At 36.5% G+C, this 144179-nt stretch overlaps 2 pseudogenes; both read right to left on the reverse strand.

Annotated features, from left to right (window-relative positions):
- Positions 1-3203: 3203 nt before the first annotated feature.
- Positions 3204-3741, reverse strand: LOC124962207 (ras-related protein Rap-2a-like; annotated as a pseudogene).
- Positions 3742-12136: 8395 nt separating this feature from the next.
- On the reverse strand, positions 12137-82669 carry LOC124961401 (endosome-associated-trafficking regulator 1-like; annotated as a pseudogene).
- Positions 82670-144179: the final 61510 nt, after the last annotated feature.

The raw sequence follows: 144179 nt of genomic DNA on the forward strand, positions 1-144179 counted from the left end.
AGGACCAAACTGAAAAACAAATAAAAACCCACAGCAACAAACAAAACAAAACACTTTCACATTCAGATACTGACGACATTCACACTGGAAAATCCACCCTTGGAAACAAATTCCAGACATCCTTAGGCAACATTTTTTATACAAAAAAAATTGGGCTGGGGAGATAGCTCAGTTGGTAAAGTGCTTGCCTTGTAAGCACTAAGGCCACGGGTTCGATTCCCAACACCAAAAAAAAAAAAAAAAACCAAAAAAATTATATATGTGTATATATATAATTACTGATATATATATATTAGTTTTACCACAGAAAAATGATGGCAACCGCAGAAGTTCAGTCCTAATCTGCAAACCAAAGGAGAAAATCATCAAAGCACCTTTCAATAGTCGAAGGGAAGATTTCATGTAATACTTCTGATCAGATGCTGGCTTGTTTTGTGTCAGCTGAACAAAATGAAAGGCATCAGTTACCATTATTATCACAGCTTAAAGGAACCCAAAAGTTGCAACATTAAAAGAAAAGGAATTTAAGAAAAAAAGCTGCCTTTGCCTCAAAGTCAAAAACAAAACAAAAGAAAACTTTATCCCAAGAACTAAAGAAAAAGTGGGTCTTTGGATCAAACCATAATATTTTTAAGGCATGTTAGAAAAACTTCCACTTAAGTAGTTGCTAGTCTAATCAGGGCATAAAATAAATAGTGACCCAAAGTCACTAATTTTCCTCTGAAGCCACTATTATTATTTTCATGTGCCAACAAGTGTTTCTTCTGTTCTTGAGCTTTTCATTCCCATCTCAGTGAACACACTCACTCAAGCCGAGCCAGATTCATGCCAGATGGAGGCTGATGGGGTACCACTGGGGCTCCCTCTCAGGGACGTTGTGATGCTTGGTCACTACCAGGGAGGGTCGCGTGGAAACACTGGCCAGGGAGCTGGATCGGCTTTCCATGACTCAGTGATTTCAGTGATCCGCACAGTAAAAGCCCACCTGTCTGACAAACCCTTCTCAGGAAACCCTGAATTTTCATCTTTCCACCTTACATTTTGCCAGATGGCTCATTTTCTCACCAATTTTTCACATCTGCACAGCAATCCATGACAGCAAATGTGCAATCTGTAGAGTTGATTCTAATATGCAATCTTAGGTATCACAAATTGCTGTGAATTATGGAATTCTAAGAAAACGATCATTCTGAGAAGTTAGGGGCTTCAAAACTCAACCAACTCATTAATAAATATTTCTACCTCAGTAGATAAGCCATACTTTTTGGATCTTTGATTTCTCTATGTGTTTGAGTTAAATCAATTTTTACACAGTGAAATTTATTTCGAGAAAATTGATTAAAACTTCTTGCCCTATAAACAAGGTGCTTCATAATTGAAGGTTATAAAAAATTATACTGAACAATGTAAATATTCACAGTTCAAAGATTCTCTAACAACCATGGCCTGGTTTTATCCACATTATTTCTTCAGTTTTCTCATCTATGAAAAATACTGTCAACCTTTATTTCTAACCTGTAAACTTAATGCCAGTTACTAAACACTTGGGGGTTACCCACAATTTCAATGATGTATAAAATCATTTCAAAGAAAAAAATGTCTTCAATACACTATCTTCTGCAGTATAGATTCTCAGTATAGGCAATTATCTCCGACTTGTGCCAAAGTCTTAGGAACGATAAACACACATGCACACACCAACACACACTCTTCCCTCAGTTACACACATAAGACCAGAGGTTACTTGCACAAGACTGTGAAACCAAGAAAATGTGGGGTGGCAAGTGTATTGCAGGCTCAGTGACATTGCACTTCTGAAGGCCAAATTCATCTCCAGAGGGTGGCTCGAGGCCATCTCTTCAGCATTCCTGACTCCGAAGGGAGGTGAAAACCCTTCTACACTTGATTGTAAAACTTGGGAATAGGTTTTTCCTGTGCCATTACTCATGCAGATGATAAATAATTCACGGCTATGAAAACCAAAAATTCAGAGCTGGAGCACCTTTTCAAAACAAAATATTCACTCTAGCTTTTATTTCCCACTTCAGTAATCAGGGCAAAACTGTTATAAGAAAACATTTATAGAATTCTCCAGGCAAATTAAAGATAAAAGGCTTTTTTGTCCCTAACCTTCCACTCTATAATTTATGTTCTACTTTTAAGCCCAAATTACTTCACATGGTTATTCAATTTTTTAAATGCCTGCAATAAAGTTCTGCTACAGCAAACTGGATTTCCAGAGCACGTTAGCCAAGGTCATGTCATAACCAGAACCCTTAAAGGCAAGGAACAACTGCTGCTTTAACAAATGTAGAAATGCTAGACATCTGTGCTGTCCTGTGCGGGTTCTGCGAACGGGGACATGTGGATGCAACATGGCTTCATTTTCCTCCCTCTCTCCATCTCAGCTGCCTCTCTCTTGTTCAGGAGATTAAGACCAGCCCTGCTCGGGTCATGGAGGGTGAGTTGAAGCTTTCATTCTGATCCAACCCTTGTGACAGCCTCCATTTCCATGGTCAAGCAGGGGACTGAACAGATTCTAGAGTCAGGCTGGATTTCCACACAACCTTGTTCTGACTTTTGTTCTATCAAGGATTGATGCACGAAGTAGTTCCATGTCACAAATTAGGGCAACATCTACAATTAAGCATCAATTTTGAAAGACAGAAAAGTGTCAGCTGAGCAAAGGTTTCCTGCAGTGCTGTGGGCAGGCCAGCTATTCTTACTTGATGGAATACACTGGTTAGAAACTCCCAATTCCTGAAATTCAGTACTCTCATAGGAAAATATTTCTTCTTTACTTAATTTTTTTTAAAGAAGACAAAATATTGTAATTGTTAGTGGTCATAGGACTTCTACTGGTTTATCCCTCATAATTATTTAAAATTTATACAACAGGTGCTTCTGTCAACTCGGCGACAAGGCCATCATCGCTTTCAAATGAAACCACCCTGTAGAAGGATGGGCTATGCCTTCACGATGCAGATGCACAAAAGGGACTGAGGACAATGGCAAAAACTGTAGGAAATGAACCCAAATGTGTTCAGAGACATCGACTGCCGATCACTGCTCATCTGTGAATAAGAGCTGCAGTGCACTGGAGATTCATGCCACGCATCCTGCCAGGTCTGCAAGGGAGCAGAGGAGGCTTCTAGCGCCTACGATGCAGGGCAAAGTCTGTCCAGGACGGTCAGAGTCGGATGCTATTGTATGTGACAGGCAGAACAGCGCGATCATCTTTGTCAGGCTGAGCAGCATAGCTCATCTGCCTCACGATTTCTGCAAAGAGTTCGTCTTTGCAGAAGTCTCCATAAAGGGGCAGCCCCACTCTTCTGCAAGGGCTCGGCCTTCATTGGAGGACACTTCTCGCTCACTCTCCAGGTCCACTTTGTTCCCAAACAAGATGACTGGCACTTTCTCATACCACTTCACTGGGATGATCTGGTCCCGCATGGGCTTGACGTCCTGGAAGCTCTGCTGGTTGACCAGGCCATACACAAGGATGAAGCCCTGGCCGTTTTTGATGTACAGGTCCCACATGGACGCGAACTGCTCGGTGCCCGCGGTGTCCAGGAGCGCCAGCACCTATGGCGACGAGTCCACCTCGATCTCCTTGCGGTAGAAGTCCTCGATGGATCGTGGGGTCGTATTTCTCCATGAAGGTACCGGTCATGAACTGTAGGGTCAGGGAGGATTTGCCTACCCCGCAGGAGTCCGGCACCCAACTTTGTACTCCCGCATCGTCCCTCCGCGGCTGCCGCCTCCGCCCGCGACATAGACCTCCACCTGCCGCGCTGCGCCCCGGACCCTGCACCGCGGCTGCCCCGCCGCCTTCCGCGGCGCCCCCACCTCACGGCCCCGGCGGACCCCGGGCCCTGGCGGCGGGCCGGCAACTGAGAGAGCAGCGGCCCCGGGCATGGGCAGAGCCGGGCGGCGAAGCGACCCCGCGGGCGCCAGCAGAGACTGAGAGCTGATTTTCTTGATTTAGTGATTATTTACTATTTCTTTCATATCTGTTCGTTTGGGGTTTTTTTCTTCCTTAAGTTTTTTGAGTTTATTTTATTGTCTCCTTGCCACCCTTCTTTCTGTCCCTCTTTTCTCTTCTTTCCTTCCCTTTCCTTATCTTTCTTTTTTTGCAGTCCTGGAAATTAAAGCCAGGTCCTTGTGCATGCTAGGCAAGTGCTCTGCTACTGAACAAACCCCTCATTTTGTTATTCTTGATATTTATACTTAGATACTTCATTTTAAATAATTGTCTCTTACCTATGCCCATAAGTCTCTTAAGTTGCTCTGTTCAACATGGAATTAGGACATCTCACAAGTGTTTATCTTAAATTTCAAAATGCTTTCTATTTTTTATTTCTGTATTGAATCATGTTATATATACTAAACTATATTATTGAACTTTATTTTGTTTGGGGATTTTCTACTTGTATTTTTATTAACTTACTAGTTCAAAAGTCCTCTGTGGTCAATGACTATACTGGTGATTTTTATCCCCTGAAATTTCTTGAGTATTACTTTATGGTCCAGAATCTGGTTAGTTTTGGTAAATGTTTCAAGAACATCAAAATAATGTATATTCTGCAGATGTTGGGTACAATATTCCCTATCAATTTCTTGAATTTTACTAATTGTCAAAATCCTCTTCATTCTCACTTATTGTTTGAGACTATATTATTGATATAAATATTATTGATATTAATACAAATCATTTTTTGGTGCATGGGATATGGCTTTATTTTAAAAGGGCATCAAGAGTACATTTTCTGAGACCTTGAATATTGATGACAGAGTTCATTAACCGTTGGTATCAGTTTTCCTCTTCTGTGCCACAGTTAGAAACATTTTCCTTAAAGGAAAAGATAGTAGATATTTTAGGTTTTTATGGCCACAGGGTGTATATTCCACTACTCTGCTCCACCAATGTATCATGAAGCAACCATAGGCAATACATCAAAGGCATGATTATATTCCAATGAAACTTGATTTCCAAATTAGGAAGTAAACTCATTTGAGCCTCAGGTCTATATAACTTGCCAACACCTATTCTGTATTCATAGAACCTCTGATTTATGTCTGGGTGCATGGTTGCCTAAAATAAAAGCTGCATTTTCCAACCACTTTTTAAAACTAGGTGTAGCTCTGTGATTAAGTGCTACAAAGTGGAATATAAGTGAAAGCGTGGGTCTGCCTCCCTGTATGTATTGGAATCTTCCTTATATTAATAAGTCTGATAGGGTGACCAACACCTAAAAGCAGGACTTTTTACAAAAAAATCTATACAAGTTAGTAAATTAGATTAACAGCTCCATAGATGCCAGTCAGTAAAAGATGGAAGTCTCCTAGGTCAGAGCCTTTATTCCTCACAGTATAAACAAGAAGTTTCAGCATTGTGGTGCTAGTTTCCTGAGCCTCGAATTCTACAGTGGTGCAGAGAGCCTGCACATATGAGTGTGTGTCATAGGTGGATTTACGAAGTGTAAGAAGTCTTTTACTTTAATAGGAAACAATTAGCAAGCCCACTCTGCCCAGAGGGTAACTGTTATATCACAGGACTATTTGAAATATGCCATGTAATGACTTCAAGATTTCCAGTTGCATAAAGAAGTTTGAGACTTTGTCCCAGGTAAAAGAATGATAAAGACTTTATGATTTGGGTACCTTCATCGACTTGTATACTAAATCAAGAGTTATATGGTAGACTTTCTTTCAAAAATGCATTTAAAGAAAAGTATTTGTTGTTTTTTTTTTTTTTTTTTTTTCATTTCCTCCTTCAGATGTCTGCAATTGGGGATTTGATAGCTAGAGAGATTGATGGACTTCAGTCAATGCAATTCTTGAATCCATGTTAGGGTACAAAAGATAAAGCAATAATATAGAAAAATGATGAGTCCCTTACACTGTGGAATATCATCCTCTCCAAGAACTTTAATGTAAAAGAGAAATAAACTTTTTCTTTGCTTAAGTCAATGTTAATTTGGACTTTCTGTCAGTCATACCTGAATCTAATTCACATTTATTTAATGTCTAAGAATGTCTGTCTGTTACTTTCATAAGTAAGTGATAACTAATGTGCACATAAAATACTAGGCTCAGATTCTTTTCTCTTAATTTTATAGATATTAGGTTGTAATCATCTCTCTATTACAAAGGAACTACTCAGGACTGATTGTTTTTGATAGGGAGAGAATGGAAGTACATTTTTAAATTATCTTATTTATTCTAAAATAGGACTGTCTTTGCTAATTCAGTTTTGAATAGCTGATTATCTCTAAAGAAAAATTTAAATCTACCTTATAATCTTAGTTTATTTACTCTTTTTCTTTCTAACACATCTGACCTACTTTTCATGAATAACCTTTTTCTTTGAACTTATCTATTTAGTCTTTGATTTGGTATTAGAGAAACCATGATTTTAGGAGTTGGTTGAAATTGCATATGCTCTTTACAATTACATTTTCTTTAGTCTCCTGTAAAGAATGATGCTCCCATGTGTGCTTTTCATATGGCTTTTCAACATGTGGGTATGCGTTTCTTCCCCGGGCCTGCATGATTCTATCCTCTTATCTTCTCTCTCATTTGAAGAACACTAGACATATTGGCTGTGATTTGCATACAATTCATTTAACTAAGACTATAACATGACCACTGGTGGAGGGCCTGTGGATGTTGGATCAAGATCTGTTTTCAGGTTCAATTTGGAAGGTAACCAAATTCAACTGTCCCTATTTCCAAGTTGTATAACACTAATAATTGATGGGAGAGATGAAAGATTATAGCTCTAACTAGCACTGCCTCTTGCTTGGCACAGAGACCCTACATGTAATGAGTCTCGGAGCAAGTGAGTTGCTTGACCTATGTACAGCCCAGCCTACAGCTTGACTTCTACAGCTCCTCAATGTTGTATTTTTCAACTCCTGATACTGGACTTTCTCTCTAAGGGATAGAAACAAATAATGACCAAAAAAGATGTTGACTTTAATGCCTTTAATGAGTCAAATGTAAGGTGAAATTCCAGAGCAGTTGGACTGAGCATTATCTGCTCTTTGAAAGTTTCTAAAGACCTCCTGGTTGTACTGTCTCAGCATCAATCCTTTTGTGATGATTCTTTTTTAACTCCTCCAGATCTACCCAAGAACACACAGACATCAGTAGTAGTTGTTGGTAATTTCCCTCCCACATCTTCAGCTGGTCCTTCCATGTGCTTATTGGAGAAGGATAACAGTGTTTATAGGGCTCCCAATGTAAGATTTCTTGGAGGAGGAAGTTCTTCCTCCTCTAGGCTAATTAACTAGCACCCATGATGGAGAAAAACTTAATGGAATACTGTGAGATTAATATACACTAAATCACATTAACACCTTTGAAAATTTGGGTAGACCCTAACTATGTAGTTGAAGAACAGACAAAGCTAATTAAAATACTTTGCCATTAATATCCAAACTCTTGGAAACTAATGGGGTCTTAGAAATATCACTAATGGTGGTTAATGCCTATATCATAATCTATCTTAGTTAATGATATGCCAACACAAGAGATAGGTCAATTATTATTCATTAATATCCTAAACTACATTGCTGAATAATGTTTACATAAAAGAAACCTGCAACTCATAATTATTTGTCTAGCATATTATGTTCATGATAAAGCAGATTAATGTAACTTTTCAATATGAAATAATTCTTACCCATATTTCCCTTTCTTAAGTGAATACCTGTTCAATTTTGCTTATTAAAATTGAATAAAGCCCTCCTATCAGAATGGCAGTCATCAAGACTACAGAAAATAAAAAGTGCTGGAGAGGTGTGGAGAAAAAGGAGCACGATGCTGTTGGTGGGACTGAACTAAGATGACTAGGAATGGAACCCCCATATGACCCAGCTACAACACTCCTGGGGATTTATTCTAAAGAAGTCAAGTCAGCACAGCATAGCAATATATTCATACCCATGTTTATAGCAGCACAATTCACAATAGTCAAACTATGGAGTCAGCCTAGGTATCCATCATGGATGAATGGATAAAATGTGGTGTATATACACAATGGAGTTTTATTCAGCCATACAGAAAAATAAACTATGCCATTTGCAAGGAAATGGATAGAACTTGACAACATTATGTTAAGCAAAATAAACCAACCCAGAAAGTCAAGGGTCATATGTTTTGTCTCATATGTGGAAATTCAAGAGAAAAAAAGAAAAAGAAAGTTGAAGGGGAATCTTATGAAAGTAGAAGGGAGCCGGACACTGTGGTGCACACCTGTAATCCCAGCAGCTCTGGAGGATGAGGCAGGAGAATTGTGAGTTAAAAAACTTTTTGCATCTGTGTTCATAAACAATACTGCTCTGGAGTTTTACTTACTGCAGTGTTTTTGTTTTAAATATCAAGGCAATATTAACCTCATAGGATGAACTGCAAAGTATTTCTTTCTCCTTTATTTTCCAGATGAATTTGTGAAGTTTGGGTGTTAATTCTTTAAAAGTTTGATAAAATTCACCAGTGAGATCATCTTGACCTGGATTTTTTTAATGGAAAAAATTTAAATTACTAATCTAACTTATTAATATACCAAATAAATTTATTGTTATAAGGCTAAAAAAATTGAATAAAGTCAAGAACATTCTGCCTCTTATTATTAAAGGGACATTGTGATTTACCTCTGAAAGATTTTTTAAAAACACTTATAACCTATCAGGCTTGATTCAGAGACTCTTCCTGTCAGTAATTCATATTAATCTTCAAGTGACTAGTGACTCTAAGACCTGTTAATATCCCAATAAAATATTTTATCTTCTTTACATCCAAACCTAATGCTATGTTTGCTTGTTACTATTTATTTGATTTATTTATCCTTATATTGAATTACTTTTTGTTTTCATAAAAATGTCTTTAATAAGTAAAATATTATTCTATGTAACATTGTAAGAGTGATTAGCCTACTTAACAAGTGAACATTTCTCAAGTGTTTCTAAGTAGTTATTTGCATATAACTCATTTAACTAAGAATATAATATATTAGTTATTTAGTTTTAAAATTACAATTGAAAAAGATTTCTGCTAACTAGCAGTTATTATATATTGGGCATGGTGAGACATACTTGTTTTACTTAATTTCTGATACATGCTTATTTGAAGAAAAAAGTATAAATATATACATATATTTGATAAGTCAAGAAATATATACACAGCTGAATGAAGGTTTTTTTCTCCTGCAGTGTATGACTATGCCAACTACAGTTTTAAAAGAAAATAATCATTTAAGTTGTTCCATTTTTACATACTCCCAAATTTTACATAATTTCTATATTGTTAAAAATATTAAAAAAATATATTGAATATTGAGACTACATTCTTATATGTATCAGATATTAGTGTCCTTATATTTGACAGTTTTTCATTTATAAAGTCCAAATAAATTAGTAGTTATATTTATGTGTTCTTCACTAAGTTGCACTTTGAAAGGTAATAGCAAATAAACATTCCTTAGTTTATGAAATACCAAAGTATTTTACCTACATGTGTTTTTTAGTTCAAGCTTAATAAAGTTCAAGGGCATCCAAGTGTGAAATAGCTTGTGAGGAAATTCTCATTGCTTTCTTAATTTGATTTAGTTAGAGAAAAAGACACTAATTCAGACAATAGATCTCTAATACTTTTGGTTCAAATGTAGACACTAAATATTGTATGTAGACCTGTAAATGTGTATGTAATGTTCCCAAAGCTTACAGAGGGAGTCGGCATTATAAAATAATAGATTCATTTCTGTTGACCATCTTATCTGCATTTTAATATGTTTTAATATTTGCACTAGCTTGTGGGAAACATTATTAAAATGTTCAGAAAGGAAAATATGATGTAGATAAAAAAATTACATAATAAATCACATATTGAAGTATTTAGATATATGTAAGTATTTTGTATAAATGATTTTAAAAGGGCATCAATTATTAAGAGGAATGTGGTTGTTTCATGATTAAGTGTTCAAGTAGAAATGAAATTTAATTCTAGGAATGGTAAAAATTTGATGCACTATTTTCTTTTTCTTTATATTAAAGTAAAAATGTGCATAAAATATGGTCAAAGAATGAGAACAAAAGATAAAAGACCCTGACCCACTTATCCCCATTCTACTTATTCAGTCCTCCTTTTCAGAAACTGCCATGTTCAACTCTCTTGTCTTCTAGTAGGGGAAATGCTCCCTCTTGATTTATCAATTTTCAGTGTTAGCCATTGACCTTCAGCTATGGTAAATTAGGATTAGGCTCTCTTAAACCATTATCTCTGTGTTTTCATGGAATATAGTCATAGCTCTTGAGTAAACAAATAGAATTGATGTTTTTTCAATATATAAAAATTGTTTCTTTTTTTTGTTGTTTTTTGGTTCCAGGGATTGAACTCAGGGACACTGGACCACTGAACCACATTCCCAGCCCTATTTTGTATTTTATTTAGAGACAGGGTCTAACTGAGTTGCTTAGTGCCTCGCTAAGTTGGAGGCTAGCTTTGAACTTGCAATCCTCCTGCCTCAGCCTCCTGAGGTGCTGGGATTACAGGTGTACACCACAGTGCCTTGCTTAGAAATTGTTTCTTATTAAACCAAGACACGTTCTATGATGTTTCCTCCTGTATCTTTTCTATATTTCCTGCCATTACTTATCTTTTTCTCCATTTGCTTAATTTTCTTTATACCTCTTTTCCTTTCTCCATACCCCCATAACAGTCTTGCAGTACAATTTTTATGTTTAAAAATTTCATCACACATAATTGATAGAATTTTAGGTTGAAAGTTGTTTTTGTTATGTTTTAAGCCATTATGGACTGTTGTTTGATTTGGGGAAATTTGCCTGATTTATTTTTTTTCCAATTTATTTGCATTTTGTTTTCTCAGATCCTTGCTACTAGAACTTCTACAGTCAGATGTCAAATCTGTACTTGACCCTCATTTGTTTGTTTTCATTTTGTATCTTCTATTTCTATTTCATTGTCCTTTTGTTTTACCTTGCAAGAAAACTCCTTGATGTTAAATTTCAATTTTTCTCTCATGTTGTATTTTCTGCTCTCATATTATTACTTCACTAAAGTTCTTTTTATTCTCTTATTTTCTCAAATTGTAGCCCATAATTATTTGATGGATGCAATATCCTTTCCATATCTTCTTAGAATGGGTGTCATGGATTTTTAGTGAAACTTTGTTCTGCTTCATGCATACTGTCAAATTATCTAAATTGTTTCTTTTATCTTTCTTTCTTTTTCTTTTTTGAACTTCAGAATTTATTTAAACAAGGAACCTGTAGATTTGAACAGGAGGGAAAAGAAATTAAAAAATAGCATCTACAGGAAAACAACCCAGAAGGCACAGGGTGCCTGTTGTGCCCTCCCCAAACAATAAAGCAGGTAGGAGGAGCCAAAGACCTCATGCCAACCCAGGGAGGTTCTGCACACACTTTAGACTACTGAACCCTAAGCTTCATTGTACAAATGCACTTGAAACGTGTATCAAAATCCCCAGCCAAAACAGCTTTTCAAAGCTGAAGGCTCAAATCCCAAGTTTAGACACCTGGGAAGTGTGGAATGTCTGCAACCTGTGTCCCTGTGGGAGGATAGCAGTGTCCACCAAGTGGTGCCTCCACACTTGGGCCACTGACCACAGAAGCCACCCCAGGAAGGCTATGACAGGCATTGAGTGACAGCAAAAAGGCACAAGTCCCTGTTAGGCTGCTCATTCCTGGGGGCTCTTAGTGTTCTTTCTACTTACATAATCAAGACAATTAACTGAATTGCTCAGTGTTGTGGGATGAAAATGGAAGAGCACTTAGTACAGAACTGCCGTTTTCATGTTTAGTAATTTAGAAACTCACTGGACTTCATAAAAGTTTCTTCCAACAGATTATTGGATCTATAAAACAGTGACAATTTCACCAAGAATGAATGCACATAAACCACAAAAACAACTCATGGAGAAGAGCTGCTCCTGTTGCAGGTAGCCAATAACACTGCTTTAGGTCATGAAATCAGTATCTCATGATAAATACTCTGGGTGAAGACTGCATAGATTGGGATACAAATGCACATTCAGAAGAAGCACTGCTGATCAGGGCACATGAAGCGGGGGACTGGAAGCATCCAGAGGTCCTTAAGACTTCTCCTCATCTTTAATTTCAGAAAATCTGTCTGTAGATTTAAGAATTTCAGCAACAAAATTCAGTGTTTCAGCTCCAGAAACCAGTTGCTTGATGGATGCATGTGCTCTGTTTATGACAACACGGAGATTCTGTAAGGCCACGTCAGTATTCTGCTTTACCACCGTTAGGCTGGCACCCTGGCCTGACCTCAGGGCTTCATTCTGACGCTTGAAGTTGGAGACCTGTGCCTGCAGCAAGTTTATTTCCTGTTTCAGCTTCACAACGTGATTTTCTGCCTTTACAGTCCATTTCATCATCAGCTCCAGGTTCTGCTCCACCTGCTGGACTACTGACTCCAGGTCGTGGTAGTCACTCTCCTCCTTGACCATCTTTGATTCTAGCTTCTGCTCGAGCGTCCTACCATTTCTGTCTGAGTTTCAGAGAAGCTCTGAACCTCATTCAGCTTTCTTCTTAGTTTAGAATTTTCATCTTTCAGTGCTTCGTAACTTATCTGCAGCATCCGCAGGTGTCTGTCTCCCAGAGACTCCCCATGAGTTGTAAACTCTGCACTAGGACTCCCTGCTGGAGATGCCAGAGAGATGCGTGAATCTGTGTCACTCAGTGTCCAGAGGGGCAGAGACTCAGGTCCCGCCAGCTCCGATGGGTGGAGAGAAAGGAAAGGTACGTGCCACAGGGTGATGTGCTGGCCGTGGTCCTGGAGGAGTGAGTCTTCTCCACAGCAGACGGCAAATAGGCCCCATTCCACCCACTGTCCTCATCTTCCTCCTCCTCATCCAGGATGTCACCAGCCCCTGTGGGGTCTTCGAAAAATGGCTGCTGATATTCCAGGCCATACCCCACAGTCTGGGGAGCAGGGGAGCTGTGGTCCAGTCCCAGTGAGTGCCTCGAGGCTTCCTTTGGATAAATTCTGCTATTGGTCGTGCCCTCTTTCGACAGACTGAGGTTCTTGGTTTACAGAAATTCTTTAAAGGAGAATGGATTTGCCTCTTCAGGGTCTTCCAGTTTGTCATTGTTGGGAACCACGAGGCTCCGGCCTGGGACAGCGGTGGCATGCCCGTGGGGGTGCGTAGCCCGACATCACCATAGCGGCCTAGCCGCCCGCATCCCCACGGCCTCCCGCGTGTCGCAGCAGCCGATCAATTGTTTCTTTTTCTAATCTTAAGAGTTTTTATTCAGTATGAGGACTTTTACCTTTTACTTCATTCTTACCACATTCGTCCACTTAGCCGTGGGATAGTACAGTAGTACATTACAGACCCCTCCCCGCAGGGTATACTTGAAAACATGGATAGTACCAAACCCTAGAGATACTTCTTTTTTTTTTTTTTTGCCTATTCATATGTAGATAAGTTCAAACTCTTCCTCTGAGTGTTTGATAACCAATTCTGGTGAAACAAGCTAACAGTTTAACAGGAGAAAATGTATAAATTTATTAACATACATGCACAGGCCACAGGAGCCATACAAAATATGAAATTAAAGAAAAGGTCAGAGAAGAGGGACATGAAGGATATAGGTATCAGAGGGTCATGATGATTTTTTGGGAATTCAAATGGGCTTAAAGAGTAGATGATCGCAACAGAGGGACATAGTTCCTTTGGGCTCCTTGTGTGGCATTTTGGTTTTCAGGTTCTTCTGTGATATGAGTTTAATTTTCCTGGGTTAATGAAATTTTACCAAAAAGATTGGAGGAAACTCTGTTCCCCTTTGGCAATTTGGTCTTTCAGTAAATAGGTGAACTTCAGAGAAAGCTTTTTCCTGCAATTTCTGTTTCTCAGGTGCTCTCAGTTCAAAGTTCAAAGTGGATATTTAGGGTTATAGTTTTCTGAGTCCAACACATACATACCTATGATAAAAGTTTAATTTATAAATTGGTCACAATGAAAAGTCAACAACAATATTAACTAATAAAATAAAACATTCAGAACCACATTATAATAAAAGTTATTTAAAGATTATCAATTGTTTATTTCTGGAATTTTCTTTGTAATTGTTTTAGACTGTGACTTGCCATAGGTAACTGAAACTGTAGAAATCAAAACCTCCAATTAGGGGATACTACTGTAAAGTGCTTCGCCCATGCCCTCTCCTTGCCTGGTGCCTCTTGTCCTCCCTCAGAGAACACTCCCCAAACTGGGGGGAGGAAGTGGGAAAAGATCCCTGGGGAGAACCTAGGAAGGAGCTTGGGTGTTCAGCGATCCTCTTACAGTCTTTCAGCCAAGCCCTCTGCCTACTTCTGCCCTCTGGGATATCTGAAGCTGCCAGAGTCTAGGGTTCTGGGTTCAATTAGGAAGAACAGGATGGGATCCTGTTTATATCCCTCTCCAAGTGTCCTCTGCTGTTTTTGTTTTAAATCTCTGGTCACTCCTGTCTGTTTCTCAACATAAATTATGATTTGGGGTCACTGCTGTCTTCTAGTTTCATGGAAGATGAAGTTCACAGGATGTTTATAATTCTCATGTTTGAAGTGAGGAACATTTCTGAGAGTATAAAATAGGGCAAGAAGTTCACTGCTCTGCCATCTTACATTTAAAGTTTGCTAATGAAAGATTTTGATACATAGAAATTCTTTTTCAATATTTTTTATAAAAAACAACACCTAGAATATATTAATCATACTTGGGTTTTCATTTTTAAGTATATTTGAACATGTTAGATGATGAGATGAACCTGTAGGGGAATTATTTAGATGTAAAACAAACAAACAAAAAAAATAAAGGGATGTGAGCAAGGTATAACTATGTACCATAGGTATTCAGTGCAGGAAAATTTAATTTACATCTGAAGAAAGAAGGATTTCCTGGAGGAAGTATCATTTTTAATGAAACCTAATGTTCAGGTAGGATTTGTGCCTACTGAGAGTTTAATAAATATTTGCTAAATATAATTAATACTGTTCAGCATTGGTGGTTTGACTGTTCTTTAGTGCAGTGTGTCAGCAGCAATCAGCTTCACTTATTCTTGTCTTTGTTTTTCAGAAAGAAACTAACAGAAACATTTCTATGGAGAACATTTGCCATTCAATGACAGTTATTGATACATCCTATAAAACAGAAAAATCCTTCCTGTGAGAATTCCATTATATTAATGATGCATGTATATTAATAAGACTTATACATACTGAGTAATAAAGCTCCAAGTTCACATGTTCCCAGATGTTATTTTGGGGCTACCACATTAGCAATTTTTCAAAAACATAAGCAGTAATTAGAAATCTTTAATAATAATTTCTTTCAGAAACAGCCCTTGATTTTAATTATTTCATTTAAAAAAACTTGTAAGAAAAAACTGTCAGAACTATTGACATTTTTATAGCTTGACAAAAATCAAGCATAATTAAAATGAAATGTTTGTTGCATAAATTGAACTGCAATTAATATGTTTTCTGCTGCTGCTTCAAGGATAAGATTAAAATGGTGTTATTAACAGACTCCCTGCTGTCAGACTAATTTCTTGATTTTTATACCACACATTATCACACGTTCTTATAGTAAAAGAGTAAACCAACAAGTAGAAAACACTGTTTGATGAAAATGGTGTACAGAAGGAGATAAACTGACTTTTATGAAGGCAAGGCAATATTGTTTTTCATTTTAAGATCTGATGAATAGTTGATTCCAAGGGTAAGATTCACACTTTTAAAGCCATTAAATAAGTAGAAAAGTGTCCTTCTTTTTAGTTGGCTATGCCTTTTAATTAGCCAGTTTATTGTTTCAGCAGTGTTTGCCTTTTCAGGCAATATTTAGAAAATGAACAAGACCTGTTGTACATAGGGCTCCCCTCCAGCTAACCCAGAAATAATAATAAATCTCATCACAAAAGCTTAGGTGTGGATAATTCAAGAAAGTGGAAGAAAAACACATCCTGTTAACATTCCTATTAGAGGAGGATCACTTTTTCTCACCAAAGTCCACCATCACAAAAAGAACACCTAACCTTGACAAAAGTCAGTTATTGCTATGAAAAAATTCCCAACTGCCACCTGCCCAGACCATGTGTCGAGTATTATTTCTCTGTGAACTTTTTCTCTGGCTAATTACTTTCTGACATTAGACACCATTTGTGGTACCATGAAAGAAATAGATAACCATTATTAATAGTCCTCTTCATTTCTCTAAATGTCTCTCTTGGGCATTGCTGCTTAAGGGATATAAATATGCCTTTGGGATTAGAAATTATGGGGTAGGGCCATTCACCTGCTGAACTATTACACACCTCTTTCTCAGGGGCTGCAATGGAGGTGATGCACATTGTGTGATGACTGCATTAGGATTGACAGTGCCTGTCGAAGGAAGTGAAATCAGCATATCTCTTTTCTTGTACAAGGCCAGCGTGTCCCTCTCTTGCTGCCTATGGTGAAAAGACGGTATTATTTTATTGCTTGGTGCTGCACTATGCATTGCAAATGTCAAATGCACTAACAGGTTTCAGATGGTGGAAAATTTTACCCTCCAAACTTCTTACAGTAGGTAAATCAATCATTTTGGGATGGCTTAGTTTTGGTCACTTGAAGTGATACTTGTGATATAGTGACAAAATTGGTGGTTGTGCTCATGCTCTTAGATTGCATGTGTTCATCATTTTGTGGTTTATACTTAGATGTCACCTTGAGGCATCCTTTCCTGACCACCTTATTTAAAATTGCCAGCCCTTTTCCTAACTTCCACATTAGTCTATTTTTCTTTACAGCATTATCATGTGACTTTTTAATTTCTTTGTTGCTTGTCTTACTAGAAATTTAAGTTTCATGAAATCAGGAATTTTTGCCTGACTTGGTCATTGCTGTATTTTTACTGCCTCCAATAGTACTTGGTTTAATTAGGCACTGGAGTCTTCTTAAAAGAAAGATTGGGTGAGTAAATAAAGGAATGTTTAAAAGTCAGTCCTTCAAAAAAAACAGAATAAATCAGCTTAACAAACATAATTCAAAATGTTAATATGAAAAACTACATTTAGTAAATAATCACCAGAATATTCCTTATTAATACTTCATTTAGGGGCTGGGTTGTGGCTCAGTGGTAGAGCACTTGTGTAGCATGTTAGGCCCTGGGTTCGATCTTCAGCAACAAATAAAAATAAAATAAAGGTATCCTGTCCACCTACAACAAAAAGCAAAAAAAAATTAAAAATACTTCATTTATACATTATTATTCACTGTAGAGAAACTTAACATAAATGAAATTATTTCTCATGAACTAAGTTTCAGGTAATAATCTATACATTTGTGTATTCCTAATCTGAATATCCAAAATCCAAATCCCCCAAATTCAAAAGGTATCTTGTGCTCCAACATGATGCCACAAGTGGAAAATTCTACTACGTGCAACTTTTGTTTCATGCACAGCACAAAAACATGGAGGAAGGTTAGAGTGATTGTATGGTTTGGATGTGAGCTGTCCCCCAAAAGCTCATGTGTGAGACAATGCAAGAAGGTTCAGAGGAGAAATGATTGGGTTGTGAGTCTTAACCTAATTAGTCAATTAATTCCCTGATAGTGCTTAACTGAGTAGTAATTGAAGTTTTAGAGTGTGGCTGAAGGAGGTGGGAATTGGGGGCGTGGCTTTGGGGTATATATTTGTGTCTGGCAAGTAGAGACCTCTCTGCTTCCTGATCACCATAATGTGAACTGCTTCCCTCTGCCACACTCTTCCACCATAATGTCCTGCCTCACCTTAAGCCCTCTGGAATGGAGTCTGCCTCTTATGGATTGAGGTTTCTGAAACTTGAGCTCATAAATAAACATTTCCTCTATGATTGAGCTGGTTGGGTCCTTCAGTCACAGCAGTGAAAAAAACTGACTAACACAGTAAGATTTCTAGGTTTTATGACTGACTTTGAGGAGAGGAATTCTACTTTCTAATGCTGCTTGGGGAAGAAGAATTCTAGTGTCTATAATCTTCTTGGGGATAAAAGTGGATCAGGAGAAAGAATGGCAGGAAGTCAGAAAGATCTTACTTCTGAGCCCCTCTCCTTCAGTTAAGAGTAGTCAGCTATCAAGGTGCCAGACTTTGGGGTATCAATCCTGGCACTGCAATTTACTGTGAAAGCACTGTGAGTATTGATTTTGTGGTTACAAATAAATTTTAGCATGTCAGCAAATTTACAATTATGCAATCTGTGAATAATGAGGCTTGACATTAACTGTGTTCTATAAAGAACATTTCTATAAAAAGTATCACTAAACACATCATCACAGTCTATTTACTGATGAATCTAGGCATTTTCTTCCTTGCAAAATAGGATCACACTGAAAAGTCCTGTATTTCTATTCAATCAAGATTTATTGATTCTCAATATGTGTCAGACACTGTTATGGGACTAGGAATACAAAAAGCAAGATGGATATAGTCCCTCTCCTCAAAGAACTCAGAAACAAACACATTAGGAACTAGTGGAACTTTTAGGATATGGGGCCTAGTGTAAAGCAATTAGGTTATTGGGGGTGTGTCCCTGAATGGGATTTGAGATCTTGGCCTCTCTTCTGTCTCTCTTTGCTTTCCAGCCACCATGATGTGAACAGATCTCTTCCTTTATTATGTGCTCTGTGGTGACACACTGTGCTCACAGGCCCAAAGCAACAGGGCTAACCAAATACAGATGGAAACCTCTGCAACCATGAGCCCAATAAGCCTTCCCTGCTTCTAGTTGATTTATCTCACGCATTTGTTATAGTAACAAAAAGCTGATAAACATGTATTTCTTCTGATATATCTCTCTTGTATATCTTATGACTTAATACATATATCCCATAATTGCAATGAACAGGTCAAATAAGAAATCCTGTCATTTATCCTTCATCTTACATATCTGGCCTGCCAATTCTTATATGTGCATTTAAAACCAAGACTGAAGATAAAAAAGATTTTTATTGGACAAGTAAATAAGAAGAATGTAGATAAAACTATTAAGGAAGTATATCAAAATAGAGAGGACTCTATAGAAACTCAAATATCTAACTTTTTAGAATGTAGACATAACAACATTGAAATGAAAATAGGAGTATGTATACCAAAAAGTAAATATAAATGATTTTTGAATTAGCAGCTATTTAGGAATGTTTATCCCCAAGTATGCTTTAAAGTATTTCTGAGAATTTCAGATTGAAAATAGCTAATGTTTAAGTCCTTGCTGAATGTCAGATACTATTTTAACTACTTCACATGCATGAATTAATATAAATCATTTTAATAACTCTGGGGGTATTATTATTATTATTTATTATTTTAACATTATTTTATCTCTGATTTTCAAATCAGGAAGCAAGCATTACAGAAGTTTAATAATTTGTTCAAGATCACAGAGCTTTTAAGAGTACAGTTGGATTTCAAACCCAGACAGCTTGACTCTAAGAAATCCTGTAGAAGTCACACAAATAGCCTATGCATCATCAGTGAGATTCTGAGCATAATGTAATATGCAGATGAACTTGATAATGCATCATCAATTCATGTCAATTAAAATTCATTTCTTTGGAAACATTTACAAATGTTTTAACTGAGAGAATATTGAATAATTTCTAAATCTCTGGACTTTAGAAGGACACAAATAACAGTGCTGGAGGATGTTTTCTAAAAACTCAGAGTGAACAGAAAGAGGGGAGCAACTTCTGTAATTCAAACAATGGCCTATGTATTCTTTTGTCAAACTGTAGAGATACTCACATCATCAGCATTTTCTACATGTGATAAAGGTGTTGCCAAGCCAGTTCTGTTTTACCACTGTACAGTATGCCAATCATAAAAACAATGAGTTAAGTAAAAAAAAGAGTGAGTTAATTAACAAGGGGGGCAAGTGTAAGAAAGCAGGAGACCTATGTCTCAGATCTACCTCCTTAAGGACAGAATTTGGGGATATTTTTGTAATAAAGAAACTAGGTGAATGATAGTTTGCACATGCATAATTAATCTTTATAGCTCTTTATAGGAGATATGTTCAGAAAATGGTGACATTAGTATGATGTAGAGATTTGGGCCCTCTAAAAGGTCACCCATCAGACACCTAAGCAGGCCAACTGGAGAGCTTCTACAAAAGTGATCAAGTCCCTGAAAAGTAAACTAGGCAACCATTATCATCAGGACCCACACATCAGAGGTGTGACCTACAGAAAAGATAGTGTGAGACTAATCATCTATTTCCCTGCTGTGACCTCAAAACTAATTACTTTTGAAGTCAACAAAAGCCAAGCAACTAAAAACCAATTAAGCTGGAGAATTTATTCAGAATTTCTCTTGGTTTTAAGAATAAAGTTTGATCTAGCAGAGAAAATGTCAGGTGATTGCTTCAATCTCCCTATTAACTCCTACTTGAAGAGATGGAAAAACCTAGTGCTAACCAGATTTACATATGGTTCCATCCAGGAAATGGTTTTGATTAAAATAGTATTTAATATTCAGCCAAAAGTTCTTGGCTCCCCTCCTTTTCATTTTAAGCTCTAAAAGAAAATTTTTTGAAACATTTTGAAGATGAATATAAAAAATTAAGCTGAAAAGTATATTTGTATCCTTAGCTTTTTCACCTTGTCCCTATAATCGCAGAGGTTTTGTATCATGTGGTGCATTAGCACGATCCTGCTTTCTAACATTGAAGCTGGTTGTTTAAATACTCAGTTGTGAGTATCTGGTGAAAAGCCTTAAATAACTAGATAAAGAGTGCAGTTGCCAACCTAAAGTCATCTTACACGTAGGGCTGAGTGTCCCAGGAAATTTGCTCTTTTTCATTTTTGACTTGGGTTTGAAAATGGACCTGGCTGCATTCCAACTCAAAGAACCGTTCACTTCCAAAGACACCTAAATTGTCCCAAGAAGCTCATTTTGGCAGTAGATGATTTGTGTTTGGCTGGGCATCCAAATAGCAAAAGCTGTCTGCCCTGGCAAGCAAGGGCTGTGGCAGGATTTAGAATTACCATCCCAAGTGTTTTTTCTTGATGAGGTTATTTTTCAGAAAAGCAGCCCCCTACCCCCATTTAAAAAGTGACACTGCATGAGTGTTGTGCAGGTGGTTTCCTTGAGTTAATAAATAGCTTCCCATGCAGGGTGAGTGTTCTACTGGGTCAGAGGCAAATTTTAAGGAAATGATAATCAGCAGCAGATTTTTCCCCAAACCAAAGCTGCCTTAACAGCAAATTCACTCGTATACCTTAGTTAAGACTTACTGGTTGACTAGGGCTACTGTAATATGTGAGATTGTAGGTTAAAAACTGAGAGTGATAGTGTCTGAAAGAATTTTTTTTTATGGGGCCTAGAGAGTAGGTATTGTAAGAGTCAGTTCTTGTTTATCAGCATACAATTGCACATTATTGTCTGACACTAGAAAGGCATTTCTCCTTGCCATTGGGTGGATTCTGGCACTGTAGGTGCCTAAATGTTAACTGAATACATAGCTGAAATTATAGCACAGGATGAAATCATGCTTCCTTATATCAGAGAAGTTCAAAATTAAGAACCCAAGAAGATTCACAGGATTAAAGGAAGAAAATATCAGAAATTTTACTTCTGTTTACCTTTATCTTGTGTGTGTTATAATTATGTTATACTATTACAGTGCTACACATAAATAAACACAAATGATTAGGCACATGTTCAGGATGCTTATCCAAAATAGTTTAATGAATAGTATGAACAAAATTGTCTCATCACACATTTATCTAGGTATCCATGGAATTTACCTCCCTTGGTCATTGAAAGAACATGGTAAGTGAAATGTGGGTAGAATTCTGCCACTGAACAGACCAGTGGGGAAACAGTGGTGCTGAGAACCCAAAGCTTTGTCCCACATAAGCTTCACACAATGTGACAAGGAAGACATCCCCCTGTTACTGGGACAAAACAGGAGTTAGGAAGTATTTCTTGTGCTTTTATTTTCTGGAACAAATTGTGGGGAGCTGTTTTATTTGTTCCTTGTTTGGTAGAATTCACAGTGAAACCATCTTGGCATGTTTGAGAGGGTTATTAATTATTGGTTCAGTTTTTAAAAACTGAAACATAATTCTATGTTTCTCTTTGTGTGAGTTTTAGTAGATTGTGTTTTCAAGGAATTGGTCCATCTCATTCAAATTATCCAATTTCTTCTCTCAGAATTTTTCACAATATTGCTTTATTATGCTTTTAGTATTCATGAAATCACAAGTGGTAGTTTGTCTTCCATTGCTGATATTAGTAATTTATGTGTTCTTTTTTATTCTTAATTACCTTAGTTAGGAATTTATCAGTTTTATTGATGTATTTAAGGAAACATCTTTTGATTTTGTTGCTATTCTGTTTTCCTGCTTTGAATTTCATTGATTTCTTCTTGAATTTATTATTTCTAAATTCTACTTACTTTGGATTTAATTTACTTTTCGACTTTCCTAAAGTGGAAATTTATCATTTTAATTGAGTTTGAGACTTTGTTTTTAAAAGTCTTTTTTGGCCTTTTGTGTGTTTTTTTTTTTTTGCCATTGTTATTGTTCTTTTTTGTTAAACATTAGAGTATAATTTGACTTATTTATACAAACATGGAGTATATTTTATTCTAACTAGGTTCCCAAGACTGTAATTGTACATGATGTAGAGATTCACTGTGGTGAATCCATAAATTTACATAATAAAGTCATGTCAGATTCATTCCACTGTCTCTCCTTTTCCTCTCCAACCCTTCCCTTCACTCCCCTTTGTCTAATCTACTGAACTTCTGTTCTTCCCCTCCATTCTTGTTGTGTATTAGCACAACAAAAAGAACATTTCACCTTTTTTTTGGGGGGGGTTGACTTATTTCACTTAGCATAATAGCCTCCAGATCCATCCACTTTCCAGCGAATGTCATCAATTCATTCTTCATTATGACTGCATAATATTCCATTATGTACATATAACATATTTTCTTTATTCATTCATCTCTTGGAGGGCAGCTAAGTTGGTTGCATACCTTAGCTATTGTGAATTGGGCTGCTATAGAGATTGATGTGGCTGCATCACTCTACCATACTGTTTTTAATTCCTTTGGGTATATACCAAGGAGTGGGATAACTGAATCAAATGGTGTTTCCATTCCGAGTTTTCCAAAAAATCTCCACAATGCTTTCTACAGTGGTTGCACCAATTTGCATTCCCACCAGCAATGTAAGAGTGTAGCCTTTCCCACATCTTCTCCAACATTTATTGTTACTTGTATTCTTGGTAATTACCATTTTGACTGGAGTGAGATAGAAATCTCAGTGTACTTTTAATTTGCAATTCTCTAATTGCTAGTGACATTGAACATTTTTTCAAATATTTGTTGGTCATTCATATTTCTTCTTTGAAGTGTCTGTTCAGTTCCTTTGCCCATTTATTGATTGGGTTATGTTTTTTTCATTAAGTTTTTTTAGTTCTTCATATATCCTGGAGATTAATGCTTTATCTGAAGTGCACATGGCAAAGATTTTCTCCCATTCTGTAGGCTCTCTCTTCATGTTCTTGATTGTTTCCTTTGCTGTGAAGAAGCTTTTTCCTTTGATACCATCCTGTTTATTGATTCTTGATTTTACTTCTTATGCTTTAGGAGTCTTGCTGAAGAAGTCAGTTCCTAAGTTGACATGATGGTGTGTTGGGCCTATATTTTCTTCAGGTAAATGTAGATGTAGATTTCTGGTATAATGTCGATGTCTTTGATCCACTTTGAGTTGGGTTTTGTGCAGGTGAGATATAGGGGTTAAATTTTGTTCTGCTATATATAAATTTCCAGTTTTCCCAGCACCATTTGTTGAAGAGGCTCTTTTCTCCAATGTATGTTTATGGCCCCTTTCTCTAATATGAGATAACTGTATTTATGTGGGTTTGTCTCTGAGTCTTTGTTCTGTACTGTTCTATTCTGTACTCTCTGTTTTGTTACTAGAGCTCTGTAGTATAATTTAAGGTCTCGTATTGTGATGCCTCCTATTTCACTTTTCTCACTGAGTATTGCTTTGGCTATTCTGGGCCTCCTATTTTTCCAAATGAGTTTCATGACTGCTTTTACTATTTCTACGAAGAAAGTAATCAGAACCTTAATAGAAATTGCATTGAACCTGTATAGTACTTTGGTACTATGGCCATTTTGACAATATTAATTCTGCCTATCCAAGAGCATGGGAGGTCTTTCCATCTTCTAAGATCTTCTTCAATTTCTTTCTTTAGTGTTCTGTAGTTTCCATTGTAGAGGTCTTACACCTTTTTTGTTAGATCTATTCCCAGATATTTTATTTTATTCTATTTAATGGGGGGGTGCTATTGTGAATGGGATGGTTTTCCTAATTTCTCTTCAGCTGAGTCACCACTACTATACAGGAACCCAATTTTTGTGGGTGTTAATTTTATATTCTGCTACTTTGCTGAATTCATTTATGAGTTCTAGAAGATTTCTGGTGGAGTTTTTGGGTCTTCTAAATATAGGATTATATTGTTTGTAAACAGAGATAGTTTGAGCTCTGCTTTTCCTATTTGTATCCCTCTAACTTCCTTTTTAAAAATTTTGTCCTAATTGCTCTGACTTGAATTTCAAGGACTGTATTGAACAGAAGTGATGGAAGAGAGCATCCCTGTCTTATTCCAGGTTTTAGAGGAAATTTTTTCAGTTTTCCTTCATTTAAAATGATGTTGACCTTGGGTTCAGCATATATACCTTTTATAATGTTGAGGCATAGTTCTACTATTCCTAGTTTTTCTGGTGTTTTGAACACGAATGGATGCTATATTTTGTCAAATGCTTTTTCTACATCTATTGAGATGATCATGTGATTCTTGTCTTTATGTCTATTGATGTGATGAGTTCCTTTATTGATTTCTGTATGTTTTTAACAAATTTTGCATCCCTGCAATGAAACCCACTTGATCATGGTGCACTAGCATTTTAATGTATTTTTGCATGCATTTTGTTGATATTTTATTAAGAATTTTTGCTTCTATATTCATCAGGAATATTGGTCTGAAGTTTTCTTTCCTTGATGTGTCTTTGTTTGGTTTTGGTATCAGGTTACTACCAGCTTCATAGAATGAGTTTGGAAGGGTTCCCTCTTCTATTTCATGGAATAAATTAAGAAGTATTGGTGTTAGTTCATTGATGGCATCTTTAACTTCCATGACTTGAAATTGACCTGCTTAAATTATCTATGACCTCCTGGTTCAATTTGAGTACGTCATATTTCTCTAGAAATTTGTTGATGTCATCAAGATTTTCTCTTGTTTTGGAGGATAAGTTTTCAAAATAGTTTCTGATTTTCCTCTGTATTTCAGTGGTGTCTGTGTTGATATTATTTTCAAAATGAATTTTAGAAATTTGAGTTTTTCCCCTCACTTTGTTAGTAAGACTAAAGGGTTGTGTATTTTACCTATTTTTTCAAAGAACCAACTTTTTTTTCATTGATTTCTTTTTATTCCTTTTGGTTTGTATCAATTTCATTGATTTTCAGCTCTGATTTTAATTATTTCCTGTAATCTACTGCTTATACTGTTGGTTTATTTCTTTTTCCTGGGCCTATGAGATGTAATGTTAAGTATTTTACTTAGTGACTTTCTATTCTTTTAATGAATGAGCTCAGCATTATAAACTTTCCTTTTAGAGCCAACTTCATAGTGTTCCAAGATTTTGATATGTTGTGTCACTATTCTCTTTTACCTCTAAGTAGTTTTTTTATTTCATCTCTGATTTCTTCTGCTATCCACTGATCATTCGGTAATGTATTATTTAGTCTCCACGTTAGAATATCTTCTATTTAAAAAAATTATATTGATTAATTATAAACAAATGGAGTACAACTTGTTTCTTTGGTTTACATGAAGTAGAGTCATACCATTTGTGTAATTATACATGTACACAGGGTAATGATGTTTCTCATTCTGTTATTTTTCCTTCCCCCACTCCTCCCATCCCTCTTTTTCCTTTATACAATCCATCCTTCCTCCATTCTTGCCTCTCTCCCACCCCCATTATGTATCATAATCAACTTATCAGAGATACCATTTGCCCTTTGACTTTTTGGAATTGGCTTATCTCACTTAGCACCCTCAACTTCACCCATTTACCTTCAAATGCCATAATTTTATTCTTCTTTATGGCTGAGTAATATTTCATTGTGTATATATACCACAGTTTCTTTATCCATTCATCAACTAAAGGGCATCTAGGTTGGTTTTACAATCTAGCTATTATGAATTGAGCAGCTATGAACATTGATGTGGCTATATCTCTGTAGTATGCTGATTTTAAGTCCTTTGAGTATAGGCCAAGGAGTGGGACAGCTGGGTCAAATGGTGGTTTCATTCCAAGTTTTCTAAGGAATCTCCATGCTGCTTAGAGTAGCTGCACTAATTTGCAGCAAAGTGTGAGTGTACCTTTTTCCCCACATCCTCGCCAACACCTGTTGTTGCTTGTATTCTTGATAATCGCCATTCTAATTGGGTTGAGATGAAATCTTAGGGTAGTTTTGATTTGCATTTTTCTTATTACTAGAGAGGGTGAACATTTTTTCTTTTTCTTTTTTTTTTTAACAGTATAGAATGGCTTTAATAATTTCCAAGTAGCTTCATGAATGTGTGTCATCTTTCATGGGTATACAAGCTTTATACATGTGCTTTGTGAATATGCAACCAGTTCAATCACAGATGATTCCATGCTTGGTTTAATGCTTTGCTATTGCCATCTTAAAATTCTTTATAATTTATTAACAAGGGACTTCTCATTGTCATTTTCCACTGTGTCAGCCAAGTTATATATCCAATTTAGTCCCACATCATGAAATCTGAAATGCCAATGGCTTGGGAGGCTGAGATAGGAGAACAGCAAGTTCAAAGTGAAACTCAGCAACTTAGTGAGACCCCCAGCAACTAAGCAAGGTGCTGAGGTTTTGTCTTCCTATTTAAGATGTTGGGATCTCTGAGTCTCCACAGTGACTCCTGAGAAATTCCTAACACACTCCTAACACACTCTTGGCAATGATCATATCAGATAAATTGGCTCAGCATCTCAAGTGGACTCCCTGAGGTTCCTTGGTGCCTTGCAGCTGCTACAAATGTGTTGTTCTTGATTCCCTTGGCAAGTTTCATTATGCTTTTCTCAGTCACCTGTTCATGTGATGCTTCAGAAAATTCACCTTTTGAAACAAATGTCCTCTTTCTTCTGTCAGGCAGTGATTCAGCAAATACCTTAATCAGACATTTCATCATCTAAAACCTTAAATGCATTTTCTGTTTTATTGTACAGCTGTATACAGTTCTTCTCATTGTTCCAATGTGTTAACGAAAGTAATGTCACCATCCTAGGAAGGATCTGGTGTGAGAAAATGATGTTTTTTGAGTGCTTGAGTTTTTAATTTTGAACATGTGAGTATACGTACCCACTAATTCCTGATTCATCAGCAGATAATTGGCAACAACAAAATGGACCTTATGGAAATACTGTATGAATGCATGTGTGTATTTGTGTAAGTAACCATTATCTATGGAAGGCTATATGGAGGAAGGAGGGACTGTATAGAGGGAAAAGAGAGGTGGGAGGGGTGGGGGGTTGGAAAAAAATAATGGAATGAATCAAACATCATTACTCTATGTAAATGTATGAATATGCAAATGGTATGCTGTTACTCCATGGACAAACAGAAACATGTATCCCATTTGTTTACAATAAAAATAAATTAAAAAAAAGAAAAAAAAAGAAAATGCCTTTAAATAAGCTAAAAATTAATAAGGAAGTGCACAAACATATAAGAAAATGCTTATGATATATTTGTTCTTTGAATAAATTGCAAAACAACTGCACAGCTTGTTACTTGAATAAAGATTTGTTCATTTTATTTTGTCAGAAGTTAAACATTTTTTCATATATCTGTTGATGGCTTGTAGATCTTCTGCTGTGAAGTGTCTGTTCATTTCCTTAGCCCATTTGTTGATTGGATTCTTTGTATTCTTGGTGTAAAGTTTTTTGTGTTCTTTATAGATTCTGGAGATTAGTGCTGTATCCGAAGTATGTGTGGCAAAGATTTTTTCCCACTCTGTAGGCACTTTATTCACATTTCTGATAGTTTCCTTTGCTGAGAAAAAGATTTCTAGTTTGAATCAATCCCAATTATTGATTCCTGCTTTTATTTCTTGTGCTTTGGATGTCCTGTTAAGGAAGTCTGATCCTAAGCTGACATGATGAAAATTTGGACCTACTTTTTCTTCTATAAGGTGCAGGGTCTCTGGTCTGATTCCAAGGTCCTTGATCCATTTTGAGTTGAGTTTTGTGCAGGGTGAGAGATAGGGGTTTAATTTCATTCTGCTGCATTTGGATTTCCAGTTTTCCCAGTACCATTTTTTGAACAGGTTATCTTCTCCATTGTATGTTTTTGACACCCTTGTCTAGTACGAGAAAACTATATGTTTGGGATAGTTTCTGTGTCCTCTATTCTCTACCATTGATCTACCTGTCTATTATGGTGCCAATATCATGCCATTTTTGTTAAAATTGCTCTATAGTGTAGTTAGCGTTCTGGTATTGTGATACCCCCTGCTTCACTCTTCCCACTAAGAATTGCTTTAGCTATTCTGGGTCTCTCATTTTTCCAAATGAACTTAATGATTCCTTGCTCTATTTCTATGAGGTACATCATTGGGATTTTAATTGGAATTGTACTGAATTTGTATAGGACTTTTGGTAGTATGGCCATTTTGACAATATCAATCCTGCCTATCTGAGAACATGGGAGATCTTTCCATCTTCTAAGGTTTTCTTTAATTTCTTTCTTTAGTGTTCTGTAGTTCTCATTGTAGAGATCTTTCACCTCTTTTGTGAGATAGATTCCCAAGTTTTTTTTTTTTTTGAGGCTATTGTGAATGGGGTAGTTTTCCTAAATTCTCTTTCAGAGGATTCATCACTTATGAATAAAAATGCATTAGATTTATGAGCACTGATTTTATATCCTGCTACTTTACTGAATTCATTTATGAGTTCTAGAAGTTTTCTGGTGGAAATTTTGGCTCCTCTATATATAGACTGATGTCATTGGCAAATAGGGGTAGTTTGAGTTTTTCTTTTCGTATTCACATCCCATTAATTTCCTTGGTCTGTCTAATTGCTCTGGCTAGAGTTTCAAGGACGATGTTTAATAGAAATGGTTAAAGAGGGCATTCTTGCTTTGTTCCAGATTTTAGGGGGGAATGCTTTCAGTTTTCCTCCATTTAGAATGATATTGGCTCTTGTCCTAGCATAGATAGCCTTTACAATGTTGAGGAATGTTCCTACTATTTCCATTTTTTCTAGTATTTTGAGCATGAAGGAGTGATGTGTTTTATCAAATATTTTCTCTGCATTTATTGAAATGATCATATGATTCTTATCTTTAAGTCTATTGATATGGTGAATTACATTTATTGATTTCTCGATGTTGAACCAACCTTGCATCTCTGGGATAAAGCCCACTTGATTATGGTGCACTATCTTTTTTTTTTTTTTTTTTTGTAAACAATTGGGATACATGTTGTTTCTCTGTTTGTACAGGGTGTAAGGCATACCATTTGTGTAACCTTAATTTACATAGGGTAATGTTGTTTGATTCATTCTGTTATTTTTTTCCTTCCCCGCAACCCCCATCCCTCTTTTCCCTCTATACAGTCCTTCCTTCCTCCATTCTTCCCCCCTCCCTAACCCTAATGCTAACCCTAACACTAACCCCTCCCACCCCCCATTATGTGTCATCATCCACTTATCAGCAATATCAATATCATTTGTCCTTTGGTTTTATGAGATTGGTTTATCTCACTTAGTATGATATTCTCCAATTTCATCCATTTGCCTGCAAATGCCATAATTTTATCATTCTTTATGGCTGAGAAATATTCCATTATATATATATATATATATATATATATATATATATATATATATATACCACAACATCTCTAGTAATAAGAGAAATGCAAATCAAAACCACGTAGTATGATATTCATGTTAAATATATATATATATATATATATATATATATATTTATATATATAAATATATATATACCACAGCTTATTTATCCATTCATCAATTGAAGGACATCTAGGTTGGTTCCACATTCTGGTTATTGTGAATTGAGCAGCTATGATGTGGCTGTATCCCTGTAGTATGCTGATTTTAAGTCCTTTGGGTATAGGCCAAGGAGTGGGACAGCTGATCAAATGGTGGTTCCATTACAAGTTTTCTAAGGAGTCTCCACACTGCTTTCCAGAGTGACTGCACTAATTTGCAGCTCCACCAGCAATGTATGAGTGTACATTTCTCCCCATATCCTCGCCAACACCTTTTGTTGCTTGTATTCTTGATAATCGCCATTCAAATTGGGGTGAGATGGAATCTTAGGGTGGTTTTGATTTGCATTTCTCTTATTACTAGAGATGTTGAATATTTTTCCATATGTTTGTTGATTGCTTGTAGATCTTCTTCTGTGAAGTGTCTATTCATTTCCTTAGTCCATTTGTCGATTGGATTATTTGTATTGTTGGTGTAGAGTTTTGAGTTCTTTAAAGATTCTGGAGATTAGTGCTTTATCTGAAGTATGATTGGCAAAGATTTTCTCCCACTCTGCAGGCTCTTTCTTCTCATTACTGATAGTTTCCTTTGCTGAGAGAAAACTTTTTAGTTTGAATCTATCCCAGTTATTGATTCTTGCTTTTATTTCTTGTGCTATGGGTGTCCTGTTGAGGAAGTCTGGTCCTAAGCCGACATGTTGAAGATCGGGACCTACTTTTTCTTCTATAATCTGCAGGGTCTCTGGTCTGATTCTGAGGCCCTTGATCCATTTTGAGTTTAGTTTGGTGCATGGTGACAGATATGGGTTTAGTTTCATTCTGTTGCATATGGATTTTTAATTCTCCCAGCACCATTTTTTTGAAGAGGCAATCTTTTCTCCATTGCATATTTTTGGCTCCTTTGTCTAGTATGAGAAAATTGTATTTATTTGGGTTTGTGTTTGTGTCCTCTATTCTGTACCATTGATCTACCTGTCTATTTTGGTACCAATACCATGCCATCTTTGTTACTATTGCTTTGTAGTAGAGTTGAAGATCTGGTATTGCGATGCCCGCTGCTTTGCTCTTGCTACTGAGGATTGCTTTAGCTATTCTAGGTTTCTTATTCTTCCAGAGGAATTTCATAATTGCTTGCTCTATTTCTCTAAGGTACATCATTGGGATTTTAATTGGAATTTTATTGAATCTGTATAGCACTTTTGGTAGTATGGCTATTTTGACAATATTAATTCTTCCTATCCAGGAACATGGGAGATCTTTCCATCTTCTAAGGTTTTCTTTAATTTCTTTCTTTAGTGTTTTGTAGTTCTCATTGTAGAGGTCTTTCACCTCTTTTGTGAGATTGATTCCCAAGTATTTTATTTTTTTTTGATGCTGTTGTGAATGGGGTCATTTTCCTAATTCCTTTTTCTGAAGATTCATCACTTATGTATAAAAATGCATTAGATTTATGTGCATTGATCTTATATCCCGCTACTTTACTGAATTCACTTATGAGTTCTAAAAGTTTTCTGGTGGAATTTCCTGGTTCCTCTAAATATATAGTCATATCATCAGCAAATAGGGATAGTTTGAGTTCTTCTTTTCCTATTCGTATCCCTTTAATTTCTTTGGTCTGTCTAATTGCTCTGGCTAGATTTTCAAGGACAATGTTGAATAGAATTGGTGAAAGAGGGCATTCTTGCCTTGTTCCAGTTTTTAGGGGGGAATGCTTTCAGTTTTTCTCCATTCAGAATGATATTGGCTCTTGTCTTAGCATAGATAGCCTTTACAATGTTGAGGAATGTTCCTACTATTTCCATTTTTTCTAGTATTTTGGGCATGAAGGGGTGATGTGTTTTATCAAATATTTTTTCTGCATCTATTGAAATGATCATGTGATTCTTAACTTTAAGCCTATTGATATGGTGAATTACATTTATTGTTTTCCAGATGATGAACCAACCTTGCATCTCTGGGATAAAGCCCACTTGATCGTGGTGCACTATCTTTTTAATATATTTTTGTATGCGATTTGCTAAAATTTTGTTGAGAATTTTTGCATCGATGTTCATTAAGGATATTGGTCTGAAATTTTCTTTCCTTGAAGTGTCTCTGTCTGGTTTTGGTATCAGTGTGATATTAGCTTCATAGAAGTTTGGAAGGATTCCTTTCTCTTTTATTTCATAGAATACTTTGAGGAGCTCTTCTTTGAAGGTCTTATAGAACTCAGACTCCATTTTGTCCTGGACTTTCCTTTGTTGGTAGACTTTTGATGACTTCTTTGATTTCATTGATTGAAATCAATCTATTTAAATTGTGTATGTCCTCCTGATTCACTTTGGGGAGATCATTAGTCTCTAGAAACTTGTTGATGTCTTTGAGATTTTCTATTTTGTTGCAGTATAGATTTTCAAAATTGATTTTAATTGTGTTTTTTATTTCAATTGTATCTGTAATACTTCCTTTTTATCCCAAATTTAAGTAATTTGAGGTTTCTCTCTCCTTCTCTTTGTTAGTGTGGCTAAGGGTTTATCAATTTTGTTTATTTTTTCAAAGAACCAGTATTTATTTTGTCAATTTTTTTTTAGTTATTTCTTTTGTTTCAATTTTATTGATTTCAGCTCTGATTTTAACTATTTCCTGCCTTTTACTCTTTTTGGTCTTGGTCTGTTCTTCTTTTTCTAGGACCTTGAGCTATAGAGTTATGTCATTTATTTGTTGACTTTTTCTCTTTTTATTGAATGTGCTCCATGAAATGAATTTTCCTCTTACTAATGCTTTCATAGTGTCCCAGACATTTTGATATGTTATATCTTTATTCTCATTTACCTCTAAGAATTTTTTAATTTCTCCCCTGATGTCTTTTTTTATCCATGCAACATCCATTGGCATATTATTTAATCTCCAGGTGTTGTAGTATTTTCTGTTTTATTTTGTCATCTTTTCTAATTTCATTCTATTATGATCTGATAGAATACAAGGTAGTATCTCTAATTTTTGTATTTGCTAAGAGTTGCTTTGTGGCACAAAATATGGTCTGTTTTAGGGATGGATCCATGTGCTGCTGAGAAGAAAGTGTATTTGCTCATTGATGGATGAAATATTCTATATATGTCTGTTAAGTCTAAATTATTAATTGTATTATTGAGATCTATGCTTTCTTTGTTCAATTTTTGTTTGGAAGATCTGTTCAGTGGTGTGAGAGGAGTGTTAAATTCTCCTAGTATTATTGTGTTGTGTTCTATTTGGTTCCTGGACTTGAGAATGATTTGTTTGACATACATGGATGAGCCATTGTTTGGGGCATAAATATTTATGATTGCTATGTCTTGTTGATTTATGCTTCCCTTAAGCAGTATGAAATTTTTTTTTTTATCCCTTCTGCCTTACTTTGGCTTGAAGTCCACTTTATCTGATATGAGGATGGATACCCCCACTTTTTTGCTGAGTCCATGTGCATGGTATGTTTTTTCCCATTCTTTCACCTTTAGTCTGTTGGTATCTTTTTCTATGAGATGAGTCTCTTGCAGGCAGCATATTGTTGTGGTCTTTTTTTAATCCAATCTGCCAGTCTGTGTCTTTTGATTGATGAGTTCAGTCCATTAACATTCAAGATTATTATGGAGATATGATTTGTATTCCCAGTCATTTTGGCTAATTTTTGGTTTTTAACTTGACTTGGTTTCTCCTTTATTTGGCTATTCCTTTGGGTTAGTTCCTCCCTTTGCTGACTTACATCATTTTTTTTTTCATTTCTTCCTCATGCAATATTTTGCTGAGAATGTTCTGTAGTGCCATCTTTCTGTTTGTAAATTCTTTTAGCTTTTGTTTATCATGGAAAGATTTTATTTTCATTGTCAAATCTGAAGGTAAGTTTTGCTGGGTATAAGATTCTTGGTTGGCATCCATTTTCTTTGTGAGCTTGGAAAATGCTGTTCCAGGCTCTTCTAACTTTTAGGGTCTGGGTTGAGAAATCTGCTGACAGCTGTATTGGTTTCACCCTGACCCTGAATGTAATTTGATTTTTTTCTCTCACAGCCTTTAAAATTCTATCTTTATTTTGTATGTTAGGTATTTTCATAATAATGTGCCTTGGTGTGAGTCTGTTGTAATTTTGTACATTTGGTGTCTTATAAGTCTCTTGTACTTGATTTTCTATTTCATTCTTCAAACATGGGAAATTTTCTATATTATTTCATTGAATAGATTGTTCAATAAAATAGATTTGGTTTGTTTCTCTAAGCCCTCCTCAATCCCAATAATTCTTAAATTTGGTCTTTTTATGATATCCCATAATTCTTGTAGACTCTGTTCATGATTTCTTAACATCTTCTCGGTGTGGTCAACTTTGTTTTCAATATTAAATATTTTTTCTTCAGTGACTGAGGTTCTGTCTTCCAGGTGTTCTATCCTATTGGTTATACTTTCTATGAAGTTTATAATTTGGTTTATTGTTTCCTTCATTTCAAGAGTATCTGTCTGGTCTTTTTTCTGAATCTCTATCTCTTTATTGAAATGATCCTTTGCTTCCTGCTTTTGCTCTTTTTGATGTATATTGATGTTGATTGGTGCAATCATTCAATGCCTCTATTTGTTCTTTTATCTCATCATTTGCTTCTCTAATCATTTTAATTATGTACATTTTGAACTCTCTTCAGACATTTCTTCTGCCATGCTGTCATTGGATTTTATTGATGTAGCATCTATGTTTGTTTGGGACATTTTCTTTCACTGTTTTCTCATATTGCTCATGTATCTTCCCCTCTAGGAGTGCAAATCTGAGGTATTGCAGTTTTCCCCCATATACTTAAATGTGTCCCTGCAGATTTCCAATAACTCACCTCCTAGTCCTCAGTAGCCTGAAGTCTTGGAGGAACTTGATAATGCAGTGGCCCAAAAAGGATGCTGCCCCTCCAAGAAATGTGGCCTCCAGGCAGGGTATATTCTCTGCTAGTGGGCAGAGATACCTGCACGTGTTGACAGATGAGTAATTGCAGAGGCACTAGACTGTGGGTTGGGGCCCAGTTGTTCTGGGCCTGGGTCTCAGGGCCTATCTCCCTGGCAGGGAAGACTTGCCCAGCAGCTCTGCACTGGTTCCGGTCCTCTGGGCCTACCACCCTGGCATGGAAGTCTCACCTGGTGGCTCTATGCTGGTCCCAGCTCTCTCAATATTTCTTTTTCTTATATCCTGAGTCATGCAGCAACATGGAATACAGTCACCCTCTAGTCCACCATCTTGGATCTCCTTCTTCCATCTTTATTATATTAATCATTTCTAACTTCATTCCATTATGATCTTATAGAATACAATATATTATTTATATTTGCCAAGAATTGCCTTGTGGCCTAAGATGTGATCAATTTTAGTAAATGATCTGTGTGGTGGTTAGAAGAAAGTGTATTCAGTTATTGATGGATGAAATATTCTACATATGATTTTTAAGTATAATTGATTAATTGTATTTTTTTAGTTCTATAGCTTCTGTGTTTAGTTTCTGAATTGAAGATCTATCCAGTGATGAGAGAAGCATGTTAAATCACTCAGTATTACTTTGTTGTTGTCTATTTGATTCTTGAAATTGGGAGGGGTTTGTTTGATGTAGATAGATGCTCAATTATTTGAAGCATAAATATTTAAAATTGTTATATCTACTGATGTATATAATTCCTTTAAACAGTATGAAATGACCTCTTAATCCCTTCTGATTAATTGTGAATTAAAGTTCACTTTATCTGAGGATAGAAACCCCTGATTGTTTGTGAATGATATGATTTTTCCTATCCTTTTACCTTCAGTGTTTGGATTTCGTTGCCTATGAGGTGAGCCTCTTGGAGACAGCGTATTGTTGGGTCTTGTGTTTTAATCTAACCTGCTTGTCTTTTAATTGATGAGTTTAGGCCATTTACAGATAATGCTTTATTAAGAAATAATTTTTATTCCCTTCACTCTGATTTACTTCTGTTTTTTTAATTTGGATTAATTTCTCCTTTGATCAACACTTTCTCTAGTGTAGTTCCTCCCTTTGCTGTTTCTCAGTTTTATTATTCATTTCCTCATAAAATATTTTATTGAGTATGTTTATAGTGCAATCTTTCTGATTGTGAATTCTTTTAACTTTTGTTTATTTTGAAAGGTTTGTATTTTATCATCACATCTGAAGATTAATATTGCCAGATGTAGTAATTTTGGTTGGCATCCATTTTATTTCAGGGCTTCGTGTATATTATGCCAAGATCTCCTACCTTTTAGAATCTGGGTTGAAAAATTAAATAAGTCTGGATTGGTTTTCCTCTAAATGTGATCGGTCATTTTCCTATAGCAGTCTCTAAAATTTTGTCCTTATTCTAATTGTTGGGCATTTTTATAATGATGTGCATTAGTGTAGGTCTATCGTAATTTTCTATACTTGAAGTCCTGTAAACCACCTGTATTTGATGTTCCATTTTATTCTCTAGGTTTGAGAAAATTTCTGATATTATTTCTTTTAAAATATTCTGCATTCCTTTGTTTTGTATCTCTGAGACTTTATCTATCTGATATCTTAAATTTGGTCTTTTCATGTTATCCCATATGTCTTGGAAGTTCTGCTCATGTTCTCTTAACATCTTTTTTCCACAATCAACTTTACTGTACAGATTATATATTTTGTTTTCATTGCCTGAAACTCTATCTTCCAAGCAGTCTAGTCTTCTGGTACAGACTAGAGTTGATGCAGACTTGAATTTTTAATTCAGTTTAATTCAGTTTACTTAATTTTGAGAATTTCCAATTGATACTTCTTCAGGATTTCCATCTCCTTATGAAGTGATCATTCACTTCTTGGATAATCTCTCTGATTTCACTCCTTACATCATCTGTTAACTTGCATATCATTTTAACTATGAATTTTCAAAATTCTTTCTCTGATGTTTCCTCCACTGTGATATCATTGGATTCTCTTACTGAATTACTTTGGTTTGTGTGGGATGGTTTGTTTCCTTGTCTTTTCATGCTGTTCGTATGTCTACCCATTTATCAGTAAGAATCTGAGATAGCAGAGTATGTGCCCTATGAATTCATACTGTTCTTGAAGATTTCTAGTACCTCACATTTTAAAGGGAGAGAGTAAAAACAACCAATGCAATCTATATTCAGCATTAAACTAAATACTTTGTTCTTATTTTGGCATCTGAAATGCTAATTGGCACTATAAACAGAAATGGTATGATAGGCAATTGCCAACAGTAGAGATATTATGTTTGCAAAACAGTTTGCTATTCAAAAAGATGAAGAGGGAGAATGCCAAGAAGATGTAGGGTGTAATAATTGAGAGGAAGATGAGAGAGAGTAGTAGTAAAGAGTTGAAGAATGAAATAGAGAACAATAGAATTTGGCTGTTCCAGAAAGGAAATAGGGAAAGAGAATCAAGGGAAATAGGAGAAAAAGAATATAAGAACAATATTAAAAAAATATAAAACAAAACCAATATATGCTAATGAAAAACCCTAGTTCTTAAGATACAGAATAAAAAAAAACTACCTTCAAGAAATTGTAGAAATAAGAGCAAGACACATATTTGTATGTATAGATTAATATTCATGAACCATTCAGCACACACTGTTCAAAAAAAAGTTCTTGATGGAAAATAAAGGAATTTTTTCTGTTGCAATTGTCAAAAAATTTTTGTAATATTATATGTTGGTTGTCAGTTCCCAATTTTCTTTCTTTCTGTTTTTTCTTGAGATATGTATTGTGTGCAAGAGTAGTAGTTGGGGGCTGTCAATTCTTTCTTTTTGTGAAGTCCATCATTGTTGCCTGTTCTTAGGTTCCCTTCTCAGCAGTATGAGATGGGGCAGATTGGAAAGTGTTGTCTACTCCACTCCCATTGAGGGATTGCTGTAGAGTTCTGTGAAAGGAATTCCCAGAGTCAGAGCTCCTATAGGTGGGGTTTGGATCCCCAGGTGCTTTGTTGTATAATGTTTGGTGAAGCTTTTAAGTAAGCCCACCTCCACAGCCTGACTGTTTCTTGCCTATTCTGGGCATCTTATCAGTTGTATAAAATAAAATAAAAATAAATAAATAAATGAAAACATCCACTGCCAGCACCAGCAGCTACTGATGTGGATCCACCACAGGCAGGTCAGGGACAGAGAGTTCTGGTTCTGCTTGAGTGGTGGAGGACCCTAGTCCTTTGACCTACTCTGCCTCCCACTGCTCCCACATCTGGGCCCCCTGGGCTCAGTAACAAAAGCTCACATTTACTGCACACATCAAGTCATAGGTCATCCACAGCTAGTTCTGAGACTCAAAGAGAGAGAGACATCCAGGATGTCTCCTGTCTGAGTGTCTCAAATTCCCTGGGGTGCAACACTTTTTACACCTGAATTTCAGCTTGTTTTTAGTAACACACTAGGTCAATTGGAAGGCCCCAGCCAGGTCAGGTTTTTGGACCCAGCTGTAATGACACAGGTCTGGGAACACCTGGATTTGGATCCACACCCACCAGATGCCCTATGTAGCACAGTGGGAAAAGATGGGAATGCACACCATCACTCTAAAATGAACACAAAATGCAGCTCACCCACTGGATCAGATCAACAATGTCCCCAATCACCATCCTCTCCACTTACATCTCTCCACTTCAAGACACACCTTGGCACCACCCAAAATTCTGGCTCTTCTTCTCTCTGTCCCTGACCTGCCTGTGGTGGATCCACACCAGTAGCTGCTGGTGCTGGCAGTGGATGTTTTCTTTTATTTATTTATTTTTATTTTATTTTATCCAAACTTCTGAGTCCCTGGGCCATTCTGAGAGTGCAGTATTAAATCCTAATAGAATTTTTTTTTTTTTTAAACTGACCTCAAAAAGAAACTGGCTGTCCTCTTTCCTGGTTCCACACCATGGAGCAGCTTGGAAAGTAACCTTCTCTACCATCTTCACCCCTTCCTGAAACACTTTTTATTACTCCTGAGACCTCATCTTTGACTTATGTATTATTTATAAGTGTGTTACTTAATCTTCATGTGTTTGGGGTTTCTCCACCTATCTTTCTGGTTTTGATTTCTAATTTAGTTCTGTTGTGTTCTGAGAGCATACTTCACATGATTTCTATGTTAAAATTGAAAGATGTGCTTTATGACCCAACATATGGTCTGTCTTGGTGAATATTCCATGTGAATTTAAGAATGTGTATTCTTCTATTGTTGGATAAAGTAATCTGTAGGTGTCAATTAATATTCAGTTGATTGATAATTCTCTTCAGTTCAATTATACCCTTGCTGAATTTCTACCTGCTGGGTCTGTCAGTTGCTGATAAAGTGGCTGAAGTCTCAAAGTATAGATAGTAGATTTTTCTATTTCTACCTGCAGTTCTATCAGTTTTTGCCTGATGTACTTTGATACTTTTTTTGCAGAGCACATTGATATGTCTTCTTGGAGACTTGACCATTTTATCATTATGTAATATTCTCTTTATCCATGATGATTTTCCATATTCTGAAGTTCATTTTGTCTGTAATTGATATAGATATTCCAGCTCTCTTTTGATTAATGTTAGTGTGGTATATATATTTTTTCCATCCCTTTACTTTCCTTCTGTGTTTTGATAATTAAAGTAGGTTTGGTAGAGATAACATAGTTGGGTGTTCTTTTTTATTGTCTTTTATTGGGTGTATTTAAACCATTCACATTTAAAATTATTATGAATATAATTGGATTAATGTCTACAATCCTATTTATAATGATTTTCCCTTCATTGCTTTTGTTGTTTGTTTTGTCTTCCACTCTTTCAGGCTTCTCTGATTTTAAATAATCATTTTATATGCTCCATTTACTCTACTGTTACTAGATTAATTGTATTCTTAAAACATATTTTTGTAGTCACATTAGAACTTAAAGTATGTTTCCAACAAACCCAAGTCCACTTTCAAATACCACTATCCCACTTATGGGTAGGACAACTATATTTTAAAAAATTATTCCCAATTTCTGCCTCCAAATACTTATATGTAACTTTACTGTCACTCATTTCTCTTACCTATAAGCTATTATCATTGTTAACATTGTTATTATGATTGTTTTAAACAAACTACTCTTAGGTCAAATAAAAATTAGAAAAATAAAAGATTTTGGTTTATCTTTATTTCTTCTTTAGCACTCTTCATTTCTTATTTACAGTTGAATTTCTAACATATTATTTTCCTTCTCTCTGAAAACTTATTTCAATATTTCTTGCAAGGTAGGTCTACATTTTTGAAAACAAAATAAATGTTGTTATATATTTTTATATATTTATATATCTTATAATATTTTATATATTTACAAGTTTTTATATAAATATATATATATTTTAATAAAAAGTGAAGCTATTCACATTTTTAATTTTCAGTTTTCACTGAGTTGCCAACATAAAAAATCACTGTCATGCTTCACAGGCATGCCTAAGCTTCATACACTCAATTTTATGAATGCTGTGAATTGAAAAATGTTCCTGAAATGTCATGTGCATGTATTGTAAATGCTATGTTGGTTTCTGATTACCTCCATGATTATAATTTGGAACAAAAAGAGAGCAAGAATATGGATAGTGAGCATAATAGGAATGATACTTCTTTAATAAAATTCCATAGCATTCATGCTATCCCAGAGGAAGGATTTTGGTCAGGGGAATAATTTGTCTTTGACCTAAGCATTTTTGTTGCTCCTATTTTCTTAGCAGTCCAAAAAGAGTGTCTGTCTCAACCCATCATCCTTCAAGTCACATGCAGCATGACAAATAGAACAATAGATATAGAAATTTTTCCTGGGGATTGAAAAGTATAAATTATAAAAGCAGGTATTTAGGGTCAGGAACTCTATTGTTCAGAGCAGAGAGCCAGATTCCCAATGATGGAGTACCCATATGCCCATATATTTGTTAATAAACTTATTTTGTGTGTGTGCTTGTAAATTTGGATCCTTTAAAGAGCTGGGCCCAAGGTACAGATTCTTCTCTTTTAGGCTTTCCTAAGGGGGGAAATATTTTTTTATCTAAAATTAGCTCCATTAACAGATGGGCCCCCTTTATTCTATATAGTCTAATCATTTATTTATAGTATTCACTGTTGACTCAGTAGTTACCTCTTTAATGACTTTACCTGTTTAACATGCATGAAAAGCATCAATTTCTATCTTCATTCAAATGCTGCTTCTCTGATTATGAAACAACAAAAAAATGATTTTTCCCCTGTTCCTTCTTAACTCCTTAAGCATTCACTTGAATCAATACTGTAGTACATGATACTCTGTCCTTTATTATAGTTGTTTTGATGTGTCACTATTGCCTTTTCATTCATTCAGTCAACAGATAATTTGCACAAACCAAGGTGGTGAACCCTATAAAGCCAAGGTAAAAAAATTATTTTGAGTTACTTGAAGACAGTGACTATGTCTGATGCTTGCATTGCTCAGAGCTGCTCTGTATTCCACTGTCCATGGCTATTAAAAACAGTGTGCTTCAGTATATCTGACTTTCAGTCAATAAGACTTCTAAAATGTACCTGCTATTTTTGTTTTGAGGCTATAAAAAGGTATTTGAAGAGCAGTTAAGTGACATCTATCTCATAACTTAACATAATCTAAATAATAATGATTATAAGAATAATACAAAATCAATCCTATCTCTGTGATAATCTTTGATCTTTTTCCTCCTAGGATTTCCAAACTGTATCACCATCATTTGATCTCTTCTCAAAGTATGGAAAATTATATTCAAGAGCTGGACAAATTGTATAAAGGTATATATTCTTGCTAAGAAGCACTTCAAAAAGTATTCTAAATTAAATAAGCAAATGAAATTGACTTAACCATTGAGCATTTTAAAACAAATGCTATAATAGCATTTTTAATATAATGACTCCATAAGTTCTTTTTATCCTAATCTAATGGTTTCCACATTTAAAAACAATGGATTCTGTTTGTCAAATTTCTTCTCCAAAATGGACCAAAATACATTAACACAACTAACAAAAATATGAAGGTCTCTTTATCTTTAAATCAAATAATACATTAAATAGTTTGACACAATATAATGAAAAAATGCCAGTGATCTTCAGAAGTTATAATACGTTTCAGCATTGTATGCACAGACTGTCATTTAATAGTCCATAGTCCATATGTGCATTGTTTGAAGTACAAATCATCTTAAGGAATAGCAAAGAAATAGAGTCTAGGGTCTTTGATTATCAAAGAATAAAGATATCCACTGAAAATTCAAGAACAAAATGAGCTCTCATTGAATGTCGTATTTAATTGCTAAGGTATTTTAGAACCAAGAAATGATTACAATTAAGTCAGGCTAATTTGGCACATTTTAACCAAATTTAAAGGTGATATTAGATGAAGATAGCAAGGTCAGTACAGTTGAAGGGAAGGGGCAGAAATGAGAAATAAGGCCAGTTTGCATTCCTCAGTATTCGTCCAAACCAATAAACAAAGGGAAAGCACTGACCTATTGGAAAAAGAACAGAGCAGATTTATGGAATGTAAGTTTTCTTCAGTATAGTGTTAATATGTCTCCTCCACTGCATATATAACTCTGAAGTCTTCAACTTGGAAATTAATATGCTAAATTAGGTACCAATATCTGCCTTTTAACTACTCCAAAGGAATATATGAGGGAAAATATAAAATATTCTGAGCTAATAGAAAAATGTACATAAAAATTAAAATTGCTATTTCAAAGGTTAGTCAATTATCTTTACCCATTGGAGCATTTGTCTTGTATTTTTGAGCCACAGTATGAAGTAGATTAAATGAAGTGTTTCATATTTTTGAGTACCTTTATATTTTAATTCAAAGATATATCAATCTATGATGAGAGACTGAAAACAACTTCACCACTCATTAATATATACTAAGTTAAATGAAGCATGCACACAATGCAATTCTATGTAGATGTTAAATGTTAGCATAAATCTTTACCTATTTATTTGAAAAAATGCCTACAATGTATTTCTAAGAAGGCTATATAAGAAGCCTGTGTAGGCTGGGGATATAGCTCAGCTGGTAGAGTGCTTACCTGGCATGCACAAGGCCCTGGGTTCAATCCCCAGTATCACAAAGAAAAAAAAATAACTTGTGTAGTTTGGTTTTATTTTTTAAAGTATGTGTATATGTGTTTATACATGTGAATGTACATATATATGTCTTTGTGTCTAAAAATACACATCCATATACATATGTATATATATATACCTATGTATTGCAAAAAACTTAAAGGCAATAATCTCTAGGTGGTGATATTATGGAAACTTTTTTGAGGGCATTTCTATGTGTTTCAATTTTTTGATGTTTTTTCTTAATTAGACAAAAGCAAAGTGTTAAGATACTCCAATAGGACTATTTCTTCTACTCTGTTAATTAAAATGCATCTTGACTTTATTCTATTTAATTATAATAATTTAGAAACAATTATCTTTTTTTTCTGAAGGCAAAGTAATTACTTGCTAAATTATTTAAGCTGAAAGACAAGGATGAGTAACAAATGTTTTACATTATTTTTAATTAAAAAGATCATGCAATACAAAGATACAAATATATGATGGAATTTTTAAAAAATGTTTTCAAACTTCTTTCTTGGATTTTAAAGTCTTTTGTGAATTGACAATATTATTAAAATGTCATCTTTTACTCTTAGATAGGAAATGAATGTCTGGTCTTTAATTTCAGTAAGTGAAGGGCAGCAGCCTTAGCTGAGGCTCTCCTATTAAGATTTAATTTCACCAAATAAAACAAAGTACTTCTGTTCCTTATAAAGAAGGCCAAGATGAGAACACTTGCACCAAACTGTTGAATAAAGATGCTATAGTAATTTTTGGAGCTATCTATTTGATTGCTCCAGCTTCAAGGTAGTTCATCACTTCACTATAATTCACCTGACATCATTGCCTCTTACACCCAACACTGCATTTTCCCATCATTCCATTAGAAATACCAATGCCTTTATCAGATTGATCTTTCTTTCCTCAGTATGTCTAAGTATAGAATAAACAGAGCCTCCACCTCCCTATTATCACTTAATGCACTGGGGTTTTAGCCACTGAATATACTCAGGGAGAATTTAACTTAAAATGCATGCATATTCTTAAAAGCTGCTCTCTGAGTAGGATCATATGATTCCTTTTAATTTCTTTAATTTATCCTTAGATTGGTCACTTTTTGTAATCTTTTATAGTTTCCCCAAAGCAGTTTTGTCTAAATCAGACAAAACTGTCACAGTGTTTTGCCAACCTCTTAGCTCCATTCATCTCCTTCAGGCAGAAACATTCTGCGAACCAATTAGAGTGGAGCAAAGTGATGAGGATAAGATGAAATCATTGGTTGTAATTTTATGAATTGGATAAGTTATCCAATTCCATCTGGCATCAATTGGAGTTTTCTTGCATTCTGTGCTTCTCACTTTTCTCAAATTATTCTTTGTAATAGACTTGGTTCCAGGCTGTCCTCCTACTACAATGTGGTTCAGTTTCAAGGTGAATTGAGTTTTAATAAAATAATTTGTTAGGCCTGAAAACCAATGTATTCTCCTCTTCCATAGGAATTGGCATATGAATGATTGAAGTAGCTGAATTTACAAAAAGAAAGCCGACATTACAGAACATTCTCAGCAAAACATTCTATGAGGAAGAGATGAAAAACAATGATGCAAATCAGCAATGGGAGGAACTAGCCTAAAGGAATAGCCAAATAAAGGAGAAACAAAATCATGTCAAAAAACAAAAATGAGTCAAATGACTGGGAATACAAATCATATCACAATAATAACCCTGAATGTTAATGGCCCGAACTCATCAATCAAAAGACATAGATTGGCAGATTGGATTAAAAAGAAAAAATAAAACAATATGCCGCCTGCAAGAGACTCATCTCATAGAAGGAGATACACACTGTATCTCTTTTTTGTACATGGACACAGCAAAAAAGCTGGAGTATCCATCCTCATTTCAGATAATGTGGACTTCAAGACAAAACTAGTCAGAAGGGACAAAGAAGGACATTTCATACTGCTTAAGGGAAGAATAAATCAGCAAGACATAATAATCATAAATATCTATGCCCCAAAATTGGCTCATTCATATATGTCAAACAAATCCTTCTCAATTCCAGAAATCAAGTAGACCACAACACAAAAATACTAGGCGATGTTAACACACCTCTCTCACCACTGGATAGATCTTCCAAACAAAAATTGAATAAAGAAACCATACATCTCATTAATAAAATCAACAATTTAGACTTAACGGACATATATAGAATATACCATCCAACAAAGAACGAATACACTTTCATCCAACAGCACATGGATCCTTCTTGAAAATAGAACATATTTTATGCCATAAAGCTACTGTTAGCAAATACAAGAAGATAGAGATACTACCTTGTATTCTATCAGATCATATTGAATTGAAATTAGAAATAAATGACAGAATAAAAAACAGAAACTTCTCCAATAACTGGAGACTAAATAATACGCTATTATATAATGAATGGATAACAGAAGACATCAGGAGAGAAATAAAAAAATTCTTAGAAGTAAACAAGAACAAAGACACATCATATCAATATGAAAGCAGGACTTAGAGGAAGATTTATTTCATGGAGCACATTCAACAAAAGAAGAAAAAAATCAACAAATAAATGACTTAACACTACAGCTCAAAGATCTAGAAAAAGAAGAGCAGACCAACACCAAAAGTAGTAGAAGACAGGAAATAGTTAAAATCAGAGTTGAAATCAATGAAATTGAAACAAAAGAAACAATCAAAAAAATTGACAAAATAAATAGCTGGTTCTTTGAAAAAATAAATAAAATTGATAAACCCTTAGCCACACTAACAAAGAGAAAGAGAGAGAAAACACAAATTACTAAAATTCAGAATGAACAAAGAAATATCACTACAGACACCAGTGAAATGCAAAACAGAATTAGAAGCTATTTTGAAAATCTGTACTCCAACAAAACAGAAAATCTTGAAGATATCAACAAGTTTCTAGAGACCTAAAATCACCTAAACTGAACCAGGAGGACATACACAACTTAAATATATCAATTTCAAGGAATGAAATAGAAGAGGTCATCAAAAGCCTACCAACAAAGAAAAGTCTGGGACCAGATGGGTTCTCAGCTGAGTTCTATAAAACCTTTAAACAAGACCTCATTTCAATAGTCCTCAAAGTATTCCATGAAATAGAAGAGGAGGGAACCCTCCCAAACTCATTCTATGAAGCCCATATCACCCTGATACCTAAACCAGACAGAGATACATCGAGGAAAGAAAATTTCAGACCAATATCTTTAATGAACATCGATGCAAAAATTCTCAACAAAATTTTAGCAAATCGCATACAAAAACATATTAAAAAGATAGTACACCATGATCAAGTGGGTTTCATCCCAGGGATGCAAGGTTGGTTCAACATCACGAAATCAATAAAGGTCATTCACCATATCAACAGACTTAAAGTTAAGAATCACATGATTATTTTGATAGATGCAGAAAAAGCATTTGATAAGATACAGCATCCCTGCATGCTCAAAACACTAGAAAAAATATGGATAGTGGAAACATTCCTTAACATTGTAAAGGCCATCTACGTTAAGCCCATGGCCAATAAAATTCTAAATGGTGAAAAACTGAAAGCATTCCCCCTAAAAAGTGGAATAAGGTAAGGGTGCCCTCTTTCACCACTTATATTCAACATTGTCCTCGAAACTCTAGACAGAGCAATTAGACAAACCAAAGAAATTAAAGGGATATGAATAGGAAAAGAAAAACTCAAACTATCCCTGTTCACTGATGACATTATTATATATTTAGAGGAACCAGGAAATTCCACCAGAAAACTTTTAGAACTCATAAGTGAATTCAGTAGAGTAGCAGGTTACAAGATCAATGCTCATAATTCCAATGCATTTTTATACATAAGTGATGACTCTTCAGAAAGAGAAGTTAGGAAAACTACTCCATTCACAATAGCATTGAAAAAAAAAATACTTGGGAATCAATCTAACAAAAGAGGTGAAAGACCTCTACAATGAGAACTACAGAACGCTAAAGAAAGAAGTCAAAGAAAATCTTAGAAGTTGGAAAAATCTCCCATGTTCTTAGATAAGCAGAATTAATATTGTCAAAATGGCCATACTATCAAAAGTGCTATACAAAGTCAATGCAATTCCAATTAAAATCCCAATGATGTACCTTACAGAAATAGAGCAAGCAATCATGAAATGCATCTGGAAGAATAAGAAACCCAGAATAGCTAAAGCAATCCTTAGCAGAAAGAGCGAAGCAGCAGGTACAGCAATACCAGATCTTCAACTCTATTACCAAGAAATAGTAACAAAAATGGCTTAGTATTGGTACCAAAATAGACAGGTAGATCAATAGTAAAGAATAGAGGACACGGACACAAACCCAAATACGTACAATTTGCTCATACTAGACAAAGGTACCAAAAATATGCAATGGAGAAAAGATAGCACCTTCAACAAATGGTGCTTGGAAAACTGGAAAACCATATGCAACAGAATGAAATTAAACCCCTATCTCTCACCCCACACAAAACTCAACTCAAAATGGATCAAGGACCTCAGAATCAGACCAGAGACCCTGCATCTTACAGAAGAAAATGTAGGTCCAAATCCTCAACATGTCAGCTTAGGATCAGACTTCCTTAAGAGGACTCCCATAGCACAAGAAATAAAAGCAAGGATCAATAACTGGATAGATTCAAACTAAAAATCTTTCAGCAAAGAAAACCATCAGTAATGTGAGGATATAGCCTACAGAGTGGGAGAAAATGTTTGTCACTCATACTTCAGATAGAGCACTAATATCCAGAATATATAAAGAACTCAAAAAAACTCCACACCAAGAATACAAATAATCCAATCAACAAATGGGCTAACGAAATGAACAGACACTTCACAGAAGAAGATCTACAAGCAATCAACAGATTATGAAAAAGTTCACCATCTCTAGTACTAAGAGAAATGCAAATCAAAACTACCCTAAGATTCCATCTCACCCCAATTAGGATGACAATTATCAAGAACATAAGCAACAACAGGTGTTGGCGAGGATGTGGGAAATAAGGTACACTCATATATTGCTGGTGGGGTTGCAAATTAGTGCAGCCACTCTGGAAAGCATTATGGAGATTCCTCAGAAACCCTGGAATGGAACCACCATTTGACCCAGCTATCCCACTCCTTGGCCTATACCCAAAGGACTTAAAATCAGCATACTACAGAGATACAACCACATCAATGTTCATAGCTGCTTAATTCACAATAGCCATATTGTGGAACCAAACTAGATGTCCTTCAATTGATGAATGGATAAAGAAACTATGGTATATATATACAATGGAATTTTACTCAGCCATAAAGAATTATAAAATTATGGTATTTGCAGGCAAATGGATGAAATTGGAGAATATCATTTTAAGTGAGATAACCCAATCTCAAAAACCAAAGGACAAATGATCTCGCTGATAAGCAATTGATGACACATAATGGGGGGTGGGAGGGGTTAGTGTTAGGGTTAGGTGTAGGGTTAGGGTTCAGGTTAGGATGGGGGAAAGAATGGAGGAAGGATGGACTGTATAGAGGGAAAAGAGGGGTAGGAAGGGTGGGGGCGAAGGGAAAAATAACAGAATGAATCAAACAACATTAACCTACGTAAATTTATGATTACACAAATGGTAAGCCTTTACTCCATGTACAAACAGAGAAACAACATGTATCCTATTTGTTTACAAAAAAAAAAAAAAAGAAGAAACTGTGGATGTATCTCAGTGGTAAAATGCTCCTAGGGGCAGTCCCCAATACTAAGGAAAGAAATTTGCAAGTCTGCTTTCAAGGAGGTGATCTGGTTTCTGATTTCTGGTTAGTAGGGCTTTGTTTGATCCTGCACAAGTTTTTTTTTTTTTTTTTGGTGCTTTTATTCCTTTGTGATTTATGGTCCCTGGATTCAATCCTAAGTTCTTAAAAAATGTTAGAACACATAATTAGAAGAGATTTTTTTTAAATTAAGGTAACACAAATGATTGAAGGTTTTAAAATGATGAAAACTACCTATGGTCTATAGTCAACCAATGTCAATTTCATGGTTTACTATTGTAGTGCTGCTATATGAGATGAGTCTTTTTAGGTTGGGGGTATGGTTAAGTGGTAGAGCACCTGCTTATGTACAAGGTCCTGTGTTTGATTCTCAACAACCCCCCCCCCAAAAAAAAAATGTCTCCTGTGGGAGAAACTGTTTAGGGTACATTAAACTTTTCATACTATTTTCATAACCTCCTATAGTCTTTAAATATAAATGTGTGTGTGTGTGTGTGTGTGTGTGTGTGTGTGTGTGTGTGTGTGTATTTGGTACTGAGCATTGAACCCAGGGGTGTTTTATCACTGAATTATATCCACAGTCCTTTTTTTAGCCAAGGCCACACTAAATTGCTAAGGGTCTTGGTAGGTTGAGTCTGGCCTTAAAATTACCATCTTCGTGCCTTAGCCTCTCATGTCATTGGGGTTATAAGCATGTGCCACTATACCTGGCTGAAATAATTTTAAAAGTAAATTTGTAACAGGAACCTTGAATGTCATGCAGGATCTAGTATCCAATCTATTTTCTGTTCTGGTCACACAGACTATATTTTCCAGCTCCTTTGGACTTTGGAAGGGTGGTGTCAGGGGGGACTTCTAGTCACCAGGAGGAGGAATGGGTGGGTACCACTTCCAGCCCTGCCCTGAGAATCTCCCCAACTTCCACACTTTCCCTTGCAACAGTCCACACTCTTTCCCTTCCCAAAAACTGAAGCAGAACACTGACAGATTCTAGGGGTGGTAGGGCTACAGCATGATCAGTCAGGGCTGGGGTGCTGCCCACTGACCCAGTACATGAGCAAGAAATAAAACCCTGTTAGTTTCAACCATAGGCCCCTTACACTTCTCCTTTACATCAAAATACTGGGACCCATATTGATTATGTAGGCAATAGCCATTGATCGTTACTGTGTTAGACGTTAAAACTGAAAAAAAAATAGAATATTTATTAATTCATTAAAGAGTAAAAAATCATATGAGGCAGGAGGATCACACATTTAGGGCTAGCATGGGCAAATAAGGATCTCAAAGTAAAAAAAAGAAAAAATTTAAAGGGCCAGGGATGTAGCTGAGTAGTAGATTGGTCCCGGGTTCCACCTCCCAGTACCACAAAAAAAAAAAAAAAAAAAAAAAAAAAAAGATAGAAAGAAAACAAGAAGAGGAAAAGGAAGAATCATAAACACATTCATCACATTTTAACCTAAATACCATATTTTTGTATTTTAAAATCACTCATTTCATAACTAAAAATTTATATTTTTTCTGTTTAATTGTTTTTCATTCTTTTATTTTTATTTTTTAAATTTATTTTTATTGTAAACAAATGGGATACATGTTGTTTCCGTTTGTACATGGAGAAACAGCATACCGTTTGCATAATCATACATTTACATAGGGTAATGATGTTTGATTTATTCTGTTATTTTTTCCTTCCCCCACTCCTCCCACCCCTCTTTTCCCTCTATACAGTCCCTCCTTCCATCCTCCCTTCCTGGCACCCCACTCCCCATTATGTGTCATCATCCGCTTATCAGCAACATCATTTGTCCTTTGGTTTTTTGAGATTGGCTTATCTCACTTAGCATGATATTCTCCAATTCAATGCCATAATTTTATTATTTACAGCTGAGTAATATGGATTTCCAGATTTCCCAGCACCATTTGTTGAAGAGACAATCTTTTCTCCATTGCATATTTTTGGCACCTTTGTCTACTATGAGAAAATTGTATTTATTTGGGTTTGTGTCCATGTCCTCTATTCTGTACCATTGATGTACCTGTCTATTGTGGTACCAATACCATGACATTTTTGTTACTATTGCTTTGTAGTATAGTTGAAGTTCTGGTATTTCAATAGCCCCTGTTTCACTCTTCCTGCTAAGGATTGCTTTAGCTATTCTGGGTATCTTATCCTTCCAGATGAATTTCATGATTGCTTCCTCTATTTCTGTAATGTACGTCATTGGGATTTTAATTGGAATTGCATTGAATCTGTATAACACTCTTGGTAGTATGGTCATTTTGACAATATTAATTCTGCCTACCCAAGAACATGGGAGATATTTCCATATTCTAAGGTCTTTCTCAATTTCTTTCTTCAATGTTTTGTACTTTTCTTTCTAGAGTTCTTTTACCTCTTTGGTAAGATTGATTCCTAAGTATTTTATTTTTTTTGAGGCTATTGCAAATGGAGTTGTTTTCCTCATTTTCCTTTCAGATGTTTCATCACTTGTGTATAAATATGCTTTAGATTAATGTGAGTTGATTTTATAGCCTGCTATTTTGCTGAATTCATTCATGAGGTCTAGAAGTTTTCTGGAGGAGGTTTTTGGATCCTCTAAATATAGAATCATGTCATCAGCAAATAGTGAGAGCTTAAGTTTCTCTTTTCCTATTCCTATCCCTTTAATATCTTTAGTCTGTCTAATTTCTCTGACTGGAGTTTTGAGTACAATGTTGAATAGAAGTGGTGAAAGAGGACATCCCTGCCTTGTTCACATTTTTAAAGGGAATGTTTTCAGTTTCGTTCCATTAAGAATGATGGTGGCCATGGACTTAGCATAAATAGCCTTTACAATGTTCAGGTATGCTCCTACTATCCCTATTTTTTCTAGTGTTTTGAGCATGAAGGGGTGTTGTATTTCATTGAACGCTTTTTCTGCATCAATTGAAATAACCATATGATTCTTATCCTTAAGTCCATTGACATGATGGATTACGTTTATTGACTTACGGGTGTTAAACCATCCTTGCATTCCAGAGATGAACCCCACTTGATCGTGGTGCACGATTTTCCTAATATGTTTTTGGATAGTTTTCCAATATTTTGTTAAGTATCTTTGCATCTATATTCATCAAGGATATTGGTCTAAAATTTTCTTTCCATGATGTGTCTTTTCCTGGTTTGGGTATGAGGGTGATATTAGCTTAATAGAATGAGTTTGGTAGAGTACCGTTCTTTTCTATTTCCTGGAGTACTTTGAGAAGTATTGGAATGAGTTCTTCTTTGAAGGTCTTGTAAAAGTTGGCTGAGAATATGTCTGGTCCTGCACTTTTCTTGGATGGTAGGTTTTTAATGGCTTCTTCTATTTCATTGCTTGATACTGTTTAAATTGTGTATGTCCTCTGGTTCAATTTGGGAGGAGTATATGTCTCTAGAAATTTGTCAATGTCTTCGGTAGTTTCTATTTTGTTGGAATACAGATTTTCAAAGTAGCTTCTCATTATGTTATGTGTCTCAGTGGTGTCTGTCATGATATTTCCTTTTTCAACACGAAGTTTAGTAATTTGAGTTTTCTGTCTCCTCTTTGTTAGTGTGGCTAAGGGTTTGTCTATTTTGTTTACTTTCTCAAAGAACTACTTTTTGTTTTGTCAATTTTTTGAATAGTTTCTTTTGTTTCAATTTCATTGATTTCAGCTCTGATTTTAATTATTTCCTGTCTTCTACTACTTTTGCTGTTATTCTGTTCTTCTTTATCTAGGGCCTTGAGCTGTGATATTAGGTCATTTAGTTGTTGACTTTTCATTCTTTCTGAAATGCGCTCCATGCAATGAATTTTCCTCTTAGTACTGCTTTTGTAGTGTCCCAGAGATTATGATATGTTGTATTGTCCTTCTCATTGACCTCTAAGAATTTTTTTTAATCTCCTCCATGATGTCTTTTGTTATCCATGTTTTATTCAATTACATATTATTTAGTCTCCCCGTGTTTCAGTAATTTCTGTTTTTTATTTTGTCCTTGATTTCTACACTCAGTCCATTATGATCTGATAGAACACAAGGCAGTATCTCTAATTTTTTGCATTTCCTAAGGGCTTCTTTGTGGCATAACATATGGTCTATTTTTGAGAGTGTTCCATGTGCTGCTGAGAAGAAAGTGAATCTGCTCATTGATGGATGGAATATTCTATATGTGTCTATTAATTCTAGCTTATTGATTGTGTTATTGAGTTCTATGGTTTCTTTTTTGTTTTTTGTTTGGAAGATCTATCTAGTGGTGACAGCGGTGTGTTGAAGTCACCCAGAATTATTGTGTTGTGGTCTATTTGATTCCTGAAATTGAGAAGGATTTTTTCGATGTACAGGGATGCACCATTGTTTGGGGCATAAATATTTGCTATTGTTGTCTTCCTGATTTATGGTTCCCTTAAGCAATATGAACTGTCCTTCTTTATCCCTTCTGACTAACTTTGGCTTGAAGTCCACTTTATCTGATATAACGATGGAAACTCCCAATTTTTTACAGAGTCCATGTGTGTGGTAGGATTTTTCCCATCCTTTTACCTTTAGTCTGTGGATGACTTTTTCTATGAGATGAGTCTCTTTCAGGCAGCATATTGTTCAGTCTTTTTTTTTAATCTATTCTGCCAGTCTATGTCTTTTGATTGATGAGTTTAGGCCATTAGCATTCAGTGTTATTTTTGAGATATGATTTGTATTCCAGTCATTTGGTTTATTTTTGGTTTTTAAATTGGCTTGGTTTATCCTCTGAGTGGTTTTTCTCTAAGGTAGTTCCTCCCTTTGATGACCTACATTGTTGTTCTTCATATCCTCTTCATGGAATACTTTGTTGAGAACATTCTGTAGTGCAGGCTTTCTATTTGTAAATTCTTTTTAATCCGTTCTGCCAGTCTATGTCTTTTGATTCATGAGTTTAGGCCATTAACGTTCAGCATTATTATTGAGACATGATTTGTATTCCCAGTCATTTGGCTTATTTTTGGCTTTTAAGTTGGTTTCGTTTATCCTTTGAGTGGTTTTTCTCTAAGGTAGTTTCTCCCTTTGCTGACCTACATTATTGTTCTTCAATTCATCATCGTGGAATATTTTGTTGAGAACATTCTGTAGTGCAGGCTTTCTATTTGTAAATTCTTTTAACTTTTGTTTATCATGAAAGGATTTTATTTCATCTTCAAATCTGAAGGTTAATTTTTCTGGGTATAGGATTCTTGGTTGGCAACCACGTTCTTTCAGAGCTTGAAATATGTTGGTCCAGGCTCTTGTAACTTTTAGAGTCTGGGTTGAGAAGTCAGCTGTTATTCATATTGGTCTCGCCCTATATGTAATCTGATGCTTTTCTCTTGCAGACTTCAAAATCCTATCTTTATTTTGAATGTCAGACATTTTCATTATAATGTGCCTTGGTGTGGATCTGTTGTGATTCTGTGCATGTAGTGTTCTGTAAGCCTCTTGTATTTGATTTTCCATTTCTATCTTCAGGTTTGGGAAATTTTCTGATATTATTTTATTGACTAGGTTGTTCATTCCTTTGGTTTGCATCTCTGTACCTTCCTCAAACCCAATAATTCTTAAATTTGGTCTTTTCATGATGTCCCATAGTTCTTGGAGATTCTGTTCATGATTTCTTACCATCTTATCTCTTTGGGTAACTTTATTTTCAAGATTCAATATTTTGTCTTCATTGTCTGAGCTTCTGTCTTCCAAGTGGTCTAGCCTTTTGGTGATGCTTTCCATTGAGTTTTTTATTTGGTTTATTGTCTCCCTCATTTCAAGGATTTCTGTTTGGTTTTTTTGAGAATCTCTATCTGTTTGTTGAAATGATCGTTTGCTTCCTGGAGGTGCTCTTTCAGCTTATTGGTATTATCATTCATTGCCTGCATTTGCTCTCTTATCTCATCCTTTGCTTCATGAATCATCTTAATCATGTATAATCTGAAGTCCTTTTCTGACATTTCTTCTAACATACTGTCATTGGATTCTATTAATATAGAATCTAGATTTGTTTGGATAATTTTCTTCCCTTGTTTTTTCATGTTGTTCATGTATCTTTTCCTCTAGCAATGCAGATCTGGGGTATTGCAGATTCCCCCCTATAGGCTTATAGTGGCCCTATAGGTTTCCAAAACCCTTTCTTTAAAGGGAGATCAATATTAGGAGTGCCCCAATCAGACACTATGCAATTCTAGACCAAATAGCCCCTATGGGGACAGTAACAAAATTGTCATAATAAACAAAATGAGTTCAAATATTATCTTTGGTAAAACAAACAGGTTTGCATTATGATCTGCAGTTCCTATCGGAGGACATAGAGGATGAAGAGGGATGTAGAATGTGGCTGTTAATGGGTAAGAAAATAATATACAGAAGTTCTAGAAAATAGAAAGGGTGAGAGTGTAATAAAAAAATCAGATGCATTGAATTTTTTATTTAGTTTATTGTTTCCTTCATTTCACGGATTTCCATTTTTTCTTTTTTGAGAATCTCCATATCTTTGTTGAAATGATCTTTTGCTTCCTGCAAGTGCTCTTTCAGCTTATTGGTATTATCATTCATTGCCTGCATTCACTCTCTTATCTCATCCTCTGCTTCATGAATCATCCTAATCATGTATAATCTGAAGTCCTTTTCTGACATTTCTCCTACCATACTGTCATTGGATCCTATTAATATAGAATCTAGATATGTTTGGATCATTTTCTTCCCATTTTTTTTTATGTTGTTCATGTATCGTCCCACTAGCAATGCAGATCTGGGGTATTGCAGATTCCCCCCTAAAGACTTATAGTGGCCCTATAGGTTTCCAAAACCTTTTCTTTAAGGGGAGATCAATATTAGCAGTGCCCAATTCAGACACTCTGCAATTCTAGACCAAATAGCCCCTATGAGGACAATAACAAAATTGTCATAATAAACAAAAGGAGTTCAAATATTATCTACACTATAACAAACAGATTTGCAATAAGGCCTGCAGTTTCTAATGGAGGACAAAGAAGATGCAGAGGGGTGTAGGATATAGCTGTTAATGGGATAAGAAAAGAATATACAGAAGTTGTAGATAATAGAAAGGGTGAGACTGTAATAAAAAGAAATTGGATGTTAGCATGCAAAAAGGGAGAAAGAGACTCTGAGGGAACAGGTAAACAAAAGGAAAGAGAGCCAAAAAAAGTAAAGAAAAAAAAAACAAAATTGTTCAATAAGAGAAGCAAGAAAGTCTACACTATTACAGTCATACAGTATTCAAACCTCCCAGTCTTCAGTAGCCTGATGCATGAGAGGTACCTGACAATGAGCTTCAGGTCTCCAGCAGGCATCTCAGGATGGGATTTGCCCCACTAAAGATCAGAACTACTGCTTCCAGGATTATCCAAGATGGCTGCTCTGGGTTCCAAATGTGTTGGCAAATGGGGAGCTGCAGCTTGGGATGTGGACGTGGTCACCTGGAGGTCCTGGAGTTGGGGTGCGGTTGGTCAGGCAGGGTTCCTGGAAGTTGGGTGTGTTTGGTGTGGTTGCAGGATACTGGAGGCCAGGTGCAATCAATCAGTCAGTCTGGGGTTCTGGTGATAAGGCACAGTCAGTTGGTCTGGGGGTCCTGGCAGCAGGGAGCAGTCAATGTGAGGGCCCCACAGGAAGGGATTGATCAGTCGGGCTGAGGAATACTGGAGATGGGACTCAGTCAGTCTGGCCAGGGGTCCTATGGGGCCTGACAGTTTTCTCAAAATGGTGGCAGCCATGTGTAATCAAACCTGCAGGTATTGTCACAGTGAACTTCCAGGCAACAGCAGGCAGCTTGTGCTCCACTGGCGGTCAGTGATCAGTTTGCTGACTGTTGTCGGATGATCAGGAGGTGAACCTCATGTGGTGGTTGATGGATAGGTGTGAGTCAGGCAATGGACAGGCAAGAGGCAGGCAAATGGCGGATGATAGGCACCTGACAGTGAGCAATCTGAACTCAAAAATGGTGTTGATATGATCGCAGACTGCAGGTGATCACAGTAGACAAAAGGGATAAACAGCAGGGGATTGATAAGCAGCAGAAACTGCCTCACCAAGAAACAGATATCTTCTGCTTGAAACTGGAGTTATGGAATGACAAGGAACACAACCTCCCTTTAGTCCACCATCTTGGATCTAACCAATTTCTTATTTCATTTTCTTCATAGTTCTTTTTACTACCGGATGTTCATTTGTTATTGAATGTCTTCCCCCATACCCCAGAATATTGTTCCCCAAGAGCTGAGTGTTTTCTGTCTTGTCATTAACAGTGTCTTAGCACCTCAAACACTATCTCACACATTGTAACACATGTTGAATTCCTATGAGTGAGTGAGTGAATGCATGAATACAGAGGTAGATGGTTCCTAGACCAGTCAGTTTCCCCTATAATGAGGTTAATGTATTAACGTTTCTGAAAGAAGTTCTCCCACAGAGTAGGTTAGTCAGCACATGGCAGGCACAGAGGCAAAAGCTTATGATGCTCATCTAGATACTATCCAGAAGAGAGGACCCTTAGTTATCACACTCTAGTGCTCTTATTATGAATGACAGAAGCCAGGTAGGCTTGGCCTTTGCTCGTAGACAGCTCTCCACCTTCCTTTCTTGCAATTTTCTCTTCTTGCTTTCTTTCTTCTCCTCACAAGACATAGAAAAAATACTAGGTCCTGGATCCTGAACTCCTGGGTTCAATTCTGACTTTTCCACATTCAGGGAGGAAAGATTTAAAGTAAATTACTTCATCTCTCTCTGCCTCACTTTTAAAAACACAAAATAATCACAACAGTTCTTAGATATGTTTTGAATATTGAAAGAAGTAATACACATATATCACTCATAATAATGTCACTCATGATAATGCCTAACTATTCTAGCACACAGTAAGCACTTAGTAAATGCTGTTATTATTACTTTATCTTCTATTGATTTCAACTCTTACATTTCAAGAACTCACATATTTGACTGAATTCATTTGACTCTACAATTTCAAAAGCATGATATCTTTTGCTTTAAGGAATTCAAAAATTTTCTCTTATAAATTTATACTATACTAATTTTTGTTACTTTCTGTTTCATACCATGCTTTCTGTTTCATCTGGTGAGAAATTCTATTATATCTATAGTAGAAATAATATAATATATCTTCATTCATATGTTCAAATCTCTCCTCCTTCATCTTGTTTGAGCTTCAGTCCAGACAAAGTCGCTCTGAATCTTTCACTTCACCCTTTTCCAGATGAGATGAGTGTGATGGGCAGAATTCTAAGGCATCCCTGCATACTTCCTGTTTCCCTGGTGTCCATACATTGCATGATCCCCAGGAGTGAGTAAAGTGGATTTTACTCCCATGATGAGGTCATGTAGTATGGCACAGGCAGGAGGTTATCTAGATGAGCTTAGTTACACAAACTAAGCTCACCTTAAAACAGAGCATTCTCTGGTTGGTCAGAGGTGAATCAGTGATTCAATGTATGAGAAAAATTTTATGCATTCTTGATAGCTTGAAGATGAAGGGAGTCATGTGGTAAGGTTTGAGGTATGCTGACAAAAAGTCTGTATTAGTTTTCACAGATGTAGCCAAATCACAGTTATGTACTGCAGTTATCATCAGCCTAAGTTAGTAGCTGTCCAGACTACGGAGAGAGAGAAAAACATCGGTAATACTAACTCCCTAACACTAAATTGACTTCCAAGCCCTTCACATCCTTCACATGTTTTTACCTGACAATACACCTACATTTCAAAAGTTTTATTTTTAAATATATATATATATGTATATAATTTTAAATATGTATATATAAATGTATATATACATACACATGCACATACATATATACATAATTATAGAGTGGATAATTATTTAGTACCCTGTAATTTCTCAAATAACATAATAATTAAATAACCAAGTAAAAACAATATTCTGTAAATATTGTAAATTATGAAACATGTCTAAAAGTGACTATTATTCTATCCCCATTAAGGAGAAGTCACTAAAAAGACCATCACCAGTTAGATGAATATTCGATCAAACAAACTATATTCACATAGCAATTTATAATTTGACAATACATAATATCATTTATGAAGATTTCAGATGAACCCAAGGTCTGGAAGATGTAAGGGATCCCATGAAAACCAAGCTGGACGCAGGAAATCATGTAAGGGAGTTTATTAAGTAAACAAATTGTTTCCCTGCAGGGTAAGAGAGAAAATGAGAGGAAAAGAAAGGGAAGAAGAAAGGGCACGTGCTAGAGAGAGGGAAAAGCATGGAGGATAGAGAAAGCAAGTAGGAGAGAGAATGCAAGAGAAAAGATGGTGGGGTAGCTACCGTGAAGCAGTTGAATTCCACCGGGCTAACAGGGGACCAATAATGGAGAAGGATACTTGCAAGCTGACTGATGAACCAATAGCTAGCTAGGATGTGCACAGACTGACAGTAGTTGGGAGGCCCAGAAATGACTGCAACGGAAAGGGTGGGGAGAGAAATTTTGTGCATTACAGAAGAGATCATCCATTTCTCCCTTTCTGGGATATAGCTGCCTCTTGATCTTGGAAACCTTTTAGGCATGAGATCCTGTTGTGATCTTGCTAATGGGAAGTTTGAGGAGTTATGATCATGTTACTTCTTCTGCCATTCCCACTTCCTCAAATATTTGCTACTCGTGTCAAGGAAATCTGAAGGTTTTCAAATTTCCAATTTCTCTGTTATGGTTGAATTTTGAGAAGTCAAATTTAGACACCTGTATTTTACCCCAGGTTTGCTCAGAAAAGCCCTGGATGACATTTCCCATGGGCAGAAGACAGAAGCGGGCCTGACAAGTCCTGTTAGAGCTTGTACAATGACATGAGAGTGATTAGGTGAAGAAAGTAGAAGGAAATGAGATCACTTTCCCAAAGCTGTTAAATGCTCTCTGATATAATGCTCTCCAAAAAGGCTTATACAGTGAGGTCATTTTGGTTTGGTGTTCTATTTAGTGAAAGACATGGATTTGAAGAAGTTTTGTGAATAGAGCTCTGTAGTAATATATCCAATAAATCTGATCTGTCACCAAGAGTAGCATTTTTCATAGCAGGGGTTGGAACTTAAAAAAAAATACCACAAAGTATGACACTTTGATGTGCTGAGCACTTTGAATTAAAGAAAACTGGGAGACCTTAGAAGCTGCCTTAGAATCAAAGTCTCTCTAATCTTATCTTTCTCCTCCTTCAAATGCAGAGAGGGACTTTTTTCTAAAATCCCTTATCTACCTAAAAACTAGAACCACCTAAAAGGAACACAATTACCTTTGATTCTCTCCTGAGGTTCCATTGGCCAGGTAAGATTAAACTCATACCTTAGGACTGAAGATTGAGGAATGTCACCACACCCAAACAGACTTTGTCACAAGTTATTTTCTTATCTTCAGGCCCTTCATTATCCAGACAGATTCATTAATAATCTATTGTTCATTCTTTGGGCCCATTCAATTCCCTGATAATCATTTATTACTTCTCAAAATTATTTATATCCCCCTCAGTTTCCCACACTCCTTTGAAGAAGTGTAGAAAGTTTCTGAGTCTTATTGGGCTAGTGGGTACTCACTGTTCTGTGATGCACCCAGACACTTTAATTTTTATGTGTTTTCTCCTGTTGATCTGTCTATTTTTAGTCCTTTTCAGCAAACCTTCAAAAGGCAGAAGGGAAATTTTCTTCATTCTTACATGCAGGAGGAGAGAATTTCTTTTCTTTACAGTTTACATGCTACTATATTTCAATGGGGAAAAAGCAATTATCCAGGCACCAATTACCTGATAAATTACTTTGCAATGACTCATAGAAACCAGAAGCATCAGTCAGGGTCAATCAGGACACAAAACCACAAAGTAATTTGGACAGAGAAAGTTTAATTATAAAGAATTAGCAACTATAGGATTGGTATATCAATAGATTGATTAGTAAGGACTCCAAAGAATACAGGAAGAGTAGATAGAACAGTCACTACCTCTAGTATTGAGAAAGAGTATCCAAGGAGACCTTTCAACTCCTAGGTTAGTTGGAGAACTGACTTCGGGTCAGTGAGTGACAGAGAAGTTTCTCTGGTACTGCACCAGGACAACCTGCCATAATTTCACCCTTCAAGGATGCTGGATAAAGCTTTTCATAGGAGGTGTCCCATTAGAGCCACTCTGCCACAGAACTCCCCTGGGTGTGTTTCAGGGGGAAGCTCCTGGCTGGTGGGTGCTGCTGATTGGCACACACTGCAGGGGTCAGGAGAAGCTGCTCATACTGGAAGAACCAGATCCTGGAGAAGCTGCCTGCATTCCAGGAGTCTGGGGTTGGATTCACAAGAGGCAAGTGCTGGAAAAGGGACTCATGCTGGAGAAGCATCATAGACTTCAAGAACCTGCTGATAAACATGCTTGACCCACAGGGACTCCTTCCTGAATGTCTCTCCAGTGCCCTCTACTGATGTAATTTAGCATCCTGCCATCTGACATGGGAAATGTCTACAAAACCCAGATCTGTTTTCACAAATTAGGCATCAAGGGGGAGCTTGAATGAAGAGGCAATAAATTGATATGTAAGAATATTCAGTAGTGCAGTATCTGTACTTGGTATAGTGCTTTTTATCTGTGAATTTCTTTCTGATATGTACATGGACTGACTGCTTGGAAATGTCATCCCCTTTCACCATCTCCAATCCTTGGGAATATTTACATTTTGATGATCAATAGATAACTTAATTAACTTCTGTATTTTTAACATGCTGGTGAATCCATACAACTCTTTGCATTCCTATCTCTCACCACCTACAGACTTTCCCCCATCCCTCTTTCTTTTGATATTGTCCCTGAGTGAGAATTTATTTCTATGACACTGAAGTTTCTTCCTCTTGGCATATAACTCCAAGTGTTCTGGAGTTAGAGAAAGCAGTATAAACAGTGTATTTCTCTTGTCCTGACTGGATTGCTGGAGTGATCCCAGGTCTCAGAAATGGATGCTGTTAGTTTGTTTCTGGAATGCTTTACAAAAGCTTGATCCATAGTGCAGCAGTGTTTAGAGGTGGTGCTATTGGGTGGGCTCTAGAGAACCGATTGGATCATGAGGACTCTGAACTCAACAATGGATTAATCCATTCATGAATTCATAATTTGATGGCACTATTGAGAAGTGGTGGAAGCTGTAGGAGGTGGGCTCTAATTGGAAGAAGGGCACTGGGAGTGTGCCCTGCAAGTGTACACATAGTCGCCAGTGCTTTCTTCTCTTCTTCTCTCTGCTTCCAAGGTGAAAACTTTGCTCTGCCACATTCTTTCTCCATGATGTACTGCCTCACCACAGGCACAGAAACAATGGAGCCTGCCACCATGGACAGAAACCTTTGAAACCATGAGTCAAAACAAATCTTTCCTCCCTTAAGTTGTTTTTCTGAGATATTTTGTCACAATCATGAAAAGCTAACTAACACAACTTCTCTGGTACATTTACTACCTTTGCCTGCAAGGGTGACCATTGTTACTTCATATGGTTTTACACAGAGAATCAGTGAAGCTGAGAATAGTTGAGACAGCTTCATTTTGAAAGATGCATATGAGAGTTTTTTTAAAAGCACTGAATTTATTGTATTTTGGAAAGTATGATATAAAATATATTTTATTCACAAAAGTGCTTTGAATATACAGAGTTTTTAAAATCTCTAATGCTAAGTCCCTGGAGACCTTTATTTCAGTTATTTAATGATATTTCCCCCTTTATTTGGTCCTTAGAGAGTCTGGAAAATATTTGATTATAACTTGAACTTGAAGGATTTTCTATGTTACCAACATTCATTCTCTTAGCAGTTACTCATTCATTTGTGCATTGATTCATTTAACACATAAAAGAATATTGGGCATATAATTGTCTGTGGGTGGTTGGAGAAAGAGAGGTGATTATGAAAATGCATGACAGATTTCTCTTCTGGACAACATATCAAATCAGAGGGAAGATAGGAAGTACAGGGCCACAATGCAGAGGGCTTCATAATGGCAAGTTAAAAAGAGATACATTTTATAATCTGAGAAAAAATAGCTGAAAACAGAATTTCAGGATCAAAATCATGTAAGAAGATAATCACAGTGTTTGTTCTTAAGGAGAGCTGTTCTAGGTCCTGCTTAGCAGACTCTATACATTTGATGGTTGTCCTTATGCACATATAAATTAAGGAGCAATTGAGTAGCTAAGTAGAGTTGCAAAAATGAATGAGAAGGTTGATTTTCTTCTGATTCAGCCTCTGAATAACTGAAGTTGGAAAAGTCAACTTGGGTTCTGGATTCCCTAAGACCATCCACAGCTTCAGTGATTCACTTGGAGGACTCAGCTATCGCGTTCCCTCTGCCCGCAGAGAGAGACACGACAAACTGGTTGTTGGTCAGAGCTCTTTATTGTTCTTCCTCATTGTTCTTCATTCTTCTTTCTCCTCTTTTCTCCTTCTCCTTTAACAAGGAAGTCATGGTCCTTATATATGAATCATGAGCCAATCAGGTTACAGAGCATGTGGGGAGAGCATGATTACAATATAATACAATAGGGGTATCAAGAGAGCACGCAGTGAGCACGAGTCACCTCATCCAATCAGAACGATTTCCTTAAGCAGTGTCAGCTGTTTGTTGCAAACCAGGCCACCCCGGCTCAGTGCCAGGTGCCACACTGAAGTCCTTGTCAGCTGTTTGTTGCAAACCAGGCCGCCCTGGCTCAGTGCCAGGTGCCACACTGGAGTCCTTGATGTTGCAAACCAGGAGCCCCGGTTCAGTGCCAGGCTTTGCAAACCAGGTCGCCCCGGCTCAGTTCCAGGCTAGGGTGGGGTCTGCAGTACCCTGACAGCTCCCCCTTTCTTTTATTAAAAGAAAAGACTTGAGACCATGCCTGTCTTAGGTTGAGGGGTCCAGCACATGTCCTTACCCGTCATCAAAGACTGTAGAGCATGCTACAGCTTCTGTCTTAGGTTGGTACATGGCCACCTCCTTCATTACCCATCGTTGACTACCGGTCTAGCATATTTGCCATATATGGGGGGAAGCCTTTAGCCTCAATGGCAGTCAGGACTTGTTGAAGGATGATTTGATCTCTCTGTTGGGTGGCTCGTAATTGATAAATTAAGCGAATGAGATATAAAACACCTAAAATATTAGTTCTAGGGAGCCAAGGTTTGCCCATTGTTTTACAAAACCTAGAGCAGTAGAGAACCATTTGACCATTTCAGATACAGGTGCCACATTTACCCTGGTGGTATTGACTCTCAATTTTAGCTCTTAGTTGAGAGGTTAAATTGTCAAACCCATATGACCAAGTACAAGTAAGATAGTGAGAAAGATTTCTAGACAACATAGCTGCTTGGCTATCATTATAAAAAGTGATAGGGGTAACACAAACTGCTCTTAGAGAGTAAATACACCCAAGTCCCAAAAGTTCTTGTAAAATGTCCACTTGTTTTTGCAGTAGGTCCACCCGTTGGTTAACCAGCAGAATTCCAGCTTTAAATGACCATTTAGAGTCTCTTGAGTTTGTAAGGCAGTGGCAGTGTTTTCTGCCAAATGATTAACTGTAGTTGTTGTCTGTATTGTAGTTGTCAATGTGGCTGCTGCGGTTGTGGCTGCTGCTGCAGAGGCTGCAATGGCAGTGATCACAGCTGTTGTGATGCTAAAATCTCTTTTGTTTCTTGATAATAGTACTGGTAGTTCTGTATTTGTAACAGAGACTGGGACTGGTAGGAAGGTAGGAATAGGCATTAAGACTGCTCGTGAGAACCTAGAAGCATTCCAACATTGAGAGAGAAGTTTGGAGAATAGCAGCTTCATAAATACCCTGCTTTAAAACTTGTATACTTGGAAAATATGAACACATTTAATATACAACTAGAAACCATTTTACAATTACCTTGACACTTTTTTCTTACCAAATTTAGTTTTTTTAAGAAAAATGTAGACTCTGTAACACAGTACAATACTCTTAACAGTTGTTTAACCATAATTGTATAAACCCCAATTTTTAAGACTAATTGTTTTAAAGAATAAAACTTAATAGACACAAAGTTAAGAGTAAATTAGTGTTTCTAAGAAATCCTTGTTATTTTACCATGTCATTTTACCATATAGATTAAACTTTGGCTTATATTAGAACATTAGTATTTCACCTTAGGAAAAACCTTAAATAGCTTTAGCTGTTTCACATACATACAACCAACTTAGTTTTACACAAACTTGTTGAAACTTGCCCTTTACTTACACAGACTTTCTTAGCACCTATTTAGACCCTTATGCATTTCATCACACAAGCACTTTTTTACCCAGAAACATTTCCTTTTTCCTTTTACTAAATATATTCTCATACCCAGACCCTTTTATTTTCTCTTTCCTATTTGTTGACCCCTTTTTGTTCACATTCTGAAACAACTTTTATGAAATTTTTGAATTTAGATAAATTACACCATTTTAACAAGATAAAATACTTTGTTGTTTATAGTACTCTAACTGAAACACAGTTGAAACCTTTAGAATCCTTTGTATATAGAATTGTGCTTGTTAAGACATAACTTTTAGTAACCTTGTTTTTAGTCAAGATATTAGACAAGTGTCCTGAACAGTATTTGCTGTCTCTTTCCTGTTGAAGAAAAGTCCTAGAAACAATTGATATTAGACATTGTTTAACATTAACATTCCATTAGTTTGACCACCTAGAGACTTGCAAGTTATTTTTAAAGACATTTCACTTTTATTAGTTTACTCAATTTAAATTGAACCTTTTTAAATCATGCGAATTAAAAGTATTTGGATCCATTTTTAAATTTTAATTTTAGGAGCGCTCAGTTTTGATACAGACAAAACATGACACCAGACAGCACGACATACAAATAACACAAAATCAAAGGCCTTGTAACTTTATAGGTAAATCTCCATTGTAATGTAACATATTTAAAAACTCTAGTTGAATAAAAAATAGAACTGATCAAAAAGAAAAAAAATCATTAACCTAGGTATGCTGGATCAAAATTATGAGCTCAAAAATACAGCATTAAAGAAAAACAAAACAAAACAAGAATCCTGGAAAATGAGTTAGTTTTGTGTAGCAACCTGGAAGTTTAAAACAGACACCCTTTCTTCTTTCTTTTTTTTCTTATCTTCAGGTTACCTCCCTTTCCCGCTGAGACTGCTGCAGCCTACATTCCAATGCAGGCTTCAGTAAGGCCAGGCAAGGGGGAGGGAGGATCACCCAGGACTTTTTAACCCTTTTTCTTCCTGGTTGAGAAATCAGGTTAGGTTTGAACGCAGAAAATCACAAAATATTATTTCTTACTACTTTTGAGGAATGGAGCTGCTGAGCTCTCTGCCTAGGGGGAGGACTGCTTCAAGGACATGGGTGTTCCCTCCCTAGTTGGACATGGAGTTGCGTGGAAGGGATCAGGAGGGGGGGGGCCTTTTTCTGTCTCTTGTGATAGTTTCTCTTGATCCAACAAGCCCTTATCTAAAAACCGAGGGGTTTTATTTTCTACAGTTTTTAAAAACTTCCTAGCTGAGGAAACCTCTAAAGGTGCCCCATTAGCCTTTAATAAAGCCTTTAATAATCCTTCCATGTGAAGGAAGGCAGTGGTTAAGCCTGCATTTGTTAATGGGCCACCTATTTCTCTACAAGCTTTCATCCATGCCTCTATGTCTTTGCTTTTAAATGGACTAATAGCATTTCTGCATTCTCTTGTACATTGTTCATATACTAATTGTTTAATTAAAGGCATAGCTACATCAGCATCCTCGAAGATCTTTCCTGCTGCATCTACCATTCTAGCCACGAAATCTGAAAAAGCTTCTGTGGGGCCTTGGACAATTTTTGTTAAGTTACCTCGCACTTCTCCTTTGTTAGGAAGTGCTTTTCAGGCAGCAATGCAGATCTTATTAATTTGTTCATAAACCTCTAATGGAAAGCCTGTTTGCTGATTGGCAAATCTACCCTGCCTCAGAAGCATATCTACATTCCATGCAGGATTGCCCGCTGCTGCATTCCTTCTAGCTGTGTCTAAACAAATCTCATGGCAAGTTGTTTTCCACATTAAATACTGTCCACCAGTCAAAGTAGCCCTAGCTAAATTCTCCCAATCTCTAGGGATCAAATTTAAAGATGAAATAGTTTCTACAAGTGACATGGTGAATGCAGCTTGAGGGCCATAAGTACCAGCTGCTTCTTTTAGTTGCTTAATAAATTTAAAATCCCATGGTTGGTGATACCACTGATTTTGTGGGTTTTCAAACACAGGAAAACAAGAACTTGTATTGGGCTCACATTCCCTCCAGGATTGTATTGGGGGGTTCACTGGGCAATTTAAATTATACTCAGGAAGTGGTGCTTTAGGTCCTGAGGGATTTAACTGTGTATTGGAGCCATAAGGTGGCGGAATCAATCGTGTAAATGGGCCACTAGAGGATTTTTGCATGTTTTCTTCTAAGTTTTTAAGGGATGGATATAGTTTCCTACCACCAGGTGGCATCAATTGCATATCTTTGACCCTTCGTTCAAGTTCCTCATCTGATAGTTCCTCTTCTGACTCGCTTTGGTCAGATTTAAGGGGAGGAAAGGAACACAACGATCTTTGTTCTTTCACTTCCTCCAAAATGTTATTTCCTTCATTTAGAGGGGGTTGAAATTTCTCCTTTTGTGAGGTCAAACAACTTTTTACGAGAGCCCATATAGCCATAATGCCAGTGGGCAATGTTCCCTGTTGATGGGCTTTGTGTAAGTCTTCACCCAATTGTTCCCACTGTGGGGCATTTAATAACCCTTCATCCATAAACCAAGGAGCTATAGTCTCTACTGTATGTAAGAATCTCCTCGCTGAGGAGGCCTTCAAAGGCATTCCATTTATTTTCAATAGAGCTCTTAGAGGCCCCTCCATGCGAACTCTGGACATTTCTGAACCCATTCTTTAGCTATAGCGGCCGCCTTCCGTGTGCCTACTTTCACTTTAGCCGGACCGCTTTCCGCGTGTCCCCGGACCACCTTCCATGAGTCCTGATAGTCGCTTTACCGCGATATAGTCGCTTTACCGCGATATAGTCGCTTTACCGCGATATAGTCGCTTTACTGCGATACTTTCACTTTAACCGGACCGCTTTCCGCGTGTCCTGATAGTCGCTTTACCGTGAACTTTAACCGGACAGCATTCCGCGTGTCCCCGGACCACCTTCCGTGTGTCCTGATAGTCGCTTTACCGCGAACTTTAAAGCTGCCTTTATCACTCCTATTTTTATATTTACAATAGACAAACTGGTTAACATTAATCTCTAAAACTTACCTAGGTAGTTGCTGCTGGTTTGTTGTCTTCCCGGGTGGTCCCTGGTTCGTTCCCGGGTTTCGGCACCACTTATCGCGTTCCCTCTGCCCACAGAGAGAGACACGACAAACTGGTTGTTGGTCAGAGCTCTTTATTGTTCTTCCTCATTGTTCTTCATTCTTCTTTCTCCTCTTTTCTCCTTCTCCTTTAACAAGGAAGTCACGGTCCTTATATATGAATCATGAGCCAATCAGGTTACAGAGCATGTGGGGAGAGCATGATTACAATATAATACAATAGGGGTATCAAGAGAGCACGCAGCGAGCACGAGTCACCTCATCCAATCAGAACGATTTCCTTAAGCAGTGTCAGCTGTTTGTTGCAAACCAGGCCGCCCCGGCTCAGTGCCAGGTGCCACACTGAAGTCCTTGTCAGCTGTTTGTTGCAAACCAGGCCGCCCTGGCTCAGTGCCAGGTGCCACACTGGAGTCCTTGATGTTGCAAACCAGGAGCCCCGGTTCAGTGCCAGGCTTTGCAAACCAGGTCGCCCCGGCTCAGTTCCAGGCTAGGGTGGGGTCTGCAGTACCCCGACACTCAGCAAAGCTGTTATACTCCTATTTACACTTAATAAAATCAGCAGTAAAAAGAAAAAAAAAAAGAAGGAGCATAGAGAAGAGTAGAAGATACCAGGAGCAAGTTTCAGTTGTCCTCTGAACCTTGTTACTCATATGAGCACCATTTATTTCTCCCAGCAAGGATGTGTGACAACCCTCAGGGAGTATTGATAGCCAGGGAACTTCACCTGAGCCTCCTCCTTCAAGGTTTTTATTGAGGATCAGACAGACAGGCATTGTTGACTAACCAGGTGGCTGACCTTAGTCTCCAACCTTGTCAGAGGTCAAGTTGATAGTACATAACCCAAGGCTCCTGCCATAAATCACATTGTTAGCAAAGACAATCAAATGGTGCCCCAAATTCCACAAGTATACAAAGATACTCTCATAAACAGGGCATTCCGAGGGCATATAGATTACTTCCCAAGAGGCAGGCAAGGCCCAAACATTTCTTTTACACATGCAGTGTGGACAACCCTGAGTTAATCCTAAACTGTTCATCAGTTAACCTCTGTGTTTGCCTGGCTGTCTTCATGTATAAATTGAAGTGAAGTTAAGATGGACCAAGACAATACCTAGCTTTAAATGCTTCAGTGACTTAAATTTTTTAATTAAGCTATAAAGCCACTGTAATTCAACAAATAGTTTAAGAAATAGCAAAGTGTAAAGGAAGGACTTGTTTTTGTATATTTCTTACAATTATGTAATAGTTCTCTTTATCTCTACATTCAGCTTGTAAAGACAAATTGTGGGCCACACTCCCACTCCTCCTGGCTCTTTTACACTGCCTAGAATCCCACCCAAATCTCTGGAAAATGAGCACCTCTCAGGAGATGTTGAAAATTAGTTCAGGCTAATTGCTACTGGATAAGTAGGGTTTTGCTGTTGTTTAAAATAAGAGAGAGAGAAAAAAGAAGATGGGCTTATATTGCAGCAAGAAGAATTTAGTTTCAATTTAAGGACAATTTGCTAACTAAAAAGAACATAAAAAACTAAAATAGTTATCAAGGTCTATGGAGTCTCCTTATTTAAAGAAAAATGAAAAATTGTATTCCTTTAACTAGGCAGTTTAAGTTTAGATCTGACCTTACAAAGATGCTGTTTTTGTTGTAACACCCCTTACTCAGAAGCTAAACTATATCCAAAATAATCTCACCAGCTCAGGCTTCAAAATCACACTAGAATGTCTTAGTAGACAGAGTATGTTTATGGCATTTCCCATTTCAGTTTAAGCTTCACATTGAAGCTGGATAACTTCAGGAGTATTGCATGGGATTATTTGGGATGAGAAATATTAGAACACAGAGCTGTGTTTTGAGCTAACATTCCAGTTCCCTGTAGAAGTAGGCTTTTTAGAAAGCTAAAATTAACTTGAAAGTTACAATTACCATACCTCCAGAGAAAGAGAGTTTTTACTCAAAGAACAAAGCAATCAGTCCCTACTTTAGTAGGTAACTTGACGAAGACTTGGACAGGGTATGGCACCCATCTTTGTCCATTGTAAGGTCAGGGCCAACACTCCTATAACAAAAGACAGTCTATCAATAGAAAGGCATAACATAAGTATTTAATCAAAATTTTATGTGACTCCAAAGCCTCTGGAAATTAAGCTCCAAATACTCAGAGAAAATGGTCTATTTATTATGCCTAGATTCCGTAAAGAATGCACAGACATGCAGAGATATGATTGAACATAAAGAATATAATGGTGATAGACTGAGTAGGAAAGACTAAGCAATAACTGTCTGTTTGGATTCTTCTTGGCCTCTCTGAGGCCATAAAGAATTTTCATATGGCCAGTTTCTAACCAAAAGGGAGGAGGAAGTTAGAATAATATTTCTAGGTTTTATGGCTGGCTTTGCGGGGGGTTAGTTTCTATGGCCTGCCTTGGGGGAGAAAGAAGACCAGGAGACAGAAGAACAAGAGAAGATCAAAAAGGTCTTGCTTCTGAACCCCATTTTTTTCAAACTATTCAGCATACCAATGTGTCATATTTTGAAATATTGTTATCTGAGTCCAACGATATCCACTTGTGCCACCTGCCTCCTATTGAGTGACAATTCCTTCACTGGTTTTATAGAATGGAATCTGCATAAATGACATAGGAAGCTAGCATAGGAAACCATTATTCCTGTCATAGACAAGGAGATATATCATTTTAAATCATCATTGAAAATGTGATATGATGGCCAGCTCACAGTTTGTGTAATTCTAGAGCAATTTCATTAATTAAGAGCTCATTTATTCCCAAAGCAAGAGAAAGAGAGAAGGACAAAATCTCTCCACAGAAGAAATGTTTTTGGTCAAAGCAAAATTATCATTACATCAATGAAATAATGTTCACAACAGAAACATTTCATTAAAAATGCATGGAGGGAGAAATGGTAAATGGATTGTTAATATGAGGTGGGTGACTGATTTTGAGAAGTTGGCACTGTACCTAATCAGTCACATGAAGTACATATAGTAGTTTGAGTACCAGAACAGTTTCCCAGGTTGTCCTTGTGCATGTGCTCTCTCGAGTCCAATTAGTAGCAGTAACAGCATTGTGCTTATAAGGTTGTTAGAGATGCAAAATCAGGTCCAAGTGCAGATGTACAGAATCCAAATTGGCATCTTATGGCGGGCGAGACCCGGGGCCCAGGGTTTTGCCACATGCATCCAAGATGGCGACTGTCAGAGAGTCAAAGGGCATGCTTAATGCACCTTGAAAAAAACAGGAAGTGTTTACCATTGGCTGTGTGATAATTAGTTTAGCTGCTTAGCGTGTGGTCAGATATATCTTACATGTATGCTTGAGTTTGTGATCACTTGACCTTTAATAGGATTGGATGGACATATCTGATTACAATTGCTTATGCATGAGACTGCTTATATATTGAGGGTGTTATCCGAATAAAGCGGAAGCTGCTTCATGACTTCGGAAGTGTATGTGTCGTTTATCCTGCTGGTTGGTGGCAAACGGCAAGTGGTGGCCCGTACAGGGAGCAGTGAGCGCTCAGGTAATTAATAAAGAAGAAAATTTTTTACTAGCACAGTCAACTAGCAGTCAAGCCTTAGGGTTTAATGGAAGGTTCCCCCTAGTGAGGGAGCATAATGTAAGGTTCCCCTAGTGAGGGAGCGTAATGGAAGGCTGTCCTAAGAGACAGCAAAGGACGTCCTGTAGTAAATGAATATGTGTAAGGTGTTATTTGTATTACCTTTTCTTGTTTGGTTTCTGTTCACTGTTGTTGTGGCGATATGGACATTAGTTCATTTCTGTCGGACTTCCAAAAAAACCGAAATTTCAAGAACAGTGAAGAGAAGAGGAAAAGATATTAGAAACTATAAAAGAAGATCAATCAAGTTGAGCTTCTGAAAGAGAAAGTAGATATTCAGACCTCTGTGCCTCCGCCAGAGCAGTATTAACTCCAGAGATGGGAGTACAACCAATACCAACTTCGGTTGTCGGCCCATTACCTAAAGGAACAGTGGGACTAGTTCTGGGGAGGAGTTATTCTGCTTTAAGAGGATTAAATTTTGTCCCTGGAGTTATAGACCCTGATTTTACAGGAGAAATAAAAATTCTTGCTTCTTCACCAAGAAGTGTAGCAATAATAGCTCAGGGTGATCGCATAGCACAATTGTAGGTCTTACTCAGCTGCCATGATCAATATCCATCAAAGAATATTATTAGGGGAAATAAAGGATTAGGTTCTACTGGCCAAAATGTGGTCATGTTAACATTGGATTTAAAAGATAGATCTATGACAAAGTTAGTGATAGAAGGCAAAAGTTTTGAGGGCTTATTATATACTGGGGCTGACACAAGTATTATCAGAATTACAGAATGGCCCAAAGCCTGGCCACTTCAACAGTCAGATCAGACTTTAAGGGAATTGGGTATCGCTTCCAATCCTAATAAGAGTGCAGCCATATTAAAATGGAATGATGAGGAAGGTTATAGTGGTACTGTCCAACCTTACGTCCTTGAACATCTCCCGATAAACTTGTGGGGGAGAGATATCATGGAACAGGTGGATTTACATCTCACATCCAAGATCCCATACAGTAATCTAAAAGCTAATCAAATGATGTTAGCCCAAGGACACATATGGGGAAAAGTTCTTGGGAAAAATAGTAAAGGACCTACTTCCGACATTTTAGTTACTCCAAACAAGATAAAAAGGGATTGGATTTTCATTAGGGGCCACTGAAGCAATTGAAATAGCATGGAAATCTGATAAACCTGTCTGGGTCCCTCAGTGACCCCTCTCAAAAGACAAATTAGAAGCGGCCCAGCAATTCGTTAAAGAACAACTAGAGGCCGGACACATCAAACCATCCACCTCTCCTTTCAACACACCAATATTCATAATAAAAAAGAAATCAGGAAAATGGAGGCTATTACATGACCTAAGAGCAGTAAATTCTATAATGGAGCCCATGGGACATATTCAATTAGGATTACCTACTTTATCGACTATCCCAGTTAATTGGCCCTCCATTGTAATTGACATAAAAGATTGCTTCTTTTCCATTCTGTTACATCCATCAGACACCAAAAGGTTCACTTTTACTGTGACCTCACTTAATAATAGCTCTCCTAATAAAGGATATGAATGGATAGTCCTCCCACAAGGCATGGCCAATAGCCCCACTATGTGTCAAATATATGTAGGCAAGGCTATCGAACCCATAAGCCTACCAAACCCTCAACTTTTAATCTATCATTATATGGATGATATTTTGCTAGCTCATAAGGAAAGACCTGTCTTAGAACAATGTTATAATTCCTTACTAAAGTCACTGGAAAGATGGGGCTTACATATTGCCATTGATAAAGTACAAATGACAGACACCAAAAACTTCCTGGGATCTATCATAAATGCAACTATGGTTAAACCCATAAAAATTACTGTTTGGGTGGACAAACTTAGAACTTTAAATGATTTTCAAAAACTTTTGGGTGATATTAATTGGATTAGACCTTACCTTCACTTACCCACCTCAAGTTTGGGCCCCCTGTTTGATATTCTTAAGGGTGAATCACACCCCCTTTCTAAGCGGCCCTAAGGCTCGAACAGCTCTCAAGCTTGTTGAAACATCTATGGAAAAGGTTCATCTTGATCATATTGACCTAGCTAAGCCTTTATCATTTATTGTCTCGGCCACAAATAAGTTAGCCACAGGAGTGTTTTGGCAAAAGGGTCCTATTCTATGGGTTCACATGAATTATGCCCCTAACAAGGTCTTATCCTTGTTTACTGAATCTGTGGCAGAATTAATCCTTAAGGTGTTAAAAGTATCCCTTTCCACCTTTGGATCACATCCCTCAACAATAACTACTCCATATACTACTGAGCAGATATAATATCTTATTAATAATTCAAATTCATGGGCTATAGTCTTTACTAGTACTTCTGCTGTATTTAACAATCATTTGACATCTGATCCTCTTCTCCAAATTTGAAGTCAACATCCTATAATTTTCCCTAAAGTCACCTAAAAAGAACCTATTATAGGAGCTACCCTTATATTTACTGATGGATCAAAAAATGGTATGGGTGCTATTACTATAGATAATGTTACAAAAATATTGGTGTTTAATACTCTATCTGCACAACAAACAGAACTATTAGTAGCTATAGAAGTATTCAGAACCCACCATGAGCCCTTCAACCTATTCTCTGATAGCAAATATGGTGTTAATGCTATTCGAAATTTAGAATTAACTGGTCTGCTCTCCCTCACTTCCACCATCACTAAGTATTTACAATCTTTTCAAAAACTTATTTGGGAAAGAAAAAGCCCTTTTTTTATTGGGCATGTTCAGGCTTATACTGGCCTTCCAGGTCCTCTAAGTTTACACAATGATTTAACAGACATGACCACCAGAGACTCACACATCTTTAATACGCTTGAAAATGTAAAAACTTTTCATTCCAAATTTCACGTAAATGCTTCTACTCTGTTTACACTATCAGATTACTAAGGCAACAGCTTGGGACATAGTCAAGTCTTGTGCTAAATGTGTTACACTTATTCCTAACCCCTTGTTAGGAGTAAATCCAAAAGGGCTTCAGCCCAATCATATTTGGCAAATGGATGTAACTCATTATTAAGAATTTGGAAAATTACAATTCATCCATGTGTCAATAGTTACCTTTTCAGGATTTATTATGGCCTCTACTCATGCTGGAGAAAAAACCAAAGATGTAATAACACACTGTTTATATTCTCTCTCCATCCTAGGGGTTCCCAAACAAATTAAAACAGATAATGGTCCTGGATATACGTCCCAGGCCTTTAAACAATTTTTTTCCACCTTTGGTATTCAACATGTCACAGGAATTCCCTATAATCCTATTGGACAAAGCATTGTTGAGCATGACCATTTAACACTTAAAAACATGCTTTATAAACAAAAAGGGGAATAGGGGCATCATACAGATCCTCAAAAGACAAATTATCTGTTGCCTTGTTCATCTTAAATTTTTTAATCTTGATTCTGAGGGTCAATCAGTGGTTGACCATCATTCACAGCCTAATAAAAAACATCTATCTCAAGTGCTCTGGAAGGACATTCTATCGGGACAATGGAAAGACCCAGATCTGGTATTAATCTGGACCCGAGGATCTGTTTGTGTTTTCCCACAGGATGCACAATCGCCAATTTGGGTCCTGGAGAGATTGGTCAAGGCCTCAACAGAGACACAAAAACAGGAAGAAGATGAGGAGGCTTCTCCCGCTGATGGTGTTAGCGATTTCTCACCAAGTTAATGGAGGAGACGCGCGTGAACTATGGGGGATAGTGAAGACGTGGCCCTATCCTGTACCCCTTACCAACTCTTCTATTCTATATCCTCCTATTTTTACAACAATTGGCCACATTTGTCCAGTCCGCTGTTCAATGGGGAAAAGAATGGTTTGGGTTTTTGTCCGGGGGAGGTCTATTGTGTGTTGTATCTGTTCTGTGCGTATAGTGTTTATACAAAATGCGTACACATCGGCACAGAGAAACAGCCATTATTCGCCAAGCTCTTGTCGCAATTGATGCTGGCTCATCCCCCCAAGTCTGGTTAAATATGCTGAACTGGTAGTCAAAGATGGGTAAGATTCATGGGGAGCTCATACCAACCTAAGACAGGAAATGAGGGCTAGAGCCTCATTGTCCAATGACGGATAAGGACATTGCTCTGACGTGGACAACCTAAGACAGGCACGGTCTCTTTTACAAACAGAAAGGGGGAAATGTGGCAGGTGAGACCCAGGACCCAGGGTTATGCCACATGCATCCAAGATGGTGACTGGCAGAGAGCCAAAGGGCATGCTGAATGCACCTTGAGAAAAACAGGAAGCGTTTACCATTGACTGTTTGATAATTAGTTCAGCTGCTTAGCGCATGGACAGATATATCTTACATGTATGCTTGAGCTTGTGATCACTTGACCTTTAATAGGATTGGATGGACATATCTGATTACAATTGCATATGCATGAGACTGCTTATATATTGAGGGTGTTATCCGAATAAAGCGGAAGCTGCTTCATGAACTTCGGAAGTGTACGTGTCATTTGTCCCGCTGGTTGGCGGCAAGCGGCAGCATTTTTCAGATCATTGAGGGACTCATGGTCATTCAAGTTTGAGAAGCACTGCTTGAAAATCTGACCAGCTGCCTATTTTTGTAAATGATGTTTTAGGAGTCATGCATTTTGCATTTACCTAAATGTTGTCCATGGGGTCTTTTGTATGACAATGGCAGGAAAAATATTTTCCTCTGAGATTATTCCCCTTACATCCATCTGAGTGTAGTGCTTCTGTAGTAAAGCCCAAACTAGCTGGCCATATACAGATGGTGTAGAGAATAATGTCCCTTGATTCAATCAGGCTTTTATATCTCAAAAGTGATGTGTTTCAGAACTCCTCTCCAGCTCATTGTTTCTGGGTTTGGTTGCTAAGATCATTTCATTGGTGAAGCAGTAGTGTTTTAGCCTGAATGCATTATTACTATAGTTGTAGTTTTTATCCAGCAGCTCATTTTTTTTCCATATTGGAAACTGAATTTAAGTAATTTGGAAGATATGGAGTATTTTGTATTAACTGATTCAAGACAATCTTTTTTTTTTCTTTGTCATTTCATTCAGGTCTGAATTAAAACTAAGCTATTCATAATGTTCAATTTAAGCTTCTTTAATTCTGATGAAATATATTCATTCATTTAAACCATGCTTATGTGAAGAATGCTAGATGCTTCTTCATATAAATTATGACTTTGATATACATGTGTTATGGTCTACAAGAAAAGAGAAAGAACAGCTTTTCAGTTTTGCTACATATTAATAGTAGGTTTGAAGGGAGTATTTTTTAGGTCTCCTCATAAACATCAAATGAAAAGGTACTGAGCAATCCACAGGGTTCAGAGTGCTGCCAAGCACCTTTGAAAGTTTACATGACATGGAGAAGATGAGGTTCTTGCCCCTTGTGAAGTTCACTGTCCGGAGATTTGACAACTCAAAAGTTTCAAGTGAATGAACATTCATTAAGGCAAGCTCTTCATTTCCTAGAACTATTGTAGATAGAATTATTTTAGCATTTGAAATTATCCCAATCAAGATGAAAGACAAGACTAAATTTGTTTGAGAATTCTTTCAGGCTTATAGAGTTTTTATTAACATTCATTTAGCAAACAGAATTGACCTAGTAGACAACTGAATATAAAGACTAGATCTCTTGAAGTGCAAGGGCTACTGTTACTTGTTTCAGAAAGCAAACATTGGATGGTATGACTCGGGTTTACACTTGTTGAAAAATAGGCCAACTATTGATGCTCCATTGCCCTCATGCATTGTTCATCTAAAATAGTGAATGTTAAAATATGTGGGTGCTACATGTAACCCACAAAAGCCCCTCACAAATCTTAATGTACTGTGTATCAAATATCCACCTCATGTACTATGAAAGTTTTATTTGTGTCTCATCATGAAGTCAAAAGTAATGCAAATAGTCAAATTATAATAGGCTAAGGACCTACATAATTTTATATGGATGAATGTCAATAGATCTAAATAGGAAATAAATGGCAATACTATCTACCTATGTTAAAAAAAGAATATCTTTCCACATTTTGCATACTCATCGCTTTAAAGATGATGTATGCAGGTTTTAAGGTTTCACAATCTGTCAGAAAAACAGCAGTTATTCCTGCAGTATCTCATTAACATCTGACCCACTTATTTTTAGATGACATGATTTAGAAGACATATAAACCCATGAAAAAATTTGCAATTATTCTGAGATGGTTTTAATGTTAACCCTAGAATCATTATTGGAAAGAATAGAAATGTGATGTAGAAGAACAACTAATCAACATGAATAAAAATATGCTCACTTTCAGAAAAATAATAAGGTTATCTGGAAAACATTACAGCTACAACCTGGGGAACACTCCCATATGAGATACTGATCTAACCAGGGCACACTGTTTCTAAGCAGAACTATCAGATCAGGGTGAATTTTGGCTACCTGTAAGAAACAGCCTATAAGGCAGACCATAGCTAGTCCAATTCCCTTCAAAACATTATCTGGTACTATGCTACCCATTTCAAAGTTTGAAGTTAACTGAAACAAAAAGAGCATATTGGAGTAAAAGTGAGTAAATGTGTAAACTCTAGCACATTCTTTTTGCTGTATTAAGTTTGAAGATGAGTATACCTACCACAGCACTACTGTTCCAGGAAGCAGAGTAGGAACAGTGATAAATTGGAAAACACTATTAATTGCATGAGTACTAGAAAAGCAAAAATGTGCTTCAAAATCTACAATAAACCTGTATCCAAAGGAGTCTTATATGACAGTGTGATGCTGGAGTTTAGTTCTCTGGCACAACTTTGCAATGGACTCACTGGCCTATGTTATGGCTCACTTCCTGCCTCCTGAAGGGTCAATATGCTACACAGAGCTATGAGGTTTCTACTGAGTGGTAACATTCACACAAGTTCCAGGTTATTCATGTCTGAATCATTTCTTGTGCAAAGTTTGATAAAGTGGTTTCTTGGTCAATAACTGCAATTTATTTCTTTTAAAGTCAGTGCAACCACAATAGAAAGTTCATTGTTTAAAGTACTTTGATGATTGATTTACTCCAATGTCACATTCTGGATAAGAGGTACTAAGAAGTAACATGCACTAGTAACCATTAACACAGTATGAATCCTATATGTATATCACTTGCAGTTCTATTACAATTGACCCAGGTTTAATCTCATCCATCTCCATGAAGGCAAAACACTTGGTGCTGGTAAACCATTTTTTAGGCTTGTTGTGTTTGAATTCCAAGAAGATAACTGCATCTAAGGAATTAAAACAAACTACATAAGCCAGAGATCATACATTTTTTGTGTCATTTTTCTCTGATCACAAGCATATGAACAGGCAAAGGTTTGCATAATTTTACAAAGTAACCTGTGCCAAACACAGTCTGATGACATGATTGTTGATAACTTATTGTGGCTCTCACCCCAAACTCTTCTACTGTGTCTGAGTGACATTTCCCTATATCATCTAATTCTAAAATGTATTGCAATACTTCCTGAACTAGACTGACTCAAGAATGTAAGTTATGCACACAAGTAGGATCATAAATGACTGAAGAATATACAATACTTAATACCACAAGAGAAACACAAGATACTTAAGAATTAGCAATACCTATAGAAATTGTTTCAACCAGCACCTGTATTAGACTAGAAATTTTAGAGTCCCTAAAAAATTAAAAAAAAAAAAATTTAGCTTGCATCCTTTCTTTTCCTCCTGAAACAAAAATACAGAAGTCAATATTGGGGGGTGTTTTAGAATTCAAATATTAATCACATGTTGGTTCAATTGTAAAATGATACCTGTTTCCTAACACCCTCTTCAGTACTCAAATCACTATTTCCATTTTATCCGTACAATTGCATAATTCTGTATTAAGATGGTGCTTTGGAAGGAAAGGTCTAATGGCAAGTCTGTTCCATTCCTCCTCGATAATCAAGTGATACTGAGAAATTTAGACAGTTCTTTGTCCCCAAAGCCCAACACTTAAACTGTACACCCTGCAGGGGTGCGTGTTGCCACTGCTGTCCTGGGTGCCACCTGAGAACCACTGTCCTGGAGGAAACAGTGAAAAGTAGGTATTCGAATGGTGGAACAAAGGAGGTTGCATCACCAGATCTGAGAAGTAAAATATCAAATATTGTTAAAAGCTGAAGATGCAGAGAAGCTTCCTGCAGAGAAGGAAATTTTCAGAAACAATCTCAGGTGATAAAAGGATTCTAAAGTCTTTTTGGACAACACTGGTATCCCATTTGGCAAAAGGCAACTGGAAGAATTTAATCCTACAAACTGTGCAATTTGGAAGTGTAACTTGCTTTAAAAATTTGCTTTTCTCCTTTCCCATATTCTTTTTCTTTTGTTTTTGGAAATGGTGATTGAACTCAGGAGCACTTTACCATTGAGCCACATCATCAGCCCTTCTTATTTTGTACTTTGAGGCAGAGGCTTGCTAAGTTGCTAAAGCTGTCCTTAAACTTGGAATCCTCTTGTCTCAGTCTTCAGAGTTGCTGGCATTATAGGAATGTGCCACCATACCCAGCTTGTCCTTTCCCATATTCTTACAAACTAACAGCCAGTTATAGTATAGTTTAACCCAAAACATCTTAGTGAAAGGAAAAAGAAGGATTCTGTAACTGAAAGTAATTATTAGGTTCTTAAGGGAACCTGAGTTAATTACTAAGGAACTTGCTTCCCTTAACTCTGCAGTATGAGAAGAATGTTGCTGTTTTCTCAGAAAACACAATGAAATTTTACTATTGAGTAATGTTTAATCACATTATTAGATAATACAATTGCTAATTCCATTTTTTAAGTAATCTTGATTTGACTTTCAATTAAGTCAATATGTATTATCATGTGACATACTTCTCTATGATCCTGTATTAAGTATACTATTTACATAAACCCAGATGAGGACCATGTCCTTAAGAAGTCAGTGACTGACGACTACAAACCTTTGTTAATTTTTCAATATGCTTCTGGATCTCAATGTCCACATTAAAATGAACATATGTATCTTCTTTTCTTGAAGCCACAGGCATGTCTTGCACAGAAGTTAAATCTGTGCCACTCAGATCTGGAGAAACAAATGTTTCTGCTCAGGAGCTCTTACATATACATAAAATGTCACACATAGTGAAAATCTGCAAACAGCAAACATTTCCAAAAGAGGCATGGAAAGAGCTGAGAGGAGATTTTCAGGCTGAGATATTCCTATTTGGTGTGAGCAGGCACCTGAGAACTGCTGATCTCCATGGGATATGTGGACAGAGATGAATACAGACTGGATAGAAGAGCTCATGGAGGGGAGAAGGAAACCTTGACAGGGCCAAGTGGACAAAAGGTGTAGAAGACAAAATGTGATCTTCATAGAGAAGTGGTGAAAAGAACTGTTTTCCTTAGGGAATAGCCCACTATATTTTTCTGTGCAGAAAAATCTGGAGTATATAATTTTCCACAATAGAGTCCTGCCACTAATTTCTAACTTTGATCAAGTATATGTCTTATTAAGAAAAATCTTTAAGGGGCTGTGGTTTGACTCAGTGGTAGAGCACTTGCCTAGTAAGCCTGAGCCACTGGGTTCAATCCTCAGCACCACATAGAAATACTTAAATAAAAGAAATATATTGTGTCCATGTACACTAAAAAAAAAAATTAAAAAGCCTTTAAATCTAACATTATCACAATTTCCCTGTTTCATTCAAGTCAAGAACCAAAAATGGATGAGAACTGACAACAAAAACCTTTTCTTTACTAAATAATTTTTCAAATATGTTATCTAAACTCATAATCTGATTTACAACAATCAGATGGTATTTAATTTTCTGGGTTTCAAAATCTCAGTTTAATCATATCAACATGGATTTCTTTAATAACTACTCGGTGTCTCTATGTTTTCAACAGAGCTGTCTTAAAATACTTAAGACAATTTAGTACATTGAATAATTTTAAAAATATTGACACAAAAATATACTTTAGTTTCACATATATGAAAAGGTAACAATATTTACAAGATTATCATTAAATATTTTTGTGTTTTATTGTACTTTCTGAATGAGTATGCAGTTTTGAAAATGGCCTACCAAACAATGTCAATATTCTCCAACATACTACATATGTGATGACTGGGAAGATAGGAATTTTTAAAAATATCACAGCATTAGTGTTGTGTGTCATGTTCCCTACATAAATGTTTTTCTTTGTGACCATAGTACTTTTTCTTTTAATAAGCACTAATGAACCCATGGATCTGACTTTCTTTCTCCAATTGAGAAAAGTTTCTCCATTTAATATTAGCCCTGAACTTGTTTCTTTGATGCAAAATGATAGATTAAAATAAGCCATTTGTGGAGATCCAAAATGGTGGAATACAGGAAGGCTGTATTCACTTGTTGCTCCATGACTCAGAATTCAAGCAGACAAAATAGTGTTTATCTGTGAGGCATCAGTCAATGCCCAATGTTCCCCTGCTGCTTAACCCCATTTGTCTCCAGAGATCAGTAACCCTTTGAATGCAGATTGCCTATCTATCACCACCTATCTATCACCATTTGCTCATCTGCTCACCTCTTGCCTGCCTATCACCCACTTTTCACCTACCCATGCCTGACATCCATGCGCCAATTGCTCGCTGTTAACCTGCAGATCACCTGCACACTGCCAGTGGATCACCGGCTGCCCACTGTTTCCTGGAAGTTCATTGTCACAGTACCAACAGGTTTGGATACACCCAGTCACTGCCATCTTGGGACACTGGCCACAGGCTAGGGATACATTGGAGTACCTGCAGGTCTGGTTGCACCTGAGATCTTTCTGCTAGATAGGCTAGTCTCTGCCATCTGGCTGCTTCTTTGCAGGGTCACTTCTTTGTGTGAGCTCATCCCTGGTTGTCCTCCTGCAAGTTGAAGGGTCACTGAGATATTGGGACTACAGCAAGACAGAGCCTGGGGAAGCTGAAGCCCAGGTGCATCAGATTGTAGCTAGGTTGGCATGGCCTAGTCTGGATCTGGCAAGCCTGTGGAAAGCCAGAGACTAGGGGCAGTGCCTCAGGGGGAGCACAGGTTGGAGACACTGAATTGAACCAGGGTCTCTCCAGCTCAGTGAGACCTGAAGGATGCAGGGACAGAAGGGGCCATCTACGATGGGTGGGAAGACTGGAAGAAGGTGTGAGGACACCTTCTTATTGGCTCGCCCATGCAACTGCTCCTCCACTGGACTGAAGCTAACATAAAATTTCATAAAACCCCACCTGTTGGTGGAGAAGGGAAGCTGAGAAAATTTTCGGAAGTCAATACAAGTAATCATTCAATTTTCCATTGAGACTTCCCTTTTTCTGGTTCCCTCTCTCACAGTTCTACCATCTTTGAATCTAAACATGGTTCACACAGCAATGTATTGAGGAATGGAATATCTGAATAGTATAGTATAGTTGTGTTGTATATTCTTATATTTTTCCTTTTTAAAAAAATGGTTTGAGGTTGGTCACAGTTGTGGAGTGAGCGGGCGGGTGAGTCAGGCCGCTTGCATTGGGAGGTAGCAGGTGGACACCCAACCCACCTGCCTGAAGAGCTGGGCAGTGGGCAACGAACCCACCCAACCACCAGACCAAAGACAGACACCATCACTGAAAAAATCTGCCCACACCATGGCGAGGTTTATCACCATCACGGAACTAGCCAGAGGCTTCTTTATAGGCTGGTTTATTTGAATAACTCCTGAGGGCATGGCCATCATCATTAGAAGGGAAACTCCCTTCCAGAGACACAGGAGGCTAGAGGACCTTTGACAAGACCCAGGAGCCAAGAAGAGGAGATATTAAGTGACTCAGGACCAACTCAGAGCCACCAGGTAATATGCCCCACTTGAAGGCCACCACCCCTAGAAGGCCAGCTTCCTAGTTGAGCACCGCATTACCAAGTTCCTCCAAGACTTCAGGCTATTGAAGGCTAAGAGATGAGTTATTGGAAATCTACAGAGACAATATTAGTCAATAGAGGACATCTGCAATATCCCAGAGTTTCACTACTAGAGGGGTATATACCTGAACAATATGAGAAAACAAGGGAAGAAAAAGTCCCAAACAAACCTAGATGGTATAGCAATAAAATCCAATGACAGCATGGCAGAAGAATTGTCAGAAAGGGAGTTCAGAATGTACATAATCAAAATGATCAGGGAAGCAAATGAGTAGATGAAAGAACAAATGGAGGCATTGAAGGAGGAGATGAAAGGGCAAATGCAGGCATTGAATGATCACACCAATCGACAGTTAAAAGAGCAAATACAGGAAACAAAAAGATCATTTTGATAAAGAGTTAGAGATATTGGAAAAACAAACAGAAATCCTAGAAATGAAGGAAACAATAAACCAAATTAAAAACTCCATAGAAAGCATAACCAATATGATAGAACACCTGGAAGACAGAACCTCAGATATCAAAGATAAAATATTTAATCTTGAAAACAAAGTTGACCAGAGAAGATGGTAAGAAATCATGAACAGAATCTACAAGAACTATGGGATATCATGACAAGGCCAAATTTAAGAATTATCGGGATTGAGGAAGGCTTAGAGAAACAAACCAAAGGAATGAACAATCTATTCAAAGAAATAATATCAGAAAATTTCCCACATCTGAAGAATGAAATGGAAAATCAAGTACAAGAGGATAATAGGACTCCAAATACACAAAATTACATTAGACCCACACCAAGGCACATTATAATGAAAATACCTAACACACAAAATACAGAATTTTAAAATGTGCAAGAGAAAAGAATCAAATTACATTCAGGGGGAGACCAATACGGATATCAGCAGATTTTTCAATTCAGACTCTAAAATCTACAAGTGCCTGGAACAACATTTTTCAAGTTCTGAAAGAAAATGGATGGCAACCAAGAATCTTATACCCAGCAAAACTTACCTTCAGATTTGGCGATGAAAAAAAATCCTTCCATGATAAATAAAGCTAAAGGAATTTACAAAAAGAAAGCCAGCATTACAGAACATTCTCAGCAAAATATTACATGAGGAAGAGATGAAAAACAATGACACAAATCAGCAATGGGAGGAACTACCCTAAAGCAACAACCAAATCAAGGAAAAATCAAGTTGTGTAAAAAAAAAAAAATGATTGGGAATACAAATCATATCTCAATAATAACCTGAATGTTAATGACCTGAACTCATCAATCAAAAGACATAGACTGGCAGATTGGATTAAAAAGAAAGATCAACAATTTGCTGCCTGCAAGAGATTCATCTCATAGAAAGAGATACCCATAGACTAAAGGTGAAAGGATGGGGAAAAACATACCATGCACATGGACACAGCAAAAAAGCTGGAGTATCCATCCTCTTATCAGGTAATGTGGACTTCAAGCCAAAGTTAGTCAGAAGGGATAAAGAGGACATTTCATACTGCTTAAGGCAAGCATCAATTAGCAAGCCATAACAATCATAGATATCCATGCCTCAAACAGTGGCTTATCCCTATATGTCAAAGAAATCCTTTTCAATGCCAGGAATCAAATAGACCACAACACAATAACACTAGGTGTTTTTAACACACCTCTCTCACCACTGGACAGATCTTCCAAACAAAAATTGAGCAAAGAAACCATAGATCTCAATAACACAATCAATAATTTAGACTTAATGGACATTTATAGAATATACAATCCAACAAAGAGTGAATACACTTTCTTCTCAGCAGCACATGGATCCTTCTATAAAATAGACCATATTTTATGCAACAAAGCTAATGTTAGCAAGTACAAGAAGATAGAGATACTAACTTGCATTCTATCAGATCATAATGAATTGAAAATAGAAATAAATGACAGAGTAAAAAGCAGAAACTACTCCAAAACCTGAGATTTAATAATATGCTACCGTATGTTGAAGGGATAACAGAAGACATCAGGAAGGAAATTAAAAAATTTTAGAGACAAATGAGAACAAAGAAATATCATATCAAAATCTCTGGGACACTATGAAAGCAGTACTTAGAGGAAAATTTATTTTATGGAGTGCATTCAATAAAAGAAGAAAAAATCAACAAATAACTGACCTAACACTACAGCTCAAAGCCCTAGAAAAAGAAGAACAGAGCACACCAAAAGTAGTAGAAGACAGGAAATAGTTAAAATGAGAGCTGAAATCAATGAAATTGAAACAAGAGAAACAATCAAAAAATTGACAAAATAAATAGTTGGGTTTTTTTATTGTATACAAATGGGATACATGTTGTTTCTCTATTTGTACATGGAGTCAAGGCATACCATTTGTGTAATCATAAATTTACATAGGGTAATGATGTTTGATTCATTATTTTTTTCCCTTACCCCCACCCCTCCGACCCCTCTTTTCCCTCTATACAGTCCTTCTTTCCTTCATTCTTACCACCCCTCCTTATCCCTAACCCTAAAACTAACCTTAACCCTAGCGCTAACACCTCCCATCCCCCATTATATGTCCTCATCCGCTTATCAGCGAGATCATTCGTTCATTATTTTTTTGAGGTTGGCTTATCTCACTTAGCTTGATATTCTCCAATTTCATCCATTTGCCTGCAAATGCCATAATTTTATCATTCTTCATTGCGGAGTAATATTCCATTGTATATATATGCCACAGTTTCTTTATCCATTCATCAACTGAAGGGCATCTAGGTTGGTTGCACAATTTGGCTATGGTGAATTGAGCAGCAATGAACATTGATGTGACTGTATCTCTGTAGTATGCTGATTTTAAGTCCTTTGGGTATAGGCCAAGGAGTGGGATAGCTGGGTCAAATGGTGTTTCCATTCCAAGATTTCTGGGGAATCTCCATACTGCTTTCCAGAGTGGCTGCACTAATTTGCAACCCTACCAGCAATGTATGAGTGTACCTTTTTCCCCACATCCTCGCCAACACCTATTGTTGCTTGTGTTCTTGATAATCGCCATCCTAATTGGGTTGAGATGAAATCTTAGGGTAGTTTTGATTTGCATTTCTCTTATTACTAGAGATGTTGAACATTTTTTCATATATCTGTTGATTGCTTGTAGGTCTTCTTCTGTGAAGTGTCTGTTTATTTCCTTAGCCCATATGTTGATTGGAGTATTTGTATTCTTGGTGTAGAGTCTTTTGAGTTCTTTATAGATTCTGGAAATTAGCGCTCTATCTGAAGTATGAGTGGCAAAGATATTCTCCCACTTGTAGGTTCTCTCTTCACCTTACTGAGAGTTTCCTTTGCTGAGAGAAAGCTTTTTAGTTTGAATCTATCCCAGTTATTGATTCTTGCTTTTATTTCTTGTGCTAAGGGAGTCCTGTTAAGGAAGTCGGATCCTAAGCAAACATGTTGAAGGTTTGGACCTACTTTTTCTTCTATAAGATGCAGGGTCTCTGGTCTGATTCCGAGGTCCTTGATCCATTTTCAGTTGAGTTTTGTGTAGGGTGAGAGATAGGGGTTTAATTTCATTCTGTTGCATATGGATTTCCAGTTTTCCCAGCACCAATTTTTGAAGAGGCTATCTTTTCTCCATTGCATATTTTTGGCTCCTTTGTCTAGTATGAGAAAATTGTATTTATTTGGGTTTGTGTCCATGTCCTCTATACTGTACCATTGATCTACCTGTCTCTTTTGGTACCAATACCATGCCATTTTTGTTACTATTGCTTTGTAGTAGAGTTGAAGATCTGGTATTGCGATACCCCCTGCTTCCCTCTTTCTACTGAGGATTGCTTTAGCTATTCTGGGTTTTTTATTCTTCTAGATGAATTTCATAATTTCTTGCTCTATTTCTGCAAGGAACATCATTGAGATTTTAATTGGAATTGCATTGAATCTGTATAACACTTTTAGTAGTATGGCCATTTTGACAATATTAATTCTGCCTATCCAAGAACATGGGAGATCTTTCCATCTTCTAAGGTTTTCTTTAATTTCTTTCTTTAGTGTTCTGTAGTTCTCATTGTAGAGGTCTTTCACCTCTTTTGTGAGATTGATTCCCAAGTTTTTTTTTTTTTTTTTTTGATGCTATTGTGAATGGGGTAGTTTTCCTAATTTCTCTTTCTGAAGATTCATCACTTATGTATAAAAATCCATTGGATTTATGAGCATTGATCTTGTAACCTGCTACTCTACTGAATTCACTTATGAGTTCTAAAAGTTTTCTGGTGGACTTTCCAGGTTCCTCTAAATACATAATCATGTCATCAGTGAACAGGGATAGTTTGAGTTCTTCTTTTCCAATTTGTATCTCTTTAATTTCTTTGGTTTGTCTAATTGCTCTGGCTAGAGTTTCAAGGACGATGTTGAATAGAAGTGGTGAAAGAGGGCATCCCTGACTTGTTTCAGTTTTTAGGGGGAATGCTTTCAGTTTTTCACCATTTAGGATGATATTGATCATGGGCTTAGTGTAGATGACCTTTATAATGTTAAGGAATGTTCCCACTACCCCAATTTTTTCTAGTGTTTTGAGCATGAAGGGATGCTGTATTTTATCGAATGCTTTTTCTGCATCTATCGAAATAATCATGTGATTCTTAACTTTAAGTCTGTTGATATGGTGAATGACATTTATTGATTTCCGCATGTTGAACCAACCTTGCATCCTGGGATATAACCCACTTGATTGTGGTGCACTATCTTTTAATATATTTTTGTATGCGATTTGCTAAAATTTTGTTGAGAATTTTTGCGTCGATGTTCATTAAGGATATTGGTCTGAAATTTTCTTTCCTCGATGTGTCTCTGTCTGGTTTAGGTATCAGGGTGATATTGGCTTCATAGAATGAGTTTGGGAGGGCTCCCTCCTCTTCTATTTTATGGAATACTTTGAGGACTATTGGAATGAGGTCTTCTTTAAAGGTTTTGTAGAACTCGGCTGAGAACCCATCTGGTCCCAGACTTTTCTTTGTTGGTAGGTTTTTGATGGCCTCTTCTATTTCATTGCTTGAAATTGATTTATTTAAGTTGCGTATGTCCTCCTCGTTCAGTTTAAGTAATTCATATGTCTCTAGAAGCTTGTTGATGTCTTCGAAGTTTTCTGTTTTGTTGGAGTATAGATTTTCAAAATAGCTTCTAATTATGTTTTGTATTTCACTCGTGTCTGTTGTGATATTTCCGTGTTCATTCCGAATTTTAGTAATTTGAGTTTTCTCCCTCTTTCTCTTTGTTAGTTAAGGGTTTATCAATTTTGTTTACTTTTTCAAAAAAACAACTATTTATTTTGTTAATTTTTATGATTGTTTCTTTTGTTTCAATTTCATTGATTTTGGCTCTGATTTTAACTATTTTCTCTCTTCTACTACTTTTGGTGTTGTTCTGCTCTTATTTTTCTAGGGCTTTGAGCTGTAGAGTTAAGTCATTTATTTGTTGATTTCTACTTCTTTTGTTGAATGCGCCCCCAAAATAAATCTTCCTCTAAGTACTGCTTTCATAGTGTCCCAGAAATTTTGATATGATGTGTCTTTGTTCTCGTTTACTTCTAAGAATTTTTTTATTTCCCTCCTGATGTCTTCTGTTTTCCATTCATCATATAATAGTGTATTATTTAATCTTCAGGTATTGGAGAATTTTCTGTTTTTTATTCTGTCATTTATTTCTACTTTCAATCCATTATGATCTGATAGAGTACAAGGTAGTATCTCTATCTTCTTGTATTTGCTAACAGTAGTTTTGTGGCATAAAATATGGTCTATTTTAGAGAAGGATCCATGTGCTGCTGAGAAGAAAGTGTATTCGTTCTTTGTTGGATGGTATATTCTATATATGTCGGTTAAGTCTAAATTGTTGATTTTGTTATTGAGATCTATGGTTTCTTTATTCAATTTTTGTTTGGAAGATCTATCCAGTAGTGAAAGAGGTGTGTTAAAATTGCCTAGTATTATTGTGTTGTGGTCTATTTGATTTGTGGAATTGAGAAGGATTTGTTTGACGTGCGTGGATTAGCCAATGTTCGGGGCATAGATATTTATGATTGTTATGTCTTGCTGATTTATGCTTGCCTTAAGGAGCATGTAATATCCTTCTTTTTCCCTTCTGAGTAGTTTTGGCTTGAAGTCCACATTATCTGATGAGGATGGATACTCCAGCTTTTTTGCTGTGTCCGTGTGCATGGTATGTTTTTCCCCATCCTTTCACCTTTAGTCTGTGGGTATCTCTTCCTATGAGATGAGTCTCTTGTAGGCAGCATATTGTTGGATTTTTTTTTAATCCAATCTGCCAGTCTATGTCTTTTCATTGATGAGTTCAGGCCATTAACATTCAGGGTTATTATTGTGATATGATTTGTATTCCCAGTCATTTGACTCATTTTTGTTTTTTGACATGATTTGGTTTCTCCTTTATTTGGCTATTCCTTTAGGCTAGTTCCTCCCATTGCTGATTTGCATTGTTGTTTCTCATCTCTTCCTCATGGAATATTTTCCTGAGAATGTTCTATAATGCTGTCTTTCTTTTTGTAAATTCCTTTAGCTTTTGTTTATCATGGAAGGATCTTATTTCATCGTCAAATCTGAAAGTAAGTTTTGCTGGGTATAAAATTCTTGGTTGGCCTCCTTTTTCTTTCAGGGCTTGATAAATGTTGTTTCAGGCCCTTCTAGCTTTTAGGGTCTGGATTGAAAAATCTGCTGATATTCTTATTGGTTTCTCTCTGAATGTAATTTGATTCTTTTCTCTCGTGGCCTTTAAAATTCTGTCTTTATTTTGTATGTTAGGTATTTTCATAATAATGTGCCTTGGTGTGGGTCTGTTGTTATTTTGTATATTTGGAGTCCTATTAGCCTCTTGTACTTGGTTTTCCATTTTGTTCTTCAGATTTGGGAAATTTTCTGATATTATGTCATTGAATAGATTGTTCATTCCTTTGGTTTGTTTTTCTAAGCCTTCCTCAATCACAATAATTCTTTAATTTGGCCTTTTCATGATATCCCATAATTCTTGTAGATTCTGTTCATGATTTCTTACCATCTTCTCTGTTTGGCCAACTTTATTTTCAGGATTAAATTTTTTTTCTTCAATGTCTGAGGTTCTGTCTTCCAGGTGTTCTATCCTATTGGTTATGCTTTCTTTGGAGTTTTTAACTTGGTTTATTGTTTCCTTCATTTCAAGGACTTCAGTTTGTTTGTTTTTTTCAGTGTCTCTAACTCTTTATTGAAACGATTTCTTGCTTCCCGTATTTGGTCTTTTAACTGTTGATTGGTGTGATCATTTAATGCCTGCATTTTCTCTTTCATCTCCTCCTTCAATGTCTGCATTTGCTCTTTCATCTCCTCATTTGCTTCCCTGATTGTTTTTATTATGTACATTCTGAACTCCCTTTCTGACATTTCTTCTGCTGTGCTGTCATTGGGTTTTATTGATATAGTATCTAGGTTTGTTTGGGACATTTTCTTCCCTTGTTTTCTCATATTGGTCAGCTGTCAGTGGGACCCTGAGATATTGCAGATTTCCTCTATTGGCTTATAGTGTCCCTGTAGATTTCCAGTGTATCACCTCCCATCCTTCAGTAGCCTGAAGTCTTGGAAGAACTTGATAATGCAGTGCATCCAAAGAAAGCTGCCCCCAGCCCCCTACTGGTTCCAGAGCTTGGAGCTGGCACTGTCTGGAAAGGCTCTCACTGGGGGGCCTGCACCACGCAGCTGGCTGTGTGGGAGGAACCCACCACCGGAGTTTGCAAGGCTACCTGGGGAAGACTCTAGCTGCCATGCCCTGCTCTGATAAGCCACCCCTTTCTATGCATGCCACCCAGGCTGAGCTTCACCCAGTGGGGGAGACTCACCCCGTTACTCTATTTTAGTCCAAGTCTCTCAATGCCTCCCCTTCTTGACTCCTGGGTTCTGGAGCGACTGGAGATGCAATCACCCTCTAGTCCACCATCTTGGATCACCCTGTGGAAAGAGCCTGCAGCCGGAGGGGGCAGGGCCACCTGGAAAGTCTCTGGCTGCACTGCCCTGATCCCAGATGCTGCTTGCAGATTGAAGTTCTCCATTGGCTCGGAGACTTGTGGCTGGCTCTGTGTAGAAAGGCTCTCACTGGGTGGTCTGCTCTGAGAAGCTAGCCTTGAAAGGCACCTCCGGCTGCATGGGGCCAGGCTGCTTGGGAAGTCCCTGGCTGCCCTGTCCTGGTCCCTGAAGCCACTTGTGGGCCGGGATAGTTGGTTCTTTGAAAAAATAAACAAAATTGATAAACCCTTAGCCACACTAACAAAGAGAAGGAGAGATAAAATTCAAATTACTAATTTCAGAATGAACAAGGAAATGTCACTACAGATATGAGTGAAATAAAAAACATAATTTGAAGCTATTTTGAAAATCTATACTCCAAAAAAATAGAAAATCTCGAAGATATCAACAGGTTTCTAGAGATATATGAATTACCTTAACTGAACCAGGAGGACATACACAATTTAAATAGATCAATTTCAAGGAGTGAAATAGAAGAGGTCATCAAAAGCCTATCAACAAAGAAAAGTCCGGGATCAGATGGGTTCTCAGTCAACTTCTACAAAACCTTTAAAGAAGAGCTTATTCCAATAGTCCTCAAAGGAGTTTATGAAATAGAAGAGGAGGGAACTCTCCCAAACTCAATCTATGAAGCCAATATCACCCTGATACCAAAACCAGAGACACATTGAGAAAAGAAAATTTAAGACCAATATCCTTAATGAACATTGATGCAAAAATTCTCAACAAAATTTTAGCAAATCACATACAAAATATATTAAAAAGATAGTGCACCACCATCAAGTGGGTTTTATCCCAGGGATGCAAGGTTGGTTCAACATCCGGAAGTCAATAAACGTCATTCACCATATCAATAGACTTAAAGTTAAGAATCACATGATTATTGTGACAGATGCAGAAAAAGCATTTGATAAAACACAGGACACCTGCATGCTCAAAACACTAGAAAAAATAGGGATAGTGGGAACCTTCCTTAATATTGTAAAGGCCATCTATGATAAACCCATGGTTAATATCATTCTAATTGGTGAAAAACTGAAATCATTCCCCCTAAAAACTGGAACAAGGCAGGGATGCCCTCTTTCACCACTTCTATTCAACATTGTCCTCAAAACTCTAGCCAGAGCAATTAGTCAGACCAAGAAAATTAAAGGGATAATAATAGGAAAAGAAGAACTCAAACTATCCCTATTTACTGATGACATGATTATTTATTTAGAGGAACCTGGAAATTCCACCAGAAAACTTTTAGAATTCATAAGTGAATTCAGTAAAGTAGCAAGATATAAGATTAATCCTCATAAATCTAATGCATTTTTATATGTAAGTGATGAATCTTCAGAAAGTCGTTAGGAAACTACCCCATTCACAATGCTTCGAAAAAAAAAAATAAAATGCTTGGGAATCAATCTAACAAAAGAGATGAAAGGCCTCTAAAATGAGAACTACAGAACACTAAAGAAGGAAATTAAAGAAAACCTTAGAAGATGGAAAGATCTCCCATGTTCCTGGATAGGCAGAATTAATATTGTCAAAATGGCCATACTACTAAAAGTGTTATACAGATTCAATGCAATTCCATTAAGATCCCAATGATGTACCTTACAGAAATAGAGCAAGTAATCATGAAATGCATCTGGAAGAATAAGAAACCCAGAATAACTAAAGTAATCCTTAGCAGGAAGAGTGAAGCAGAGGGTATCACAATACCAGAAATTCAACTCTACTACAAAGTGCTAGTAAGAAAAACGGTATGGTATTGGCACCAAAATAGAGAGATAGATCAATGGTACAGAATAGAGGACACGGACACAAACCCAAATAAATACAATTTTCTCATACTAGACAAAGGTGCCAAAAAAAAGCAATGGAGAAAAGATAGCCTCTTCAACAAATGGTGCTGGGAAAACTGGAAATCCATATGCAACAGAATGAAACTAAATCCCTATCTCCCACCCTGCATAAAAATCAACTCACAATGGATCAAGGTCCTTGAAATCAGACCAGAGACCCGGCATCTTATAGATGAAAAGGTAGGTCCAAATACTCAACTCGTTGGCTTAGGATCAGACTTCCTTAACAGGACCCCCATAGCACAAGAAATAAAAGCACAAATCAATAACTGGGAAAGATTCAAACTAAAACACTTTCTTTCAGCAAAGTAAACTACCAGCAATATGGAGAGAGAGCCTACAGAGTGGGAGAAAATTTGCCACACATACTTCAGATAAAGCACTAAAATCCAAAATATATAAAGAACTCTACACCAAGAATACAAATAATCCAATCAACAAATGGGCTAGCGAAATGAACAGACACTTCACAGAAGAAGATATGCAAGCAATCAACAGATATATGAAAATATGTTCACCATCTCTAGTAATAAGAGAAATGCAAATCAAAGCTACCCTAAGATTCCATCTCACCCCAATTAGAATGGCAATTATCAAGAACACAAGCAACAATAGGTGTTGGTGAGGATGTGGGGAAAAAGGTACACTCATACATTGCTGGTGGGGCTGAAAATTAGTGCAGCCACTCTGGAAAGCAGTATGGAGATTCCATAGAAATGTTGGAATGGATCGACCATTTGACCCAGCTTTCCCACTCCTTGGCCTATACCCAAGTGACTTAAAATGACGATACTACAGAGATATAGCCACATCAATGTTCAGAGCTGCTCAATTCACAATAGCCAGATTGTGGAACCAACCTAGATGTCCTTTAATTGATGAATAGATAAAGAAACTGTGAGATATATATATATATATATATATATATATATATATATATATACACACACACAATGGAATATTACTCAGCTATAAAGAATAATAGAATTATGGCATTTGCAGGCAAATGGATGAAATTGGAGAATATCATGCTAAGTGAGATAAGTCAATCTCAAAAAACCAAAGGACAAATGATCTCACTGATAAGCGGATGATGACACATATGGGGGTGGGAAGGGGGCAAGAATGGAGGAAGTAGGGGCTCTATAGAGGTATAAGAGAGGTGGGAGGTGTGGAGGGGGAGGAGAAAAATAACAGAATGAATAAAAACTATTACCCTAGATAAATGTATGATTACACAAAAGGTATGCCTCTACTTCATGTACAAACAGAGAAACAAGATGTATCCCATTTATTTACAATACGAATGAATTTTAAAAATGTTTTGTATTTTTTCACTCACTTATCTGTCTCCCTGAATTCTTCTTCTCACTTCTATTATACTAAAAGTCAACCTCTATTAATTCCTCCCTCACTCTTACTATAAATTTTTACCTATATCTTCTCACCTCCCTCATATACATCACAACTTACACTACTTCTGTTTCCTCATTGTCCATCTTTTGAAACAGTAAACCCTTTTAGCAAACTTAAGGTTTATATCACAGACAATAATTGACCACATCATTACTGTATATCCTTAATTGGAACCATGTGGTTTAAGGTTGTTTATAGTTTGTATTGGGTGGGTGCTATTAATATTGGTCTCTCCCTAAAGGTGAGGTACTGGAAGCCTTCAGGGACACTAAAAGACTATAGGGTAAAAACTGCACTGCCTCTGATTCATATTGCTAGATAAGAAGACACACAAACAACATGAGAAAACAAAGGAACAAAGTGCCTCAAACAAACCAAGATGTTCCAACAATAGAATTCATGGACAACACAGTAGAAGAAATGTCAGAGACAGAGTTTAGAAAATACCTAGTTACACCAATCTTTGAAACAAAGGATGATACCACAGAGAAAATACAGGAAGCAGAGATTATAAAAAGGAATCAAGCAGAAATCCCTGAAATGAAGGAAACAGTAAACCAAATTAAAAATTCAATGGAAAGTGTCACCAACAGACTAGACCACTTACAAGACAGAACCTCAGACAAAGAAAACAATATACACTCTTGAAAATAAAGTTTATCACACAAAGAAGATGGTAAGAAACCATAAACAACTTCCAAGAAATATGAGATAACTTGAGAAGACCAAGTTTAAGATTTATTGGAATAGACAAAGCCATGGAGATACAAACCAAATGAATAAACAATCTTTTCAATGACATAATATCAGAAAACTTCCCAAATCTAGAGAATGAAATGGAAAATCAACTACAAGAGGCTTACAGGATCACAAATGTGCAAAATTACAGTAGACTCATTCCAAGGCACATTGCAATAAGAATGAATAACATAAAGAGTAACGATAGAATTTTAAAGACTGTGAGACCAAAAAAAAAAAAAAAAAATCAAATTACATATGGGGGAAATGAATTAGAATTTCAGCCCATTTTTCAACCCAGATCCCCAATGCCAGGAGGTCTGGAATAACATATATCAAGTTCTGAAAGAAAATGGATGCCAACTGAGAATTGTATATCCAGCAAAATTAAGCTTTCAATTTGAAGATGAAATTAAAACCTTCAATGATAAATACAAGTTAAAAGAACTCACAACCAGAAAGTGTGCACTAGAGAACATTCTCAGCAAAATATTCCATGAGGAGGAAATGAAAAAACAAACAAACATGAAAACCAGTAAAGGGAGAAACTACACTAAAGGAAAAGTCAATCAAAGGAGAAACTAAGTCAAGTTAAAAACCGAAAAAAACCCAGAATGACCAGGAATACAAACCATATCTCAATAATAGCCCTCAATATTAATGGCCTAAACTCATCATTAAAGGACATAGACTGGCAGACTGGATTAAGAGAAAAGGACCCTGCAATATGCTGTCTTCAAGAAACTCACCTCCTAGGAAAAGACATCCAGAGACTGAAAGTGAAAGGTTGGGAAAAAACATATCATGCACATAGACTGCATAAAGAAGCAGGGGTTTCTATCCTCATATCAGACCAAGTTAGTAAGAAGGGATAAAGAAGGACATTTTATACTGCTTAAGGGAATCGTACATCAACAAGACATAACAATCATAAATATATATATATATATATATGCCAAATAATGGTACTTCTACATACATCAAACAAACTCTTCTCAATTTCAAGAATCAAAGAGAGCACAACACAATAATACTGGGTGACTTTAAGACACCTCTCTCATCACTGGATATATCTTCCAAATAAAAACTAAACAAAGAATCTATAGATCTAAATAATTGTCACCATCCAGTAGGACATAAAGACACGTACACCTCAGATTGTCATGAAGCAGCTTCTTTTTTATTCAGATCCCAGCAACAACAACAACCCCCAAACATCAGTCTCACCCTCAATATATAAGCAGTTTCATGCATAAGCAACTTTGATCAGATATGTCCACCCAATCCCGTTAAATGTCAAGCAATCACGAGATCAAGCATACATGTAGCCAATTGTAACAGCTTCCTGTTTTTCTCCAGGTATACCAAGCAGGCCCTTTGGCTCCCTGCCAGCCCACATCTCACCCTGTTTGTTTATAAAAAGACCGTGCCTGTCTTAGGTTGTTCATGACAGAGCAACATGCTTACCCGTCACCGGAAAATGAAGGTTATATCTTCATTCCCTGTCTTAGGTTGGTATGAGCTCTTACGAATCTTACCCATCTCTGTCTACCAGTCTAGCATAGCCAAACTTGGGGGGAGGTTCCCACATAACCTGCTAAGTCATAGAAGCCATTTGGGAAGAGTGCTAAGTCAGGAGAAAAGGGTACAGTAGGTAACCCTAATGTGGAATTAGTGGTAAGAATAGGAGGATATAAATTGGAAGAGTTAGTTTGGGGCAAAGGGCAAGGCCACGCCTTTACTATCCCCCACAGGTAACGCACGGCTCCTCCATTAACATGGTGAGGGATCACCAAAAACAGCAGTTGGAGGAGCTTCCACATTTTCTTGTTGCTCTTGGTTTTCTATTGAGGAAGCCTTGACCAATCTTCCAGGCACCCAAATTGGTGATTGTGCATCCTGTGGGAAAACACAAACAGATCCTTGGGTTCAGATTAATACCAGATCCAGTCCTTTCCATTGTCCCGATAGATTGTCCTTCCAGAGCACTTGAGGTAGAAGTTTTTTATTAGGCTCTGAATGACAGTCAGCAGCCAATCGGCCCTCAGAATCGAGATTTTAAAAATTTAAGATGAACAAGGCAACAGATAATTTGTCTTTTGGGGATCTGTATGATGCCCCTATTCCCCCTTTTTGTTTATAAAGCATGTTTTTAAGTGTTAAATGGGCATGCTCAACAATGCTTTGTCCAATAGGATATAATAGAATATATCATCCATCATTGAGTAAATAAACTTTCTTCTCAGTGGCACATGGATCCTTCTATAAAATGGACCATATGTTATGCCACAAGGAAACTCTCATAAAATACAAAAAAATTAGAAATACTATTCTGCATTCTATCACATCATAATGAAATGAAAGTAGAAATCAATGATAAAGTAAAAAGAGGAGCTACTCCAACACCTGGAGACTAACTGGCAAGCTATTGAATGACAAAAAGATAGCAGAAGAAATCAGGGAGGAAATAAAAAATATTTAGAGGTAAATGAGAATAGTGTTACAACATATCAAAATCTCTGGGACACTATGAAGGCAGTAGTAAGAGGCAAGTTCAATGCATTGAGTTCATGCATTAAAAGAATAAAAAGTCAACAAATAAATGACCTAACATTACATCTCAAAGATGTAGAAAGAGAAGAAAACAAATTAGCACCAAAGCAGTAGAAGACAGGAAATAATTAAAATCAGAGCTGAAATCAATGAAATTGAAACAAAAGCAACAATTGAAAAAATTGACAAAAAAATGTTGGTTCTTTGAAAAACTAAATAAAATTGATAAACTCTTGGCTGCATTAACAAAGAGAATGAGAAAATGCAAATTACTAAAATTCATGATGAAAAAGGAAATATCACGATGGATGATGGACACTACTGAAAGATAGAAGATAATTAGAAACTGTTTTGAAAATTTATACTTGAATAAAATAGAAAATCTTGAAGACATTGACAAATTTCTACAGACATATGACCTACCCAAACTGAATCAGGAGGACATACACAATTTAAACAGATCAATTTGAAGCAACGAAATAGAAGATGCCATTAAATTCTAACAACTAAGAAAAGTCCAAGAACAGATAGATCTCTGCCAAGTTCTACCAGACCATCAAAGAACAGTTAACATGAATACTTCTCAAATTATTCCAGGAGATAGAAAAGGAGGGTATCCTTCGAAACTTATTCTATGAGGCTAATATCACCTTAATACCAAAACCAGACAAGGACACATCAAAGAAAGAAAACTTCAGACCAATATCTCTGATGAACATAGGTGCACAAATTGTTAATAAAATTCTGGCAAATCACAAACAAAAACATATTAAAAATATAGTGCACCATGATCAAGTGGGATTCATCCTTGAGATGCAAGGTTTGTTCAACATACAGAAATAAAAAAACATAATACATCGCATCAATAGACTTAAAGTTAAGAATCATATGATTATCTCAATAGATGCAAAAAGAGCATTTGACAAAATACAGCACCTCTTTATGTTCAAAACACTAGAAAAACTAGAGATAGTAGGAACATACCTCAACATTGTAAAAGCTATCAATGCTGTCAAAGGCCAACATCATTCTATATGGAGAAAAACTGAAAGCATTCCCTCTAAAAACTGGAATGAGACAGGGATGCCCTCTTTCACCACTTCTATTCAACACAGTCCTTGACACTCTAGCCAGAACTATTAGACAGAGCAAAGAATTTAAAAGGATATAAATAGGAAAAGAACTCAAACTATGACTATTTGCCAAGGACATGGTTCTATATTTAGAAGATCCAAAAAATTCCACCAGAAAACTTCTAGAACTAATAAGTGAATTCAGCAAAGTAACAGGATATAAAATCAATACCCATAAAGCAAATGCATTTCTATATATCAGTGATGAATCCACTGTAATAGAAATTAGGAAAACTACCCCATTCACAATAGCCTCACAAAGTAAAATAAAATACTTGGGAATCAATCTAGCAAAAGGGGTGAAAGATCTCTACAATTAAAACTATAGAACACTAAAGAAAGAAATTGAAGATGACCTTAGAAGATGAAATAATCTCCCATACCCTTGGATAGGCAGAATTAATATTGTCAAAATGGCCATACTACCAAAACTGTTATACAGTTTTAATGAAATTCCTATTAAAATCCCAAAGACATTATTCACAGAACTAGAGAAAACAGTCATGAAATTTATTTGGGAAAATAAAAGACCCAGAATAGCCAAAGCAATCCTCAGCAAGAAGAGTGAAGCAGGAGACATCACAATACCAGACCTCAAACTATACTATAGAGCAATAGTAACAAAAACAGCATGCAACTGGCACAAAAATCAACATGTAGACTAATAGTACAAAATAGAAGACACAGAGACAAACCCACATAAATACAGTTATCTCATATTAGACAGAGGCGCCAAAAACAATCACTAGAGACTATGTAACCTCTTTAACAAATGGTGCTGGGAAAAGTATGAAAGTGTGTTACTATTTTTTTTTTTTTGTTTTTGGGGTTTCTTTTCTTTTTTTTTCTTTTTTCTTTTGTAACATTTTTTTCTCACCTTTAATTTTGTGTCCAATGAGTTTGCTAAAGTCACTAATCATAATTTCTTACATTTTTTCTACTTACAAAATCATGTTTTCCATTAATTTTTATATCATCCTTTCTGATCATATCTATTTTCACGTGAAATATTTTTACTCTTTTCCATTAAGTGTGATGTTTTATGGTTCTTTTCTATTTTTCTGGATTATTTTTTAAAATATTTAATACCTCTTTTATATCTATGAGATGAGCATGTGATTTATTATTGTAGTGAACTAATAGGATTTGATTTTTTAAAATATTAACCCAGCTTTCTATTCCTAGAATAGACTCAGCTTGCTTATGTGATATATTTTTACATATTAATGCATTGAATTTGCTAATATATTTAAAATTTTTCATGTCTATATTTATTAGACAGAATGCTTTTTCATTTTCCTCTCTTAAAAAGTCCTTGTCAGGATTTTGGTAACAAGGTTACTGTGACATCTTAAAATAATTTGGTTAGTATTCTCTTTTCTAAACTTGAAAAGAGTTTATATAAATTGTTATTTATTCCTTGAATATTTAGAAGAATTCACAAGTTCTTGGAATACTCCTTGCAGAGTAGGTTTTTTTAATTGATTCAATTCTTTAATATATATAGGATAATTCAGATTTCTGTTTCCCATGTGTCTGTTGTATTTTATTCCTTTCAGAATTTGATCTATGCATATGAATTTTCTAATTTATTGACAAGGAAATTATTCATGATTTTCTTTTGTTATTTATTTTATAGTATATGTTGTTATGTTATCTTTTTCATTCATGAATATTGATCAATGTTTTCCTATCAATTTTTCTAAGGATTTTTCAATTCCATCAATCCTTGTAAAGCTAATTTTGGCTTTGTTGATTTTCTTAATTTAGTGATTATTTACTGTTTCTTTAATATCTGTTCTTTTGGGGGTTTTTCTTCCTTAAGTTTTTGAATTTATTTTATTATCTCCTTCCCACCCTTCTTTCTGTCCCTTTTTTCTCTTCTTTCCTTCCCTTTCTTTCCCTTTCCTTTCCTTTCCTTTTCTTCCTTTTTTTGCAGTCCTGGAATTCAAAACCAGGTCCCTGTGCGTGCTAGGCAAGTGCTCTACTACTGAACAAACTCCTCATTTTGTTATTCTTGATATTTATACTTAGGAATTCATTTTAAATAATTGTCTCTTAGGTATGCCCATAAGTCTCTAAGTTTCTCTGTCCAACATGGAATTAGGACAACCCACAAGTTTTTATCTTAAATTTCAAAATGCTTTCTATTTTTTATTTCTGTATTGACTCATGTTATATATACTAAACTGTATTATTGAACTTTATTTTGTTTGGGGATTTTCTAGTTGTATTTTTATTAACTTACTAGTTGAAAAGTCCTCTGTGATCAATGACTATACTCGGTGATTTTTATCCCCTGAAATTTCTTGAGTATTACTTTATGGCTCAGAATCTGGTTAGTTTTGGTAAATGTTTCAAGAACATCAAAATAATGTATATTCTGCAGATGTTGGGTACAATATTCCCTATCAATTTCCTGAATTTTACTAATTGTCAAAATCCTCTTCATTCTCACTTATTGTTTGAGATTGTATTATTGATGTAAATATTATTGATATTAAAACAAATCATTTTTTGGTGCATGGGATATGGCTTTATTTTAAAAGGGTATCAAGAGTACATTTTCTGAGACATTGAATATCGATGGCAGAGTTCATTAACCCTCACTATCAGTTTTCCTCTTCTGTGCCACAAGTTAGAAACATTTTCCTTAAAGGAAAAGATAGTAGATATTTTAGGTTTTTATGGCCACAGGGTGTATATTCCACTACTCTGCTCTGCCATTGTAGCATAAAGCAACCATAGGCAATACATCAAAGGCATGATTATATTCCAATGAAACTTGATTTCCAAATTAGGAAGTCATTTGAGCCTCAGGTCTATATAACTTGCCAACACCTATTCTGTATTCATAGAACCTCTGATTTATGTCTGGGTGCATGGCTGCCTAAAATGAAAGCTACATTTTCCAACCACTTTTTAAAACTAGGTGTAGCTCTGCGATTAAGTGCTACAAAGTGGAATATACGTGAAAGCTTGGGTCCACCTCCTGGTAAGTATTTTTTGAAATCATCCTTATATTAATAAGTCTGATAGGGTGACCAACAGCTAAAAGAGGGACTTTTTACAAAAAATCTATACAAATTAGTAAATTAGTTTAACAGCTCCATAGATGCCAGTCAGTAAAAGATGGAAGTCTCCTAGTTCAGAGCCTTTATTCCTCACAGTATAAACAAGAAGTTTCAGCATTGTGGTGCTAGTTTCCTGAGCCTCACATTCTACAGTGGTGCAGAGAGCCTGCACATATGAGTGTGTGTCATAGGTGAATTTACTAAGTGTAAGAAGTCTATTACTTCTATAGGAAGCGATTAGCAAGCCCACTCTGCTCAGAGAATAACAGGTATATCACAGAACTATGTGATACGTGCCTGTAATGACTTCAAGATTTCCAGTTGCATAAAGAAATTTGAGAAGTGGTCCCAGGTAAAAGAATAATAAAGACTTTATGATTTGGGTACCTTCATCAACATGTGTACTAAATCAAGAGTTATATGGTAGACTTCTTTTCAAAAATGCATTTCAAGAAAAGTTATTTGTTTTTTTTTTTTTTTCATTTCCTGCTTTGGATGTTGGGAATTGGGGATTTGATAGCTAGAGAGATGATGGACTTCAGTCAGAATGTAATTCTTGACTCCATGTAGGGTACAAAAGATAAAGCAATAATATAGAAAAATGATGAGTCCCTTACACTGTGGAATATCATCCTATCCATGAATTTTAATGTAAAAGAGAAATAAACTTTTTTCTTTGCTTAAGTCAATGTTAATTTGGACTTTCTGTTAGTTATAGCTGAATCTGATTTACATTTATTTAATGTCTAAGAATGTCTTTCTGTTGCTTTCATAAGTAAGCGATAACTAATGTGTGCACAAAATACTAGGCTCAGATTCTTTTCTCTTAATTTTATTGATATTAGGTTGTAATCATCTCTCTATTACAAAGGAATTGCTTAGGACTGATTGTTTTTGATAGGGAGAAAATGGAAGTACATTTTAAAATTATTTTATTTATTCTAAAATAGGACTGTCTTTGCTACTTCAATTTTGAATAACTAATTATTATCTCTACAGAAAATTTTAATTCTACCTTATAATCTTGGTTTATTTACTCTTTTTTTTTCCCCTACCACATCTGACCTACTTTTCATGAATAACCTTTTTCTTTGAGCTTCTCTTATCTATTAGTCTTTGATTTGGTCTTAGAGAAACCATGATTTTAGGAGTTGGTTGAAATTGCATATGCTCTTTACAATTACATTTTATTTAGTCTCCTGTAAGAATGATGCTCACATTTGTGCTTTTCATACGGCTTTTCAACATGTGGGTCTGCATTGCTTCCCTGGGCCTACATGATTCTATCCTCTTACCTTCTTTCTCATTTGAAGAACACTAGACATATTGGCTGTAATTTGCATACAATTCATTTAACTAAGGCTATAACATGACCACTGGTGGAGAGCCTGTGGATTTTGGCTCAAGATCTGTTTTCAGGTTCAATTTGGAAGGCAACCAAATTTAACTTTCCCTATTTCCAAGTTGTATAACACTAATAACTGATGGGAGAGATGAAAGATTATAGCTCTAACTAGCACTGCCTCTTGCTTGGCACAGAGACCCTACATGTAATGAGTCTCAGAGCAAGTGAGTTGCTTGACCTATGTACAGCCCAGCCTACAGCTTGACTTCTACAGCTCCTCAATGTTGTATTTTTCAACTCCTGATACTGGACTTTCTCTCTAAGGGAAAATGCCTTTAATGAGTCAAATGTAAGGTGAAATTCCAGAGCAGTTGGACTGAGCTTTATCTGCTCTTTGAAAGTTTCTAAATACCTCCTGGTTGTACTGTCTCAGTATCAATCCTTTTGTGTTGATTCTTTTTTAACTCCTCCAGATCTACCAAGAACACACAGACATCAGTAGTAGTTGTTCGTAATTTCCCTCCACATCTTTAGCTGGTCCTTCCATGTGCTTATTGGAGAAGGATGACAGTGTTTACAAAGGCTCCCAATATAAGATTTCTTGGAGGAGGAAGTTCTTTCTCCTCTAGGCTAATTAAGTAGCACCCATGATGGAAAAAAACTTAATGGAATACTGTGAGATTAATATACACTAAATCACATTAACAGCTTTGAAATTTTTGGGTAGACCTTAACTATGTAGTTAAAGACCAGACAAAGCTAATTAAAATACTTTGCCATTAATATCCAAACTCTTGGAAACTAATGGGGTCTTAGAAATATCACTAATGGTGGTTAATGCCTATATCATAATCTATCTTAGTTAATCATATGCCAACATAAGAGACAGATAAATTATTATGCATTAATATCCTAAACTACATTGCTAAATAATGTTTACATAAAAGAAACCTGTAACTCATAATTATTTGTCTAGCATATTATGTTCATGATAAAGCAGATTAATGTAACTTTTCAATATGAAATAATTCTTACCCATATTTATCTTCCTTAAGTGAATACCTGTTCAAATTTTGCTTATTGAAATTGAATAAAGTCAAGAACATTCTGCCTCTTATTATTAAAGGGACATTGCGATTTACCTCTGAAAGATTTTTAAAAAACACTTATAACCTATCAAGCTTAATTCAGAGACTTTTCCTCTAGTAATTCATATTAATCTTCAAGTGACTAGTGACTATAAGATCTGTTAATATCCTGGTAAAATATTTTAGCCTGTTTACATTCAAACAATACTATGTTTGCTTGTTACTTTTATTTGATTTATTTATCCTTATATTGAATTACTTTTATGTTTTTATAAAAATGACTTTATTAAGAAAATATTATTCTATGTAACATTATAAGAGTGATTAGCCTACTTAAGTGAACATTTCTCAAGTGTTTCTAAGTAGTTTTTTGCATATAACTCATTTAACTAAGAATATAACATATTAGTTATTTAGTTTTAAAATTACAATTGAAAAAGATTTCTGCTAACTAGCAGTTATTATATATTGGGCATGGTGAGACATACTTGTTTTTCTTAATTTCTGATAAATGCTTATTTGAAGAAAAAAGTATAAATATATACATATATTTGATAAGTCAAGAAATATATACACACTTGAATGAGGGTTTTTTTCTCCTGCAGTGTATGACTATGCCAACTATAGTTTTAAAAGACAATAATCATTTAAGTTGTTCCATTATTATGTACTCCCAAATTTTACATAATTTCTATATTGTTAAAAATATTAAAGAAATATATTTAATATTGAGACTAAATTCTTATATGTATCAGGTATTAGTGCCCTTATATTTGACAGTTTTTCTTTTATAAAGTCCAAATAAATTAGTAGTTATATTTATGTGTTCTTCACTAAGTTGCACTTTGAAAGGTAATAGCAAATAAACATTCTTTAGTTTATTAAATACCAAAGTATTTTACCTACACGTGCTTTTTAGTTCAAGCTCAGTAAAGTTCAAGGGCATCCAAGTATAAAATAGCTTGTGAGGAAATTTGCATTGCTTTCTTAATTTGATTTAATTAGAGAAAAGGACACTAGTTCAGAAAATAGATCTCTAATAATTTTGGTTCAAATAGACACTAAATACTGTATGTAAACCTGTAAATGTGTATGTAATGTTCCCAAAGCTTACAGAGGGAGTTGGCATTATAAAATAATAGATTCATTTCTGTTGACTATCATATCTGCATTTTAATATGTCTTAATATCTGCACTAGCTTGTGGGAAACATTATTAAAATGTTCAGAAAGGAAAATATGATGTAGATTTTAAAAATCACATAGTAAATCACATATTTAAGTGTCGGGGTACTGCGGACCCCAGCCCTATGGTGCGGCCAAGATGGTGCCTGGCAATGTGCCAAGGAAGTGCTGAGAGCAAAACCAGGTACCTCCAGCAGACTAATTCTCTGTGCAACAAGTGGCGTTATTTGAGGAAGTTAATGTGATTGGCCATGGGTCCTCGTGGACACTGCATGCTTGCTATATGCACACTATTATGCTCCATTACTGTCCATGCTTTCTCCTCGTGATCTATAAGCTGATTGGTTGTTGTATGTAATGTAAGGCCCTTGCAAGAGCGGCCGGCGCGGCCAGCCAGAAGTAGCAGATAGCAGAAAATAAAGAACTTGCTCCGATCCGGTGTCGTGTCTCTCTGCGGGCGGGGAGCACGATAAATGGTGCTGAAACAAGTCGGGATCGAGTAAAGACATAAGGGTAAGTTCACATAAGTTCTCAAATCAAGACAAAATTAGTCCGAGAGTACAAAAGGTGAGACGTCTTGACGATCGCGGAGCCGCGACAATTCATAACAAAAGGATCCCCATGGGAGGGACGAGTGAAGTGGCCAAATACAGACTTATACAGTGGTACCAAACTGTGTATGTGTGTGCGTGCGTGAGCGTGTGTGTGTGCGTGCACGCGCTTGTCTTTTTGTTTGTGTGTTTAAACTAGCTCGTAGTGCTGTAATATTTAATCATGGGAACGGAACTGTCTAAGATTAGAATGCAGCAGCCTCTTAGAGAACTATTAAAAAATCACGGAACACCTTTGAAGGCAAAGACGGCTCTGAAGTTTCTTGATACTGTAGAGAAAGTCTCTCCGTGGTTTTTAGACGAAGGGTTACTAAATCTTCCTCAGTGGGAGCAGCTAGGAGAGGATTTGCGCGATGCGGAGAGACGAGAGCCATTGCCAATGGGAACACTGGCCATATGGTCGCTTATTAAATCTTGTTTGATGCAGCAAAGTAAATCAAAAAACCCTTTTAGGGATTTAAAGGGGCCTTTAGAAGAAGGAAGTCAGATCTTAGAAGAAATTAAAGAGGAACGATCATGTTCTCAGAATTCAGAAAGAGAAAATTATACAGAAAGGGAGAATTCCGAAGAGGAACTCCCTGGGGAAGAACTTGAAGAAGCTATGGGAAAGTTAAGCGTACAACCTGAGCGCCCCCTAGTGCCTAGACTGCTTAGTACACCTGTTGCCCCTAGTGCACCACCTATGGAGTTTGAGAAAAAGGAACACCACAGCAGACATCGAGGGTGGGCCTCCTTACAAAATGCTACATATCCAGTATTTGAGGATGCCCAAAATCAAAGGTTTCATCAGCTATTAGATTTTAAAATTGTTAAACAGCTGAAAGAAGCAGTGAGCACTTATGGGCCTCAATCGGCTTTTACAGTCTCACTGGTAGAGACCATGATGTCCTTAAACATGCTACCTTTGGATTGGACTAATCTAGCTAGAGCAACCTTGTCAGGGGGACAGTATCTTATGTGGAAAACAGCTTGGCAGGAAATTTCAATGGACACTGCAAGGCGCAATGCAACTTCAGGGAATCCGCAGGTAGACAGAGACATGTTGATGGGAACAGGGCCTTATGAGGGAGTCCAGGCACAGATTAATTATCATCCTGCAGTGTATGCTCAAATTGCTGTGGCTGCTATTAAAGCATGGAAAACCCTACAAGGGTCAGGAGATTTACAAGGACAGTTGTCAAAAGTTACCCAGGGAAGTAATGAGCCCTATGCAGACTTCGTTGATAGATTAATTCAAACAGCTTCTAGAATTTTTGGAGATGCTGATCAAGCAATGCCATTAATAAAACAGTTAGCCTATGAACAAGCCAATAAATGGTGCAAAGATGCCATCAGGCCATGGAGAAATAAAGACTTGTCTACTTATTTAAGAGTCTGCAAAGACATTAATGAGGCCTCTGGAAATAGTGCTGCATTTATTGCGGCACTTGACAGACAAACCTCTGTGATTTAAGGGCCATTAATGCACAGATGTTCCCTATGGGTCCTATACAACGGGGATTGCCTTTAGTTACAGCTTACCTAAAAATTGGCCCACTGTCATTTTAGATTTAACAGATTGTTTTTTCTCAATCCCATTACATAGAAGGGATTGTTGGCGGTTTGCTTTTACCTTACCTTCTCTCAATCATGCACAGCCTGACCAAAGATTTGAGTGGACCGTGCTGCCTCAAGGCATGACTAATAGTCCCATGTTATGCCAAATATATGTAGATAAAGCCTTAAAACCTACAAGAGACAATTTTCCAGATTTGTTGATTTATCATTATATGGATGATATCCTTATCTGCCACAAAAACAGACAATTCTTGGAAAAGGCTTTACAATTTTTAATTTCCACTCTCCAACAATATGGCTTAAACATCTCTCCAGAAAAGCTACAAATGGGAGAAACTCAAGAATATCTAGGCACTAGGCTTACAGCTACTATGGTAAAGCCTTTTAAATTAACCATTAGAACCGATAAGCTTAAAAATCTAAATGATTTTCAAAAACTCCTTGGAGATATAAATTGGATTAGGCCATATTTAAAGATTACCACAGGAGAGCTGAAACCTCTATTTAATATACTTAAAGGAGAACCTAATCTCCATTCCCCGAGAGTCCTTACTTCGGAAGCACAAAAGTTTCTCACGTTGGTAGAACAGAGATTGCAATCAGATCATACAGAAAGATGTGATCCATCCCAACCTCTAATGTTGATTATTATCCCAGAACAACATAGCCCATATGGAATTCTATGGCAAGGAGGACCTTTACAGAGTATCAATCTCCCAGCATCGCCCACAAAACAGTTACAAACATTTCCTAAGGCAATAGCTCAGTTGATATATAAAGGGTTGGAGGCCTGTATTACCATATTTGGAAGTCACCCTAAGGTCATTATTATTCCCTATACTAAACTACAAATGCAGTGGTTGATTCAGCATGATGATGACTGGGCTGTTTTATATTGCTCAACTACAGCAACATTTGATAACCATTATCCTAAACATCCATGGATACAGTTTTGTAAAAATACTCCAATTATATTTCCAAAAATTACAAAGACGCAGCCTTTGTGTCATTGCCAAACAATATTTACTGATGGATCTAAAAATGGAGTGGGAGCAGTAATAGTTGGAGATAAAACTGAAACCATCATTCTCCCTTCCTCGTCTGCCCAAGTAGTGGAGCTTCCTGCAGTAGTCTTAGCTTTTAATATCATGATGGATCAACCTTTTAATCTGTTATCTGACAGTTATTATATAGTACAATCAATACCTTGTTTAGAAACTGTGCCTTATATTCCCGATGGATCCACAGTTGCTCCTTACTTTCGAACCTTGCGTGCCCTAATTTTAGACCGCAAATACCCCTTTTATGTAGGACATATTAGAGCTCATTCTGGCCTACCAGGACCACTTGCCAAAGCAAATGCTAAGGCTGATAAAGCCACAAAAACCATCTTTGCTTTTACACTATTAGAATAAGCTAAGATGTTTCATTCACAATTTCATGTTAATTCTACTACTCTTAGAAGAAAGTTTAATATTTCTAAAGATGTTGCTAGACAAATTGTTAAAACATGTCAACATTGTGCCACCCTATTGCCAGTACAGTCTGTTGGAGTAAATCCCAGAGGACTGTTACCTAATCATATTTGGCAAATGGATGTTACTCATTTTTCAGAATTTGGAAACCTCAAGTATATTCATGTTTCAGTAGACACCGCTTCAGGGGTAATCATGGCCTCAGCTCACACTGGTGAAGAGGTTAAAGATGTTATACAACATTGTTTACAAACATTTGCAGCCTGGGGCATTCCAAAAATCATCAAAACTGATAATGGGCCAGCTTACACATCCAAAAGTTTTCTTCTATTCACCAAAAATTTTGGTATACAGCTCATCACAGGAATTCCTTATAATCCTCAAGGACAAGGAATAGTGGAACGCACCCATTTAACATTAAAAAATTGTTTAATAAGACAAAAAGGGGGAATAGGTGCTGACTTTAGAGCACCTAAAGACAAACTAAATTTAGTACTCTTTATTTTAAATTTTTTAAATGTGGACAAAAATGGAAGCACGGCTGCAGAGAGACATGCTAATCCCACAAGTACTCAAATGTGGGTAAAGTGGAAAGATATTCTCACAGGTACATGGAAAGGTCCAGATCCAGTTCTTCAGTGGGTCCGAGGGTCTGTTTGTGTCTTCCCACAGGATCAGCAAACACCAATTTGGATACCTGAAAGGTTGACCAGACTGGTGCATCAAAGTAACGATGAAGAACATCGTGCTGATAAGCGCCCTGCTAATGATGATGTTGACACTGGTGAAGACATGAGAATTATGGGCGATAGTTAAAGCCTGGCCATATCCTTTACCGTTAACTAATACTTCCTCTTTACTTCCTCCGTTGTTCACCACCAAGGCGGCTACAGGATTACCCACTACGTCTTTTGATCCAGATACTCACCTATATAATTTTTCCACTTTCTCCCTCCCTGGAACCTTGTGCTTTGATATACCTGAGGATAATGCTATTAGTAGTAATGACTTTAACCCTTGTATTGTTCTCCAAAAGCAGGTACAGGGTTTCTTTACATCCAGGGGTTCTCCTGATGCTCCACCCCAAGGCTACGGTATGCTTGGTCTTCAATTTGTTAATGGTACACACATAACCATATCAAAGGAATATTGGGAAGGGGCAGCCACCTTGATTACAGGACTTATACCTCACAAATTACCACTTTCCACTAATGGATTTAAAACTCCCAGACTTTTTCCTCCATGTAATCCAAAATTTTCCACACTTCCTACCTGGACAGGTTGTCAAAATGCTGAGCAAGCAGCCCCAGTTCAACATGGATTTTTCTTCACACCAAATTTTACTTCTCAGCGTACCACTGATGATTTTGATGATTATGACAGCAAATTTGGCGGAAGGCGCACTAATCCTTTTGATAACTGGTTGCTATTTACCTCGACTTCAGGATATACTAACTTACAACCTTTTTTTGCTCTTAAAGGAGGATCTTTCAGACAATGCGAATGGAATTCTAAGAAGTGGAGTGGAGTTAACAGGAGTGGAGCCAAGACTACTACTAATTGTACTCAAAATCTTTCATTCTTGTCCACCCCAGTCTGTGTGTTCCCTCCTTTTATGTTTTTACTAACTAATACTAATAGCACAAACCTTAATTGCTCTCAATCTAGATGCTACCTTTCTCAATGTTGGAATGCTGCCAATTTCTCCCGAGCGGTCATCATGTGAATCCCTACTTTTCTGCCTATGCCAGTTTCTGTTACAGATGATGAATTGCCAGTATTGCTTTCCAGAAATAAGAGGGATTTTGGAATCACTGTAGCAGTCATTATCACCGTAGTTGCATCAGCAACAGCAGCCGCTGCAGCAGCTGTAGTCTTGACGACATCAGTACAGTCAGCAACTAAGCTTAATGATGTGGTCCAGCAGACAGCTACTGCTCTGTCTACTCAACAAACAGTGGATCAACACTTAAAAACAGGACTACTTTTGGTGAACCAGTGTGTGGACTTACTTCAAGAACAGATGGACCTTTTACAGGAACTGTTAAACGTGGGGTGTATTTATCATCTGCCGGGACTGTGCGTTACACCTGTAGCTTATCATAATCTTAGTTATGCAGCAAATTTGTCTAAAATCATATCTACTCAGCTACGTGCCAATTGGTCTTATAAATTTGATAATCTTACTGCCATTCTTAGATCACAAATTGTTAGCCTTAATTCTACTAGAGTTAATATAGCCCCTATATCTGAAATGCAAAGTTGGTTATCCTCTTCTTTCAGTTTTGTAAAGCAATGGGCAGGAATGTGAGCATTGTGTATGTTAATGATTATTGCAATTATCTTCCTCACACGCTTTATCATGCATATACGCCAAGTTCATGCCAGAGATCGCATCATTTTCCATCAAGCCATGATGGCCTTAGAGGCTGGCAGCCCTCCTCAAGTCTGGCTGAGCATGCTGGACCGGTAGTCAATAACGGGTAAGGAAGGAGGTAACCTCGTACCGACCTAAGACAGGAGCTGTAGCATGCTCTGCAGTTATCTGATGACGGGTAAGGACGATGGTTGACCACTCCACCTAAGACAGGCACGGTCCCGAGCCAGCATTCTTTTAATAAATAAAAAAGGGGGAGCTGTCGGGGTACCGCGGACCCCAGCCCTATGGTGCGGCCAAGATGGCGCCTGGCAATGTGCCAAGGAAGTGCTGAGAGCAAAACCAGGTACCTCCAGCAGACTAATTCTCTGTGCAACAAGTGGCGTTATTTGAGGAAGTTAATGTGATTGGCCATGGGTCCTCGTGGACACTGCATGCTTGCTATATGCACACTATTATGCTCCATTACTGTCCATGCTTTCTCCTCGTGATCTATAAGCTGATTGGTTGTTGTATGTAATGTAAGGCCCTTGCAAGAGCGGCCGGCGCGGCCAGCCAGAAGTAGCAGATAGCAGAAAATAAAGAACTTGCTCCGATCCGGTGTCGTGTCTCTCTGCGGGCGGGGAGCGCGATATTTAAGTATTTAGTTATTTGTAAGTATTTTGTATAAATGATTTTAAAGGGCATCAATTATTAAGAGGAATGTGGTGTTTCATGATTAAGTGTTCAAGTAGAAATAAAATTTAATTCTAAGAAATGTAAACATTTGATGCACTAATTATTTTCTTTTTCTTTATATTAAAGTAAAATATGTGCATAAAGTATGTTCAAAGAATGATGACAAAAGATATGCATAAAGTATGTTCAAAGAATGATGACAAAAGACCCCTGACCTACTTATCCCCATTCTACTTATTCAGTCTTCCTATTTGGAAGTGGCAATGTTCAACTCTTTTGTCTTCTAGTAGGTAAAATGCTCTCTCTTGATTTATCAATTTTCAGTGTTAGCCATTGACCTTCAGCTATGGTAAATTAGGATTTGGCTCTCTTAAACCATTATCTCCGTGTTTTTGTGGAATATAGTCATAACTCTTGAGTAAACAAATAGAATTGACATTTTTTCAATATATAAAAATTGCTTCTTTTTTTTTGTTGTTGTTGTTGTTTTTGGTACCAGGGATTGAACTCAGGGATACTGAGCCACATTCCCAGCCCTATTTTGTATTTTATTTAGAGGCAGGGTCTAACTGAGTTGCTTAGTGCCTTGCTAAGTTGGAGGCTGGCTTTGAACTTGCAATCCTCCTGCTCAGCCTCCTGAGGTGCTAGGATTACAGGTGAGCACCACAGTGCCTGACTTAGAAATTGTTTCTTATTAAACCAAGACATGTTCTATGATGTTTCCTTCTGTATCTTTTTCTATATTTCCTGCCATTACTTACCTTTTCTCCATTTACTTAATTTTCTTTATACCTCTTGTCCTTTCTCCATACCCCATAACAGTCTTGCAGTAAAATTTTTATATTTAAAAATTTGTATTTAAAAATTTTTATCTCAAACATAATTGATAGAATTTCAGGTTGAAAGTTGTTTCTGTTTTGTTTTAAGGCATTATGGACTGTTGTTTGATTTGGGGAAATTTGCTTGCTTTTTTTTTTTCCAATTTATATGCATTTTGTTTTCTCAGATCCTTTCTACTAGAACTTCTACAGTCAGATGTCAAATCTGTACTTGACCCTCATTTGTTTGTTTTCATCTTGTATCTTCTATTTCTATTTCATTGTCCTTTTGTTTTACCCTGCAAGAAAACTCCTTGGTGTTAAATTTCAATTTTTCTCTCATTTTGTGTTTTCTGCTCTCATATTATTACTTCACTAATGTTCTTTTTTTTTCATTTTTTTTAATTGTATACAAATGGGATACATGTTGTTTCTCTATTTGTACATGGAGTCAAGGCATACCATTTGTATAATCATAAATTTACATAGGGCAATGATGTTTGATTCATTATTTTTTCCCTTCTCCCCCACCCTTCCCACTGCTCTTTTCCCCCTATACAGTCCTTCTTTCCTCCATTCTTACCACCCTCCTTATCCCTAACCCTAAACCTAACCCTAACCCTAATGCTAACCCCTCCCACTCCCCATTATATGTCCTCATCCACTTATCAGCGAAATCATTCATCCTTTAGTTTTTTGAGATTGGCTTATCTCACTTAGCATGATACTCTTCAATTTCATCCATTTGCCTGCAAATGCCATAATTTTATCATTCTTCATTGCGGAGTAATATTCCATTGTATATATATGCCACAGTTTCTTTATCTATTCATCAATTGAAGCGCATCTAGGTTGGTTCCACAATCTGGCTATGGCACTAAAGTTCTTTTATTCTCTTGTTTTCTCAAATTGCAGCCCATACTTATTTGATGGATGCAATATCCTTTCCAATATCTTCTTAGAATGGGTGTCATAGATTTTTAGTGAAACTTTGTTCTGTTTCATGCATACTCTCAAATTCATCTAAATTGTTTCTTTTTCTAAGCATGAGAGTTTTTATTTATCTATTTACTTTATTTTTTACAGGCTGCATTTTGATTCATTGTACACAAATGGGGTACATTTCATTTCTATGGTTGTGCCGGATGTAGATTCATACCATTTGTGTAATCATACATGTATATTGGATAATGATGTCTGTCTCATTCCAAAATTATTTTTTTGTTGTTGTTTGTTTGCTAGCTTATCTCTGTCTTTTAAATTGGAGACTTTCTTTGACAGCTGTTGATCTTTTCTCTTCATTTATTTAATAATGAGACACAGAAATGCTGTTGAAATCATCATATGCTTGGGCAGGATTTATTGACTGGTGATTTTTACTGTAGAGGCAGCTTACTATTGGAGGAGTCACTGCTATTCAGTTCTTCCAACAAAGAAATTCTCTAATCTCTTGCCAAGTGTGCTAGTATTCTGGGGAATGGGATGAGCAATTGGAAGGTGTTCTCTATATTCAGTATGAGGACTTTTACCTTTTACTTCATTCTTACCACATTGATCCACTTAGCCATGGGATAGTACAATAGTATATTATAGACCACTCCCGCAGGGTATACTTGAAAAGATACATAGTACCAAATCCTAGATATACTTTTTTTTTTTTTTTTTTGCTTATTCATATGTTGATAAGTTCAAACTCTTCCTCTGAAGGTTTGATAGCAAGTCTGGTGAAACAAGCTAATAGTTTAATGGGAGAAAAGCTGTAAATTTATTAACATACATGCACAGGCCACAGGAGCTATACAAAATATGAAATTAAAGGAAAGGCCAGACGGTTGACACTTAAATTCCCTCTTCTCTAAGAACGGGAATGATATAGGTAATTTCAGAGGGTCATGAAATTTTGGGGGAATTCAAATGGGCTTAAAGAATAGATGATGCCAACAGAGGGACAGTTCCTTTGGGCTCCTCATGTGGTGTTTTGGTTTTCAGGCTCTTCTGTGATATGAGTTTAATTTTCCTGGGTTAATGAAATATTACCAAAAAAATTGGAGGACACTCTGTTACCCTTTGGCAATTTGGTCTTTCGGTAAATAGGTGAACTTCAGAGAAAGCTTTTTCCTGCAATTTCTGTTTCTCAGGTGCTCTTAGTTCAAAGTTCAAAGTGGATATTTAGGGTTATAGATTTCTGAGTCCAACACATACATACTTTTGATAAAAGTTTAATTTATAATTGGTCACAATGAAAAGTCAACAATATTAACTAATAAAATAAAACATTCAGAACCACATTATAATAAAAGTTATTTGAAAATTATCAAATAACTTTTAATTTCTGGAATTTTTATTTCTGGAATTTTCTTTGTAATTGTTTTAGACTGTGGCTTGCTGTATATAACTGAAACTGTAGAAATCAAAATCTCCAATTAGGGGATACTACTGTAAAGTGCTTTGCCCATGCCCTCTCCTTGCCTGGTGCCTCTTGTCCTCCCTCAGAGAACACTCCCCAAACTGGGGGGAGGAAGTGGGAAAAGATCCCTGGGGAGAACCTGGGAAGGAGCTCGGGTGTTCAGGGATCCTCATAGAGTCTTTCAGCCAAGTCCTCTGCCTACTTCTGCCCCCTGGGATATCTGAAGCTGCCAGAGTCTAGGGTTCTGGGTTCAATTAGGAAGAACAGGATGGGATCCTGTTTATATCCCCCTCCATGTGTCCTCTGCTGTATTTGTTTTAAATCTGTAGGTCACTCCTGTTTCTCAACATATTATGATTTGGGGTCACGTCTGTCTTCTAGTATCATGGAAGATGAAGTTCATGGGATGATTATAATTCTCCATGTTTGAAGTGAGGAGCATTTCTGAGAGTATAAAATAGGGCAAGAAATTCACTGCTCTGCCATCTCAACATTTAAAGTCTTCTAATAAAAATTTTTGATACATAGAAATTTTTTTCAATTTTTTTTATAAAAACAACACCTAGAACATATTAATCATACTTGGGTTTTCATTTTTAAATGTATTTGAATGTGCTAGATGATGAGATGAACTTGTAGGGGAATTATTTAGATGTAGAACAATAAATAAATATATAAAAGGGATGTGAGCAAGATATAACTATGTACCATAGGCATTCAGTGCAGGAAAATTTAATTTACATCTGACGAGAGGATTTCCTGGAGGAAGTATCATTTCTAATGAAACCTAATGTTCAGCTAGGATTTGTGCCTACTGAAGTTTAATAAATATTTGCTAAATATAATTAATACTGTTCAGCATTGGTGGTTTGACTTTTCTTTAGTGCATTGTGTTAGCAGCAATCAGCTTCATTTATTCTTGTCTTTGTTTTTCAGAAAGAAATTAACAGAAACATTTCTATGGAGAACATTCACCATTCAATGACAGTTAATGATATATCTTATAAAACAGAAAAATCCTTCCTGTGAGAATTCCATTATAATAATGATGCATGTATATTATTAAGACTTATACATACTGAGTAATAAAGCTCCAAGTTCACATGTTCCCAGTTGTTACTTTGGGGCTACCACATTAGCAATTTTTCAAAAACATAAGCTGTAATTAGAAATCTTTAATAATAATTTCTTTCAGAAATAACACTTGCTTTTAATTCTTTCATTTAAAAAAACTTGTGAGAAAAAAACTGTCAGAACTATTGATATTTTTATAGATTGACAAAAATCAAGCATAATTAAAATGAAATATTTGTTGCATAAAATAAACTGCAATTAATATGTTTTCTTCTGCTGCTTCAAGGATAAGATTAAACTGGTGTTGTTAGCGGACTCCCTGCTGTCAGATTAATTTCTTGATTTTTATACCACACATTATCACATGTCCTTATAGTAAAAGAGTAAACCAACAAGTAGAAAACACTGATGAAAATGGTATACAGGAGATAAACTGACTTTTATGAAGGCAAGGCAATGTTGCTTTTCATTTTAAGATCTGATGACTAGTTGATTCCAAGGGTAAGATTTTCAGTATTAAAGCCATTAAAATAAGTAGAAAATTGTCCTTCATTTTAGTTGGTTATGCCTTTTAAATTTGCCAGTTTATTGTTTCAGTGGTGTTTGCCTTTTCAGGCAATAGTTAGAAAATGAACAAGACATGTTGTGCATAGGGCTCCCCTCCAGCTAACCCAGAAATAATAATAAATCTCATCACAAAAACTTAGGTGTGGACAATTCAAGAAAGTGGAAGAAAAAGACATCCTGTTAACATTCCTCTTAGAGAAGGATTGCTTTTTCTCACCAAAGTCCACTGTTACAAAAAGAACACCTAACCTTGACAAAAGTCAGTTATTGCTATTGAAAAATTCCCAACTGCCACCTGCCCAGACCACGCGTTGAGTATTATTTCTCTGTGAACTTTTTTTCTGGTTAATTACTTTTTGATATTAGACCCCATTTGTGGTACCATGAAAGAAATAGATAACTATTATTAATAGTCCTCTTCATTTCTGCAAATGTCTCTCTTGGGTATTGCTGCTTAAGAGATATAAATACACCTTTGGGATTAGAAATTATGGGGTAGGGCCATTCACCTGCTGAACTATTACACACCTCTTTCTCAGGGGCTGCAATTGAGGTGATGCACATTGTGTGATGACTGCATTAGGATTGACAGTGCCTGTCAAAGGAAGTGAAATTAGCATAACTCTTCTCTTGTACAAGGCCAGCGTGCCCCTCTCTTGCTGCCTATGGTGAAAAGACGGTATTATTTTATTGCTTGGTGCTGCATTATGCATTGCAAATGTCAAACGCACTAACAGGTTTCAGATGGTGGAAAATTTTACCCTCCAAACTTCTTAGAGCAGGTAAATCAGTCATTTTGGAATGGCTTAGTTAGTTTTGGTTACTTGAAGTGATACTTGTGATATAGTGACAAAATTGGTGGTTGTGCTTGTGCTCTTAGATTGCATGTGTTCATTTCAAGACATCATCTCCTGACCACCTTATTTAAAACTGCCAGCCCTTTTCCTAACTACATTAGTCTTATTTTTCTTTACAGCATTATCATATGACTTTTTTATTTCTTTGTGCCTGTCTAACTAGAAATTTAATTTTCATGAAATCAGGAATTTTTGCCTGACTTGGTCATTGCTGTATTTTTACTGCCTCCAATAGTACTTGGTTTAATTAGATACTGGAGTCTTCTTAAAAGAAAGATTGGGTGAGTAAATAAAGGAATGTTTAAAAATCAATCCTTCAAAAAAAAATGAATCAATCAGCTTAAAAAACATAATTCATAATGTTAATATGAAAAACTACATTTAGTAAATAATCACCAGAATATTCCTTATTAATACTTCATTTAGGGGTGGGGGGTATGGCTCAGTGGTAGAGCACTTGTGTAGCATGTTAGGCCCTGGGTTCAATCCTCAACAACAAATAAAAATAAAATAAAGGTATTGTGTCCACCTACAACCAAAAACAAAAAAAAATTAAAAATACTTCATTTATACATTATTTTATTCACTGTAAAGAAACTTAACATAAATGAAAATTATTTCACATTAACTAATTTTCAGGTAATAATCTATACATTTGTGTATTCCTAATCTGATTATCCAAAATCCCAAATCCCCCATATTCAAAAGATATCTTGTGCTCCAACATGATGCCACAAGTGGAAAATTCTAATCTGTGCAACTTTTATTTCAATGCCAAAATCATGGAGGAAGGTTAGAGTAATCGTATGATTTGGATGTGAGCTGACCCCCACAAGCTCACGTGTGAGACAAAGCAAGAAGTTTCAGAGGAGAAATGATTGGGTTGTGAGAGTCTTAACTTAATCAGTGAATTAATCCCCTGATAGTGCTAACCTGAGTAGTACCTGAAGTTTTAGGGTGTGGCAGAAGGAGGTGGGAATTGGGGGCAAGGTTTTGGGGTATATATTTGTATCTGGCAAGTAGAGACCTCTCTTCTCTGCTTCCTGATCATCATAATGTGAACTGCTTCCCTCTGCCACAGTCTTCCACCATGATGTCCTGCCTCACCTTGAGCCTTCTGGAATAGAGCCTGACTCTTATGGATTGAGGCTTCTGAAACTGTGAGCTGCTAAATAAACCTTTCTTCTACGATTGTGCTGATTGGGTCCTTCAGTCACAGCAGTGAAAAAACTGACTAACACAGTAAGATTTCTAGGTTTTATGACTGACTTTGGGGACAGGAATTCTACTATCTAATGCTGGTTGGAGAAGAGGAATTCTAGTGTCTATGATCTTCTTGGGGATAAAAGTGGATCAGGAGAAAGAATGACAGGAGGTCAGAAAAATCTTACTTCTGACCCCTCTCCTTCAGCTAAGAGTAGTCAGCTGTCAAGGTGCCAGACTTTGGGGCATCAATCCTGGCACTGCAAGTTACTATGAAAGCACTGTAAGTTTTGATTTTGTAGTTACAAATAAATTTTAGCATGTAAGGAAATTTACAATTAGGCAATCTGTGAATAATGAGGCTTGATGTTAACTGTGTTCTATAAAGAACATTTCTATAAAAAGTATCACTAAACACATCATCACCATCTATTTATTGATGAATCTAGGCATTTTCTTCCTTGCAAAATAGGATCACCCTGAAAAGTCCTGTATTTCTTTTTTTTTTTACATGTTTATTTTTTATTTTTTATTTTTTTTAATTGTATACAAATGGGATACATGTTGTTTCTCTATTTGTACATAGAGTCAAGGCATACCATTTGTGTAATCATACGTTTACATAGGGCAATGATGTTTATTTTTTTCCCTTCCCCCCCACCCCGCCCACCCCTCTTTTCCCTCTATACAGTCCTTCTTTACTTCATTCTTACCGCTCTCTTTATCCCTAACCCTAAACCTAACCCTAAATCTAATGCTAACCCCTCCCACCCCCCATTATATGTCCTCATCCGCTTATCAGCGAGATCATTCGTCCTTTAGTTTTTTGAGATTGGCTTATCTCACTTAGCATGATATTCTCCAATTTCGTCCATTTGCCTACAAATGCCATAATTTTATCATTCTTCATTGCGGAGTAATATTCCATTGTATAAATATGCCACAGTTTCTTTATCCATTCATCAACTGAAGGGCATCTAGGTTGGTTCCACAATCTGGCTATGGTGAATTGAGCAGCAATGAACATTGATGTGGCTGTATCTCTGTAGTATGCTGATTTTAAGTCCTTTGGGTATAGGCCAAGGAGTGGGATAGCTGGGTCAAATGGTGTTTCCATTCCAAGCTTTCTGAGGAATCTCCACACTGCTTTCCAGAGTGGCTGCACTAATTTGCAACCCCACCAGCAATGTATGAGTGTTCCTTTTTCACCACATCCTCGCCAACACCTATTGTTGCTTGTATTCTTGATAATCGCCATTCTAATTGGGGTGAGATGAAATCTTAGGGTAGTTTTGATTTGCATTTCCCTTATTACTAGGGATGTTGAACATTTTTTCATATATCTGTTGATTACTTGTACATCTTCTTCTGTGAAGTGTCTGTTCATTTCGTTAGCCCATTTGTTGATTGGATTATTTGTATTCTTGGTGTGGAGTTTTTTGAGTTCTTTATAGATTCTGGAAATTAGCGCTCTATCTGAGGTATGGTTGGCAAAGATATTCTCCCACTCCGTAGGCTCTCTCTTCACATTTCTGATAGTTTCCTTTGCTGACAGAAAGTTTTTAGTTTGAATCTATCCCAGTTGTTGATTCTTGCTTTTATTTCTTGTGCTATGGGAGTCCTGTTAAGGAAGTCGGATCCTAAGCCAACAAGTTGAAGATTTGGACCTACTTTTTCTTCTATAAGATGCAGGGTCTCTGGTCTGATTCTGAGGTCCTTGATCCATTTTGAGTTGAGTTTTGTGTAGGGTGAGAGATAGGGGTTTAATTTCATTCTATTGCATATGGTTTTCCAGTTTTCCCAGCACCATTTGTTGAAGAGGCTATCTTTCCTCCATTGCATATTTTTGGCACCTTTGTCTAGTATGAGAAAATTGTATTTATTTGGGTTTGTGTCCATGTCCTCTATTCTGTACCATTGATCTACCTGTCTATTTTGGTACCAATACCATGCCGTTTTTGTTACTATCGCTTTGTAGTAGAGTTGAAGATCTGGTATTGCAATATCCCCTGCTTCGCTCTTGCTACTGAGGATTGCTTTAGCTATTCTAGGTTTTTTATTCTTCCAGATGAATTTCATAATTGCTTGCTCTATTTCTGCAAGGTACATCATTGGGATTTTAATTGGAATTGCATTGAATCTGTATAGCACTTTAGGTAGTATAGCCATTTTGACAATATTAATTCTGCCTATCCAGGAACATGGGAGATCTTTCCATCTTCTAAGGTTTTCTTTAATTTCTTTCTTTAGTGTTCTGTAGTTCTCATTGTAGAGGTCTTTCACCTCTTTTGTGAGATTGATTCCCAAGTATTTTATTTTTTTCGATGCCATTGTGAATGGGGTAGTTTTCCTAATTTCTCTTTCTGAAGATTCATCACTTATGTATAAAAATGCATTGGATTTATGAGCATTGATCTTGTAACCTGCTACTTTACTGAATTCACTTATGAGTTCTAAAAGTTTTCTGGTGGAATTTCCCGGTTCCTCTAAATATATAATCATGTCATCAGCGAACAGGGATAGTTTGAGTTCTTCTTTTCCTATTCGTATCCCTTTAATTTCTTTGGTTTGTCTGATTGCTCTGGCTAGAGTCTCAAGGACGATGTTGAATAGAAGTGGTGAAAGAGGGCATCCCTGCCTTGTTCCAGTTTTTAGGGGGAATGCTTTCAGTTTTTCACCATTTAGAATGATATTAGCCATGGGCTTAGCGTAGATTGCCTTTATAATGTTAAGGAATGTTCCCACTACCCCAATTTTTTCTAGTGTTTTGAGCATGAAGGGATGCTGTATTTTATCGAATGCTTTTTCTGCATCTATTGAAATAATCATGTGATTCTTAACTTTAAGTCTGTTGATATGGTGAATGACATTTATTGATTTCCGAATGTTGAACCAACCTTGCATCCCTGGGATAAAACCCACTTGATTGTGGTGCACTATCTTTTTAATAGGTTTTTGTATGCGATTTGCTAAAATTTTGTTGAGAATTTTTGCGTCGATGTTCATTAAGGATATTGGTCTGAAATTTTCTTTCCTCAATGTGTCTCTGTCTGGTTTAGGTATCAGGGTGATATTGGCTTCATAGAACGAGTTTGGGAGGGTTCCCTCCTCTTCTATTTCATGGAATTGTTTGAGGAGTATTGGAATGAGCTCTTCTTTAAAGGTTTTGTAGAACTCGGCTGAGAACCCATCTGGTCCTGGACTTTTCTTTGTTGGTAGGCTTTTGATGACCTCTTCTATTTCATTGCTTGAAATTGGTTTATTTAAGTTGTGTATGTCCTCCTCGTTCAGTTTAGGTAATTCATATGTCTCTAGAAATTTGTTGATGTCTTCGAGATTTTCTGCTTTGTTGGAGTATAGATTTTCGAAATAGCTTCTAATTATGTTTTGTATTTCACTCGTGTCTGTTGTGATGTTTCCTTGCTCATTCCGAATTTTAGTAATTTGAGTTTTCTCCCTCTTTCTCTTTGTTAGTGTGACTAAGGGTTTATCAATTTTATTTATTTTTTCAAAGAACCAAGTATTTATTTTGTTAATTTTTCCAATTGTTTCTTTTGTTTCGATTTCGTTGATTTCGGCTCTGATTTTAACTATTTCCTGTCTTCTACTACTTTTGGTATTGGTCTGCTCTTCTTTTTCTAGAGCTTTGAGCTGTAGTGTTAAGTCATTTATTTGTTGATTTCTACTTCTTTTTTTGAATGCACCCCATGAAATAAATCTTCCTCTAAGTACTGCTTTCATAGTGTCCCAGAGATTTTGATATGATGTGTCTTTGTTCTCGTTTACTTCTAGAATTTTTTATTTCCCTCCTGATGTCTTCTGTTATCCATTCATCATATAATAGTGTATTATTTAATCTCCAGGTATTGGAGAAGTTTCTGTTTTTTATTCTGTCATTTATTTCTAATTTCAATCCATTATGATCTGATAGAGTACAAGGTAGTATCTCTATCTTCTTGTATTTGCTAACAGTAGCTTTGTGGCATAAAATATGGTCTATTTTAGAGAAGGATCCATGTGCTGCTGAGAAGAAAGTGTATTCGTTCTTTGTTGGATGGTATATTCTATATATGTCCCTTAAGTCTAAATTGTTGATTGTGTTGTTGAGATCTATAGTTTCTTTATTCAATTTTTGTTTGGACGATCTATCCAGTGGTGAGAGAGGTGTGTTAAAATCGACCTAGTATTATTGTGTTGTGGTCTATTTGATTTCTGGAATTGAGAAGGATTTGTTTGACGTACGTGGATGAGTCAATGTTTGGGGCATAGATATTTATGATTGTTATGTCTTGCTGATTTATGCTTCCCTTAAGCAGCATGTAATGTCCTTCTTTATCCCTTCTGACTAGTTTTGGTTTGAAGTCCACATTATCTGAAATGAGGATGGATACTCCAGCTTTTTTGCTGTGTCCGTGTGCATGGTATGTTTTTCCCCATCCTTTCATCTTTAGTCTATGGGTGTCTCTTTCTATGAGATGAGTCTCTTGCAGGCAGCATATTGTTGGATTTTTCTTTTTAATCCAATCTGCCAGTCTGTGTCTTTTGATTGATGAATTCAGGCCATTGACATTCAGGGTTATTATTGTGATATGATTTGTATTCCCAGTCAATTGACTCATATTTGTTGTTGACATGATTTGGTTTCTCCTTTATTTGGCTATTCCTTTAGGCTAGCACCTCCTGTTGCTGATTTGCATCGTTGTTTTTCATCTCTTCCTCATGGAATATTTTGCTGAGAATGTTCTGTAATGCTGGCTTTCTTTTTGTAAATTCCTTTAGCTTTTGTTTATCTTGGAAGGATCTTATTTCATCGTCAAATTTGAAGGTAAGTTTTGCTGGGTATAAGATTCTTGGTTGGCATCCATTTTCTTTCAGGGCTTGGTATATGTTGTTCCAGGCCCTTCTAGCTTTTAGGTTCTGGATTGAAAAATCTGCTGATATTCTTATTGGTTTCCCTCTGAATGTAATTTGATTCTTTTCTCTCGCGGCCTTTAAAATTCTGTCTTTGTTTTGTATGTTAGGTATTTTCATAATAATGTGCCTTGGTGTGGGTCTGTTGTAATTTTGTATGTTTGGCATTCTATAAGCCTCTTGTAGTTGGTTTTCCATTTCATTCTTCAGATTTGGGAAATTTTCTGTTATTATTTCATTGAATAGATTGTTCATTCCTTTGGTTTGTTTCTCTAAGCCTTCCTCAATCCCAATAATTCTTAAATTTGGCCTTTTCATGATATCCCATAATTCTTGTAGATTCTGTTCATGATTTCTTACCATCTTTTCTGTTTGGCCAACTTTGCTTTCAAGATTAAATAATTTGTCTTCAATGTCTGAGGTTCTGTCTTCCAGATGTTCTATCCTATTGGTTATGCTTTCTATGGAGTTTTTAACTTGGTTTATTGTTTCCTTCATTTCACGTATTTCAGTTTGTTTGTTTTTTTTCAGTATCTCTAACTCTTTATTGAAATGATCTCTTGCTTCCCGTATTTGCTCTTTTAACTGTTGATTGGTGCGATCATTTAATGCCTGCATTTGCTCTTTCATCTCCTCCTTCAATGCCTGCATTTGCTCCTTCATCTCCTCATTACCTTCCCTGATCGTTTTAATTACGTACATTCTGAACTCCCTTTCTGACATTTCTTCTGCTGTGCTGTCATTGGGTTTTATTGATGTAGTATCTAGGTTTGCTTGGGACATTTTCTTCCCTTGTTTTCTCATATTGGTCAGCTGTCAGTGGGACCCTGAGATATTGCAGTTTTCCGCTATTGGCTTATAGTGTCCCGGTAGATTTCCAGTGTATCATCTCCCAGCCTTCAGTAGCCTGATGTCTTGGAGGAATCTGATAAAGCAGTGCATCCGAAGAAAACTGCCCCTAGCCCCCTACTGGTTCCACGGTTTGGAACTGGTTCTGTGCGGAAATGCTCTCACTGTGGGCCTGCACCGTGCAGCTGGCCGTGTGGGAGGAACCCACTGCCGGATTGTGGAAGGCTACCTTGGGAAGACTCTAGCTGCCCTGCCCAGCTCCGATAAGCCACCTCTATCTGGGCCTGCCACCCGGGCCGAGCTTTTCCCAGTGGGCAGACTCACCTGTGGCTCTATTTCAGTCCGAGTCTCTCAATGCCTCCCCTTCTTAATTCCTGGGTTCTGGAGCGACTGGGGGTGCAGTCACCCTCTAGGCCACCATCTTGGATCGCCCCGTGAAGAGAGCCTGTGGCCAGAGTGGGCAGAGCTGCCTGAAGAGGTCTCTGGCTGCCCTGCCCTGATCCCAGAGGCTGCTTGCAGATCGAAGCTCTCCGTTGGTTCAGGGACTTGTGGCTGGTTCTATGTAGAAAACCTCTCACTGGGCGGTCTGGTCTGAGAAGCTAGCCTTGAAAGGCACCTCCCACCGCAGGGGTCCAGGCTACTTGGGGAGGTCTCTGGCTGCCCTATCCTGGTCCCTGAAGCTGCTTATGTGCCGGAGTACGCTGCGCTGCACTGGCTCCGGGACTCGGAGCTTGTTCTGGTCAGAAAGGCTCTCACTAGCGGGCCAGTTCCGTTCCGAGAACCTGGAGAAGCTGGCTGTGTGGGCGTGGCCCACCGCCGGAGTGCGCAGGGCTGAATGTGCATGACTCTAGCTGCCCTGCCCGGCTCCGATAAGCCACCTCTATCTGGGCCTGCCACCCGGGCCGAGCTTTACCCAGTGGGCAGACTCACCTGTGGCTCTATTTCAGTCCGAGTCTCTCAATGCCTCCCCTTCTTAACTCCTGGGATCTGGAGCGACTGGGGGTGCAGTCTCCCTCTAGGCCGCCATCTTGGATCACCCCTGTATTTCTATTCAATCAAGATTTATTAAAAAAAAGATTTATTGATTCTTGATACATGTCAGACACTGTTATGGGACTAGGAGTATAAAAAACAAGACAGATATAGTCCCTCTCCTCAAAGAACTCAGAAACAAGCATATCAGGAAATAGTGGAACTTTTAGGATATGGGGCCTAGTGTAAAGCAATTAGGTTATTGAGGGTGTGTCCCTGAATGGGATATTGAGATCTTGGCCCCTCTTCTGTCTCTCTTTGCTTTCCAGTCACCATTGTACATACCTTGCCTGCCAATTCTTACATGTGCATTTAAAACCAAGACTATGAAGATAAAGAAGAGCTTTATTGGAGAACTAAATAAGAAAAATATAGATAAAACTATTAAGGAAGTATATCAAAATAGAGAGGAATCAGTAGAAACTCAAATATCTAACTTTTTAGAATGTAGACATACCAACATTGAAATGAAAATAGGAGTGTGTATACCAAAATTAAATACAAATGACTTTTGAATGAGCAGCTGTTTAGGAATATTTATCCCCAAGTATGTTTTAAACTATTTCTGAGAATTTCAAATTGAAAATAATTAATGCTTAAGTACTTGCTGTATGTCAGACACCGTTTAACTACTTCACATGCATGAACTAATATAAATAATTTTAATAACTCTGTGGATAGGGCATTATTATTTTAATATTATTTCATCTCTGATTTTCAAATCAGGATCAAGCATTACAGAAGTTTAATAATCGTTCAAGATCACAAAACTCTTAAGAATACAGCTGGATTTCAAACCCAGACAGCTTGACTCTCTGAAATTCTGTAGAAGCCACACAAACAGCCTATGCATCATCAGTGAGATTCTGAGCATAATATAATATGCCGATGAGCTTGATAATGCATCATCAATGTTTTAATTGAGAGAATATTGAATAATTTCTAAATCTCTGGACTTTAGATGAACACAAATAACAGTGCTGGAGGATGTTTTCTAAATACTCAGAGTGAACAGAAAGAGGGGAGCAACTTCTATAATTCAAACAATGTCCTATGTATTCTTTTGTCAAAACTGTAGAGATACTCATATCATCAGCATTTTCTACACGTGATAAAGGTGTTGCCAAGCCAGGTTTGTTTTATCACTGTACAGTATGCCAATCACAGAAACAATGAGTTATGTAAAAAAGAGTGAGTTAATTAACAAGGGGGCAAGTGTGAGAAAGCAGGAGACCTATATCTCAGATCTACCTCCTTAAGGAAAGAATTTGGGGATATTTTTGTAATAAAGGAACTATGTGAGCTATACTTTGCACATGCATAATTAATCTTTATAATTCTTTATAGAAGATATGTTCAGAAAATGGTGATATTAATATGATGTAGAGATTTGGGCCCTCTAAAATGTCACCCATCAGACACCTAAGCAGGCCAACTGGAGAGGTTTTACAAAAGTGATCAAGTCCCTGAAAAGTAAACTAGGCAACCATTATCATCAGGACCCACACATCAGAGGTGTGATCTACAGAAAAGCTAGTGGGAGACTAATCATCTATTGCCCTGTTGTGAGCTTAAAACTAATTATTGTTGAAGTCAACAAAAACCAAGCAACTAAAAGCCAATGAAACTGGAGAATTTATTCAGAATTTCTCTTGGTTTCAAGAATAAAGTTTGATCTAGCAGAAAAAAATGTCAGGTGATTGTTTCAATCTCCCTATTAACTCCTATTTGAAGAGTATGGAAAAACCTAGTGCTAACCAAATTTACATATGATTCCATTCAGGAAATGGTTTTGATTAAAATAGTATTTAATATTCAGCCAAAAGTTCTTGCTCCCCTCCTTTTTATTTTAAGCTCTAAAATTTTTTTTGTAATATTTTGAAGCTGAATATAAAAAAATTAAGCTGAAAAATATATTTGTAACCTTAGCTTTTTCAACTTGTCCCTATAATCCCAGAGGTTTTGTCTCATGTGGTGCATTAGCATGGTCCTGCTTACTAACATTGAAGCCCATTGTTTAAGTACTCTGTTGTGAGTATCTGGTGAAAAACCTTAAATAATTAGATAAAGAGTGCAGCTGCCAACCTAAAGTCATCTTACACTTAGGGGTGAGTGGCCCAGGAAATTTGCTCTTTGTCATTTTGACTTGAATTTGAAAATGGACCTGGGCTGCATTCCAGCTCAAAGAGCCGTTCACTTCCAAAGACTCCTAAATTGTCCCAAGGAGCTGATTTTGGCAGTAGATGGTTTGTGTTTGACTGGCATCCTAATAGCAACAAGAAGATTCACAGGATTAAAGGAAGAAAATATCAGAAATTTTATTTCTATTTACCTTTATCTTGTGTGTGTGTTATAATTATGTTATACTATTACAGTGTTACACATAAATAAACACAAATGATTAGGCACATGTTCAGGATGTTTATCCAAAATAGTTTAATGGATAGTATGAACAAAACTGTCTCATCGCACATTTGTCTAGGTATCCATGAAATTTACCTCCCTTGGTCATTGAAAGAACATGGTAAGTGGAATGTGGGTAGAATTCTGCCACTGAATGGACCAGAGGGGAAACAGTGGTGCTGAGAACCCAAAGCTTTGTCCCATGTAAGCTTCACACAGTGTGACAAGGAAGACATCCCCCTGTTACTGGGACAAAACAGGAGTTAGGAAGTATTTCTTGTGCTTTTATTTTCTGGAACAAATTGTAGGGAACTGTTTAATTTGTCCTTGTTTGGTAGAATTCACAGTGAAACCATCTTGGCATGTTTGAGAGGGTTATTAATTATTGGTTCAGTTTTTAAAAACTGAAACATAATTCTATGTCTCTCTTCATGTGAGTTTTAGTAGATTGTGTTTTCAAGGAATTGGTCCATTTCATCCAAATTATCCAATTTGTTTTTTCAGAATTTTTCACAATATTGCTTTATTATGCTTTTTTAGTATTCATGAAATCACAAGTGATAGTTTGTCTTCCATTGGTGATATTAGTAATTTATGTGTTCTTTTTTATTCTTAATTACCCTAGTTAGGAATTTATCAGTTTTATTGAAGTATTTAAGGAATACTTAAATATTAATAATATTTAATTCCTTTGATATTCTGTTTTCCTGCTTTCAATTTCATTGATTTCTTCTTGAATTTATTATTTCTAAATTCTATTACTTTGGATTTAATTTACTTTTTGACTTTTCTAAAGTGGAAACTTATGTTATCATTTTAATTGAGTTTGAGACTTTGTTTTTAAAAGTCTTTTTTGGCCTATTGTGGGGTTTTTTTGTCATTGTTGTTTTTCTTTTTGGTCACACATTAGAGTATAATTTAACTTATTTATACAAACATGGAGTATATTTTATTCTAACTAGGTTCCCTAGATTGTGATTGTACATGATGTAGAGATTCACTGTGGTGAATCCATAAATGTACATAAGAAAGTCATGTCACTCATTTTCCTCTGTCTCTCCTTTTCCTCTCCAACCCTTCCATCCCCTTCACTCCCCTTTGTCTAATCTACTGAACTTCTGTTCTTCCCTCCCTTCTTATTGTGTATTAGCACAACAAAAAGAGCATTCCACCTTTGTTTTTTTTTGGGGGGGGATTGACTTATTTCACTTAGCATAATAGTCTCCAGATCCATCCACTTTCCGGCAAATGTCATCAATTCATTCTTCATTATGACTGTGTAATATTCCATTATGTACATATACCACATTTTCTTTATTCATTCATCTGTTGGAGGGCAGCTAAGTTGGTTGCATACCTTAGCTATTGTGAATTGGGCTGCTATACAGATTGATGTGGCTGTGTCACTCTACCATACTGTTTTTAATTCCTTTGTGTATATACCAAGGAGTGGGATAACTGAATCAAATGGTGTTTCCATTCTGAGTTTTCCAAAAAATCTCCACAATGCTTTCTACAGTGGTTGCACCAATTTGCATTTCCACCAGCAATGTAAGAGTGTAGCCTTTCCCACACCTTCTTCAACATTTATTGTTTTTTGTATTCTTGATAATTGCCATTTTGACTGGAGTGAGATAAAAATCTCAGTGTACGTTTTATTTGCAATTCTCTAATTGGTAGTGACATTGAACATTTTTTCATATATTTTTTGGTCATTCCTATTTCTTCTTTGAAGTGTATGTTCAGTTCCTTTGCCCATTTATTGATTGGGTTATGTTTTTTTCATTAAGTTTTTTTTAGTTCTTCATATATCCTGGAGATTAACACTTCATCTGAGGTGCAGGTGGCAAAGATTTTCTCCCATTCTGAAGGCTCTCTTCATGTTCTTGATTGTTTCCTTTGCTGCGAAGAAGCTTTTCACTTTGATACCATCCTGTTTATTGATTCTTGATTTTACTTCTTTTGCTTTAGGAGTCTTGTTGAAGAAGTCAGTTCCTAAGTTGACATGATGGCGTGTTGGGCCTATATTTTCTTCAGGAAATATAGATGTAGATTTCTGGTCTAATGTCTATGTCTTTGATCCACTTTGAGTTGGGTTTTGTGCAGGTGAGATATAGGGGTTAAATTTTGTTCTGCTACATATGAATTTCCAGTTTTTCCAGCACCTTTTGTTGAAGAGGGTGTCTTTTCTCCAATGTATGTTTATGGCCCCTTTCTCTAATATGAGATAACTGTATTTATGTGGGTTTCTCTCTGAGTCTTTTGTTCTGTACTGTTCTATTATGTACTGTCTGTTTTGTTACTAGAGCTCTGTAGTATAATTTAAAGTCTCATACTGTGATGCCTCCTACTTCACTTTTCTCATTGAGTACTGCTTTAGCTATTCTGGGCCTCCTATTTTTCCAAATGAATTTCATGACTGCTTTTTCTATTTCTATGAAGAAAGTCATCAGAACCTTAATAGAAATTCCATTGAACCTGTATAGTACTTTTGGTAGTATGGCCATTTTGACAATATTAATTCTGCCTATCTAAGAGCATGGGAGGTCTTTCCATCTTCTAAGGTCTTCTTCAATTTCTTTCTTTAGCGTTCTGTAGTTTCCATTGTAGAGGTTTTACATCTTTTTTGTTAGATCCATTCCCAGATATTTTATTTTATTCTTTTTTTGGGGGGAGGGGCTATTGTGAATGGGATGGTTTTCCTAATTTCTCTTTCAGCTGAGTCACCACTGCTATATAGGAACCCAATTTTTTTATGGGTGTTAATTTTATATTCTTCTACTTTGCTGAATTCATTTATGAGTTCTAGAAGATTTCTGGTGGAGTTTTTGGGTCTTCTAAATATAGGATTATGTCATTTGTAAACAAAGATAATTTGAGCTCTGCTTTTCCTATTTGTATCCCTTTAACTTCCTTTTTAAAAATTTTGCCCTATTTGCTCTGACTTGAATTTCAAAGACTTTATTGAACAGAAGTGATGGAAGAGAGCATCCCTGTCTTATTCCAGGTTTTAGAGGGAATTTTTTTCAGTTTTCCTTCATTTAAAATGATGTTGACCTTGGGTTCAGCATATATACCTTTTACAATGTTGAGGCATAGTTCTACTATTCCTAGTTTTTCTGGTGTTCTGAACATGAATGGATGCTGTATTTTGTCAAATGCTTTTTCTACATCTATTGAGATGATCATGTGATTCTTGTCTTTATGTCTATTGATGTGATGAGTTCCATTTTTTTGATTTCTGTATGTTTTTAACAAATTTTGCATCCCTGCAATGAAACCCACTTGATGCACTAGCTTTTTAATGTGTTTTTGTATGCATTTTGCTGATATTTTATTAAGAATTTTTGCTTCTATATTCATCAGGAATATTGGTCTGAAGTTTTCTTTCCTTGATGTGTCATCGTCTGGTTTTGGTATCAGGTTGCTACCTGCTTCATAGAATGAGTTTGGAAGGGTTCTCTCTTCTATTTCATGGAATAAATTAAGGAGTATTGGTGTTAGTTCATTGATGGCATCTTTAACTTCCAAGACTGGAAACTGATCTGTTTAAATTATCTATGACCTCCTGGTTCAATTCGAGTAGGTCATTTTTCTCTAGAAATTTGTTGATGTCATCAAATTTTCTCTTGTTTTGGAGGATAAGTTTTCAAAATAGTTTCTGATTATCCTCTGTATTTCAGTGGTGTCTGTGTTGATATTATCTTCCTCATGAATTTAGAAATTTGAGTTTTTTCACTCTTCTTGTTAGCATGGTAAAGGTTTATGAATTTAACCTATTTTTTTTTTTTAAAGAACCAACTTTTGTTTCATTGATTTTTTTTGGGCTCCTTTTTGTTATTTTGTTTCAATTTCACTGATTTTCAGCTTTGATTTTAATTATTTCCTATCATCTACTGTTTTTAGTGTTGATTTATTTCTTTTTCATGGGCCTTGAGATGTAGTGTTAGGTATTTTATTTGGTGACTTTCTACTCTTTTAATGAATGAGGTCAGCATTATAAACTTTCCTTTTAGAACCACCTTCATAGTGTCCCAGAGATTTTGATATGTTGTGTCACTATTCTCGTTTACATTTAAGTAGTTTTTATTTCATCCCTGATTTCTTCTGCTATCCACTGATCATTCAGTAATATATTACTTAGTCTCCACATGTTAGAACATCTTCTATTTTTAAAAAAAATTATTTATTTTGATTCATTTTAAATGAATGGGGTACAACTTGTTTCTCTGGTTGTACATGAAGTAGAGTCATACCATTTGTGTAATCATACATGTACACAGTGTAATGATGTTCATCTCATTCTGTTATTTTTCCTTCCCCCACTCCACCCACCCCTCTTTTTCCTTTATACAATCCATCCTTCCTCCATTCTTGCCTCTCTCTCATCCCCCATTATGTGTCATCATCTGCTTATCAGAGATATCATTCACCCTTTGGCTTTATGGAATTGGCTTATCTCATTTAGCATGATATTCCTCAACTTTACCCAATTGCCTGCAAATGCCATAATTTTATTATTTTTTATGGCTGAGTAATATTGCATTGTGTATATATACCACAGTTTCTTTATCCGTTCATCAATTGAACAGCATCTAGGTTGGTTTTACAATATAGCTATTGTGAATTGAGGAGCTACAGACATTCATGTGGCAGCATCAGTGTAGTATGCTGATTTTAAGCCCTTTGGGTATAGGCCAAGGTGTGGGACAACTGGGTCAAATGGTGGTTCCATTCCATGTTTCTTAAGGAATCTCCACTCTGCTTTCCAGAGTGGCTGCACTAATTTGCAGCCCCACCAGCAATGTATGAGTGTACCTTTTTCCCCACATCCTCGCCAACACCTATTGTTGCTTGTATTCTTGATAATCACAATTCTAATTGGGTTGAGATGGAATCTTAGGGTAGTTTTGATTTGCATTTCTCTTATTACTAGAGATGTTGAACATTTTTTCATATATCTGATGATTATTTGTGGATCTTCTTCTGTGAAGTGTCTGTTCATTTTCTTAACCCATTCATTGATTGGGTTATTTGTATTCTTGGTGTAAAGTTTTTTGTGTTCTTTATAGATTCTGGAGATTAGTGCTCTATCTGAAGTATGTGTGGCAAAGATTTTCTCCCACTTGGTAGGCTCTTTCTTCACTCTTTTGATAGTTTCCTTTGCTGAGCAAAAGATTTCTAGTTTGAATCTATCCCAATTATTGAATCCTGCTTTTATTTCTTGTGCTTTGAGTGTCACATTAAGGAAGTGTGATCCTAAGCTAACATGATGAAGATTTGGACCTACTTTTCCTTCTGTAAGGTGCAGGGTCTCTGGTCTGATTCCAAGGTCCTTGATCCATTTTGAGTTGAGTTTTGTGTAGGGTGAGAGATAGGGGTTTAGTTTCATTCTGCTGCATATGGATTTCCAGCTTTCCCACCACCATTTTTGAAACAGGTTATCTTCTCCATTGTATGTTTTGACACCTTTGTCTAGTATGAGAAAACTGTATTTGTTTGGTTTTATCTCTGTGTCCTCTGTTCTGTACCATTGATCTACCTGTCAATTTTGGTGCCAATACTATGCCGTGTTTGTTCCAATTGCTCTGTAGTCTAAAGTTCTGGTGTTGTGATACCCCCTGATTCACTCTTCCTGTTAAGGATTGCTTTAGTTATTCTGGGTCTCTTATCTTTCCAAATGAATTTAATGATTGCTTGCTCTATTTCTATGAGATACATCATTGGGATTTTAATTGGAATTGTATTGAATCTGTATAGCACTTTTGGTAGTATGGCCATTTTGACAATATTAATCCTGCCTATCCAAGAACATGGGAGATCTTTCCATCTTCTAAGGTTTTCTTTAACATCTTTCTTTAGTGGTCTGTAGTTCTCATTGTAGAGGTCTTTCACTTCTTTTGTTAGATTAATTCCCAAGTATTTTATTTGGGGGGAGCTATTGTGAATGAGGTAGTTTTTCTAAATTTCTTTCAGAGGATTCATCACTTATGAATAAAAATATATTAAATTTATGAACATTGATTTTATATCCTGCTACTTTACTGAATTCATTTATGAGTTCTAGAAGTTTTCTGGTGGACATTTTCAGCTCCTCTAAATATAGACTCATGTCATTGGCAAATAGCGATTTTCCTATTCACATCCGTTTAATTTCTTTGGTCTGTCTAATTGCTCTGGCTAGAGTTTCAAGGACATTGTTGAATTGAAGTGGTGAAAGAGGGCATCCTTGCCTTGTTCCAGTTTTTAGGGGGAAAGCTTTCAGTTTTTTCTCCATTTAGAATGATATTGGGCAATTTTTGCTGCTTATCGATCCCCTGGTATTTACCCATTTGTCTGCTGTGATGAACTGCAGTCTGCCAGCATATCGACGCCTTTTTTGAGAGCAGATTGCTCACTGTCAGGCATCTATCATCCGCCATTTGCCTGTCTCTCACCTATCCATCACCTGCCTTACACCTATCCATCACCCAATGCATGAGATTCACCTCCCGATTGTCAGACAACAGTCAGCAAACTGATCACCAGTGGAGCACCAGCTGCCTGCTGCTGCCTTGAAGTTCACTGTTACAGTACCTGCAGGTTTGATTACATGTGGCTGCTGCCATTTTGAGACAACAGCCAGGCCCTTTAGGACCCCTGGTCGGACTGACTGAACCCTGTCTCCAGGATCCCTCAACCTGACTGATCACTCCCTGCCTCTGGGGCCCTCACATTGACTGTCTGCTCCCTGCTGCCAGGACCCCCAGACCAACTGACTGCGCCCTATCACCTGGACCTCAGAGTGACTGATTGCACCCAGTCTCCAGGATCCCACAACCACACCAAACACACCAGACATCCAGGACACCTGCCAGACCAACCTCACCCCACCTCCAGGACCTCCAACTGACCACGTCCACCCCTGAGCTGCAGCTCTCCTTTTGCCAACACATTTCAAAGTCAGAGCAGCCATCTTGGATAATCCTGGTAGCCGTAGCTCTGATCTTCGGGTGGGGCAAACCCCATCCTGTGATGCCTGCTTAGGCTTGAAGCTCATTGTCAGGTACCTCTCATGAATCAGACTACTGAACACTGGAAGTTTTCATTAGTATATGACTGTTATACAGTAGATTTTCTTTTTTCTCCTTTTCAAAAAATTTAAGTTTTTATTTCTTTACTTTTCTTGCTTTCTTTTCCTTCTGTTTACCTGTTCCCTCAGAGTCTCTCTCTCCATTTTTTGCATGCTAACATCCAATTTCTTTTGATTGCACTCTCACCCTATTTTCTAGAACTTCTGTATATTCTTTACTTATCCCATTAACAGCCGCATTCTACATCCCTCTGCATCCTCTTTTTCCTCCATTAGAAACTGCAGACCTTATTGCAAACCTGTTTGTTTTACTGAAGATAATATTTGAACTCATTCTGTTTATTATGACAATTTTTTATTGTCCTCATAGGGTTACTTGGTCTAGGGTTGCATAGTGTCTGATTTGGGCACTGCTAATATTGATCTCCCTTTAAAGAAAGGGTTTTGGAAACCTATAGGGCCACTATAAGCCTATAGGGGGAAATCTGCAATACCCCAGATCTGCACTGCTAGAGGAAAAGATACATGAACAACATGAAAAAACAAGGGAAGAAAATGATCCAAACAAATCTAGATTCTATAGTAATAGAATCCAATGACAGTATGTTAGAAGAAATGTCAGAAAAGGACTTCAGATTATACATGATTAAGATTTTTCATGAAGCAAAGGATGAGATAAGAGAGCAAATGCAGGCAATGAATGATAATACCAATAAGCTGAAAGAGCACCTCCAGGAAGCAAAAGATCATTTCAACAAAGAGATAGAGATTCTCAAAAAAAAAAAAAAAAAAAAAAAAACAGAAATGCTTGAAATGAAGGAGACAATAAACCAAATAAAAAACTCAATGGAAAGCATTACCAACAGACTAGACCACTTGGAAGACAGAACCTCAGACAATGAAGACAAAATATTGAATCTTGAAAATAAAGTTGCCCAAACAGAGAAGATGGTAAGAAATCATGAACAGAATATCCAAGAACTATGGGACATCATGAAAAGACTAAATTGAAGAATTATTGGGATTGAGGAAGGCACAGAGATACAAACCAAAGGAATGAACAACCTATTCAATGAAATAATATCAGAAAATTTCCCAAACCTGAAGAATGAAATGGAAAATCAAATACAAGAGGCTTACAGAACACCAAATGCACAGAATCACAACAGATCCACAACAAGTCACATTATAATGAAAATGCCTAACATTCAAAATAAAGATAGGATTTTGAAGGCCATGAGAGAAAAGCATCAGATTACATATAGGGGGAGACCAATACGGATAGCAGCCGACTTCTCATCCCAGACTCTAAAAGCTAGAAGGGCCTGGAACAACATATTTCAAGCTCTGAAAGAACATGGTTGCCAAACAAGAATCCTATACCCAGAAAAACTAACCTTCAGATTTGAAGATGAAATAAAATCCTTCCATGATATACAAAAGTTAAAAGAATTTACAAATAGAAAGCCTGCACTAGAGAATGCTCTCAACAAAATATTCCATGAGGAGGAAATGAAAAACAACAATGGAGGTCAGCAAATGGAGGAACTACCTTTTAGAGAAAAATCACTCAAAGGAGAAACAGCCAATTGAAAAACCAAAAATAAGCCAAATGATTGGGAATACAAATCATTTCTCAATAATAACCCTGAACGTTAATGGCCTAAACTCATCAATCAAAAGACATAGACTGGCAGAATGGATTAAAAAGAAAGACCCAACAATATGCTGCCTGTAAGAGACTCATCTCATAGAAAAAGATACCCACAGACTAAAGGTGAAAGGATGTGAAAAAACCTACCACGCACATGGACTCAGTAAAAAAGCAGGGGTTTCCATCCTTATATCAGATAAAGTGGACTTCAAGCCAAAGTTAGTCAGAAGGAATAAAGAAGAACATTTCATACTGCTTCAGGGAATCATAAATCAGGAAGACATAACGATAGTAAATATTTATGGCCCAAACAATGGTGCATCCCTGTACATCAAACAAATCCTTCTCAATTTCAAGAATCACATAGACCACAACACAGTAATTCTGGGCAAGTTTATGCACCGCTGTCACCACTAGATAGATCTTCCCAACAATATCCAACCAAAGAAACCATAGAACTCAATAACACAACCAATAACCTAGACTTAATAGACATATATAGAATATTCCATCCATCAACGAGCAGATACACTTTCTTCTCAGCAGCACATGGAACCTTCTCGAAAAGAGACCATGTGTTATGCCACAAAGCAGCCCTTAGGAAATGCAAAAAAATAGAGATACTGCCTTGTGTTTTATCAGATCATAATGGACTGAGAGTAGAAATCAATGACAAAATAAAAAAGTGAAATTACTCCAACACTTGGAGACTAAATAATATGCTATTGAATAAAACATGGATAACAGAAAACATCAGGGAGGAGATTAAAAAATTCTTAGAGGTCAATGAGAACAATGATACAACATATCAAAATCTCTGGGACACTATGAAAGCAGTACTAAGAGCAAAATTCATTGCATGGAGCGCATTCCAGAAAAGAATGAAAAGTCAACAACTAAATGACCTAACATTACAACTCAAAGCCCTAGAAAAAGAAGAACAGAATAACAGCGAAAGTAGTAGAAGACAGGAAATAATTAAAATCAGAGCTGAAATCAATGAAATTGAAACAAAAGAAACTATTCAAAAAATTGACAAACAAAAAGTTGGTTCTTTGAGAAAGTAAACAAAATAGACAAACCCTTAGCCACGCTAACAAAGAGAAGGAGAGAGAAGACTCAAATTACTAAAATACATGATGCAAAAGGAAATATCACAACAGACACCACTGAGATACAGAACATAATGAGAAACTACTTTGAAAATCTGTATTCCAACAAAATAGAAACTACCGAAGACATTGACAAATTTCTAGTGACATATGCTCCTCCCAAATGAACCAGGAGGACATACATGATTTAAACAGATCAATATCAAACAATGAAATAGAAGAAGCCATTAAAAATCTACCATTCAAGAAAAGCCCACGACCAGATGAATTCTCAGCCAAGTTCTACAAGACCTTCAAAGAAGAACTCATTCCAATACTTCTCAAAGTATTCCAGGAAATAGAAAAGAACAGTACCCTACCAAACTCATTCTATGAAGCTAATATCACCCTCATACCCAAACCAGGAAAAGACACATCAAGGAAAGAAAATTACAGACCAATATCCTTGATAAATATAGATGCAAAGATCCTTAACACAATATTGGCAAACCGTATCCAAAAACATATTAAGAAAATTGTTCACCATGATCAAGTGGGGTTCATTCCTGGAATGCAAGGATGGTTCAACATTCATAAATCAATAAATGTAATCCATCATGTCAATAGACTTAAGGATAGGAATCATATGGTTATTTCAATTGATGCAGAAAAAGCGTTTCACAAAATACAACACCCCTTCATGCTCAAAACACTAGAATGATATTAGCTCTCAGTTTAGCATAGACAACCTTTAAAATATTGAGGAATGTTCCTACTACCTCTATTTTTTCTAGTGTTTTGAACATGAAGGGTTGATGTATTTTATCAAATGTTTTTTCTGCATCTATTGAAATGATCATGTGATTCTTAACTTTAAGTCTATTGATATGGTGAATTACATTTATTGATTTCTGAATGTTAAACCGACCTTGCATCCCTGGGATAAAACCCAATTGATCATGGTGCACTATCTTTTTAATATATTTCTGTATGCAATTTGATAAAATTTTGTTAAGAATTTTTGCATCTATGTTCATTAGGGATATTGTTATGAAATTTTCTTTCCTCGATGTGTCTCTGTCTGGTTTTGGTATCAGGGTGATATTGGCTTCACAGAATCAGTTTGAAAGTGTTCCTTCCTCTTTAATTTCATGGAATACTTTTAGGAGTATTGGAATGTGCTCTTCTTTGAAGGTCTTATAGAACTCAGCTGAGACTTCATCTGGTCCCGGACTTTCCTTTGTTGGTAGACTTTTGATGTCTTCTTCAATTTCATTGCTTGAAATTGATCTATTCAAATTGTGTATGTTCTCCTGATTCAGTTTGGGGGTATCATATATGTCTAGAAACCTGTAGATGTCTTTGAGAGTTTCTATTTTGTTGGAGTATAGACTTTCAAAATAACTTTTAATTGGGTTTTGTATTTCAATCGTGTCTGTCATGATATTGCCTTTTTCATCCCAAATTTTAGTAATTTGAGTATTCTCTCTCCTTCTCCTTGTTAGTGTGGCTAAGGGTTTATCAATTTTGTTTATTTTTTCAAAGAACCAGTTTTTATTTTGTCATTTTTTCAGTTGTTTCTTTTGTTTCAATTACATTGATTTCAACTCTGATTTTAACTATTTCCTGTCTTCTACTACTCTTGGTGTTGGTCTCTTCTTGTTTTTCTAGGACCTTGAGCTGTAGTTTTAGGTCATTTATTTGTTGACTTTTTCTTGTTTTGTTGAATGCACTCCATGAAATAAATTTTCCTCTTAGTACTGCTTTCATAGTGTCCCAGAGATTTTGATATGTTGTATCGTTGTTCTCATTTACCTCTAAGAATTTTTTAATTTCGCCCCCAATGTCTTCAGTTTTCCATGCATCATTCAATAGCATATTATTTAATCTCCAGATGTTAGAGTAGTTTCTGTTTTTTATTTTGTCATTGATTTCTAATTTCTTTCTCTTTTGATCTGATAGAATACAAGGTAGTATCTCTATCTTTTTGTATTTGCTAAGAGTAGCTTTGTGCATAACATTTGGTCTATTTTAAAGAAGGATCCATATGTTGCTGAGAAGAAAGTGTATTTGCTCATTGATGGATGAAATATTCTATATATGTCTGTTAAGTCTAAATTATCAATTGTATTATTGAGATCTATGCTTTCATTGTTCAATTCAATTTTTGTTTGTAAGATCTGTCCAGTGGTGAAAGAGGTGTGTTAAAGTCTCCTAGTATTATTGTGTTGTGGTCTATTTGGTTCCTGAAATTGAGAAGGATTTGTTCGACATATATGGATGAGCCATTGTTTGGGGCATAAATATTTATGATTGTTATGTCTTGCTGATTTATGCTTCGTTTAAGCAGTATGAAATGTCCTTCTTTATCCCTTCTGATTAACTTTGGCTGGAAGTCAACTTTATCTGATATGAGGATGGATACCCCCACTTTTTTGCTGAATCCATGTGCATGTATGTTTTTTTCCCATCCTTTCACCTTTATTCTGTGGATATCTTTTTCTATGAGATGAGTCCTTTGAAGGTAGCATATTGTTGGGTCTTTTTTTAAATCCAATATGCCAGTCTGTGTCTTTTGATTGATGAGTTCAGGCCATTAACATTCAAGGTTATTATTGAGATGATGATTTGTATTCCTGGTCATTTTGGCTTATTTTTGGTTTTTAACAACTCGGTTTCTCCTTTATTTGGCTATTCCTTTGGGGCAGTTCCTCCCTTTGCAGACTTACATCATTGTTTTCCATTTCTTCCTCATGTAATATTTTGCTGAGAATGTTCTGTAGTGCCACCTATTTGTAAATTCTTTTAGTTTTTGTTTGGCATGGAAGGATTTTATTTCACCATCAAATATGAAGGTAAGTTTTGCTGGGTATAAGATTCTTGGTTGGCATCCATTTTCTTTGTGAGCTTGAAAAATGCTGTTCCAGGCCCTTTTACCTTTTAGGGTCTGGGTTGAGAAATCTTCTGAGAGCTGTATTGGTTTCACCCTGAATGTAATTTTTCTTTTCTCTCGCAGCCTTTAAAATTCTATCTTTATTTTGTATGTTGGGAATTTTCATTATAATGTGCCTTGGTGTGGGTCTGTTGTGATTTTGTACATTTGGTGTCCTAAAGCCTCTTGTACTTGATTTTCCACTTCATTCTTCAAATTTGGGAAATTGTCTGACATTATTTCATTGAATAGATTGTTCATTCCTTTGGTTTGTTTCTCTGTTCCTTCCTCAATTCCAATAATTCTTTTTTTTTTTTTTTTTTTTTTTTTTTTTTTTGCGGTACTGGGGATTGAACCCAGGGCCTTGTGCTTGCAAGGCAAGCAATCTACAAACTGAGCTATCTCCCCAGCCCCCAATAATTCTTAAATCTGGTACTTTCATGTTGTCCCATAGTTCTTGGAGATTCTGTTCATGATTTCTTACCATCTTCTCTGTTTGGTCAACTTTGTTTTCAAGATTAAGTATTTTGTCTTCAATGTCTGAGGTTCTGGCTTCCAGGTGTTCTATCCTATTGGTTATGCTTTCTATGAAGTTTTTAATTTGGTTCACTGTTTCCTTCATTTCAAGATTTTCTGTTTGGTCTTTTTTCAGAATCTCTATATCTTTATTGAAATGATCCTTTGCTTCCTGCATTTACTGTTTTAACTGTTGATAGGTGCAATCATTCAAGACTGCATTTGCTGTCTTATCTCATCATTTGCTTTTCTTATCATTTTAATTATGTACATTCTGAACTCTCTTCAGACATTTCTTCTGACATGCTGTCATTGTATTTTATTGATGTAGCATCTAGGTTTGTTTGTGACATTTTCTTCCCTTGTTTTCTCATATTGCTCATGCATGTTCCCCACTAGGAGTGCAAATCTGAGGCACTGCAATTTCCCCCCTACAGACTTAATAGTGTCCCTGCAGATTTCTAATAACTCACCTCCTAGTCTTCAGTAGCCTGAAGTCTTGGAGGAACTTGATAATGCAGTGACCCAAAAAGGATGCTGCTCCTCTAGGGATGAGGGCCTCCAGGTCGGGTATATCCCTTGTTAGTGGGCAGAGATGTCTGCACATGTTGATAGATGGTCAACCACAGGAGCACTAGACTGTGGGCTGGGGCCCAGCTGGTCTGGGCCTGGGTTTCCAGGCCTACCTCCCTGGCAGGGAAGACTTGCCCAGCGGCTCTGCGCTGGTCCCAGGTCTCTGGGCCTACCTCTCCGTCATGGAAGTCACACCTGGCGGCTTTCCGCTGGTCCCGGCTCTCTCAATATTTCATCTTCTTGAATCCTGAGTCATGGAGTGACATGGAGTGCAGTCACCTTCTAGTCCACCATCTTGGATCTCCTTCTTCTATCTTTATTATATCATTGATTTCTAATTTCATTCCATTATGATTAGATAGAATACAATGTATTATCTATATTTCTTTATATTTGCCAAGAATTGCTTTGTGGCCTAAGATGTGGTCTATTTTAGAAAAGATTTGTGTGGTGGTGAGAAGAAAGTGTATTCAGTTATTGATGGATGAAATATTCTACATATGTCTTTTAAGTCTAATTTATTAATTGTAATTTTTAGTTCTATAGCTTCTGTGTTTAGTTTTTGTTTGGAAGATCTATCCAGTGATGAGAGAAACATGTTAAATCACCCAGTGTTATTGTGTTGTTGTCTACTTGTTTCCTGAAATTCAGGAGAGGTTTATTTGATATAGATAGATGCTCAATTATTTGGAGCATAAATATTTATAATTGTTATATCTCATTGATGTATATAATTCCTTTAAACAGTATGAAATGACCTTCTTGCTCCCTTCTGATTAATTGTGAATTGAAGTTCACTTTATCTGAAGATAGAAACCCCTGCTTGTTTATGAGAGCCATGTGAATGATATGAGTTTTCCCATCCTTTTCCCTTCAGTGTTTGGATTTCTTTGCCTATGAGGTGAACCTCTTGGAGACAGCATATTTTTGGGTCTTTTTTTTAATCTAATCTGCTTGTCTTTTAATTGATGAGTTTAGGCCATTTACAGTTAATGCTTTATTAAGAAATAATTTTTATTTCCTTCAGTCTGATTTTCTTCTGGTTTTTATTTGAATTAATTTCTCCTTTGATCAACCCTTTCTCTAGTGTAGTTCCTCCCTTTGCTGGTTCTCAGTTTTATTATTCATTTCTTCATGACATATTTTATTGAGTATGTTTTATAGTGCAATCTTTCTGATCATGAATTCTTTTAACTTTTATTTATTGTGAAAGGTTTTTATTTTATCATCACATCTGAAGGTTAATTTTGCCAG

Source organism: Sciurus carolinensis, chromosome 12 (genome assembly GCF_902686445.1).
Source record: "Sciurus carolinensis chromosome 12, mSciCar1.2, whole genome shotgun sequence".
Lineage (NCBI taxonomy): Eukaryota > Metazoa > Chordata > Mammalia > Rodentia > Sciuridae > Sciurus > Sciurus carolinensis.